A 129,358-nucleotide genomic window follows, 5' to 3' on the forward strand; every position below is an offset into this window, starting at 1 on the left:
GATTAGATCATGAGGGCATGAAATAAATGCCCTTATAAAAGAAGTGTTTTGGTGAAGACACAGTGAAGTTAAAACCCTTGTATGCTGTTGGTGGGAACATAAACTGGTGTGACCACTAGGAAAAACAGTATGGAAATTCCTAAAATAATTAAAGGTAAAACTATCCTATGAAACAGCAATCCTACATCTAGGCATATATCCAAAGGAAATGATATCAGTATTTTGAAGAGATATCTGCACCCAATGTTCTTTGAGTATTATTCACAATAAGGGTGCCGGGTGGTTCAGTGGGTTAAGCCTCTGCCTTCGGCTCAGGTCACAGTCTCAGGGTCCTGGGTCGAGCTTCACATTGGGCAATAGAAAATTACAGAAAAAAAAAAAACTCTCTATTGATGGATGAATGGACCAAAAAATGGGGCATTTATAAGTAATGGAATATTATTTGGCTATAAAAAAGAAAATTTTGCTTTCTGAGACATCGGTGAAGGAGAATGTTAAGTGAAATAAGACAGATACAGAAAGGCAAATACTACATGATCTCAGTTATACGTGGTAGTTTAAAAAAAGTCAAATTCAGGGGCGCCTGGGTGGCTCAGTGGGTTAAAGCCTCTGCCTTCAGCTCGGGTCATGGTCCCGGAGTCCTGGGATCGAGCCCCACATCGGGCTATCTGCTCAGTGGGGAGCCTGCTTCCCTTCCTCTCTCTCTGCCTGCCTCTCTGCCTACTTGTGATCTCTCTCTCCATCAAATAAAAAAATAAAAATAAAAAAAAAAAGTCAAATTCATAGAAGCACAGAAGAGAATAATGATTACCAGGTACTGGAGGTTGGGGAAATGTTCGAAAACTACCAACATTCAGTTATAAGATAAATAAGTTCTGAAGCACCTGGGTGGCTCAGTCAATTAAGCCTCTGCCTTTGGCTCAGATCATAATCCCAGGTTCCTGGGATTGAGCCCCTCATCAGGCTCCCTGCTCAGTGTGAAGTCTGGATCTCCCTCTCACTCTGCCCCTACCTCCCCCCTGCTCATGCTCTCTATCTCTCTCTTGTGTTCACTATCTCAAATAAATAAGTTTTTTTAAAGATGAATAAGTTCTAAGGCTCTAATATACAGCATGGTGGCTCTACTTAATAATACTGTATTGTTTACTTGAAATTTGCTAAGAATACATTTTAAGTGGCCTTCATGAAGAAAAAAAAAATTATGTGAGGTAATAGATGTTCTCATTAGCTTGGTAATGGTAACCACTTCACAATGAATACATATATCAAATCATCACATATTGCATCTTAAATATATACAATTTCGATTAGTCAATTATACCCCAAAAAGCTAGAATAAAAAAGAATTTTATACTGTATGATTCAATTTATATAACATTTTGGAAAAGATAGAATGATAGGAATAGAAAGGGATCAGCATTTGTCAGCATAGGGTTAGAGGCTAGGGTAGAAGGGGAGTACAATGATGCATGGGGAATTATTTGGGGTGATGAAACGTTTGTACATTGGTTGCGATGTGGTTACATAACTGTATATGTCAAAATGTGCAGAACTTAGACTAAAAAGGATGAATGATGTACTGTGAAGATTACATCTTATATAATAGTGAAAAAAATGCAGATTTTCTACATTGAAACAACAGACACTTGGAAAGTAGAAGATAAGATTCTATTTGCAAAACAACATAAAGTAAGTTTACTCAAAAAGACTAAATTTACGAAGAAACATACTGGGTCTATATGAACACCAAAGAAATCTTGTTAGGTGAAAAGGACTACCCAGTTTTTGGATGATAATTTTCAATTCTCTAAAGCTAGTAACTATTCCTAAATCAACTCATACTGGAAACACAAACTAAACATAACTTTTACTAGAGTGGCCTATTAAAATTTTATTTTCAAACATAAATATGTTTAAGAATAAATATGGCTCTGATAAGGAATGGTAAGAAGGAGTACTAAGCTTATCAGATATCTAAGTGTCTTACAAATTAAGTGTAATTACATTATGTCTTAAATGGCAGGAAAAAATAAGTATATATCTCTACAAATGTCCACCTAGAAAAATAAGTAAAATTTAATCCCTAATTGAGAACTTACATCAAAGTTCTAGATGGATCAAAAATTTAGCATATAATATAAAACCACAAAACAATTGAACAATTAAATGTTGAAAATCATGTGGAAGAATATTTTTCAACATTTAAATAGGGAAGTCTTTCTGAGAGTGATACAAAGGTCATAGAAAGTATTAATAGATTTGATTATGTATATGCAAAAATATTTCTACATGGCTAAAGATATTCTGTACAATATAACAACATCCAAATTAAATCATAGGCTAGAAAAATACTTACACAATGGTGAAAGGGATAATGTCTTTAGTGCATGATTAAGTCATAAAAATTCATATGGAAAAGAACAGCAATCAAACAAAACATGTAAAAGTCAATAATAGATAATTCACAAAAGATGAATACAAATAATTTTAAATATGTGAATCAAATTCAATTATATTTACTGAATTTCAATTATAGTAAACAAATGAAATACAATTTTTTTAACAACCAGAATCTCAAATACTATAAATATTCATCAAGAACTTGTTGTTGAGAATGTGCACAAACTCTAAACTGAGGGAAGTAGCATAGTTTGTATAAGCTTATGAATGGCACTTTGGCAATAACTATGAACAACAGCAATTTTAAATATACCTACCAATCGATCAAACAATTGCACTGCTAAAAACTCATAATTAGAAAGTCTCTAAAAGACTTCACTGCAAAGCTATTTATCATAGGAAAAGATTCAGGAAAACAGGACAAGTACTGGAAACACTAATGTAGCTATATCTTTATTAAGAATTTTTAGGCAGTAGGAGAAACCTAAGAATGAGTTATATCTGTGCACTGGTATGGAAAGATCTTCAGGAGGCCAAGTAGTAATTACAAAGGTTAGACACAAAGACAAACACATACATGAAAATATGATTTTTTATTAGCAAAGATTATTAATTGGATAATCTTAGGAACAGTAACAATCTTAGTACAATGATGTATATGGAAGAACAGGGAGACTGGTGAGGGACAGATAGGATGTTCATTCCACACCACTTCCTCTTTGTAAGGATTCTATTTTTAATATTTATTTTATCTATTTTTTCCTCAGGTATATCTTAAAAGTAAAATGTTACACAAAAACTTCATATGAAAAGAAATTAAATAGAGAAGATATTCTATATAAAAGAAATATTTTAACAATGAAAAGAAAGAAGATAAAAGACAAGAAACTGACCAGAAATAGAATTATGAATGAGACAAAAAGTAATAAAAGTAAACATAGCAATAAATTATGAATTAGTAAAACTCTATAAATATTTGACTCTTTCACTGCACATTATTTGACTATGACTGTAAATGCATTTACAGTAAAATGGACTTTAACATTTGTGGAGATTGACACTAATGTTAAAATGCTTCATTCATGATAGATGATGCACTTACTTACTTCACAGCATTTGCCATCTCAGAATTTCTCAGAGTGTAGATCAGTGGGTTCAGCATTGGGGTTATGACTGTAAAAAATACACTTGTCAATGAGGAAGGTCTTAGCAGGTCTTACATACATGAAAATACATGGAACAAAAAAGAAGACCACCACAATGATGTGGGAACCACAGGTCTGGAGGACTTTCTGCCTCCCTTCTGAACTAAAGTTCTTTAGAGAGTGCAGGATGACACCATAAGAGATGAGCAAGAACACAAACACAATAGTGCAAATCATCCCTCCATTGGCCACCACTAATGGGTCAATGACATATGTGCCAGTACAAACCAATTTCATTAAGGGGTACATGTCACAGGCATATTGAAAATACAGACTTATTAAAACAATATATTATTAAAACAATATAACCATATAAAAACTTCCTCACTAATTCATTATCTATTGTTGAATCCCTGCTATAAAGGCATTACACCCTTAAATGAAGTCTTACAAGGTATTACGAACCTGACATTCTAGCAGGAAGGGAAACTGTTATTATAACATAATCATCCAGTTCAATCTTTAATTATAAATAACTTAATTACTTTGAAAAAAAAGGGAATTCAGAATCATTTTAGGAATACTTCTGCATTCTCAGAAAATGGATCCAATGTAAAGGGATTCTTCTTGTAGTAGATAATATACTTATCTACTAAAAGATATAACATTTCTACTCCAGAGCTTCTTCATAGCATTTGTCATCTCAGAATTTCTCAGAGTGTAAATCAGTGGGTTCAGCATGGGGGTTATGACTGTAAAAAACACACTCAATGACTTGTCAATGGGGAAAGTCTTAGCAGGTCGTACATACATGAAAATGCATGGAACAAAGAAGAAGACCACCACAGTGATGTGAGAACCACAGGTCTGGAGGGCTTTCCGCCTCCCTTCTGAACTAAGATTCTTTAGAGAGTACAATATAAAACCATAAGAGATGAGCAAGAACATAAACACAATAGTGCAGATCATCCCTCCATTGGCCACCACTAACAGGCCAATGACATATGTGTCAGTACAGATGAGTTCCAGTAAGGGATACATTTCACAGATGAAATGATCAATGACATTGGGACCACAGAATGGGAGCCCATAAACAGTGCTAACCTGAATTACTGAATGCAGAAAACCTCCAATCCAGGACACTACCAGCAGCACAACACACACCCATTGCCTCATGATCACCAAATAATGCAAGGGCTTACAGATGGCCACATAACGGTCATAGGCCATTACTAGCAGAAGAAAGACCTCTGAGCCACCAAAAAGGTGTTCAGTAAATAGTTGAGTCATACAAGATTGGAAGGATATGGTATTTTCTGCAAACAACAAACCTGAAATCAGTCTGGGGCAAATGCAAGAGGAATAAGTGACATCCATAAAAGACAAGTTAGCAAGAAACAAGTACATAGGTGAGCCCAGGGTCTTACTGACTGCTATAGTCACCACAATGAGCACGTTGCCCACCACAGTCAAAATATAGAAGAGCAAGAACATAACAAAAAGGACCTTCTGTTCCTTTGGATCCTGGGTGAGACCCAAGAGGACAAAGTAAGTTACATTGTTTCTTGGGTCCATCTAGTCTGGATGGGAGTGACTTCTTGTATTAGAACCAGGTGATCTACAAAACAAGGGAGAAAGCCTTTAAATGCATTATAAGGTTAATCTTTTATTGATTCATTCAGTTAAAAGATTGTGTAAAAGATTGTTAAAGAAAAAAAAATAGGCAGAAGTACCTATTTGTGTCACACACAGTGTGATTTCCAAGTTGAACAAGTCATGGTTTCCTACACTCAGTGATAACATACATAATAAAATTCAATGCAATAAGTGCCAATATAAAGGTAGTCACACAATGCAAAGGTCAGGGGTAAGAATATATCAACAAAACAGCAATCAAAGATGGCTTCCAAGAGGAAGCACTCCTTCCTGAGATTTAAAGAAGTGGAACGACAAGAGGGCAAGGGATTCCATGCAAGGGTGCACAGTTTATAAAGTCACAAAAGTGAAATACTTGACACCCATTTAAGGTAACTGACATATTCGAAGTGAGTGGAACAAATTAGGAATAGAAAGTCGCTGCCCTGGATTGTTTCTTCCCTCACTGAGACTTCTTTCTTAGGGTCTTTGGTTGGATATGCCCTCTTTCCTTGACCAGTAAATGTGGAACCTTTCCAGTGTTGGGTCTCTCCTTAATTTTTAAACTTCATATATGCAGCATCTCCAACTCTGAACATCTCCAATTGGGTATTAATTCAGAAATTATAAAACTAAATTTCTAATTTTCAGCCACAAATGTAGGTGTTTACCATCTGACTAAATGGTACCACCTTCCAAATCATTTTCCAGACAAGAAATATCACCATGCCTTTCATGCCTTTCTTGCTCTCATATCACATATTGATATCTTTAACAAATCTTATTAGACCCATTGAAATAGATCACAAAGTTGGTTATTTCCCTTCTCTCCCCACTTCTGGCCCACTGCACCAGACATCTGCATTTCATTCTGGCCTCCACCAATTTTTTTTTTCCTAACACAGCCCAAGTGATCCTGTTTAAATCTGATACTGATCTGATCAGTCCACTGCTCACAACATCTGCAGTGGATTCTACTCACTCAGTCACAATTTAATGAATCACATTTCATATTTACAGTAACAGAAACTATAATCCCCATTCCACAGTTGAACAAACTGAGATTCTGAACATCTATTTTTCCCAAGTTCACCCATTTTGAAGTGGCGAAACTAGAATTAGAACCCAATTGTGCTTTATCTCAAAGTGATCTAACTTTTACATAATGAAGGTACTCACACAATTGCAAAGCCTGGTTTCCACTATTTACTGTTAGTCTTACCTTAGGAAGACAAGTCCACAATCTGAAGGAACACTTTTTACTCATTCACAAGAACCTAGAATTCTTTTGTCATCCAGTTTGACAAGAGTGGACAGAAAGTTGCATTGTTATTAGAGGACATATTTTATTTCATTCAATTATCTGTCAATTCTCTCCGTGGAGTCTTCTGGTTATTCATAAGATTGCTTTTATTTATATTGTAGATTACTTCCTAAGAATTCTAGGTTCCACAGAGAAAAACAAAAATTTAGAACAAAAATTTTGGATGATTTATCAAAAAGACAAGGAAATCCATCCTTACATAAAAAGATAGCAACCAGACATTTCCAACTGAGATTTTTCTCAAGTAATTTCTTTCATACTAATTTCTAAATAGGAAAATATCATTCAACTCTTTATTCATCTTTACTCTGTCCTTTTGCTTAGCTTGGATTGGCTGACCTGGTATTTTTAAGAAACATTCTTGTGTTTTTCATTAGATAATGCTTTAAACCTAAGAGAAACCTCCTCAAAAATGTACCAGTTTTTAGGAGCATAGCATATTCTTCCCAATATGAGCGAAGAACACTGGGCATATTATCCCTTCTAACCATATTCCTCATTAGGCCTAGAATTGGAAAGTGTCCAAGACTGATTCTTCCTTAATTAAATTCACTGGGAATTTCCACAAAAACTTTAAAAAATATCTCTATAAAAATACTAGGAGGCCAAATCACATAATTAGGGTCAGAAAGATGTAACATAAAAATATAGCTTTAGAACTATTGTAAGACTACTGCCAGTGAAGAATAAAATTTTAGCCCAGTCATACTGTGCTAGGGAAAAAATTTTTCATATATTTCCCCACTTGTCATAGTAAGTTTTTCTTTCCTTTCATTTAATAGTAAATTTATCCTGCCTTAAAGTATGGTTAGATGTTCTAGATATATGTTTATATATAAAATAACTATTAAACTATTAATTTCTTTAATTTGGAGCTCCAATATACTGCCAGAAACCATGCTATGAATGGGGACACAGTAACTAAAGAAATAGGAAAATTATGTAAAAGTTCCTTCATGCATGGACCTTATATTCTTATAATAGAGTCAGACAGTAAATAAGGGGACAATTTACTAAACTAAATATAGTCTTCATTATGGCTAATAACAGAGCAAACAAAGTACACTCAGGGAGATTACTGCTATGGAAAAGGTGACCAGGGAAGGCCTTTCTTCAAAGGTCATGTTAAAGCTGAGATATAAAGCTAGTAGCTACCATCAGAAACACTATTTTAGGTAGTAAAATTAAGTGAACATTCTAAGTAATGTGTTCTCACTTCAATGATGGCATGACCTATATGTAGAAAAGGCTAAAAATTTCATAGGGATTTTTATTCCAATGTTATTGTGAAATGGAGTGGTGAGCAGGGACACTCTTATCTTTTCCTTGATTATAGTGGAAAAGCTTTCAGCCTTTCCTGACTGAGTGTGATGTTAGTTGTGGCTCTGTCATATATTACCATTATTATTTTGAAGTACATTCCTTCCATACCCAATTTGTTGAGAAGTATTTTTTAATCAAGAAAATATATTGAATTTCTGTGTGACCATTTAATAATCCATAGAGGATTAAGAAAACAATTTCTTTTACTAGAACATCAAAAAGAACAAAATACTTAAGAATAAGCTTAAACAAGGACCCAAAATTCTTCTACACTGAAAAACTGCACAGTGTTGTTGAAAGATATCCTAGAAGACACAAATGAAAGGGAGGAAAGACACTCGTGAATTTATATGGTTCATGGTACTAAGTTGTAGTGTTAGCTAAAGCGATCTACAAATTCAAAAAAATTCCTACTAAAATAAAAAATAAATGTTTTTGCAGAAATAGAAAAATCTATCCTAAAATTCAGGTGGAAACTCAAAGCATGCCAACCAGCCAAATAACCCTGGGGTAACAAACAAACAATTGGAGGACTTCCTGGTTCTAAAACTAACTACAGAGGTATGGGAATCAAAAGGCAGACACAACAATGGAATAAAATACAGATCCTAGAAATAAACCTTTGCCTGTGTGTCCAAATGATTTTCACAAGTGACATAGCATTCATTGGGAAAGGACAGATGATTCCAAAAATAGTACTGTGAAACTGGATATCCACATGCAAAAGAATGAAGTTCAACCTTTAATCACATATACCATACACAAAAATTGAATCAAAATGGATCAGAGACCTAAACTACCACCGAGAACTATGAAACTCTTGGAAGAAAACTTCATAACTTTGGATTTGATAATGATTTCTTGGGTAGGACACCAAAAACACAGACAAGAAAAGAAGAAAAAACATGAATTACACTTTATCACATTTAAGAACTTTTGTACATCAAAACACACTATCAACAGAGAGAAAAGCCATCCCACAAATGAGAGAAGATATCTGAAATTGATTTATTTGATAATATGCTGGCATCCAGAATACATAACAAACACACATCTCAAAAACACACATAAAAAGAAAAAAAAACACCCTGATTAAAAATGAGCAAAGGACTTCAATAGGCATTTCTCCAAAGAAGATATGTGATGTCATATAAGCACATGAAAAGATGCTCAATGTCACTAATCATTAGGGAAGCACATTTCAAAACCATAATGCAATGCTACTTCACACCCAACAGGAGAGCTATGACCACAAAATGTAAAAACTGTAACACACGTAAGACAGTGGAGAGATCAGAACGACTCTACATTGCTGGTGGGAATGCACAATGATGTAGCTGCTTTGGAAAATGCTACTGTACTTCCTGAAAAGATAAGCAAAAAAAAATCATATGATCCACAATTCCACTTTGGGGTATATACACAAAATAATGGACATCACAGTCTCAAATAGGTATTTCTATACCCATTTTCATGGCAGTATTATTCATGATAGCCAGAAAGTAGAGCCAGCCAAAGTGTGTACAAAGTGTGATAAATGTATGAACAGAATGAAGTGTATGCACACAATGGATTATTATTCACTCTTAAAAATGAAGGAAATTCTGACACATATTAAGACATTGGTATCCTGCAATTCACTCAGCCAAGTGAAATGAAACAATCACAAAAAGACAAATATTGTATGATTCCATAAACACAGGTACTTAAAGTAGCCAAATTGATAAGAAATAAGAAAACAGAATGGTGGCTGCCTAAGGCCCAGAGAGAGGGATTGGAGAGTTAATGTTTAATGAGTGTAGAATTTCAGTTTGGGAAAATGGAAAGGCTCTGGAGGTGGGTGGTACTGGTGCTTGCATTATAAATGTCAATTAAATTAATTAACCATCATGACGATGTAAATTGGCTCAATGTCACTAAACTATGCTCTTACAAATGGTTAAAACCGTAAGTTGGAGTACCTGGTGTGGCAGAAGAGTAGGAGGACCCTAAATTCGCTTCATCCATGAAACACATCCATATAACCTTCAAATCATTCTGAATGCCCAAGAAATTAACCTGAGGACTGATAGAAGAAATTATACACAGCTGAAGGGAGAGAAGAAGCCATATAAAGGAAGGTAGGAAGTGTGAAGACATGTTTCATGCTGAAAATGATCCCAGGTGCTGCAGAGGGGAGGGAGTCCTGGTTGCAGGGAATGGTGAGAGAGAGCAGAGCACACAGGAATACACACAAGAAGAACACTTCCCCAAAGCCATTGGTAAGGAAAATGAGAGTGGCTGATTTTGGTAAGTTTTTGCAACCAATGGGCCTCAAACGCTGGAGTTTCAGAGGTCCCTGGGCTTGGCTAGGACAGGGATCTGAGTATGTTGGCCAACTCCTGGAGAAGAGGCAGGCAGGTAACTAGGCAAGACAGCACAATCTGAGGATCATCTACAGGGCATGGGGAGAGATTATTTTTACTTTTTAGTGCATATCTCTGAGAGGTTGCATTGCCTCTCTGGGGACAAAAGACTCTGCAGGCTCCATTTCCTTACTCCACCCATCAGCAAAGGCAGAGACACCTGCTAGATGTGGCTACACTGGACACTGGCTCTTTAGCCTGCATTTCTCCAAGTTCCATGCCCAGGCATTCTGTCACAATTGACCTTCTGGATCAAACCTGCAAGAGTCCCAGCACAGTGACACCATCCTCCAGAAGACAAGTGAAGGTTCTCACTCCAGGTTCTAAAAGTTTAGAGTTTTATAAGACGGGAAAGCTTGGCTGGGCTAGAGCCGAAGGTGAATTGTGTTGCTCAAGGCAGGCAAGCAACCTGGAGACAGTGTGAATTGAGATCTAGAAAATACTGGTACACATGAGGGAAAATTATTTGCTCTTTTTAATGTGCTTTTGTGAGAGCAGCAAGCATGGACTCCCCTCTCTGGGGACAAAAGCTTGCTAGTGCCATTTCCCTCCCCCACCTCTTAGCGTAGACCAGCTTCAGTAAATAGCACATTGCCCCCACTGGCTGCCTAAACTGCTTACACCAAGTCTCCCTCCTCTGTACTTGCTAGTAATACTTTTCCTGGATAAGTATACCTAAGGACCAGTGCAGCAGGTCCCTTCCCCAGAAGACCACCAGAAACCCCTGCATTCACCATGTCTACTGACCACAGAGTTCTTCAAAGCTTCACTTATAGTGGAAATATGATCAGGTCTCCTTTAACAAGCAGACCAGATCTTATCTAGTTAAAACTCACCACATTCTGAACAAGGACCAAACAGCCCCCTCTGCAGGCAAATAGAACCTTTACATACAATTGACCTGAGAAACAGAGCAGCCAAAACACAGTAGCAGAGTACATGCAGCACACATCAAAAACACTTCCTGAAGCACTAGACCCTGGCCATTATTTGTCCTCTTCTACTTAAAGGCATTACTCTCAGGAACAGGAAACATAACAGACTTTCTTAACACAGAGAAGAAGCAGGACCTAGTCAAAATACCAAGATGGGGAAATTCATCCCAAAAGAAGGAACAAGAAAAGATCACAACCAGGGATCTAATCAAAACAGATGTAAGTAATAGGCCTGATGCAGACTTTAAAGCAATAATCGTAAGTATACTAGCTGGGCTTGGAGAAAAGCGTAGGAGACATCAGGGAGACCCTTACCACAGAGATAAAAGAGCTAATTAACCATCAGGCTGAAATGGAAAATGCAGTAACTGAGATTCACAACAGACTGCATGTAATGGCCACAAGAATGGAAGAAGCAGAGACATGAATAAATGATATAGAAGACAGAATAATGGAAGATAATGAAACAATAAAAGAAAGAAAAAGAAAAATGCTTGGATCATGAGCATAGACAAGGAATTCAGAGACTCCATCAAACATAGCATTCATATCATATGAGTCCCAGAAGAAGAAGAGAAAGAAAGGTAACAGAAGGTTTATTTGAGAAGATTATGGCTGAAAAGTTCCCTAATCTAGAGAATGAAACAGACAGCCAAAGTCAGAAGACACAGAGAACCTCCATCTAAACAAAAGCAGGCCAACACCAAGATATTGCAGTTATATTTGAAATATATTGAGATAAAGAATAATCCTAAAAGCAATGAGACAAAAGAAGTCCCTAACTGACAATTGGAGGGGCAATAAGGTTAACAGCAGTGCTCTCCACAGAAAGTTGGCAAGACAGAAGGGAGGGAAATGATATATTCACCATGCTGAATGGGGAAAATCTGCAGCCACAAATACTCTATCCAGCAAGGTAATCATTCAAAACAGAAGAAGAGATAAAGAGTTTCCCAGACAAACACCAAAGCAGTTAATGACCACTAAACCAGCATGGAAGAAATATTAAAGGAGACACTTTGACTGGGAAAGAAAGACCAAAAGAGACAAAAAGTAGAGAAATGAAGAAATTCCATAAACAATGACAAAATAAGAAGTAAAATAACATAATACATACATATCAAAAATTACTCTGAAGGTAAATGAAGTAAATGCTCCAAACAAAAGACATAAGGTGTCAGATGGATTAAAAACAAAATAAAACAAACCAAAAAACCCCATAAGACCCATGTGTATACTGTTTACAGGAGACTCGTCTTAGACCAAAAGACACCGCCAGATTCAAAGTGAAGAGCAGAGAACTATTTACATACTAATGGACACCAAAAGAAAGCTAAATTAGCCATCCTTATATCAGATAAATAGATTTTAAACCAAAGACTGTAACAAGGCAACAATGGCACTACACCATACTAAAGGGGTGCATCCAACAAGAAGATGTAATGATTCTAAATATTTATGCCTCCAACTTAGGAACAGCCAAATATGTAAACAAATTAATAACAAAATTAAAGAACTCATTGATGATAATACAGTAATAGCAGGGGAATTTAGCACCCCATTCACAGCAAAGGACAGATCATCTAAGCAGAAGATCAACAAGGAAACAAAGGGGCCTTGAATGACACACTGGACCAGATGGATATCACAGATATATTCAGAGCATTCCATCTTAAAGCAGAAGAATACACATTCTTCCAAGTGCATATGCATCATTCTCCTCAATAAATCACATACTGGGCCACAAATCAAGCCTCAACTGATACAATAAGACTGAGGTCATACAATGCATATTTTCAGACCACAATGCTAGAAAACTAGAAGTCAATCACAAGAAGAAATTTGGGAAGACCACAAATACATGGAGGTCAAAAAGCATCCTACTGAAGAACAAATAGGACAACTAGGAAGTTAAAGAAGAATTAAGCAAATACACGAAGCAAATGAAACTGAAAACACAACAGCTCAAAACCTTTGGAATGCAGCAAAGGTGGTCCTAACAGGGAAGTATGTAGCAATACAGGCTTTCTACAAGGAGCAAGAGAAGTCTCAAATACACAACATAACCTCACAGCTAAAAGAACTAGAAACAACAGCAAATAAAGCTTACAGCCAGCAGAAGATAAATAATAAAGATTAGAGGAGAAATCAATGATACAGAAATTAAAAAAAAAAAAAAAAAGAACAGTGTTTGCTAAGGCCCAAAGAGAAGGAATATGAAATCAGTGTCTAATGAATGTGGAATTTCACTTTGGGAAGATGAAAAAGCTCTGGTGACAGATGGTGCTGGTGTCTGCATTACAAATGTCAAATAACTTACTTAATCATCATATCAATGTGAATTGATTCAATGCCACTGAAACTTTGCAAATACAAATGATTAAAACTTCAATTTTTGTTATTTGGATTTTGCTACAAGTTAAAAACTACATTTAAAAACTAAGTTGAGGGGCACCTGGGTGGCTCAGTGTGTTAAGCCTCTGCCTTTGGCTCATGTCATAATCCCAGGGTCCTGGGATCGAGCCCCACATCGGGCTCTCTGCTCGGCAGGGGGCCTGCTTCTCCCTCTCTCTCTTCATGCCTCTCTGCCTACTTGTGATCTCTGTCTGTCAAATAAGTAAATAAATACAATCTTTAAAAAAATAAAAAATAAAAATAAATAAAAATAAAAACTAAGTTCACTTCATTAATAGGTGCAAGCTGTCAGCATAAACTACAGCACCATGGCTAGAGTATTTCACATATCATTGGCTTTACACATACACCTGTTTAAAAAGTAGGTATGTCATCTAACAACAAAACTGGTAAATTAAAATCTCCAGATCTGTGTCTTGACAATCTGCTTTGTACAAGAACTCTAACTAATACTCCCAGCACACTGATCTTTGACCATCAACTGGATAATACATAAACCAAAATAGGCTATTTGTATAATGGTAAATGATTTCCTCCCTGGACCTTTCCTCAAAGTGCCTATATGTCAAAATAAACATACTTTGGACAAATAGTGATCATGGGCCTCTGTACCAATTATCTTCTTTTCTCTATTCTATTTAATATACAAATTTATTTTATAGAGTGGTGGATATCTCTCAAAGTTACCTTTTCTACCCCAGAACTTCCACATGGCATTTTCACCTCCAAATTTCTGAGTGTGCAAGTTTAAGTTTAACAAGGGAATTACCATGCTATACAACACAGTCACAGCTTGATCAGTGGAGAAGGTGGTGATTGGGTGCAAATATACAAATATTCAGGATGCAGTATTATAACCACCACACTGACGTGAGAGACACAGGTGGACACAGCTTTGTGTCTCCCCTCCAAACTACAGGTCCTCCATGAGCCTATGATAACCAACTAGGAGACAATTAAGAGGAAATTTTTCACAGGCAGATGAACCCACTTTTGACAGCAACAGAGACACCAAGGGTATGAATGCTCATGCATATGAGTTTCAGCCAAAGATTTATGTCATGCACAAATGGTCTATGACAGTGGAGCCACACACAGGCAGCCACACTGTGAAGAGGACCTGAATGGTTGCAAGTACAAAGCCTCTAGTACATGTCACCTGAAAGAGGAAGCCATATCCCTGCCACTCTTTATGATTTCATTGTACAGGAGTTTGCAGATGGCTACATGGATGCTCAGCAAAGAGTTCAGTCACACACTTCCCAAAAGAGAGGTTTTTCTTACAACAAAGGTGCCAAACAGCATTTTAAGGGTCATGGATGAAGAACAGCAGATATATAGAAGGGATGAGTTACACAGGAAGAAAATGGAAGCAGTACCCGAGGTCATGAAAGATGACTTGTTGAATGAAAAGACCCACTCATGGATAACAGTTCTTATTACTAGAAATCTTCCTAAATTAGGGGTGTCTGGGTAGCTCAGTCAGTTAAACGTCTGCCTTCAGCTCAGGTTGTGATCCCAGGGTCCTGGAACTGAGGCCCACATCAGGTTCCCTGCTCAGTGGAGAGTCGTCTTTTCCCTCTCTGTCTGCCCCTCACCCCATGCTCTTGCTCTCTCTCTCTCTCTCTCTCTCTCTCCCTCTCCCCTCCCTCAAAATAAATAAACCTTAAAAAAAAAAAAAACTCTTCCTAAATGAATCCTAAAGTGCATCTCCTAAAAATAATACATGACTTGTTTTGTGACTAAACTATTCTCAACTTCTTTTAACTTATCAACTTCTTTTAAAGTTAAACTTATTTATCATATTTCAATGTAAACTTATTATTTTATTTTAAACTTGTTTTTGAAAGGTAAATGGAAGAATAGTCATTAATCTGAAAAGGAATAGTAATGAGAGACTGCTCATCTCATGATGTATGTGTTAACATATATAAAACAAATGTGTTATATATAAGTTAAAGTAAATTAAAATAGTTGAGATATAAAACAAAAGCCAGTTATTATTTTCAACAAGAATCAATTTAAGAAGATTAATTTAGGAACAGTTAAAGTTTTCCAGCACTGAGAACTGATATCCATGAGCAGGTCTTTTTATTCAACAAGTCATCTTTCATGAACCTCAGTACAGCCTCCATTTTCTGTCTGTGTGAGTTATGTCTTCTAGATATCTACTGTTCTTCATCTATGTCCCCTGAAATGCTGCTTTGCATTTTTCTGTAAGAAAAACCATCCCCAAACCACCAGAACTCATACAGCAATTCAGTAATGTGGCAGGATACAAAGTCAATGTACAGAAATCAGTGGCTTTCTTATACACTAACAATGAAAATACAGAAAGGGAAATTAGAGAATCGATCCCATTTACTATAGCACCAAGAACCATAAGATACCTGGGAATAAACCTAACCAAAGAGGTAAAGGATCTGTACTCCAGGAACTACAGTACAGTCATGAAAGAAATTGAAGAAGACACAAAAAGATGGAAGACCATTCCATGCTCTTGGATCAGAAGAATAAACATTGTTAAAATGTCTATACTGCCTAGAGCAATCTATACTTTTAATGCCATTCTGATCAAAATTCCACTGGAACTTTTCATAGACCTGGAGCAAATAATCCTAAAATTCGTATGGAATCAGAAGAGACCCGGAATTGCTAAGGAAATGTTGAAAAAGAAAAACAAACTGGGGGCATCACGTTACCTGATTTCAAGCTTTACTACAAAACTGTGATCACCAAGACAGCATGGTACTGGCATAAAAACAGATACATAGACCAGTGGATCAGAGTAGAGATCCCAGATATGGACCCTCAACTCTATGGGCAAATAATCTTCGACAATGCAGGAAAAAATATACAGTGGAAAAAAGACAGTGTCTTCAATAAATGGTGCTGGGAAAATTGGACAGCTACATGTAGAAGAATGGAACTCAACCATTGTCTTACACTGCACACAAAGATAAACTCAAAATGGATAAAAGACCTAAACATGAGACAGAAATCCATCAGAATCCTAGAGAAGAACATAGGCAGTAACCTTTTTGATATTAGCCACAGCAACTTCTTTCAAGATATGTCTCCAAAGGCAAAGGAAAAAAAGCAAAAATGGACTTTTGGGACTTCATCAAGATCAAAAGCTTCTGCACAGCAAAGGAAATAGTCAACAAAACAAAGAGGCAACCCACGGAATGGGAGAAGATATTTGCAAATGACAGTAGACAAAAGGCTGATATCCAGGATCTATAAAGAACTTCTAAAAATCAACACACACAAAGCAGATAATCATGTCAAAAAATGGGCAGAAGACATGAACAGACACTTCAATGAACACCCAAATGGCTATCAGACACGTGAAAAAATGTTCATCATCACTAGCCATCAGGGAGATTCAAATGAAAACCACATTGAGATACCACCTTACATCAGTTAGAATGGCCAAAATTAGCAAGACAGGAAACAACATGTGTTGCAGAGGATGTGGAGAAAAGGGAACCCTCTTACACTGTTAGTGGGAATGCAAGTTGGTGCAGCCACTTTGGAAAACAGTGTGGAGATGGCTTAAGAAATTAAGAATAGAGCTTCCCTATGACCCTGCCATTGCACTACTGGGTATTTACCCCAAAGATACAGATGTAGTGAAAAGAAGAGCCATCTGTACCCCAATGTTTATAGCAGCAATGGCCATGGTCGCCAAACTGTGGAAAGAACCAAGATGCCCTTCAACAGACAAATGGATAAGGAAGATGTAGTCCATATACACTATGGAGTATTATGCCTCCATCAGAAAGGATGAATACCCAACTTTTGTATCAACATGGACGGGACTGGAAGAGATTATGCTGAGTGAAATAAATCAAGCAGAGAGAGTCAATTATCATATGGTTTCACTTATTTGTGGAGCATAACAAATAGCATGGAAGACATGGGGAGATGGAGAGGAGAAGGGAGTTGAGAAAAATTGGAAGAGGAGATGAACCATGAGAGACTATGGACTCTGAAAAACAATCTGAGGGTTTTGAAGGGGCGGGGAGTGGTAAGTTGGGGAAGCCAGGTGCTGGGTATTATGGAGGACACGTATTGCATGTTTACACACCATAAAAAATGAATTTTGTTAAGCTGAGTGGAGAGAGAGAGAGAGAGAGAGAGAGAAACCATCTCTTTCAGGAAGTGTGTGACTTAAGTTTTTGCTGAGCATCCATGTGGTCATCTGCAAACCTATATGTAACACAAATATGTTATATATGAAAGCAATAATATTGTGTATCAGTAGGGACATGAACAAAGAGATGAATGAAACAGGAATCCTGATTTGGATCCAAATAAAAATAAGACTTTAGAATATAATACTCAGGATTCAGGTCAATGGCAAAAAGAAAAGTATGCAGATTTTTTTAAGAAAACCTGAAATTCATAAAACTGACTATTCCTCCATACTTCTTCAATGCCTATACCAAAAAATTTCAGATGAGTCTACAGTTTTAATGTAAGATATACAACCTCAAAAATGCTTTAAAAATTAACTGCTGAATTCTGGAACACTGAAAAGAAATTTTAAAAAAAGAAAACAAAAAAATATTAACTCCTGAAAAACAGTTTAAGAATATTTTGTTATAAGTGAAGTGGAAAAATCTTTCAAAACAACAATCCAAAACAAAATTAAATATTAAATTTAAGAACATTTTTTTGCATGCCAAAAGGATTCTACAAACTATACAAAAGTTAAAAACACATCACAAGCCAGAAAGACAATTGTTGCATACACAACAATAAAGGGATCCTTTCCTCAGAATCTAGTCAATCATAAAAATCACTATGGAAAAGATCAATGATTGAATGTAATATGTAAAAGCATTTATAGGTGATTCACAGAAAAAGGAAAATAAATCATATTAAAGATAAACTCGATGATATGAAAAAGGTTACATTTTAATCAGATTATTTTCTGCCATGAATATTTATCAGGTATGGCTTGTTGAGAATGTGGACACAAATACTCTCACAGATTGTGAGAAGCAGTTTAGCTACTACTACAATCTCAAGCATGACAGTTTGTTAATAACTATGAATACTGACATTTAACTATCTGATCATTGTTTCAAATACATACATCAACAATTCCACTCCTAGGAACTCATACTCGCACATGTTCACAAACATATACTTACTGCAAAAAAATTTTTGTAGGAAAAGGTTAGTAAAAACATGAAAAGAAATGAATACATTTATTTTAGTAAATGTTTATAAATGAGTAATATGGAGTACAAGAAAAACTAAGAGATCTTATGGACTAGTAGGGAATATCTTCAAAATGTTGCAAGAGATTTCACTTATATGTGGAATTTAAAAAAAAAAAAAAAACAGTGAAACAAACAAAACCCAGAAATGTACTCATACATATGGAGAACAAACTGGTCATTGCCAGAACAGAGGGGGATGAAGGGATAGGGAAAAATAGGTGAGGGGGATGAAAGGCACAAAGTTTCAGTGATAAAATAAATATGTAACAAGAATGAAAAGGACAGCATAGGAAACACAAACACAAACAACGTAGCAACTTTGTATGGTAACACATCAAAACTACCCTTATCACAATGAGCATCTCTTAATGTACATGATTGTTGACTCACTATGCTATATTCTTGAAACTACTGTAATGTTGTATGATAACTATACTTCAGTTAAAAAATTAGAAATAAGCAAAACTATGCCAACTTACAGGTTTGTGTTTACAAAAGAAGTTGCATAATAAGAGCAAACATTTAAATACACAGAGAAAAAATTACATACATATATTTAAATCGAAACGCATTTGCAAAGTTTTTACCTCATGAGTCTTTAACAGATCAAGACTAACTCTGGGGAAGAGGAGTAGAGACCACACTGAGAGAGAAGTAGGTAATTTATTCAACATTGTTTCCAATTGTGTGAGATCTATTCTTGTACTCCTTATTATCCATTACACTTCAATTTTTCTTATAAAAACACTTATTGTATATCTAAGGCAGCAGAAATTTAATATACAAGACAGTCCATACTTCATTAAATATTATAAAGAGTATAATAAAAAGATTACCTTAAATAACAAGAATCTAATGAAAAATAATACACATCTCAGAAAACAAATTTCAAAACATAACTTAATTAAAAATTATTGTAATCATATAAAAATTTCCTCACTAATTCGTTACCCATTGTTAACTCCTTGAGAAAAAGGTATTACACCTTTCTAAATAAAGTGATCAACAAGACACTATAGCCCTTCCATTCTAGCAAGAAGGGAAATGTTATTATAGCACAATCATCCTGTTCATCCTTTAATTATTTTAATTCACTTGAAACCAAAAGAGTCTTAATCATTTTAAGAAGACTTCTGCATATTCTGAAAATGGGATCCAATGTAAAATAATTCTCTTCTTGGTGGATAATACACTTATCTACTAAAAGACATGATATTTCTTCTCCAGAGCTTCTTCATAGCATTTGTCATCTCAGAATTTCTCAGCGTGTAGACCAGTGGGTTCAGCATTGGGGTTATGACTGTGTAAAACACACTCAATGATTTGTCAATGGGGAAGGTCTTAACAGGTCTTGCATACATGAAAATACATGGAACAAAGAAGAACACCACCACAGTGATGTGGGAACCACAGGTCTGGAGGGCTTTCTGTCTCCTTTCTGGACTAAGGTTCTTTAGAGAGTGCAAAATGATACCATAAGAGATTAGCAAGAACGCAAACACAATACTGCAGATCATCCCTCCATTGGCCACCACCAGCAAGCCAATGACATACGTGTCAGTACAGACCAATTTCAATAAGGGGTACATGTCACAGGAAAAATGGTCAATGATATTGGGACCACAAAATGGAAGCGCATAAACAGTGCTAACCTGAATTACTGAATGCAGAAAACCTCCCACCCAGGACACTACCAGCAGCACAACACACACCCATTGCCTCATGATCACCAAATAATGCAAGGGCTTGCAGATGGCCACATAGCGGTCATAGGCCATCACCAGCAGAAGAAAGATTTCTGTTGCACCAAAAAGGTGCCCTGTAAATAGCTGAGTCATACAAGCATGGAAGGATATTGTATTTTCTCCAGACAACAAGTCTGAAATCAATCTGGGGCTAACGGAAGATGAATAAATGACATCCATAAATGATAAGTTAGCAAGAAATAAATACATAGGTGAGCTCAAGGTCTTACTGACACTTATAGTCACCACAATGAGCAGGTTTCCTACCACAGAAAAAATATAGAGGAGCAAGAACATAACAAAAAGGACCTTCTGTTCCTTTGGATCCTGGGTGAAGCCCAAGAGGACAAAGTAAGTTACATTGTTTCTTGGTTCCATCTAGTCTGCATAGGAGCTGACTTCTCCTATTAGAAGGAAGTGATCTACAAAACAAGGGGGAAATCTTTTAAATGCATTACAAGATCAATCTTCTATTGACTCATTCAATTAAAAGAATGTGGAAGGCATATCTGTTTGTGTCAAATGTGTAATGGACGTTATAATTTCCAGTTGAACAAGCCATGGTTTCTTCCCGTGGTGATAGCATACATAATAATCACCAATGAAATAAGTGCCATTACAAAAATAGTCACACAATGCAAAGATCAGGGGTAGGAATACATTACCAAACATGAGTCAAGGAAGGCTTCCCAGAGAAGCAATGCTTTATCTGAGTTTCAAAGGAAAAGAGGAAAAACAAGAAGAGAGAGCAAGGGAATACCAAGTAAAGGTGCACAGTTACAAAAGTGAAATACTTGAGACCCATTTAGGGTAATTGACATATTTAAAGTGAATGGATCAACTAGGAATGGAAGATCACTGCCTTCGACTGTCTCATCCCTCTCTGAGATTTCCTTCTTATGGTCTTTGGTTGGATATGTCTCCTCTTCCTGACCAATAAATGGGAAAGCATGCCAGTGTTGTGTCTCTCCCTTAATTTTTGAACTTCATATATACGACATCTCTACCTATTGATATCTCCAACTGGATATCATTCCAGGACTCATGAAATTAAATTTAAATTTTCCATGATAAACATAGGAGTTTTCACCTCACTAAATGGTACCACTTTCCACATCATTGCGTAGACAAGAAATATCACAGTGTCCTTCATGTATTTCTTGATCTCCTATCACATACTGATACCTTTAACAAATCCTTTTAACCCCCTCTAAAATATATCACGAATATAATCATTTCCCTTGCCCCCTCTCTTCTCTCTCCCTGCACTCTGGGTCCTGCCACATCCCTCACCTTGCATTCTGTCTTCCAACAGTTTGTTGTCCTGATGCAGCCAAATGGTCTTTTTTAAATCTGATTCTGATGTATCACTCCACTGCTCACAATACTACAGTGGATTCCGATCAGTTCCTCACAACTTAATGAATCACATCTTATATTACAGTAAAGGAATTGTAATCCCTATTAACTTCTCCAATGTCACACAGTTTTGAGTGATAAAACTAGGATTAGAATCCAACTTTGCTTTATCTCAAAGTAATCTACATTTACATAATAAAGAAAAGTCATACAATTGCAAAGCCTGGTCTCTGCCATTTTTTGTTTGTCTTACCTTGTGTAGGCATATCCACAATCTGAAGGAACACATTTTACTCATTCGCAGGGACCTGGGATCTTTCTGTCATCCAGTTTGACAAGAGAGGGCAAAAAAACTGCAGTATTACTTGAGGATATATTAATTTCAATCGACTCTCCATTTACTCCATGGAGACTTCCAGTTATTCAGAAGTTTGCTTTTATTTACATTGTAGATTACTTCCTAGGAATTCCAGGGTCTGCAAAGAAAAACAAAAAATTGGCACATTAGGATAATTTATCGAAAACACAAGTAAACCCCATACTTACACAAGAAGGGAACAGCTAGTCATTTCCCAGGGAGATTTCTCTCAAGTAATTTCTTTCCTACTAATTTATAAATAGGAAAGTATCATTCAACACTTTAGTCATCTTTATTCTGTCCTGTTGGCTTGCTCAGATTAGCTGATTTGAGATTTTTAAAAGACATTCTTGTGCTTTTCATTAGGTAATGCTTTAAGCCTAACAGAAACCTCCTAAAAAATGAGTATCAGTTGTTAGGAGCATAGTATCTTCTTCCCAACACAATCAAAGACCACTGGACATTTTATCCCTTCTAACCACATTCCTCATTAAGTCCTAGAATTGGAAAGTGTCCAAGACTGATTCTTGCTTAATTAAATTCACTGGAAATTTCCATAAAAAGCTTTTAAAAATATCTCCAGAAAGATACTGTTAGGCCAGGTGCCTGGGTGGCTCAGTTGGTTAAGTGTCTGCCTTGGGCTTAGATCATGATCTCAGGGTCCTGGGTAGCTGGCATCGTGCTCCCTGCTCAGGGAGAAGCCTGCTTCTCCCTCTCTCACTCTCCCTGCTTGTGTTCCCTCTCTCACTATGTCTCTCTCTGCCAAATAAATAAATAAAATCTTAAAAAAAAAAAAGATACTATTAGGCCAAATCACATGATTAGGGTCAGAAAGAGGTAACATAAACAAACAAAAAACATACCTTTAAAACCATTGTAAAATTACTACCAAGTCAAGAACAAAATTTCATCCCAGCCATTTTGTGTTAGGGAAGATTAATTCATCATGTATTTCCCCTCTTGTCATAGCAAGTTTTTCTTTCCTTTTATTTAATAGTCAATTTTAGTGTGGTTAGGCATTTTATTTACTCACAGATTTAGGCATAAAAACTATTTGTTAAATTAATAATTTATTTAATTTGGAGTTCCTATTTACTGCCAGGAAACATGCTGTAAGGACATAGCAATTAAGGAAATAGAGGAAAAAATTATACAAATGGTCCTTCCTACATGGACCTTATATTCTCATAAGAGAGTCAGATAGTAAATAATGAGACAATTTACTAAACTAAATATAGTCTTCATCAAAGCTAACAATAAGCAAACAGGGTACTCATGGAGATTTCTACTATGGAGAAGTCGATCAGGGAAGGCCTTCCTTCAAAGGGAATGTTAAAGCTGCAATGCAAAGGGTAGATAGTGGCTATGATCAGAAATACTGTTATAGGTAGTAAAATTAACTAAACATCCTAAGTATATGTTTTCACTTCACTAATGGCATGACCTATATGTACAAAAGGCTAAGTTTTCACAGGAATTTTTAGCCCATTGTTATGTGAAAAGGAGATGGGAGCATGGGCTCACTCATCTTGTGCCCAATTATAAGTGGGAAAGCTTTCAACCTTTCCCTGTTGAGTATGATGTTAGCTACGGATATGTCATATATGGCCTTTATATGTTGAGGTAAATTCATTCTATACCCAGCTTGTTAAGATGGGGTTTTTTTATTTCACTCTGTAAACGATTTTTATTTTACATTTTAGTATGTTTACAGAGCATCTAATTTCTTGTTCTACTGGCAAAAGTATATAGAGTTTAAATTATTTTTGAAACTTCTTTCAAAGTTTAAATTTATTTTTAAGATAAATAAAATATTTTATTTTGCCTTAATTTACCTCTCTCCTGTGGACTCCATTTCTTTATGTAAATCAGTTTCTTTTTATTTCTTTTTTATTTCCCTTTTAAGTTTTTTAATTTAAATTCTAGTTAGTTAACATATAGTGTAGTATTAGTTTCAGGAGTAGAATTTAATGATTCATCACTAACATATAATACCCAGTGCTCATCACAAGAAATGCCCACCTTAATACTAATCACCCATCTAACCCATCCTCCTCCCTCCCCCCCTCCCCATCCCTCAGTTTGTCTCTATAGTTGAGTCTCTTATGGTTTGCCTCCCTTTCTTACTTTTCCCCTTCCCTTATGTTCACCTGCTTTGTTTCTTAAAATCCACATATGAGTGGAATCATATGGTATTTATCTTTCTCTGACTGACTTATTTCCTTTAGAATAATGCACTCTAGATCCAACCACCTCACTGCAAATGGCAGGATTTCATTCCTTTTGGTGGCTGAGTATATTTCATTGTGTGTGTGTGTGTGTGTGTGTGTGTCTGTGTCTGTGTACCCACACCATATCTATTTTATCCACCCATTAATCAATGAATATTTGTGCTCCTTCCATAATTTGGCTATTGTTGATAATGCTGCTATAAACATCAAGATGGATGTGCCCCTTCAAGTCAGTGTTTTTTGTGTCCTTTGGGTAAATACCTAGTAGAGCAATTGCTGTATCATAAGATAGTTCCATTTTAAGTTAATGAGGAAACTTCATACAGTTTTCCAGAGTGACTGCACCACTTTGCGTTCCACCAACACTTTAAGAGGGTTCTTTTCTCCCATCCTCACCAACACCTGTTGTTTCTTGTGTTGTTCATGTTAGCCATTCTGACAGGTGTAAAGTGGTTTCTCATCATGGTTTTGATTTGTATTTCCCTAACGATGAGGGATATTGAGCATCTTTTCATGTCTGTTAGCCATCTGGATGTCTTCTCACCATTTCTTGACTGGATTATTTTGTGTGTGCTCAATTTGATAACTTCTTTATAGATTTTCAACACTAACCCTTTATCAAATATGTCACATACAAATATCATTTCCCCTTCCAGAGGTTGCCTTTTAAATTGTTTCCTTTGCTTGCAGATGTTTTTTGGTGAAATCCTAATAGTTCATTTTTGCTTTTGTTTCCTTTGCCTCTTGACATGTGTCTAGTAAGAAGTTGCTGCATCAGAGGCGAAGGATGATGAGCAATGGTCATTGCTACCCATGTTTCCCTCTAAGATTTTGATGGATTCCTGCCTCACTTTAGGTCTTTCATCAATTGTTTTATTTTTGTGTATGGTATAAGAAAGTTTCATTCTTCTGCACATGGCTGTCTAGTTTTCCCAACAGCATTAGTTGAAGAGACTGTCTTTTTTCCCTTGGATATACTTCCCTGCTTTGTCCAAGATTAGTTGACCATAGAGTTGAGGTCCATTTCCAGATACTCTATTCTGTTTCATTGATCTATTTGTCTGTTTTTATGCAGGTACCAAACTGTCTTGATGATTACAGCTTTTTAATACAGCTTGAGGTCTGGAATTTGATGCTTCCAGTTTTGGTTTTCTTTTTCTTTTCTTTTTTTAAGATTTTTTTTTTTATTTCTTTACTTGACAGAGAGAGAGAGCACAAACAGGGGGAGTGGCCGAGGGAGAGGGAGAAGCAGGCTCCCTTGGTTTTCTTTTTCAACATTACTTTGGCTATTTGGGGTATGAACCCACTGTTGACACCAACAAAGAGACCAAGAGAGGGCACCTGGGTGGCTCAGTGGGTTAAAGCCTCTGCCTTCAGCTCAGGTCATGATCCCAGGGTCCTGGGATCGAGCCCCACATTGGGCTCTCTGCTCAGCAGGCAGCCTGCTTCCCCCTCTCTCTCTCTGCCTGCCTCTCTGCCTACTTGTGATCTCTGTCTGTCAAATAAATAAATAAAATCTTAAAAAAAGAGAGAGAGAGAGAGAGGGACTAAAAGAATGAGCGTCCATGCAGATGAGTTTCAGCCAAAGGTTTATGTCATGCATGAGTGGTCTATGACAGTGGAGCCACACACAGGCAGCCACACTGTGAAGAGAACCTGAATGATTGCAAGGACAAAGCCTCTAGCACATGCCAACTGAAAGAGGAAGCCTTACCCCATCACTTGTGATAATTTCATAGTACAGAGGTTTGCACATGGCCACATTAATACTCAGCAAAGACTTCAGACACACTTCCTGAAAGAGATGGTTTTTCTTAAAGCAAAAGTGCAAAGCAGCATTTCAGGGGCCATGGATGGAGAACAGCAGATACCTAGAAGGCATAACTCACACAGGCAGAAACGGAAGCAGTACCCAAGGTCATGAAAGATAACTTGTTGATGAAAAGACCTACTCATGGATAGCAGTTCTCAGTACTAGAAAGCTGTAAACTCTTCCTAAATTAATCTTCTTAAGTTGAATCTTCTTAAAAATAAAATTGTTTTGTATCTAAACTATTTTAAACTTATTTTTTAATTATTTTATTTAAACTTATTTTAATTTGTCAATTTATTTTAATGTTAAAATTATTTATCTTATTTCAATGTAAAATCATTTTTTATTTTAAACTTCTCTTTGAAATGTAAATATACAAGAATAGGCATAAATCTGAATAAAAAAATGAGGTATAAGCAAAATATGTTATATATGAAAGCAATTTTATTGTGTACCAACTGGGACATGAATAGAGATCAACGAAACAGAATTAAATCTTAGATGGGATCCAAGTGTTTATGGAGCTTTAGATACAATAGGACTTCAAGTCAATGGCAAAAAAAAAATTATGAAACTATTTAAAAAAACCCTGAAATTTAGAAAACCAACTAAAAAATCCATACCTCTTTAATGCCTATATAAAAATAAATTCTAGATGGATCAAAAGTTTTAATGTAATTATACAGGCTCAACAATGCTTTAAAATTAAGAGCTAAAAAAGCAGTAGAAGAATATTTTGGTATGAAGGAAATGGGGAAAGACTTTTTAAGCAAGATATATAAGCCAAAAATAACTTAATATTAAATTATTAAGGACATTACTTACATGCTAAAAGCATTCTATAATTACAAGTATTAAAACACATCACAGGTTCAATTACAGGAAAAATATCAATTACTTATACAACAGTAGAAGAGATCATTTCCTCAGTAAAAGACAGCACTCACTAATATCAGGATGGAAAAGATCAACAATTACACAAAATAGATTAAAAAAACAGATGATTCACTAAACACATGAAAAGATACCCAAACTCAATAATACGAGAAAGATTGCAATTTTTCTGGTTGCCTTATACCATGAGTATGTATCTGGGGGTGGTTGTGGAGAATATGGACAGAAGTACTTTCACAGACTGAGCAGCAGAGTAGCTATTAGTACAATCTCAAGGACAACAGTTTGGCAATAAATATGAAATTCGACATTTAACTATCTGACCATTGACTCAAATACATTCCTAACAAGTCCCTGCTACGAACTCATACTTGCCCATATTCACAAACACCCAATTATAAAATTCTTCATTACAGAAAAAAGTAATAACATAACAGGAATGGAGATATTTATTTTAGTATATATTTGTAAGTGAGTAACATGGAGTATAAGAAAAATGAAGAGATCTATATAGACTAGTATGGCATATATTCAAGATGTTACAAAAGATTTCACTTTTATGTGGAATTTAATCAACTCACCAAAACAAACAAGAAACAAAAACAGACTCATAAATACAGAGAACAAATACCTGCTTCAAAGGGGAAGGGAGGGGAGGGATCAGGGAAGCAGGTGAAGGGGCTGAAAGGTACAATATCTGAGGAATAAAATAAATAACTCACAAGAATGAAAAGTACAGCCTAGGGGGTATAACCAATAATATTGTAGGGACTTTGGCTGGTAACAGATGGTAACAGATGGAAGCTACACTTTTCATGATCAGCATTCTGTAAAGTACTTTTTGGTTTATTGCGTCCCAGGCTTCTTTAAGAACAAAGTGGTGAGTGATGCAGGGATTAAAAAAAAGAGCATCCTTGAACTTTGACTTCCCTCCAAATAGACCTCTCAAACTCCCAGCCCCCACATCTTTTGTGTTCCCAAATCCTTTTTCAGTGAATGAAGAACTTGATCCCAAAGCCCTGAGACAAACCCCAGGTACTTGTTCCCTAGCTCTCCCCTTTCCCCTGCCCCCCACCAATTCCTGGGAAGGGCACCTCAGTTTGAATGCATGGGAGAGCCCAGAGTGGTGACAGACACTGAGGGAAAGACTCCACCCTCAGGGAAACGAATCAAGGAGTATAGGGTAGTGAAGTGGGGGCCCCATAGCCTGGGGTACTTAGCTGGGCCGTGGTGCTGGAAGAAAGGATATGGGTACCCCTGAAAAAAGAGACCCAGCAGCCTCAAAATCCTCTCCTGGCCAGTAGTCCATACTGAAGACCATTGCAGAAGTACACTCAGACCACATTCTTCTCATGCCCCAGCTGCTGGGCAATGGGGCTGATCTGCACGTGGGTGGGTTTCAGGCACTACCGGAACATGTTCTCCAGGTTACCTCAAACAGTTCTCCAGACTTGTTCACTTGCGCTTTCAGGGCCTGGACAAGGGTCCCTGCTTGTATATCTCCTGCAGGTTTTCGTTGTTGTCAGCTTCCACCACCCACTTCTACAGCAGGGGCCGCAGCGTACATGTGTTGTAGAAACTGAGCTGCTGAGGCTCAAAGGGTCAGATAAGGTTATTTGGCAAAACACCTTCCCAAAAGAATCTTCAGGGTGAGCCCCCATGGGCCTGGGTATATCCTAGATTGATCCTCTTCTGCCTCAGGGGCTTGGCAAATTGTTCCAGGTCTTTCTGAAGAACTTTGATGTCCTGGGACTCTGTGGTGTTTAGCTCCAGCTTTTCCTCTGCTCAGGGAAAGCATCCTTGGAGCTGGCTCTCCACCTCAGCTCCTAGTTTGCCCTCCCCCTGAGAGGTCTCCAGGCTACCTTGAAGCACCCACTCCACCTTAACCTCATGGCCACAGTATGCTGTCCCTCTGCAGAACTCATATGGCAGGGAGGCATAGGGGAACCCCCCAAAATTCCGCAACTGGCCCAAACCCTGACTCAATTCCTGACCCACCAGGAGGGTAACAGATGGTCAGCCAGGTGAGAGGGTTAACCCAGTAGGGCTCTAGCCCTCTTGGCCCATCCCGTCCACTCCCATCCCCTTGTGGATACAAGAATGCCAAGTCAGAGGCCAGGCATCCTGCCATGGGGAACAGAAGGAGCCCAAGCCAAGGGGTCTGGAAAAATGAGGGCTCTCCAAGGGACTGCTCAACACCTCTCTCCCTCCTTAATCCCACACACTATCATAATGTACATAACTGTTGAATCACGATGGTATAAACCTGAAACTAGTATAATATTGTATGTCAGCTATATTTCAATTAAACATAAATCAATAGGGGTGCCTGGGTGGCTCAGTGGGTTAAGCCTATGCCTTCCACTCAGGTCATGATCCCAGGGTCCTGGGATCTAGCCCTGTATCAGGCTCTCTCAGCAGGGAGCTCACTTCCCCCTCTCTCTCTCTGCCTGCCTCTCTGCCTACTTGTGATCTCTGTCTGTCAAATAAACAAATAAAATCTTTTAAAAAATCAATAAAGCTATTATAAAATTAAAAGTTTATTGATAAAAAGTTCTATAGGAAAGCATTTACATACACATTGAAAGACTCACACATAGGAGCACCTGGGTGGCTCAGCAGGTTAAACCCTCTGCCTTCAGCTCGGGTCATGATCCCAGGGTCCTGGGATCAAGCCCCACATCGGGCTCTCTGCTCAGCGGGGAGCCTGCTTCCCCCTCTCTCTCTGCCTGCCTCTCTGTCTACTTGTGATCTCTCTCTCTGTCAAATAAATAAATTTTTAAAAAAAGTAGCACTGAGGCTTTTAAAAAAAAAAAAGGAAAGAAAAAAAGAAAGACTCACACATAGATATTTAAATTTACACTTGCATTTGTAAAGATTATTACCTGATGAGTTTAAAGATACAGATCAAGCAACTGCCTCTGGGGAGGAGAATTGGAAACAATGCTGAGAGTAAAACAGAACTTAATCCTACACTGTATCTCTTTTTTAAAGGCTTTCAATATTATTATTTTTATCTATTTTTGGCTATTACACTTCAATTTTTCTTATGTAAACTAAAAGTATTAGTCTATATATGTTTATGTAAAGCAACCAAAAATTAATATGGAAAACTCTACATAGCATTATTTCAAATAATATAATAAAAGGATAAACTTAACTGATAGAATCTAACAAAAAATAATACTGCCTCAGAAAAAATGTTTTTAAAGTTTTTAAATAACTAAAAATTAGTGTAATCATATAAAAATATCCTCAGTGTTTCATTACCTAATATGGATTCCTTGCTATAGAGGCATCACACATTTCTAATTAGAGATTGACAAGGTGTTATGGACCTTACATTCTAGCCTCAAGGGAAATTTTTCAAACTTTAATAATAATTTACTTATAATTCTTACAAATAAAGGAAGTCAAAATCAAACTTAAGAGGATTTCTACTCCAAAGATATAGATCCTAAAGGCAAATAATTCTCTTCATGGTGAATGATACATTTATGTACTCAAAGATATGATATTTCTTCCCCAGAGCTTCTTCATAGCATGTGTCATCTCAGAATTTCTCAGGGTGTAGATCAATGGGTTCAGCATGGGGGTTATGACTGTATAAAACACACTCAATGACTTGTCAATGGGGAAGGTCTTAGCAGGTCTTACGTACATGAAAATACATGGAACAAAGAAGAAGACCACCACAGTGATGTGGGAACCACAGGTCTGGAGGGCTTTCCGCCTCCCTTCTGCACTAAGGTTCTTTAGAGAGTACAAGATGACACCGTAAGATATGAGCAAGAGCACAAACACAATACTGCAGATCAGCCCTCCATTGGCCACCACTAACAGGCCAATGACATACGTGTCAGTACAGACCAGTTTCAATAAGGGATACATGTCACACAAAAAATGATCAATGACATTGGGGCCACAAAATGGGAGCCTATAAATAGTGCTAACTTGAATTACTGAATGCAGAAAACCTCCAACCCAGGACACTACCAGCAGCACAACACACACCCACTGCCTCATGATCACCAAGTAATGCAAGGGCTTGCAGATGGCCACATAGCGGTCATAGGCCATCGCCAGCAGAAGAAAGACCTCTGAGCCACCAAAAAAGTGTTCTGTTAATAGCTGAGTCATACAAGCATGGAAGGATATTGTATTTTCTGCAAACAACAAGTCTGAAATCAACCTGGGAGAAATAGAAGATGAATAAATGACATCCATAAATGATAAGCTAGCAAGAAAAAAGTACATAGGTGAGTCCAGGGATTTACTGACAGTTACAGTCACCACAATGAGCAGGTTTCCCACCACAGTCAAAATGTAGAAGAGCAAGAACATAACTAAAAGGATCTTCTGTTCCTTTGGATCCTGGGTGAGCCCCAAGAGGACAAAGTAAGTTACATTGTTATTTGGTTCCATCTATCTGCATCAGGAACTGACTTCTCATATTAGAAGCAAGTGATCTACAAAAGAAAGGGGAAAATTTTAAATGCATTATAAGATTACTCTTTTTTGACTCATTCAATGAAAAGATTGTGGCAGGAGTACTTGTTTATGTCACATGTGTCACAGACATTGTGATTTCCAAGTTGAATAAGCCATGGTTTCCAACACTCAGTGATAGCATACGTAATACTCACCAATGTAATAAGCGATACTATAAAGATAGTTGCACAGTGTGAAGGTCATAAGCAAACAGCAGTCAGAGAAGGCTTCCCAGAGGAAGCAATGCTTTAACTGAGTTGCAAAGGAAAATTGAAAGGACCAGAAAAGAAGGAAAGGGAATTCCGTGCAAAGGTACACAGTTTATAAAATCATAAAACTAAATACTTGAGGCCTCTTTAAGGTTTGACATATTCGAAGTGAGTGGATCAAACTAGGAATGGAAGTTTGCGGCCCTTGATTGCATCTTCCCTGAGACTTCTTTCATAGGATTGGTTGGATATGGCCTCTTTTCCTGACCAATAAATGAGAAAGCACTCCAGTGTTGTGTATCTCCCTTAATTTTTAAACTATGTATGTATGTATGTATATATATATATACACATATATATATGTACATATATATATTATATACATATATATTACATATATACATATTATACATATATATATTATATATACATACATATATATATTATATATAGGTATATATATATATATATATATATATATTATATATATATAGTCTCCAACTCTGGACATTTCCACTTGGATATTAATTCAGTACTTTCGAAACTAAATTTTTAGTTTTCATCAATAAACATATTGTGTTTCCCATCTAATTAAATGGTACCACCTTCCATATCATTGCTCAGACAAGAACTATCGCCATGTCCTTCATGCCATTCTTGCTCTTGTATCGCTTATTGAAACCTTTAATAAATCTTATTAACCCCATCTAAAATATATCACTAACTTGATCATTTACCTCCCTGCACCACTTCTGGTCCACTGCACTAGCCTCCCACAACATCCCTCCCCTTTCATTCTGGCTTCCATCAGTGTGTGGCCCTGATGCAGTCCAAATGATCCTTTTTAAATCTGATTCTGATCTGATAATGCCACTGCTCACAACAACTATAGGGGATTTTACTCACGGGCTCACAACTTAAGGAACCACATTTCTATTACAGTAACAGGAACTATAATCCTCACTTCATAGTTGAAAACCCGAGGCTCAGAACACCTAATTAATTTTTCCAAAGTCATTCATTTTTAAGTGATAAAGCTAGAATTGCAATCCAAGTTTGCTTTATCTAAAGTAATCTTTTTTACATAATAAATATACTCACACAATTGCAACGCCTGGTTTCCACTATTTACTGTTATTCTTACCTTAGGTAGGAAAGTCCACAATATGAAGGAACACTTTTTACTCATTCACAGGAACCTGGTATTCTTCTATCAGCCAGTCTGACAAGAGAAGGTAAAAAGCTGCATTATTACTTGAGGACATATTTTATTTCATTCAACTGTCTGTCCGTTCTCTCCGTGGAGTCTTCTGGTTATTCAGAAGGTTGCTTTTATTTGTACTATAAAATACTTCCTAGGAAATCCAGGGTCCACACAGAAATCAAAAATTTAGCAAATTAGGAGAATTTATCAAAAAGACAAGGAATTCCTATTCTTACATAAGGAGATAGCAACCAGACATTCCCGAGGGAGTCTTTTCTCAAGTAACTTCTCTCCTACTAATGTCTAAATGGAAAAAATACCATTCAACTCTTTAGTTAACTTCATTCTGTCCTGTCGGTTTGCTCAGATTAGCTGACTTGATATTTTAAGAGACATTCTTATGCTTTTCTTTAGGTAATGCTGTAAGCCTAACAGAACCCCCCTAAAAAACATATATCAGTTGTTAGGAGCATAGCATCTTCTTCCCAACACAAGCAAAGATCGCTGAACATTTTATGCCTTCTAACCAAACTCCTCATTAAGTTCTAGAATTGGGAAGTGTCCAAGACTAATTCTTGCTTAATTAAATTCGCTGGGAATTTCCACAAAAACTTTAAAAATATCTTTAGGAGGAAGCTATTAAGTCAAATCACATAGTTAGGGTCATAAAAAAAAATATATCCTTAGAACCATTGTAAGACTACCATTAATCAAGAATAAAATTTCAGCTCTGCCATGTTGTGTTAGGGAAAATTAATTTATCATGTCTTTCCCCACTTGTCATAGCAAGTTTTTCTTTCCTTTCATTTAATAGTCAATTTATGTTACCTTGCAGTTTGGTTAGATGTTCTAGATATTTATTCACAGATTTAGACATAATAATTATTCAATTGTTATTTTTTTTATTTTAAAATTTTAAATTTTAAATTTGGAACACTTATTTACTGCCAAGAACCGTGCTATGAGTGAGGACACAGCAATAAATGAAATAGGCAAAAATTATGCAAAGGGTCCTTCCTCCATGGACCTTATATTCTCATAATAGAATCAGACAATAAATAAAGGAACAATTTAGCATACTATACATAATCTTTTCAGTGCTAATAATAAGGCAAACAAGGTACCCAAGGAGAATTCTACAATGAAGAAGATGATCAGTGAAGGCCTTTCTTCAAAGATAATGTTTAATCTGAGATAGCTGCCAACATCAGAAACACTGTCACAGGGGCACCTGGGTGGCTCCGTGGGTTGGGGCCTCTGCCTTCAGCTGGGGTCGTGGTCAGGGGGCCTGCTTCCCTCCAATATCTGCCTGCCTCTCTGCCTACTTGTGATCTCTGTCAAACAAATAAATAAAATATTTAAAAAGAAAAAAAAGAAAGAAACATTGTCACAGCTAGTAATTTTAAGTAAAAATTAAGTAAGTAAAATGAACTCACTTCACTGATGGCCTGATCTACATGTAGAAATTGCTAAAAATATCACAGGGATTTTTATTCCAATGCTTTTGGGAGAAGGAGGGGTGAGAGTGGGCACTCTCATCTCATTCCTGAGTGTGGTGGGAAAGCTTTCAACCTTTCCTTGTTGAGTGTGATGTTACACGTGGATCTGTTATATATGGCCTTTTATGTTGAGGTACATTCCTTCTCTACCCAATTTGTTGAGAGGTTACTTTTTTCATGAAAGTATATTGAATTTCTATGTTACCAATGAATAACCCAGAGAGGATTAGGAAAATAATTCCTTTTACAACAACATCAAAAATAATAAATATTTAAGAAAAAACATAAGTAGGGAGGCAAAAGTCTTCTACAATGCAAAACTACAAAATGTTGCTGAAAGATAATCTGAAAGATACAAATAAATGGAAAGACTTTCATGGACTGATATAGTTCATGCCATTAAGATGTCAATGCTACCTAATCTGATCTATAGATTCAATGTAATCCCTATAAACCCCCCCCAAAAAAGAAATGTTCTTTGAGAAATAGAAAAATCCATCCAAAAACTCACATGGAATGTCAAGGAACACAAACAGAGAAAATAATATTGGAAAGAAAAAGAGGGAAAAAAAAGAACAAAGTTGGAAAACTTCCTGGATCTAAAACTTACTACAAAGCTATGGTAATCAAAAGAGTGTGATATTGACATAAAAACAGACATAGTAATAGAACAAAATTCAGAGCCTAGAAATAAACCTTTGCATATGTATTCAATGATTTTCAACAAAGATGTCAAGAGTAGTCATGGGGTAGAGACAGGTGGTTGAAAAAATGGTGCTGTGAAACTGGATACCTGTATAGACAGGAATGAAATTGAACCCTTAATGCATATCATATGCAAAAATTAACTCAATATGGATCAAGACCTAAAATCTAGCTTAAACTATAAAACTCTTACAAGAACACATAGAAGAAAAACCATGACCTTGGATTTGGCAATGATTCCAAAAACACAGACAAAAAGAAATAGATAAATTGTACTTTATTAATATTAAGAACTTTTGTGCACCAAGCAACACCAACAATGTGAAACAACAACACATAAAAGTGGAGAAAATATTTGCAAATAATATATTTGATAAGGTATTAATATCCAGAGTACATAAGGAATTTCTGCATCTTAAAACACAATGAAGGGCACCTGGGAGGGGTGACTCAGTTGGTTGAGCATCTGCCTTAGGCTTGGCTCAGGTCTTGGTCCCAGGCTTTTGGGATTGAGCCCTGCATCAGGCTCCCTGGTCAGCGGTGAATCTGCTTCTTGCTCTGCCTCTTCCCTTAGTTTGTGTGAGCTCTCTCGCTCTCTCAAATAAATAAAAAAACTTTAAAGAAAAATAACTAAATAAATAAAAATAAAAATATGATGAAATAAACAACCAGATTAAAACAAAGAACTTGCATAGACATTTCTCAGAAGAAAATATATAAATGGCCTGTGGGCACAATAAAAGATCTCAGTATCATTAATCATTAGAAAATGGATTTTAAAACCATAATGAAATACCACTTCAGACCAACACAGATAACTATTAAAGAACACACACACACACATAAATGTAGGAGAGAATGTGGAAAACCTGGAATATTGTGCATTATTGTTGGGAATGTCAAATGATATTGCTCTATGGAAAATGTTATGGTAGTTCTCAAACACTTAAAGAATTATTGCATGAGGGGCGCCTGGGTGGCTCAGTGGGTTAAGCCTCTGCCTTCAGCTCAGGTCATGATCTCAGGGTTCTGGGATCAAGCCCCACATCGGGCTCTCTGCTCAGCTGGGAGCCTGCTTCCCCCTCTCTCTGCCTGTCCCTCTGCCTACTTGTGATCTCTCTCTGTGTCTCTGTCAAATAAATTAAAAAAAAAAAAAAACTCTTAAAAAAAAAGAATTATTGCATGATCTAGCAATTTCACTTCTGGGTATATTCCCAAAGTAATGGAAATTAGGAATTCAATCAAATATTTCTACACTCATTTTCATGGCAGTATTCACAATAGCCAGTAAGAAGAAGCAACTGAAGCATTTACTAGCAGGTAACTGTATAAATAAAATGAGGTGTACACACACAGTGGAATACTATTAAGCCCTGAAATATGAAGGAAATTCTGACACATGCCAAAACATACTAACCTATAATAGATTCTGCTAAGTGAAATAAGGCAGTCACAAAAGGACAAGCACTGTCTGTTCCTACTTACAAGATGTACTTAGCATATCAAATTCACAGATCGTATATAGAACGGTGGCTGCCTAGGCATCAGGGAGAGGGAACGGCAATTAATATTTAATGGGTGTCCGGTTTCAGTTTGGGAAAATGAAAAAGTACCAGAAACACATGGTGGTGATGTTATTATAACATAGTGAAGTAACTTAATGTCCCTGAACTATGAACGTACAAATGGCTAAAACTGTACATTTGCCACATATATTTTACCACAATTTAAAAGCTAAACTTAAAAACTAAGATAACTTCCATAAGCAGTAAATTAAATATCTAGAAAAATCAGTCAAGGGATTCGCAAAATAAAAGGATGTAAATTATGAAATCATATACCTAAAACATGGCCGGAGGAGAAGAAAAATGTAGTGCTTCTATAAGGGCTTCCAGCTTAAGTAACCATCAGCTTAATAGAGACTGCTATAAGCTTAAGATATTACATATAAACCTAATGGTAAACACAAAACTAAAACCAGTAATAAATATGGAAAAAATAAGAGAAGGGAATCCACGTATATCACTAAAGAAAGCCAACAAACCATGAGAGAAGAGAGCAAGAGAAGAAAGGAGTAGAGAAGAACTACTAAAACAACCATAAAACAAGTAACAAAATAACAATAAGTACATCCTATCAGTAATCATTTTGAACATAAATGAACTAAATGCTCCAATCAAACAACTTAGAGTGAAAGAACAAACAAAAAAAAGTTAATACCCATCTATATGCTGCCTACATGAGACTAATCTCAGACCTAAAGACACAGGCAGAATGAAAGTGAAGGGATAGAAAAACATTTGCCATGCAAATGAAAGTGAAAAGAAAGCCAGGTAGCAATACTTATATCAGAAAAAATGGACTTTTAAACAAAGACTGTTAACAGAAACAAAAGAACTCTACATACTCAAAGGGAAGAATCCATCAAGAACACATAACAGTTGTAAATATTTATGCACCAAACATGGGAACGTCCAAATGCATAAAGCAACTATTAACAAACATAAAGGAAGTAATAAATAATGCAACAATTATAGTTGGGACTTTAACATCACAATCACACCAATAGACAGATCGTCCAAAGAGAAAGTCAACAAGTAAACAGTGGCTTCGAATGACACATTGGACCAGGTGGATCTAACAGACATATTCAGAACATTCCACCCTAAAACAGCAGAATATACATTCTTTTCAAGTTCACATGGAACATTCTCCAGAAGAGATTGCTTGTTAGGCCACAAAACAAGTTTCAACAAATTCAAAAAGACTGAAATCATACTATGCATCTTTTCTGACCACAATGCTGTGAAACTAGAAATCAACCACAAAAAAAAAGAAAAAAAAAAAAAACCTAGACTCAACACAAATAAATGGAGGTTAAATAACATGCTACTAAACAATAAAGAAGTTAAGCAAGAAATCAAAGAGGAAATCAAAATATACATGAAGAAAAATGACAATGAAAATATAACAATCCAAATTCTTTGTAAAGCAGCAAAAAGCTCCTCTAACAGAGAAATTTACACCAATATAGGCCTACATCAAGAAGCAAGAAAAATCTCAAATAAAAAACCTAACCTTATAGCTAAAGGAGCTAAAAAAAGAAAAACAAATAAAACCAGTAAAGAAAGGAAATAATAAAGTTTAGAGCAGAAATCAACAAACTAGAAACCAAAAAATAATATTAATAATAATAAAATAAAAGACATCATTGCAAGGAAGACCTGATTCTTTGAAGATAACAAAATTGATAAAGCCTTAGCTTTTTTATCAAAAAAAGAGAGAACTCAAAATCACAAATTAAAGATCAATAACAACCAACATGATAGAAATACAAAGAATTATAAGAGAATATTATGAAAATAAATTCCACACATAGAAGAAATGGATAAATTCCTAGAGGGAAAAAACCTACCAAAATTGAGTCAGGAAGAAATAGAAAATTTGAACAAATAACTATCAATGAAATTGAATCAATAATCAAAAAACCCAACAAACAAAAGTCCAGAACCAGATGACTTTACAGGTGAATCGTACCAAACATTTAAAGAAAAGTTAATGCTTATTCCTCTCAAACTATTCAAAAGAAGAAGAAGAAATAGAGGAAAGAGAGCTTCCAAATTCATTTGGTGAGGCCAGCATTACCCTGATACCAAAAACAGATAAAGACACTACAAAAAAAAAGAGAGACTGAGGGAGAGAAAGAGATCTACAGGTCAACATCTCTGATAAATATAGATGCGAAACTCCTCAACAAAATATTGGTAATCTTAATTCAATAATAATTAAATAATTATTTAAAAAATTCTCCATGATCAAGTGAGATTTATCCCTGTGTTGCAAGAGTGGTCCAATATTCATAAATCTATCAACACAATAAATCAGAGAGAACACGATAAAAACCACATAATCCTTTCAGTAGATGCATACAAAGCATTTGACAAAGTGCAACATCATGATAAAAACCTTCAACGAAGTAGGTTTAAAGGGAACATACCCTAACATAGTAAAGGCCATATATGAAAAACCACAGCAAACATCATACTCAATGGTGAAAAACTGAGAGCTTTTCCCTAAGGTCATGAATAAGACAACGATGTCTGCTCTCACCATTTTTATTCAACATAGTACTGAAAGTCGTAGCCCAGAAATCAAACCTCAAAAAGAAATAAAAATACCCAAATTGGCAAGGAAAAAGTAAAAGTTTCACTATTAACAGATGCCATGATACTATATAAACTACACCTTAAAGACTCTACCAAAAAGAAACAGTAGAACAAATGAATTCACTAAAGTCACAAGATACAAAATCAATATGCAGTAGTCTGTTGCATTTTTTACAGAAATAATGAAGTAGCAGAAAGAGAAATTAACAGTGCCATTTACAATTGCACCAAAAATAATAAAATACCTAGGAATAAACTTAACCAAGGAGGTGAAAGTTCTGTACACTATAAAACACTGATGAAAAAATTCAAAATGACACAAACAAATGGAAAGATATTTCATGTTTAAGGATGGGAAGAACAAATATTGTTAAATGTCCATAATAACTCTAAGAACTCTACAGATTTAAAGCAATCCCTATCAAAATACCAACAGCATTTTTACAGAACAAGACCAAGTAACCTAAAATGTGCATGGAACCACAAGAGACACAGATTACAAAAGCAATGTTGAAAAAGAGGAACAAAACTGGAGGTATCACAATCCCAGCTATGAAGATATACTGCAAAGCTGTGGCAATGAGAACAGTATGTTACTGGCACAAAATTAGACACATAGTTCAATAGACAGAATAGAGAACCCAGAAATAAACTCATGATTATTGAAAGTTAATCTACAAGAAAGGAGGTGAGAATATGTTGTGAGGAAAAAACAGTCTCTTCAACAAATGGCAACAACAGCAGCTACATGCAAAAGAATGAAACTGGACCACTTTCTTACACTATACACAAAAATAAACTCAAAATAGATTAAAGGCCTAAATGTGAAACCTGAAAACATAAAAACCTTAAAACAGAGCAATGACAGTACTGTCTCTGGCATTAGCCACAGTTACATTTTTCTATATATGTCTCCTTGATGAGGGAGCAGAAGACTAACTGAGGACAGGCAGAAGCTGACAGTCCACAGCCCACCACTCCATGGGATATATGTGACAGTCCTCGACAGTCCACAGCCCACCACTCCATAGGATATATGTAACAGTCCTCAGGCATTCCTGGCTGCTCTAAAGGAAAAACAAATTAATTTATAGAGATTACAATCCTACAAGACATGAGTCTCCCTAAATTTACAAAACTCTTACAATTTACAAGAATGAAACATTTCTCTTTTTTTCTTTTTTTTTAATTTTTTTTTTTTATTTTCAGCATAACAGTATTCCTTGTTTTTGCACCAAACTCAGTGCTCCATGCAATCCATGCCCTCTCTAAAACCCACCACCTGGTTCCCCCAACCTCCCACCCCCCGCCCCTTCAAAACCCTAAGATTGTTTTTCAGAGTCCATAGTCTCTCATGGTTCACCTCCCCTTCCAATCACATTTCTATCAATGGTATAGCTTCAAGAAGTGAATGTAAATACAATTAAAGGTCCTTATAATCTGCAGCCCATTGACAGAAACTTGAAGCAGGTGAAGTGAAATTTTTGTTCCTCCAGGAAGCTCCTAACTCTTCTACTGTTAATGCCTTACTAGAAGGGAAAACAACTTTAATTTCACAAGGCCTCTGGTATCCTGTGAGTCTTCTTTAACATACAAAAATCCTTTTGAAACCACCTTTTTCCTTACTTGCCCCAAATCCCAAACATAATCAGCCACACCTCACAAACCCTGGGCAGCTTTTTATCCCTATGGGTCCTGTCCACATGCTTCAATAAAACCACCTTTTTGCACCAGAGACATCTCAAGATTTCTTTCTTGGCTGACAGCTCTGGAACTCACCCCACCAAATTTCAGCTATATTCTAAAACCCCACCATCCCGAGGCAAGAGAAAGAAAACCACAAATAAACTATTGGTATTACATCGAAATAAAAATCTGCACAGTGAAGAAAATAATGAACAAAACTAAAAGACAACCTAGGAATGAGAAAAGATATTTGCAAATGACATATCTAATAATGGGTTAGTACCCAAAATACATAAAGAACTTATACAATTTAATGCCAAAAAAAACCACAAATAATCCAACTAAAAATAAGCAAAAGACATGAACAGATATTTCTCCAAAGAAGACATAAAGATGGCCAACAAACACATGGAAAGATGCTTAACATCACTCATCATCAGGGAAATCCAAATCAAAAATATAGTGAGATATCACCTCACACCTGTCAGAATGGCTAAAATCAAAACACAAGAAATAACAAGTGTTGGCAAGAATGTGAAGAAAAGGGAACTGTTGGAGAGAATGCCAACTGGTGCGACCACAGTGGAAAATAGCATGGAGGCTCTTTAAACAATTAAAAATAGAATTGTCATATGATCTAGTACTCCCACTACTGAGTATTCACCCAAAGAATATGAAAACACAATTTTTTGAAGATTTATTTATTTCTTTATTTATTTGAGAGAGGGAGAGATAACAAGAGAGAGCATGAGCTGGGAGAGGGGGAGAAGCAGGCTCCCTGCTGACCAGGGAACCTGACCCAAGGCTAGATCCCAGGACCCTGGGATCATGACCTGAGCCAAAGTTAGATGGGTAACTTGACTGAGCCACCCAGGTACCCCAACAAAAACACTAGTTTGGAAAGATAAATGTACCCCTAGGTTTTTTGCAACATTATTTACAATACCCAAATTATGGAACTGTCCATTGATTGATGAATGGATAAAAAAGTGGCATGTATATACAATGGAATATTATTCAGCCATAAAAAAGAATGAAATCTTGCCATTTGAAACAACACAGATGGATCTAGAGGTTATAATGCTAAATGAAATAAGTCAGTCAGAGAAAGACAAGTACCATATGAATTCACTCATGTGGAATTTATGAAAGAAAACAAATGAGCAATGGGGAAAAAAGAGATAAACAAAACAGACTCTTAAATATAGAGAATTGGTGGTTACCAAAGAGGAAGTGGGTGGGATGATGGGTGAAATAGATGAAGGAGATCCAGAGTACACTAATTGTGATGAGCACTGAGTATTGCATAGAATTGTTGAACCACTACACTGTACACCTGAAACTAATATAACACTAAATGTTAATTATATTGGAATTTCAAAAATACATAAATATAGGGAAAAAAAATTTAGAGTACCAGAAAAAAAGAACTAAGTTGATTTCACTGATAGGTTCATGTTGTGAACACAAATTATAGCATAATAGCTAGAGTATATGCAAAGATTACTGGCTTCAGAGACACCTGAGTAATTTTTCTAAAAGTAAATATGTCCTCCAACAACAAAACTGGTAAATTAAAATCTCCAGAGCTGTGTCCTGACAATCTGGATTTTATGAGAAATCTAATTCTCTCAGTATATTGAACTTTGACAGTCAATTTGACAATACATATATCTAAAATAGGGTATTTTTACAATGATAAATAATTTGTCCCTGACCCTTCCTCCCAGTGTCTATATGCTAAAATAAATACACTTTGGACAAATAGTGTTCATGTGCCTCTGTAACATAGAAATAACCTTTTCTCTGTTCCATTTAAGAGACAAATTTATGTTATAAATTTATGGATATCTCTTAAACTTACCATTTTTACCCTAGATCTTCCTCATGACATTTTTCACCTCCAAATTTCTGAGTCTGCAGGTTTAAGTCTAACAAAGGAGTTACCATGCTATACAACACAGCCACAGCTTTATCAGTGGAGAAGGTGGTGACTGGGTGCAAATATATAAATATTCATGACACAATACTAAGACCACCACAGTGATGTGAGTGACACAGGAGGAAAGCGCTTTGTGTCTCCACTCCAAGCTACAGGTACTCAGGGAGCATACGGTGACCACCTAGGAAACCATCAAGAGGAAAATTTTCATAGGCAGATGAACCCACTGTTGACAGCAACAAAGAGACCAAGGGTATGAGTGTCCATCTAAATGAGTTTCAACCAAGGGTTTACATCATGCATGAATGGTGTATGACAGTGGAGCTGCACACAAGCAGCCACACTATGAGGAGGACCTGAATGGTTGCAAGGACAAAGCCTCTAGTACATGTCAACTGAAAGAAGCAGCCCTATCCCTGTCACTTGTAATGATTACATAGTATATGTGTTTGCAGATGGCCACATGGATAGTCAGCAAAGACTTCAGTCACACACTTCCTGAAAGAGATGGTTTTTCTTATAGCAAAAGTGCCAAACAGCATTTCAGGTTCATGGATGAAAAACAGGAGATATCTAGAAGGCATAACTCACACAGGAAGAAAATGGAAGCAGTACCCAAAGTCATGAAAGATGACTTGTTGAATGAAAAGACCTGCTCATGGATAACAGTCTCAGTACTGGAAAGCTATAAACTCTTCTTAAATTAATCTTAAACTGATTCATCCTAAACATGATAACTGCCTTTGTTTTGTAATGAAACCACGTTCAACTTTTTTTAACTTAATTATCAACATTTTTAATGTTAAACATTTATCTTATTTACATATAAACTTATTATTTTAAACTTGAATTTGACACATAAATATGCAAGACTAATTACAAATCTGAAAAAGAACAGAAAAGAGACACCGCTAGTCTCATCACATATCAATATGTGTTATATATATGAAACATATATTGTATCTCAATTGGGACTTGAATAAAAACATCAATAAAACAGAATAGTCCTAAATTGGATCCAAATACCAATTGGTCATTAGAATATAATAGTCAGGATTTCAGGTCAATGGTAAAAAGATAATTATACAACTATTTAAAAGAACAACTAAAAATTAGAAAAAAAATTCAATCCCCAGTTAATCCCTATATCACAATAAATTCCCAATGAATCAACAATTTTAATATAAGACCAAAAGAAGTACTTAAAAATTAAGTGCTAGAAATAGTTGAAGAATATTTTGGCATGAATGAAGTAAGGAAAGTCTTTTTAAGCAAAATACAAAGCAAAAGGGGCGCCTGGGTGGCTCAGTGGGTTAAGCCTCTGCCTTCGGCTCAGGTCATGATCTCAGGGTCCTGGGATCGAGCCCCGCATCGGGCTCTCTGCTCAGCAGTGAGCCTGCTTCCCCTTCTCTCTGCCTGCCTCTCTGCCTACTTGTGATCTCTCTCTCTCTGTCAAATAAATAAATAAAATCTTAAAAAAAAAATACAAAGCAAAAAAACATTAAATGTATAATGTAAGACAAAATATAGGCTCTGGACTCTGGGAAACAAACTGACGGTTACAGAAAGGTTGGTGGGGGGGGAGGATGAGGTAGCCCAGTGATGGGTATTAAGGAGGGCATATGTTGTGATGAGCACTCATGTTATACAAAACTCATGAATCACTGAACACTATATCGAAAACTAATAATGTATTACATGTTGGCTAACTGAACATAATAAAAAAAAGTAGTATACAAAGTTAAAATATCACATATACCTAGTATAAAAAAGGTAAAATTTCACAAGTCAGAAAAATAATAATAATATATACAACAGTAAAAAGGATCATTCCTTTAGTACACAAATGACTCATAAAAATCATCATGGGAAAGGTCAACAATTGAATGAAATAAGCTTTAATAGATGATCCACAGGAAAAAAAAATACAAATCATGCTAAATATATGACAAGGGCTCAAACTCAATTAGACGAAAAGGATTTTGAAAAAAAGGATATAAAAATGAAATAAAATAATTTTAATCAAATTGTTCAAACTCAATTATATGAGAAGATTTAAAAGAAAAGGATTTTGATTAAAGCATAAAAATGAAATAAAATATTTCTAATCAGATTGTTCTATGCCTTAAGTATTTATAGGCACACGTTGTTGAGAATGTGGATAGAAGGCCTCTCGGACGCAGCAGTGTAGCTGTAAGTACCACCTCAAGGATGGCAGTTTGGCAATAAGTGTGAACAATGAGATTTAACTATGTGACCATCGATTGACTCAAATACAGATAGCAACAACTCTACTCCTAGGAACTCATCTTTGCACATATTCAAAAATATATATGTATTGCAAAATTGTTTGTCATACTGAAAGTTTAGGAACGATCCAAAGAGAAATGCATACATTAATTTCAGTATGTATTTATAAGGCAGGATTACCTAGTACAAGAAAAACTAGAGTTAGATCTGTATAGAATGGTATGGAATGTCTTCAATGTTGCAGATGATTTCACTTCTACAGAAAATCTAAAATAAAAAAAAATAGAAACAAAAACAGACTCAAATACAGAGAACAAACTGATGATTGGAAGAGGGGAGGGGTTGAGGGGACCAGCAAAATAGGTGAAGGTGATTAAGAGGTACAAACGTCCAGTTATAAAATATTCAAGCCCAAGGGTATAGTACAGCATAGGAAATATAATAAACACTATCCTAATACCTTCGTATGGTGACAGATGGTGACTATGCTTATCACAGTGAGCATTCTGTCATCTGTATAATTGTCAGAGCACTATGTTACTTGAACCTAAGACAGTATGTCAAGTATATTTCAATTAAAAACAAAAATAAAAAATATATAAAAACAATCATAAAATTAAAAGTGTATTTAAAAGAAGATGTTGCATAAGCGATATGCAGGGCATGATGTAATGAGCACTGGGTATAATATGCAACTGATGAATAATTGAACTCTCCATCTGAAACTTATGACATATCATATGTTAATGAATTAAACTTAAATAAACTAGTAAAGAAATATTTTTAAAGATGTTGCATAGTAAAAGCAAACATTTACATACACAGAAAAAATGCACATACGTATAATTAAATGTACAGGCATTTGTAAAGATTATTACCTGACAAATTTTAAGAAACCGATGAAGTGACTGTCCCTGGGGAAGAGGACTAGAGACCATGCTGAGAAATAAGTAAGAAATTTATGCTACACCTTATCTTATTTTGTAAGATTCTCATTTTTGCTATTATTAGCTATTACACTTCAACTTTTCTTATATAAGGTAACTGAAATTTAACAAGGAGGACATTCCATCCATGACTGAATATTTTAAATAGTGTAATAAAATGACTAAATGACAAGAATATAATTAAAAGGGCACCTGGGTGGCTCAGTGGGTTTAAGCCTCTTCCTTCCACTCAGGTCCTGATCTCAGGGTCCTGGGATCGAGGCCCACATGGGGCTCTCTGCTCAGCAGAGAGCCTGCTTCCCCCTCTCTCTGCCTGCCTCTCTGCCTGCTGTGATCTCTGTCTGTAAAATAAATAAATAAAATCTTTAAAAAAAATTTAGTGCAATCTTATAAAAATTTCCTCACTAATGCATTACCTATTTATGGATTCCTTGCTATGAAGGCATTACTCCATTCTAAGTGAAGTGATACAGAAGACATTATAGACCTTATATTCTAGCAGGGAAGAAAGCTTATTACAGTACAATCATCTAGTCCATTCTTTAATCATAATTATCAGAAATTCTTTGAAGAAAGGAGAGTCAGAATCAGATATAAGAAGACCTCTGCATTCTAAGGAAATGAACCCAATGCCAAATGACTCTCTTCATGGTGGAAGATGTGATCATTTACTACAAGATATGATTATTTCTTCCCCAGAGCTTCTTCATAGCATTTGTCATCTCAGAATTTCTCAGGGTGTAGATCAATGGGTTCAGCATGGGAGTTATGACTGTATAAAACACACTCAATGACTTGTCAATGGGGAAGGTCTTAGCAGGTCGTACATACATGAAAATACATGGAACAAAGAAGAAGACCACCACAGTGATGTGGGAACCACAGGTCTGGAGGGCTTTCCGCCTCCCTTCTGCACTAAGGTTCTTTAGAGAGTACAAGATGACACCGTAAGATATGAGCAAGAGCACAAACACAATACTGCAGATCAGCCCTCCATTGGCTGCAACTAAGAGGCCAACGACATACGTGTCAGTACAGACCAGTTTCAATAAGGGGTACATGTCACAGAAAAAATGATCAATGACATTGGGGCCACAAAATGGGAGCCTATAAATAGTGCTAACTTGAATTACTGAATGCAAAAAACCTCCGACCCAGGACACTACCAGCAGCACAACACACACCCACTGCCTCATGATCACCAAGTAATGCAAAGGCTTGCAGATGGCCACATAGCGGTCATAGGCCATCACCAGCAGAAGAAAGACCTCTGAGCCACCAAAAAAGTGCTCTGTAAGTAGCTGAGTCATACAAGATTGGAAGGATATGATATTTTCCCCAAAGAACAAACTTGAAATCAGTTCAGGAGAAATAGAGGAGGAATAAATGAAATCCATAAATGATAAGCTAGCAAGAAAAAAGTACATAGGTGATCCCAGGGTCTTACTGAAAGAAACAGTCACCACAATGAGCAGATTGCCCACCATGGTCAAAATATAGAAGAGCAAGAACATAACAAAAAGTACTTTCTGCTCCTTTGGATTCTGTGTGAGGCCCAAGAGGACAAAGTCGGTAACGTTGTTCTTTGGTTCCATTCCTTGGCTCTCTCTATTCCTTATAGGTGCTGATTTAAGTTATCAGAAACAGCTTCCCTTAAAAGAAAAAAAAAAAGGAAAAGACATTTAATATATTATAAACTTAATTTTTTATTTATTCAATAAACAATGCACATGGAAATTCTATTTATGTCAAACCTGTCATAACTGATATCACCCAGTTGAACACAACATGATTTCTTCCTCTCGGTGATTTCCTATATAGGGGACAGATCATTACATACCAGTTTAACAAGAGTCACTGTAAGTACATTCATGTAGACTAAGGGTTCCCTGTGCCAGAATACATAAATCAACATCGGATCTGGGAAGGCTTCCAGAGAAAGCAGTACTTGAGCTGAGTTTATTTTTTTTCCCTTTTTTTTTTTTTTTTTTTATTGTATTACGTTAGCCACCATACACTGTATCATTAGTTTTTGGTGTAGTGTTCCAAGATTCATTGTTTACATAACACTCAGTGCTTTAGCTGAGTTTTGAAGGAGACATGAGAGAACAAGAGAAGATGGAAAGGAAATTCCATGAAAGATGCACCATGTAAAAAGTCATACATAAAGTGTAATTCCTAAGTGAAGAATCACTTAAGGTAACCTACATATTCAAAGTGGGAGAACAATTTATGAATGGCTCTCTGTATACAATTACATAACTGACATTTCCAAATAGGTATCAATTAATTATTTATTAAGATAATCTTTTCATTTTCCACAATAAACCTATTCCTTCCTAAATGACCTCCATCTCATTATATGGTACAAAATATTTTTCATCACATTATATGTGTACAAAATACACACACTGTGTGTGTGTGTTTATAATATATACACACCTATACATATATATATCTACATCTCTATATGCACATTTATATAGAATCACATTTAATGTACCACATTTTATCTTTACAGTAGCAAGTATTTTCATCCCCATTTTATAATTGAAGAAATGGGCTTAAAATACTTAATTTTCTCAAAGTCATACACCCTTCGGTGACAGAGATGGAATTAAAAACTAACTTCAATTGACCTCAGATCTCCTGTGATTCCAAAGAACTTTCCAACTTTTCAATTCTTATAAAATCAAGTTTATAAGAATTTATTTATTTATAAGAATTTCCTGCATAATAAAATAATTCACACAATTGAAAAACCTGGCTTCCACTATTACCTCTCAATGGCTTACTTTTTGAAGGCTTGTTCACAGTCAGCAAGAGGACTTTTTAACTAACTCATAAAGACCTGGCACTGTCTCTTCCATTTGGTGTCACTACCAAGGACAAAAAGCTGCATTAGTCCTTAAGGATATTTTTGGCTTCACATGACTATGTATGTCCATTTTCTACACAGAGGCCTCTAAGTACATCAGAAAATTGTTACTATTTATTATAGATCTATTTAAAAGGAATTCCATGATGCAAACAGAAAAACCAAATATTCCACATTATTAATTAGTAATAATAATAAATTATATGATACTATAATTATTATAAAAATATTAGGGTAATTTATCAAGGCAGGCAAACCTATGTAACACAAGAAGTCAATAACAGGCTCTTTCAAAAGGGAAATTGTTCCCTAGAAACGAACTTATTTTTAGTACCCTCAGAAAAGAAAAATCACCATCCACATTTTGGAGCCATCTTGTTCTGTTAGTATGGCAAAACTAATTGGACTGAGATCTTGAGAGGACATTCATGAAATCTCCTCCTGAAAGAGTTGTAACAGTCCTGAAGAGAATAGTGTCTTATCCCCAGTAAAGACAAATATCACAGGTCATTTTTCACCTTCTAACCAGATATATCATCGAGTCATACAATTGGGAGTATGTCCAAGACTGACTCTTGCTTTATTTTATTCACTGTGATTTTCCCCCAAATTTAAAAAATTTAAAAGAGCATCTGTATGTAAGGATACTTTCAGACCTATTACATTACAGAGAAGTTGGACAAGAATTACTGCTGAACTATACAGTCCCAGAAAAAGAAACCAGAACAGATTATGCAAAAAAGTTGGGACAACTATCCATGGGGTAACATACATGTAATGGGAATACCAAGAAAAGAAGAAAAAAGTGAAAAGAACAGAAGCAGTATTTGAAGCAAAAGACTGAGAATTTTCCCCAAAATTAATGTTGAACCCAAGTCTCTGGAAGCTCAGAGAATACCTCATAAGATGAATGCCAAACAAACAAAACACCATATAGACGTATGTCATAATCAAACTTCAGAAAATCAAAATAAATTTTCAAATTTTGAAAGCAGCCAGAGGAAAAAAGTTCTCACCTGTAGAAGGGTATCTGATATTAAGCTCTTGTAGTGTAAGTGCTTGACATTAAGTTTTTGATTGCCAAAGCATCCACTTCGAAAGGCATCCGTCGTGAATAAACATATTGCCAGCTTATGACACAGCTACTAGCAAAGCAACAGGATAAGGAATTAAGTCACCTCCATTCATGAAGTTCCCTCTTTCAGAAAGCCCTGGGTAACTTCAATAAATGACCACTTGAATGACCCTGCTTCTCCTTTTCCATGCTCTAATTCCCACTCTTATACTTTAGCCAATAAAGACTGAACCCACGAAACCCTAGATACCTCCCCACCACCTCCAGACCCTAATAAAGGCAGAGGACCAGGTCTGTGCTCTCCTGCTCTCTTTACTTGCAACCTGCAGTGTGGCACTCAGATATGCCATGCACCCTCCGGGACTAGTGCATAATAAATCATACCTTAAAGTTCCCTGATCATTTCTACTGCAGTCAAGTGTATCCTGCAATCATAATAAGAACCACAAGAGCCAGTCCAGCCACAACACCTCAGCAGGGGAAATGTCTGTGAGGACTTACTACAAGTAATATGGGCCCAGGTGAGTGCCACAGGCATTCCTGGACAACATCATCACTATCAGTAGTCTGGGACCACCACAAGGAGCAGAGGCAAGGGTTATATCTAGCTTCTCCTCAGAAACCATGGAGGAAAGAAGTGAATGGAGTAAAGTATTTAATGTTGAGAGAAAGAACAAACACCAACCAAATTTCTGTGCTCTGTGTATTATCCCTCAAAAGTGAAGAAGAAAAGTCAAACTCAGAACCAGAGTAGAGCATTGGTTGCCAGGAGCTGGAAATAGGGAAAGGGGAAGATGTTGATCAAAAACTACAAACTTCCAGCTTAAGATGAATAAAGTCTGGGTATCTAATAATTAGTATGGTAACATAGTTAACAATACTGTGTTATATATTTGAGAGTAGATCTTAAACATTCTCACCCAAAAAAAGTAATTATGTGAGGTGACCAATGTTTTAACCTACCTTTTTGTGATAACAATTTCACAATATGTATGTATACCAAATCTCATTGTACATGTTAAACTTATAAAATATTATATGTCAGTTATATTTTAATCAAGTTGACAAGAAAAAAAACCTATACCTGGATGTTTCTAGCAACTTTATTCATAATTGTCAAAACATGAAAGCAACCAAGACACCCTTTGGTAGATGAGTGGATAAACAAGCTGTGGTACATCCAGACAATAAATATTATCATCTCTAAAAGAATGAGCTAATAAGTCAGGAAAATACATAGATGAGACTCAAATGTGTATTACTAAGTGAAAGAAGCCAATCTCAAAAGGCTACATACTGAATGATTCCAATGACATGAAATTGTGGAAACTATGGAAATATGGAAAACTATGGACACAGTGAAAATGGCTATCAAGGAGTTAGGAGAGAGGGAAGAATGAACAGGCAATGCACAGAGCATTTTTAGGGCCATACTCTTTATGATACTACTGGTGGGTACATGTCATTATACATGTGTCCAAAACCATAGAATGTAAGCACCAGGAGAGAACCCTAATGCAAAGTATGGACTTTGTGTGATAGTAATGTTTCAATATAAGTTCATCAGTTGTAACAAATGTACCACTGTCATATGAGAGGTCCATAGTGGGAGAAATTTGCATGTGTGGGAACAAGGATTATACAGGAACTCTCTGTACTTTCTTCTCAAATAACCAGAAGCTGAAAACATTCCTAAAAGTAAAGCTTATTAGTTTTTTAAGGTGATATGTGTCCAGGAAGAGGAAGCATGTAAGTGCATGTGGATAAGCTGGACGGCCTGGGGACATGCATTAAGTGCCAAGGTCCAAACAGACAGAGATATGAGGCAAGATGGAATGAGTGTACCATTTTGAACTTAGCCATTGTGGATTTTAAACAGAATCCCAAATATGTTGGGGAGAGGTGACCAGGATTAGTTAGTCTTCTTAATTATAATAGCATAACTTTGAGAACCTTATTTTAAATATCTCTAAGCCTCATTTTTTAGCTTTAAGAGAATAGTATGTACTTCCAGAAATTATAATGACTGGATGACATAATGTATGCAAAGTGCTTGATGCATGGTAGTACACAATATATTTGGGGGTGATTTTTTTAAAGGATTAGGGTCACTAAAGTAAGACAAGCATTTTTGTTTCTTATTGAGGAAATCTTCCTCCTAATAAACAGCTCAAAGTTAGGGCAGAAAAGGTATTTGGGAAGTGCCACTGCATCAAATGCTACACTATGCTACTGAACAAGGTGAAGGACCATGCTGTCCCTTTGTGTTTCTACTTTAGCACTAACCACAACTAAGCACAGCAGCTATTTGGGAAAAATAAATGATATGAATAACTGTATGGTATCAACAATTTTCCTGCTCTCAGCTTCCTTGTGGTCCTTTATTTCTGCTCTTCCCCCTAGATGTAGGACAGAGACTGGGACACCCTTAAATTCTGTGGAAATTAAAAACTACAGGAGAAATGAAATCCATTTTGTGACTTCCCATCTTCCACTGTGCACATCCAGAGTGTGTGGCTGCCCAAAAATCTCTTATAAGCATCCTGCACATGTTAGTTTCCAAAATATTATCCACTTTCCAATGTAAAATCCAAAGAACCTCATTTGCTTTCCCTGTCACCCTGCCACTTTGGTACAGGCATATGATGTCAACCAACAGTATGTATGCAAGTCTTGGATTGGAAGTCGGTTATCTAGGGCTAGGTGGTTCCAAGCATCAGAGTGGCTCTGAGGTCAGTAATGTGTGTACCATCACAGGGCTGGGTGATCCTGATTACGGGACAGGCAGTAGCTCCCTTAGCATGCCAGTCCAGTCAACTGTGCTTCTGCGAGCACTTCCTGATAGCTCAGCCTAGAATCTGTGATTCCCACTCTTCCAAATAGCCATAAGTTATTTAATTGCATATTATATATCCCTTCTACTTAAGTTAGCTACAGAGATTCTGCATCATTAGCTAAGAACCCCAGCTGATCTACTAACGGATGTAAAATTCTCCATTTCAATTTATCACCAAGAATGAAAAGTCGCCAATTTCAGGAGCTTCCAGTTAACAAGGGTACCTTTTAAAAATGCATTTATTCTTAAGGGAGTTAAGTGGAGATGATGGCCTATTCAGTAAGCATGTAGGAAGCATTTACTATGTGTCAAATCTACTCTAGTTGCTGGAAATACAGTAGTGAACAAAACAGCCAATGCATCTACTTTCATGGAACTTACATGCTAATTGGAAGAGAGAGAGAATAAATGATTAAATCAGATAATCAAATGGTGAAGATGCTATAGAGAAATTGTGAGTGATGTGACAAAATAACTCAGGGAGATAGAGAGTGGCTTTACATGGTGGTTAAAGAAGACCTCTAACGAGGTGACAGTTGAGTTGCAGACTGAGTGGGGATAATGACCCAGGCATAGGAATGTCTAGAGGAAGATCACTGGGGTATAAAGAACTAGTTCAAAAGCCTAAAGGCAAAAATGAGGCCATCGCAGCTAGAGCTAGTGAACAAGGGAGAAAATAAAATGATAGGGTCAAAGAGATGTGCTCGAGTGGGACAACTGTATGGAAATGTACCATTTAAGCAAATGCTTTCACATGGGAAAAAATTGTAGAAATTAAAGAAGCCATGAAGAGGCAAAGTGGAGATCAATGTCATTGACTATACCAAGTCCACCAAAGAAAACATCTGCCAGAAAGCACACACAAGTTCTGGGGAAAGGTCACTGCTTGAGTACAGTTGTTTTATTTCACTTATCCTGATTTTTTAAATGATTTTATTTATTTATTTGAAAGAGAGAGAGCTTGTGAGGAGAGTGAGAGAGAGAGAACAAGCAGGAGGGAAGAGGTAGAGGGAAAGGAAGAAGCAGGCTCCCCACTGAACAGACTCTGACATGAGATTCGATCCCAGGACCCTGGGATCATGACCTGATCCGAGGGCAGATGCTTAACCGTTGAGCCACCAAGGCTCACCTCACTTCATATTCATTTTAATTATCACTGAAATAATTGTAAGGTTAAGGTGATCTCCGAGTCAGAAGAGAGTAGTTAATGACACTCACCCATGTCAGATAGAACTCCTCTTCCTACATACAGAAAGTCCTCTCTAGTGGTTTTACTTGTGACCTTTCATCTCACTGTCTCTCATGCCTAAACACAGATAAACACTATAAATTCTTGCTTTGAGGTCTTTCTTGAACACAAAACTTGGAGAGGGACCCAGCCTTCTGATTCACTATCACATCACATCCTTCAATTTTTAAGCACTTTTCTCCTTAAATGTAATATTTTTTATATATGTTAAGTTGCTTATTGCCTATTTCCCTCCACTAGAAAGTGTTAATGTGATCTGTCATTGTTATGAGGTACATCACAGTGTTTAAGAGTGCAAGTTCTAAATCCCATCTTAGGCATTTTCTAGTGTGACCTACCGTAAATTATTGAAATTTTCCACACTTCAGTTCTTCTAGAAAGCAGGAATAACATTACCTATTTCATAGAGATCTTAGGGGATTAAACAGTAACTTGCCTTTGTAGCATCAGCCAAATTGTAATAAGTAGGGAATCACTTTTACTATAATTACTAATTATTGTACTACAGATTTTTATTTGTCATAAAAAGTGTATTAAATTTTGGTATCTTCCTTAACCTAATTGTAAGTTTGGAGACATTCACATTTTTAAGGTGAATTTTTTAGAGTGAATCTCATCCATCTTGTGTAATTTTGCAGGCTTTACTCTCAGAATTTTGAAGTGCCTCATGATCTCTTAACAGAAATATCTACATGGAGCTGAATAACATTTATAAATCAGAGGGTTTTTTTTTTAAATCAGATAGAAATAGAACACAAACAAATTAGTGAGGGAGCAACAAAGACAATGACATTTATTAAGTAACTAAGTGACACGCATTGTCCTGGATATTTCAGATACAATGTCTCATCTAATGCTTAAAACTATAGTATGAAAAATGTATTACCATTTCACTGTCCATGTGAACTAAGATTAAAATAAAATCCTGAGAGTTGATGAAATTCACATGTAACAAAAACTTAATAAGACAGAATTCACTACTAATTCTGTTTACTCCACATCACCCAAAGCTGACACTAGCACTAACTTTCAGAGGCTGAATGATAACCTAAAAGTCAATAACACTCTTATGTAAAGTTCAAGGGAAAAGTTATCTGACATAGTATTGGTCATACAAGGAGCTGTCTTTTTCACCTAAAAGACAGGGACAAAAGCAAGATCCATAGAGGTCCTGACCCAGACATTATGAGGGTCTTGCAAGTTCAAGAGATATAAGCAAAAATCTGTCCATATTAAGAGTAGGGCCAACACCAGGATTTTTTCCCTTCTAAACATACTTTTTTAATGTATACTATGTGCCAGGAACTTTCATAAGCACTTAACATATATAAGCCTACATAAATATCCCAAAATATTATGAAATAAGTATTATTATTATTATTATTATCATTTTTACAAATAAAAAAATGCTATCGAAAGGTAAAATAACATTGCACCACCACACCACCTTCTCTAAACAAATATCTCACTTAATTCCATTCATACAGCAGTTGCCTACTATTGTTGACCTCAGGTCCATAATAAAATTACTTCTTTGGCCCTTCAATTCAGACTCATCAGAAGAAAATCATACCCATAAATGGATCACCCCAAGGCCTAAGAAGCATAAGGACAATGGAAATGAGAAAAACAGGATATGTGGGAAAGTAATGGCCAAGGATGTTGGGAAACATTCCAGCCCCCAAGAATTTTACAAGGCCAGTGAGCTCCAAGTATTATTCCTCACAGAAGGTACAAAGAAACTATGCATTATCCATTCTAATGCTTAAAAATAAATTAAGAAATTCTGTAATGTTATAGAGATTCCAGTAATAAATTTCATAATAGCTAACAGTTATCAAGAATTTATTGGTAATAAGAGATTCACAAGAATTATTTATTAATCCTGATAATATCTCTAACACAATCCTTTAACTCAAAGAAGTTATGATTTGCTAAAATTCACTGTACGTGGCAAAACTAAGTTTTGATCTCAGAACTATCTTACTTAGAACTATTCTCTTAATGATTGTGATATACTAAACCCATTCCTCCAAATGTGCATATAAAATCTCCTTCACATAGCAAAATCATGAAAGGAATGTTCCCAATGTAAATGACTAGTTCCTATTACAATCGCAATGAATTTTGGTCCAAATAATCCAGCGAGAATAGTAAACCTTCTCTTTGGATGTAAAAGAGGAAAAGAGAGAATCAGACCCGATGTAGCAAAAGATTCAAAAGTATGGAAAGTGAAGATAAAGAATACAGAAAGCTTTTATACCTTCACAGAACACTACATTTTTGGCAAAGGTAGAGATCTTGCATTGCATGACTTATGAAGAATTGAGTTTCATGAGGCTCATAGCATCTGCTATGAAAGATAGTTCCCAGGAAATGCTTTACCAAGGTGATCCGTTAATAGGCCAATGATTCAAACATAATCTAAAGCAGTATTGCTCCAGGTGTATGTATACATCACCTGCTTAGAAACATCTGCATAATTTGTTTAAAATGCAAATATGCCAATCCAGGAACAGTCCCACTGAATTAAAATCTCTAGAGCATGTATCCTGGAAATGTACATTTTAATAAGAATTCCAACTGATTCTGAAAGTAATCAAAGTTTGACAACTAAATGAGCCATAAATAATCTAAATGAGATATTTTAAAATCATAATTTCCTGCCAGGGCCTTTCCTCAGAGAATTTATATGCCAACATCAAAATACTTTTACTTATAGTGTTCACTTGGCCCTGAACCATACACATTATATTTTCTCTTTCCTGTTTAAAAGATAAAGCCATTTTATCACAAATCACCATTTTGATTATTTCTCCACTGAAGTCAACTTTTGATCCAGAGCTTCTTTATAGCATTTTTCACCTCTGAATTTCTCAAGGTATAGATTAAAGGGTTTAACATGGGAGTTATCATGGTATAAAACACAGCCACAGCTTTATCAATGGAAAAGGTGATCACTGGACGCAGATACACAAATATGCAGGGCACAAAGAATAAAATTACCACGGTGATGTGAGAGACACAGGTAGAGAGGGCTTTTCGCCTCCCCTCCAAGCTATAGGTCCTTAAGGAGTGCAAAATGACTACATAGGAGACCACCAAAAGGAGGAAGTTTAACAAACAGATGAACCCACTATTGGCAGCAACAAAGAGACCAAGGATATGAGTGTCCGTGCAGACGAGTTTCAACAAAGGGTTTAAGTCACACATGAAATGATCTATGACATTGGGGCCACAGAAGGGCAGCCAGACTGTGAAGAAGATCTGAATGGTTGCATGGACAAAGGCTCCAGCCCAGGCCACTCCCACAAGGAGGCTACACACCTGTTGACTCATGATGGTTGTATAGTGCAAGGGTTTGCAGATGGCCACATAGCGATCATAGGCCATCACTGTGAGAAGGATAATCTCAGCAGCACCAAAAAAATGCTCAGCAAAGACTTGAGTCATACATCCCCTAAAAGAGATTATTTTTCTCACAGTAAGAGTGTCAGCAAGCATTTTAGGGGTCATGGAGGTAGAACAGCAGCCATCTATAAGAGATAAGTAACACAGGAAGAAGTACATGGGAGTTTCCAGGGCCCTGTTGGTGCTGATGGTGATCATGATGAGTAAGTTGCCTCCCAAGGTGACCAAGTAGACAATTAAAAACACAACGAATGAGAATTTCTGAAGGTCCACATTTTGAGTCAAGCCCAGGAGGATGAATTCTGTCACATTATTCACCTTCTCCATCAATTCAGTTTAGGCGACAAGCGACTTCCCTGAAAAGAAAGTCACACTCATCCTCAATAAAGACATCTTTACCTAATGAATAAATATTCATGGAGTGCCTTATTTTTTCTAGTTTTACAGAAGGCAAAAACAAGCACAAAACTCTATCAACGGTCTCATTTTCTTATATTCTTACAAATAACAATAAAGGTGGTATTTTTTTGTTCTTTATAATTTCCTGATTTTTTTTTTTTTTTTTTGACAGAGAGAGACAGAGAAAGAGACAGCACAAGTGGGCAGAGGGAGAGAGAGAATCTTAAGCAGGCTCCACACCCAGGGCAGGTTCAATCCCATGATCCTGAAATTATGACCTAAGCTGAAAACAAGAGTCAAAGACTTAACCATCTGAGCCACCCAGGAACTCCTTGTTTTAATTTTCTACAACAAAAATGTATAACATTTAAAATCATAAAAATATAATGCAACAATATGGAAGAACCAATCCATGATATAGCCATACATGTGGTACCTTCACTTACACCCAAAGATTTACCTATTTTACCTCCAACATTGCTGGACATGTTTACCAGTGAAAAATCTAATTTGCTCTAATTGAGGTCAAATGAAAAGACTCAAAGACATATAAAAATTCTTTCACAAGCCATATTTTTTTCCTACTTTCTCTGTTTGGTAGCTTCTCAGCTTCCTCAGGACTAAAAACGGTGTTGCTAGCACCTCCCAATATCAGAGAAGGTGGTAAATGGCCCTTAGAGTACTGGCCACATTATCTCCTACTCATCTCTTTTTCTTCAACAGGGTGTATCCTTGAAGGCAAATATGTGCCTTACTGAAATTGTAACCTTACTCATTTTTGTATTCCCAAAAAGTAAACACTCATAAAGCATTCTCTGAGAAAGGGAGAAGATAAACAAGAGGCAAAGGAAAGAGGGACAGAAATAAAGGAAAAAGAGCAAAGAGAAATGGGTTTAAAATCCAAAGAAAGCTTGGAATCCGGGATGCACCCCTAACTAACTATACATCAATTTATTTTATCTCTTTGTGCCTCAATTTTTTTCATCTGTGTAAGTAGGGACTAAATGTATCTGTATTTAGGAGTGTTGTGAGGTTAAATAATTTTAAATTTACTGTTGTTGCTAATATGATTTTATTGTTCTCACAGAAGCATCACCAAAGAAATATTTCAAAATTGTCTATGAACATCTCCAAAAGGCAAAGATTCTGAAAATGTAAGCTGAACAAGTGAGAAGAAACAGGAGAATAAGAAAAACAGTGACAGGGATGCCTGAGTAGCTCAGTCATTTAGCATCTGCCTTCAGCTCTGGTCATGATCCCAGGGTTCCGGGATCAAGTCCCTCATTGGGCTCCCTGCTCAGCAGGAAGCCTGCTTCCCCCTCTCCCACTTACCCTGTTTGTGTTCTCTCTTGCTATCTTTCTTTCTGTCGAATAAATTAATAAAATCTTTAAAAAAAAAAAGAAAGAAAAACAGTGACAAATGTCAAAAGAAAGGTCATCAGATTAAAAAAAAAATTTTATGGGGCACCGGGGTGGCTCAGTGGGTTAAAGCTTCCGCCTTTGGCTCAGGTCATGATCCCAGGGTCCAGGCATCGAGCCCTGCATGGGGCCCTCTGCTCAGCAGGGAGCCTGCTTCCTCCTCTCTCTCTGCCTGCTTCTCTGCCTACTTGTGATCTCCGGCTGTCAAATAAATAAATAAATAAAATCTTTTAAAAAATTACAGCAAGTGACTAAAAGAATCTTTAATATAAATACTTATTTTTTGTTTATTTGCTTGCTTTGTTTTTGGGATTTATTGTCTATTCATTAATTGATTTGCTGAAGATATATCCTAAGCATAAAATAATGTACTCCTTCCAAATTTGACTCTAAGACTAAGTATAGATTTTTCCAGGAAACAGGAATCTAAATGTAGATCCTGTTCACTATTCAAATAAATGCTTTGTACAGTGTTGTTTTACTAGTTTTATAATCCTATTCAATTTTACATCCACAGTGATAGCCAATATATTAGAAAGCATTTGAGAAAGAGAGCAACAAAGGGGATATAGAGACAGAAAGGGAGAAGAGGAGAAAATGTAAAACCAAAAAGGAAAAGAGAAAAAAAAGGCAAGCAGAGAAAAGTAGACACACTACAAAGTCATCTAAGAAAGACTTAATAAGTGTGTTGTAAAATTTCCAATAACCGCTGTACTTGAAGTCTGAACTTTTTATCAAACTTGTTTGCTGATTATGGCCCTCAGGATCAACATCAGAGAAAAATGCTGACAAATCAAGAAGTCGTAGGTTGTCCTTACATACAAACTTGTCAGGAAAAAAAAAAAAGTTATTTTTGCCTAACTCAGTGCTGAGGGCTGTAAACAATTGTCTTGTCAGTTGGTCCTTTGCAGACTCAAGAATACTTAAACTCCATTCAATCCAAGGTATATAAAACCAGAGTCTTGGTCATGTTAATTTATGTAAACTTACAGTTAAAAAAAAAAAAGTGTTTCCAGAAAAGAAAATTCTGAAGTAAAATCAAAAAGAAGAAAATTGTGGGGCTCCTGTGTGGCTCAGCGGTTTAAGCCTCTGCTTTTGGCTCAGGTCATGATCTCAGGGTCCTGGGATCATGCCCCACATGGGGCTCTCTTCTCAGTGGGGAGCCTGCTTCACCCCCCCCCCTCCGCCTGCCGCCCTGCCTGCTTGTCTCTCTCTCTCTCTGTCAAATTAATCAATAAAAAAACTTTAAATAAAAAAAAGAAGAAAATTGTGCTCTTCTTACATACCAATCCTCCCCATATCTTGTATGTCTAGGACTTGTCACCCTGGCCTGACTTGTTCAGATAATAAGCAAACCCAGACAGTAGACACATTCACTTTGTATTTAAATGTAATTTGGGTTGGGGGTGTGGGGGAGATTTCAGCAGCTTAGCACATTTCTATTTCTATGGTATTCATAGAAATCTATAGGTTTTTAAGTTTTTTCTGCAGAACTTGGTGTGAGAGACTTAATATAGACCGTAAGAACATGGCAGCCATTTCTAGAGCCAAAAAGAAAATCCAATTACCAAAACATCAGCAGTTGACTAAAAGTCTCTGGGATGAGGAATCTCTTGAAGCCAATCTTCTGAGCCTTTTTTCAGAACACCTATGCTCAGTGCTGAGCTACATACTTTGGTCCTGAGGATGCACCCCCCTTCTCCCATCATTTCACTAGCTCCCCATGTCTAGCCACAGACATAGCCAGGGAAAGTCACTGCCTTTGTGGTTCACTCTGCCAAGGAATCCACAGAGTCCTGTTTCTCAACTCATTCAGTTCTCACAGTCAAAAGGCACCAGTTTTATTTAAGTGGTGACTCACCTCTATGCTGTTTTCCCAAGGGAAGAGTGGTTAATTTTATCACCTTTGCCAAAATGACAGCAAAATGCTTCTCCCTTCCTCCTAGAGTCCCTCTGACCACAGAAGGACATTTTTTGCAAGCGTTAGAATTGATCTACAGGAATAGGATAATTATCAAGCTACAGTTAAACATCAAGCTAGATGTTTCATTTTTTTTTCCAATAAATGTTCATGGAACATCTAAAATGTACCAAGCACAGTGTTGTTCAATGTTAATAATGACAGTAACTATTAAGTGCTAAACACATTAAACATTTATTAAATGCATTACATGAGGTACCCTTTATGATGGGCACTATTATTATTTTCATTCTACAAATGAGGAAACTGAGGCACTGAGAGTATGGTAATTTACCCAAAATCAGACGTGAGTAGCGGCAGAACTAAAATTTATTTATTTATTTATTTATTTATTTAATTTTAGACACAGAGAAAGAGAGGGCATGTGTGGAGTGGGACAAGGGGCAGAGGGAGAGGGAGAGAATCCTGAAGCAGACTCCCCACTGAGTGAAGAGCCCAACACAGGTCTCAATCTCAGGACTCCGAGATCATGACCTGAGCCAAAAATCAAGATTTGGAGGCTTCACTGACTGAGCCACCCAGGCACTCCATAAAACTAGGATTTAAATACATATCTGCCCCCATAGCTCAGAAAGTGTCGCTGCCCTCACATGCAAGAATTCAACTATTAAAAAAAGACAGTGGTGAGCATTATAAAAAAGAACACAGTGCTGTGATGGGAACATGTGTTAAACTGGGGTGAAGGTAGAATGTTCAGGGACGAAGTGATGTTTAAGTTGAAGACAAAAAAAAAAAAAAAAAATCACTACCCAAGGTTGAGAACGGATGTATAGGAGAGGGGATTGAGTGGGACTATACCATGTGGTGAATGTGACCAATGAATAAAGTTTCTGTGTGAGCCCACCAAGAGCATTTGTGGTTTCATTCTGTTAGAGTTAAGTCCAATCAATTGTACTTTTCCAATCACATATTCAAGTTGACTATAAGCTTTCATTGTCACTATCAATCAGCTGAAAATTACTTGAGCAGAAGAGTTAAAATACATCAAGCAACTGAAAAACCCCAGTTATAACTGGCTCATTTGAAAGAGGAACAAAGACAGCTTAAAGCACTTGGACCTCACATAAACACAGACCCAGCCTCCAATTTAAGCAGTGTCAAGTGTTTCCTTACCTTGAAATAAGTTATTTATCTTTCTCAGACTTAATTTTTCTCATCTCCAAAAAGGGACTAACAATACATCTTATTGTTTTGAGGGTTAAAGAGACCCATGGGAATTAATAAATGAATGAATGACAGCCATATTTCTTTTTCTTTCCTTTTTTTAAATTTCAATTCAATTAGCCAACTTATAGTACATCATTAGTTTCAGATGTAGTGTTCAATAATTTATCAGTTTCATATAACACCCAGTGCTTATCACATCATGTGCCTCCTTAATGCCCATCAATCAGTTACCTAATCCCCATCACTCAGTTACCTAATCCCTCATTCACCTCCCCTCGAGGAACCCTCAGTTTCTTTCCTATAGTTAAGAGTTTCTCATGGTTTTTCTCCCTTTCTGATGACTTCCCACTCTGTTTTCCCTCCCTTCCCCTATGATCCTCTGCCCTGTTTCTTATATTACACATATGAGTTAAGACCTTATGATACTTGTCTTTCTCTGACAGACTTGCTTTGCTCAGCATAGTACCCTCCAGTTCCATCCACATCAATGTAAATGGTAAATATTCATCCTTTCTGACAGCTGAGTAATATTGCATTGTGTATATATATACAACATCTTCTTTATCCATTCATCAATGGACAATCTCAGCTCTTTCCACAGTTTGACCATCACTGTCAATGGACATCTCAGTTCTTTCCACAGTCTGACTATTGTAGACATTTGACAGTCATATTCCTACCAGAAGAAAAAAATCTCAAACTTGAGAAGAAATTTCCACCAAAATTTTAAGAATCTGTTTTCAGCTGATGTTGGTTGACAGACTTCTGTGTAATTCCAGGTTTTCAGTATTACTGACAGACTGCTGTGACAACTCTGGTACACAATTCCAGATGGGCACATGCCAACTATTGCTTGAGTATGTATGTAGGAGTTGAACCTATAAATCAAGGTTATTGGAAGTTCAAGATTATTAGATAATGCCTAATTATTTTCCAAAATAGTTTCATTAATATATACTTCCAGCAGCAATGTAACATACATCCCATTTGTTCATATCCTCTGGATCACATGTTAGTCTCAAACTTCTTAATTTTTGCAAATTAAACAAATGTAGAATGTTATCTCATTGTGGGTTTCCTTGGGATTTCCAAAATTACTAATAAACTGATTATCACTCCACATGTTTATTCCCATCTTTCTTTTGGCTGAAATGCTTGTTAGTATCATTGGCCCATTTTCCAATTGTCTCTGTTTTCAACTTACATAAGGTCATTATTATTGTAAGCAATAATCATTTGTAACTTAAATATCTTGCAAATGTTTTCTAGTCCTTACATTTATTTTAAGGTTCTTCCCGTTAACAGCATTTCAGAGTTTAAATATTGGTGTTTATATATATTTTATTTATGAAAAAAGGTTTTTTTGTTTTCTTTGAGAAAAAAATTGCACACCTCAAGGTCACAAAGATATTCACCTGTATTTTCTTCTAAAATAGTTGATGTTTGGCTATTGATATTTAAATTCTAAACTAACTGATGTTAACTTAAATCTTTGTTAAACCCAAGTCTTCATAGATATGCTCCAGCTTTCTTCTAGAAGACTTATAGCTTTTACTCTTATTTTATGTATATGATTCACCTCAAATTAATTTTTTATGTGATGTGACTTACAAGGTAAGTTTCATTATTATCCATATGAATATTTACTTACTCCAGCACCTTTTGGTGGAAAGACTTTTCCTTTCTCCATAACTCTTTTGACAATGTTTTGTGAAAATAGATTAATTCCGTGTGTGCTGGCTTATTTTTGAACTCTCTATTCTGTTCTATATATCTATAGATTTGTATATATTTATCTTATGTTGATTGTTGTATCTTTATATGAAGTCTTGGAATCAGGTAGTATAAACTTTCCAAATCTCTTTTGCATAATCTGTTAAGTTTATTCCTAAGTGTTTTCATTTTTATCTAATGTCAATAGTGTTTTGCAATTTAATATTCCAATGTTTTTATTCTTGGTACAGAGAACATATTTTCATATATCGATCTTTTATACAGCAATATGGCTACATTCACTTATTATGCAGTCATGATTTTTCTACATAGAAAACCACAAAGTTTGGAAATACATAGTTTAATTCCCTTCCAAACTATATCATTTTTTTCTTCTTTATTGCAGTAAGACCTCCAGTCTTTTCAAAAATAGTTCAGAAAGACACTAAACCAGCAAACAACTACACCCCACCAAAATGCCTCTTTCATAAAGTCAGGACAATACAAGAGTGTCTACTCTAAATACTTCCATTCAACATTTCATTATAAGTTCCTACCATGGAAATTAGGTTTAGAAAATAATAATAAAAGGCACCCAAATTGAACAGAAAGAACCATCTGTATTTGCAAATCAGGGGAATTCAAATAAAACTCACAATAAGATACCAGTTTACATCCTTCAAGTAGCCATATTTTTTTCCAAAAAAGGAAATTAATAAGTGTTGGCAAGGAAGGAGTAATTAGAAATCTGATACATTGGGCGCCTGGGTGGTTCAGTGGGTTAAGCCGCTGCCTTCGGCTCAGGTCATGATCTCAGGGTCCTGGAATCAAGTCCTGCATCAGGCTCTCTGCTCAGCAGGGAGTCTGCTTCCCTCTCTCTCTCTCTGACTGCCTCTCTGCCTACTTGTGATCTCTGTCAAATAAATAAATAAAATCTTTAAAAAAAAAAAAAGAAATCTGATACATTACTTATAGGAATGTAAAATGGTCTAGAGGGACACCTGGGTGGCTCAGTCAGTTAAGCATCTGTCTTTAGCTCAGGTCATGATCTCAGGGACCTGGTTCAGGCTTTCTGCCCAGTGGAAGCTTTCTTCTCCCTTTTCCTGCTTCCTTCCCTGCTTTTACACTCTCTCTCTCTCTCTCTCTCTCTCTCTCTCTCTCTCTGTAAATAAATAAATAAATATTTTAATAAATAAATAAATACATAAATAATAAAATGGTCTAGAGATGTGGAAAAACAGTTGGTGGTTCCTCAAAATTTAATTTAAAATTATCATACCACTCAACAATTCTACTTCTAGATATATGCCCAAAAGAATTAAAAACAAGTGTTCAAACTTATTTGTACAAAAATTTTCATAGCAGCAACATTCACAATAGCTAAAAGGTTAAAACAGTTCAAATTTCTATCAACTGATCAATAGATAACTAAATTGTAGTATACCCATACAGTAGATTATTATTCAGCCATAGAGAATAATAAAATACTGTTACATCTACAACATGGATGAACCTTGAAAACATTATGCTAAGTGAAAGGCAGACACAAAAGCTATATACTGTATGATTCTATGCATATAAAATATCCATAATGAACAAATCTGTAGAAACAGAAAACAGGTTAGTGACTACAAGGGGCTAGGAAAGGGGAGAAATAGAAATTGACTATTTAACTGGTATTGGGTGATATAAATGTTCTGCAAGTAGGTAGTTGGTGATGATTGCACAACATTGTAAATGTACTACATTTGTGATGAATTGTAAAGTTTTAAATGTTTAAAATGGTAACTCTTATGATATGTGAGTTTTACCTCAATCAAAAAAGAAAATCACAAGACAAAAAAAAATTTTGAAAGAAATAAAATTGAAAGCACAACATATCAGAATATCTAAAAGTCCTTAGATGAAAATTTGGACCATTAAATGTATATATTAGAAAAAAATAATGTCTAAAATCAATTATCAAAGATTTTGACCTAGAGAGGTAGAAAAATAAGAGGAAAGTAAGCAGAAAGTAGAAGATAGGAAATAATGAGGATAAGAATAAAAACTGATTAAACCAAAAATGAAAAACAGTAGAAAAAAAATCAATGAAACAAAAAGCTGGTTCTTTGAAAGGCTTAAACAAAATTGACAGTGTCTTAGCCAGAATAATGAGGAGGAGGTGACAAGGAAGGAGGAAATGTGAGAAAGGATAAGACAGAAAAATATAGGCAAATTACTCATATCAAGAATAAATGATGGGACACCTGGGTGGCTCAGTCAATTAAGTGTCCACCTTTTGATTTCAGCTCAGGTCATGATCTCAGTGTTGTGAGATAGAGCCCAGGGTTAGGACCCACACTGGGTGTGGAGCCTGCTTAAGATTCTCTCTCTTTCTCTCCCTTTGCCCTTCCCCCCACCACTCACACATGTGCATACACACTCTCTCTCTTAAAAAAAAAAAAAAAAGAATAAAAGATAATACAGTATTACAGATTCTACAGACACTAACACGATAGTAGGAAATATTATGACAAATTAAAGCCAAAAAATCCAACAACCTAAAAACCAATTATTTTAAAAGTATTACAAAATCTGACTGAAGAAGAAATAGAAAACCAGAATAGTCTTATATCAGTAAAGAAATACAATGTGTGGTTTAAATCCTTCTCAAAACTAACTCCAGGCCCAATGGCTTCACTTTTTAATTACATATTTTTTACTTACTATATATTTTATAAAAATAAGTATTACTGTTTTCCTTAGCTACTGCTAAGATTCCTCAGTCCTTCAGAAGAGGGTAAGTCTACATTGTGGTGAGGCCCTAACTTCATGCTGCAACTAGCACCAAACCCAGCAGGGCCCACCCAGGACTTGCACACACTATCACCTGTGTTTCAGACCTTACCTGCATCTATTCAGCCCTCATCCTGTACCACGATATGGTGAATGTGGGAAAGATCAATGACATCATTAAAGCAGTCAGTAGAACCTTTCTGGCCAGGCTTGTTTGTAAAGGCCCTGGCCAATGTCAACATCAGGAGCCTCGCCTACAACATTAGGGCAGGTGAACCTGGCCAGCAGCTCCCACTGCATCAGCAGGAGGTCCTTCTCTCTCTGCCATCACTGCCTCAGCTGAGGAGAAGAAAGTGGGAAGAGAAAGAAGAATCTGAGGAGTGTGATGATGTCATGAACTTTGGTCTTTTTGACTAAAACTTTTTTGTAACATGTTTGATAAAAAACTGACGGACCCAAGAAATAAATAACTAACTAAATAAAACGAATCCCATACAAACTCATTCAAAACATAGAGGATAAAACATTATGCAACTCATTATATGACCCTGCATTCCCTAAATACTAAATGACATTACAAGAAAGAAATTGACAAACACATATCCATTATGAACATGTGCAAAGGACATTTAACAAAATACCAGTTAGTCGATTCCATCAGTAATTTCTAAAACTAAGAATGCACCATAATCTTACAGAGTTTGAAGAATAAAAAGGTTGGTTTAACATCCAACCATCTCTCAGTATCAGTCACTACAGAATAAAGAAGAAGAACTACATGATCACGTCAAAAGATGCATAAAAATTGGTAAATTTCAACCCAGATTTAAGATTTCTTTTAGAAGTTAGCAAATGAACAATAGAAAGTTATTTGTTTGACCTGATAAAGAACATCTTTATAAAATCTGTAACTGTCATCACATTAATGATGAATACTCTCTCCCTAAGAGCATGCCAGCATGCCACTCTTGATCTTGGAGACAGGTAGAGATATACACTCACTATTACTATTATATATTGTACTCTAGGTCTAGCCATTGAAACAAGAAAAGAAAAAGGAATAAAACACCCAGAGATTAGAAACAAAGAAGCTGGGACACCTGGGTGGCTCAGTCGGTTAAGCATCTGTCTTCAGCTCATGTCATGCTCTCTGGGTCCTGGAATCAAGCCCCACTCAGCAGGCAGTCTCTAAGTCTCTGGTCTCTCTCTCTCTCCCTCTGCTCCTCCTCACCACTGTTCTTTCTCTCTTTCTCTCTCTTGAATAAATAAGAAAAGAAGAAGCAAAATTATAAAAATGTTTTTGTGCAGATGGCATAATTGTGTGCAGAGAAAATATTAAGTGTGCTAAGGTAAATAGTTGATCTATTCAGTGAACTTAGCAAAGTCATACTTTATGAATCTATATAAAAAATCAACTATATTTCTGCAATAATATTAAACAACTAGAAATTGAAATTATGTCCAATACTATTTTTTAAAAATGAAATATTAGGGCTACATTTTTTAAATATATTCAACATCTGTGTATGTAAACTAGAAAACACTGCTAAGAAAATTAAATACATAAGTGGAGAGATGTACCATGTTGATAGAATAGAAAACCCATTTTTTACCATTTTATTTCCAAATTTTCAATGCAATTTCAATCAAGACCCCAACAGGATTATTGGAAAAATTGACAAATCTGTTCTGAAATCTATACAGAAATGTAGAAATTCAAAAGTGCCTAGAATAGCTAATCATTCTCAAAGGAAAAAAATATATACATTTGGGGAATTTATTCTACAACTAATTTCATTCATGATGGCCAAGATTTGGAAGATACAGAAACAACCTGTATGTTCCTTGGTAGATGAATGGATAAAGAAAATGTGAAACATATATACAATGAAATATATAACCTTTTAAAAAAAGGAAACTTGCCATTTGTGACAACATAGATGAACCTGCAGAACATTATGCTAAGTGAAATACATCAGAGAAAGAAAGTAAAATACTACATTATCCTGCTTAGATGTGGAATCTAAAATAGTCAAACTTACAGAAGCAGAGAACAGAATGAGTGTTGCCAGAGGCTGGGGAAGGGACAAATAGAAAGATATTGACCAAGGGAAAGAAAGTTTCACTTATGCAAAATAGATAATTATACAGCAATGTGATTGTAGTTAACAATACTCTATCGTATATATGAAATTTACTGAAAGAGCAGATCTTAAGTGTTCACTACACAAACGCACACACACACAAATAGTAACTGTGAGTGATGAATATGTTAAATAGCTTCTTTGTGATGATTATCTCACAATGCATTCTTATGTTAACATACCAAGTTATACATCTTAAATACACACAATTTTGTTTGTTCGTGATTCTTCAATAAATCAAAGAAAAAGAGCTATTAGAGCCAAGAACTTTAAAATGGCAGCCATTTCCATTTGCTTTCACTGCTCTAGCTGTCAAGCAATCAGTTGTGGTTTTCCAATAAAGGTTTAATATTGATGAGAAAAGAGAAACTCTTCTGTGACATTAGCCTGTAGGGAAACTACGTCACAGCACCACTGGAATTATGGCACCTTGCTATTCACGTGGCATTCAGCTTTCTTAAAAATCCAGGACATAGAGGAAGGAGACTTACAGGCTTAGGTTCCAAGTGTAGGGAATACAATTCCCCACATAAGAATGAGTGTTTCTCAACATGTCTCTTTAGAATACTGTTTCTAAGACAAAGCCCTTCCATCAAAAGAGATAATTAATTCCTGGGAGAGGAAGCAAGAACTACAAGGCAAGATCCCTGAACCTTGATGGAAACCTCTTTAACTATCCATACGGGGCAAGGTGAAAATGTTTTTCTCCACCTCTCCAGAGCAAAATTCATCATGGGCAGAGTGAACCACCTGAATGTGATTTCTCCACACTGTTTGCCTCTTGCCCTGCAGGACCAGAGCCATATATAGATCATTTCTCTGTAGTGTCTTAAGTGAATCCATTCTAAATTCAAAACCAGGAAACACATTTCAAAAAAATTTTCTGTGAAAAAGTTTTGAGGTTTTAGGCTAGATGTAAAGATTTGGACTCATAAGAACACTCTCATTTTAGTAGACTCGTGGAGTTATAAATTATATAGCACCCAAAAGTGCATACATTCAATGTATACAATTACTTAATAACTGTTGAGTTGAGAGTGAATTATCTGAATAGGCTCTTCCCAAGTGTGACACATTTCTCATACTGAAAATTACTTATTACAAGAAGAGGTCAGTTTGAAGACGGGACTATTTCTGAATACCCTCAAACATCATTAAGATCATCTAAGAGAGATGAGGTAAGTTTTTCAATAGTGCTGATGCTTTATTAAAGATTGTTACTTTCCACATATACTATTCATTATTTTCCAACTTTTCAGACATAGTAATAAAATAATTTATCCTTATCCCAATGCTTCAAAAGATAATTCATGAATATCATTAGTTAATTGGACAGTTAAAAAAAAAATGGGGGCTCATAGAGATTAAGCAAATGGTAGGACCCAGCTCTCTGACACCAGATACCATGCTTTGGCCAGGAGACACCTCCTAATAATGAAGAAAAATCATGAGAATGAAAACAAAAATTTACTACATTTCAAACACACAAATACGAAAATTAAATGATATGGGTCACCGGCTATTTCACCCAAACACAAACAGAGAACAGTTTCTGGGATCCACTGCTATGTCTTGCACAAGTCTCTATCGTTCCTTTGAGAGTAAAATTGGTGATGAACCTTCAATTGCATAGTTAAATGTTTCTCTGTATTATTGCCCAAACTGCCAATCCTTCCTATCTTGTAGGGGCATTCACAGTCATAAAATTAAATGAAAATCCTGTGTACATCCTAAACAGGTGTGGTCAATGTCTTAAATAATTGTTGTGATAATCTTTTAGGTGGGTATTATCATTCTTGCTTTATAGATGAGGAAACAGAGATGTAAGGTCTAAAGTAATGTAGCCCAGATAAAAGAAACTACAAGTGGAAGAACAAGGATTCTACTTTGGTCTTCCTGATTTCCAAACCAATACAATTAACCACGGGATCATTTGTTTTGATATTTTGCAGAAGAGTCTGGTGGCCCATTTTATATATATATATTACAATAAGAAACACTTAGGGCTAGGAGAGAGGCCAAGATAAAAGGGTTATTTGATGAAAGCTGTGCCACATTTTTCTTAATATTTGAGAGTTCCAATATGCCATTGTGTGTGTTTTGTGTCTTCTGATGAAACTGCTCCACATGGGCTTGACTCTAAATGAGTACTAAAGTAATTACAGGTATCATGGTCATATCAAAAGGAGATTACTAGTTCAACATTGTTTATTATAAAGTAACAATATAGGGCATGGATTAAAAATTGGGAGGTAAAACAGTTAGCAAGTATAACCTGAGTTTTCTTGGCTCCAGTCTGTATTAGCTGCTCAGTCATCTTGGGCAAGGTCCTTAACTTCTTCTCTATGCTTCTATTCCCTAATGTGTAAAATATGGATAAAAATGATAGCAGTAACCATTCTGTAGGTTTGTAGTGAGGATTAAATAACCAAATGTCTGCAAAAATACTTAGAGTACACTATTAACTTTTCAGAAAGCTTTAGTTAGTATTGCCATCATTATTATAATTATTAATATTAGTCTCTGAGATTGTTTCCTCTTCTGCAAAATGAGTGCTATAACACCATCCACACAGTTTATCATATGAAAAGTTACCATGTATACAAAGCATTTGTTACATGCCACACACACAGCAATCAATCATTCAAAAGTATATATTACTAGCTATTTTAAAGTTATTTGACTTGGGAAACATACATTATGAGTACTTTTAAATAGCTCTTGAATCCATTCATTACATTCCCATCACCTGTTACTCTTTATTCAACTACTATCAATAGTTTGCTCCTGGGATTCCTGTGTCTTCCTTCCAACCCCTCACTGAACCTCAACCCATTTCAGTCAAAGAATACAAAGATCTTTAGGAGAATAAAAAATGTCTAAGTTTCCCCCCTTCACATTCTTCTTTATACTCCCACTCATATTCTTAATTAACTTCCATGGTTCCCCATTTCCTAGATATTAAAGGGAAAATTCTGAAGCTCTGCATTTGGAAGCTCTACATCCATCTACTACCACTTTTTTAGGTTTGGCTAGCACAATGTGTACAATCTACTACTACAACGTAGACTCTTGGTCATTTGGGATGACTAAGTGCACACATGGCCTCCTGCCTATGTGTTTACAAAAGTTCTTCATGTCCATAATCTTGACAATAACTTCAGTGGGGGCAGTTTGATTAATTTCCAATAACTCAGAATCTTTATTTCCAACACACACAGAACCTCAAAAGCATTCACGATTCAATAGAATCCAAGAATGCATTATATATTAGAATGGAAAGTTTAGTAAATTCAGGGTTGTGTTAATAAAAATTGTTTTCTTTTCAGGCAATGTAATTAACTATCAGGTGAAACACATGGAGAATAGGAACAATGTGACAGAGTTTGTTCTACTGGGGCTTACAGAGAATCCAAAGATGCAGAAAATTATATTTGTCGTGTTTTTTGTCATCTACACCATCACTGTGGTAGGTAATATGCTCATTGTGATCACTATCACTGCCAGCCCATTGTTGGGGTCCCCCATGTACTTTTTCCTGGTCTATCTCTCCTTTATTGATGCCTGTTATTCCTCTGTCAATACTCCCAAACTGATTATAGATTCCCTCCATGAAAAGAAGACTACCGGATACAATGGATGCATGACCCAAATATTTGGGGAACATTTTTTTGGAGGTGCTGAAGGCATCCTGCTTACTGTGATGGCCTATGACTGCTATGTGGCCATCTGCAAGCCTTTACACTACACAACCATCATGAGTCGGCGAGTGTGTGGCCTGCTAATGGGAGTAGGGTGGGTGGGAGGCTTTCTTCATGCAACCATACAGATCCTTTTCATCTTCTGATTACCCTTCTGTGGCCCTAATGTCATAGATCATTTTATGTGTGATCTGAACCCCTTGCTCAATCTTGCCTGCACTGATACCCACACACTAGGGCTCTTCGTTGCTGCCAACAGCGGTTTCATCTGTCTGTTAAACTTCCTCCTCTTAATGGTCTCCTATGTGGTCATTCTGAGCTCCCTCCAGAATCACAGCTTGGAGGCAAAGCGCAAAGCCCTCTCCACCTGTGTCTCCCACATCACAGTGGTCGTCCTATTCTTTGTGCCCTGCATATTTGTGTACATGAGACCCGCAGCTACTTTATCTATTGATAAAGCAGTCGCAGTGTTCTACACTATTTTAACTCCCATGTTAAACCCCTTAATCTACACCTTGAGAAATGAAATGAAAAATGCCATTAAGAAATTGTGTAGTATGAAAACTATTTCACGTGACAAATAAATGTGCCTGGAGCTCAACACTGATTCAGTGGAAAGAAAGCTCAAAAGGACATTTTGCATGATTTCAGCAAGTAATACTTAAAGGATGGAGAAATAAATTAACCACTATTAATCATAAATTTTGCATTGAGGATATCAGAAATAAATGCAAGAAAAGAGAGAAAACATAAACAAGGACCACTGCTTATTCAGAAAATTCTACCAAGTTGGAGTTTAGTTTTGCTAGCTTCAACCAAATATATGGATTCATATGCCTTCCTTCTAATAACAACTTAAAGAGATACTAGAATTTATTGCTATCAAGCAATAATCTCTTTAACAATCCAAGGAGGTAGGCACTGAAATTATCACCACTTTACAGGTGAGGAAACTGATAGAAACGGAAAGGTACCAAAGCAGATATATTGGAAAACCAGCAACCAGAATTGACTGATTTCCCAGATCATGTCCTTAACTGCTGTTAACTGCCAGGCAACAGTGATCAAAAGAACAGATAAATATATAGTTAACATTTACTGAGCCAGAGACTGCACTGGACACAATGTATATATTAGTTCATTATCTATAACAAAAGCCTAACAATTTTTCATGAATAACTGCTTGGTTTTTACATATCACAATTGATTTTATATGTTGCCTATAACATTGTGGTAGGTAACTATTTAGGGCTATAAAACCATTAGCGGTTTAACCTCTGAGGGGTAGGTAATGAAGACTATTCCAGGTTTCCAGGTTCCCTTGTAGGCTTTGGAACCATTTTGCATTGTTCATATCACTCATTTTATGCTGATACCCTATCAGAAAGAGTAATGACTCAAAAATTTTGATGTAGGACAGAAATTTCTGATTACTGAATATACAGTCATACTCTATAAAGTACTTGCCTACTGTGTAACAATAGTCTCCCCGAGGTAGCATATTGTCTGGTGCACAATAAGTATTGAATTAATTACTTAATTAATTAAAAGTATAAAGGAAGATGAATAAATTCAAAAATAAAGAGCAAGAAAGCAGTACTGGAGGCTAGGGAATTCTTTCCCACTTTTATCTGATTCAACTCTAAGGAGAATTCTGGCTAGACCTCTTGGGGAAACTACAGTTTGTTTTCACTCTTGCTTATACTAAGGATGAGAAAGAAATTGAAACTGCAATTCACAGCATATGAAACTACAATATGCAAAATAATTTACCTTGATACTCTCCCGCTTTCAGTGACATTTTATTACCTTATGAATGTGGTCTGCTTATATTATGTTTCTGTGTTAATCAGTTTACTTTTTGGTACCATGCCATTATTAAAATATGTGGCTCTTTCTACACACAAAGCTATCTCAGGATATTTTCCATTCATCCCTTTTGTCCTATCTTCATAATCAACAAATATTTTTGAGCCCAAGAAATGTATCAGGCAGGTTGATAGTTGCTGGCCCCTCAGTGGTGAACAAAAGAGAACAAGTTTCTGCCTCCACAGAGCTTAAAATCCATTGAAAGTCTCCCAGGATGAAGCAGAAAATTACAACAAGTATAAATGATAAGAGAGCAGAATCACAAGGTGCTATGAAACCACATTGGAGGGATACAGGATCAAAAGAAGATGCCTAGATGAAAAGATGTAAAAAACAGAACGCAGTGGTAAAAATAAGTCCGCTGGTACAATGAATAGGAATGGGATTGGTGGACTGTCCTAGAAAATGGAATACATAACAAAGGCCAGGAGGTGAAAAAGAGTACACCGGAAACCTAACCAATTCAATATGGTAATCAATTCAAAAACACTGGAAGTTTGTTTTTAGCTAGTGAATGATGCAGTTAGATTTGAGTTTTAGTGGGGGTGCCTGGGTGACTCAGTTGGTTAAGCATCTGCCTTTGGATCAGGTCATGATCCTAGGGTCCTGGGATCAAGTCCTGTATGGGGCTCCTTGCTCAGTAGGGAGTCCGCTTCTCCCTCTGCCTCTGCCTGCCACGCCCCCTGCTTTGTGCTCACTCACTCTCTGTAAAATAAATAAATAAAATCTTTAAAAAAAAAAAAAAAGCTTTGAGGGGAGCCTAGGTGGCTCAGTCATTAAGTGTCTGCCTTTGGCTCAGGTCATGATTCTCAGGGTCCTGGGGTTAAGCCCTGCATCAGGCTCCTCCTCAGCTGGAAGCTTGCTTCCCTCTCCCACTCCCCCTGCTTGTGTTCCCTCTCTTGCTGTGTTTCTCTCTGTCAAATGAATAAATAAAATCTTAAAAAAAAAGGGGGGGGGCGCCTGGGTGGCTCAGTGGGTTAAAGCCTCTGCCTTCGGCTCAGGTCATGATCCCAGGGTCCTGGGATCGAGCCCCGTGTCGGGCTCTGCTCCGCGGGGAGCCTGCTTCCTCCCCTCTCTCTCTGCCTGCCTCTCTGCCTGCTTGTGATCTCTCTCTCTCTCTGTCAAAAAAAAAAAAAAAAAAAAAAAAGCTTTGAGTTTTAGAACGGTAACTATGGCTACAGTTGGGAAATGGTTTGAAGGGGATGAGACTACCCACAGGAGAGTAGTTAGAGGTCACAGTGGTGTTTTGGGTGCAAAAGGATTGAGGTCTGAAGTCTGGTGGTGCCAGTGAGGAGGCAGAGTTTGGTGGACACAACTGTGTCCAATTCCCATCTCAAAGTCTGCATCTGGGGAGCCCAAACTAACACAGAGATAGAAAAGTGCTCAAGAAATACTTGGTACTACAAATAAAAGAATTTGATACAGGATAAAGATTTTTTTTTGCTTTTTTTTTTAATTTTTTTTTATTTTCAGCACAACAGTATTCATTATTTTTGTACCACACCCAGTGCTCCATGCAATCCGTGCCCTCTCTTATACCCACCACCTGGTTCCCCCAACCTCCCACCCCCCTACCCCTTCAAAACCCTCAGATTGTTTTTCAGAGTCCATAGTCTCTCATGGTTCACCTCCCCTTCCAATTTCCCCCAACTCCCTTCTCCTCTCTAACTCCCCTTGTCCTCCATGCTATTTGTTAGGCTCTACAAATAAGTGAAACCATATGATAATTGACTCTCTCTGCTTGACTTATTTCACTCAGCATAATCTCTTCCCGTCCCGTCCATGTTGCTACAAAAGTTGGGTATTCATCCTTTCTGATGGAAGCATAATACTCCATAGTGTATATGGATGACATCTTCCTTATCCATTTGTCCGTTAAAGGGCATCTTGGCTCTTTCCACAGTTTGGCTACCGTGGCCATTGCTGCTATAAACATTGGGGTACAGATGGCTCTTCTTTTCACTACATCTGTATCTTTGGGGTAAATACCCAGTAGTGCAATGGCAGGGTCATAGGGAAGCTCTATTTTTAATTTCTGGAGGAATCTCCACACTGTTCTCCAAAGTGGCTGCACCAACTTGCATTCCCACCAACAGTGTAAGAGGGTTCCCCTTTCTCCACATCCCCTCCAACACATGTTGTTTCCTGTCTTGCTAATTTTGGCCATTCTAACTGGTGTAAGGTGGTATCTCAATGTGGTTTTAATTTGAATCTCCCTGATGGCTAGTGATGATGAACATTTTTTCATGTGTCTGAGGATAAAGATTTGAGAGAGGATTCATCAGTGATATCCAGTTTCTAGAGTAGATTACCAAATGGATGGAACAGAGAAAAGATTAATTTTTTTAATGTGTTAGATGACCTTTAAGTAACAATGTACAATTAAATATATGTTTCTGATCCTCAGAAAGATGTAGGCCACAGAAATGTAGAAAACTTGAACACATAGATGGCCAATAAAACCATAAAAGTAGAGGCACCTGGGTGGCTCAGTGGGTTAAGCCTCTGCCTTCAGCCCAGATCATGATCTCAGGGTCCTGGGATTGAGTCCCACATCAGGCCCTCTGCTCAGTAGGGAGCCTGCTTCTCCTTCTCTCTCTCTGCCTGCTTCTCTGCCTACTTGTGCTCTCTGTCCCTCTGTCAAATAAATAAATAAAATCTTAAAAAAAAAAAAGATGCCTGTGCCTCAGGCCATCACTTTAAAAAAAAAAAAAGAACTCTAAAAATGTCAGTTGGTCTATTATTAGAAATTCAGTGAAACACCAAACCTATAAAATAAAAACAGGCTATGAAAGAAGTTTTTAAAAATCAGACAGACATCAAAATTTTTGCCAGCAAAAGTAGAAATTGGAAGTTAATGAAAAATTTTTTTAATGTTCTCAAGGGAAAGGACTGTAACAACTAATTCTGTATCATGCAATACAGAATTCAAACATGAGAATAAAATGAATAGATTTTCAGACATACAAAGACTCATAAATTTAATTGTTCAAGAATTAAACCTCAGCAAACTGAATTCAATGGATTCAAAAGATCATACACCATGACCAAATGGGATTAACTCTGGGATGCCAGGTTAGTTTAAAATATGCAAAAAGTCAATCTGATACATCACATTAAGACCATATGATCATCTCAATAGATTCACAAAATTGTATTAACAAAGTTCAACAATCTTTCATGATAAAAATTCTCAACAAAATAGATTTGAAGGAAATTGCCTCAACACACATGCAAAAAAGAAAGATGATCTGTGAAAATCTCAAAGCTAACATGATGATCAGTGGTTAAAACTGACACATTTTCCCCTAAGATCCAGCACAAGGCAAGGAAGCTCATGCCACTTCTATTCAACATAGTACTAGAAGTAGCAGCAAAAGCCATCAGACAAGAAAAATAAATAAGGGCATCCAAACTGAAAAGAAAAAGGTAAAATTATCTGTTTCTAGATGACATGATCATATATATAGAAAACCCTAAAACCTACACACACACACACACACACACAAACTATAAAACTAATAAATGAATTCAATAAAGATGCAGAATACATACAAAAATTATTTGCATTTCTTTACACTAACAATAAACTATACCAAAAGGAAATGAAGAAAATAATTCCATTTATGATAGCATCAAAAAGAAAAAAATACTTAGGAATAAATGTAATCAGTAAGTGAAAATTCTTCACACTGAAAGCTATAAGACACTGATTGAAAAAATTGAAAAAGACACAAATAAATGGAAAGATCCCATGTTAGTGGATTAGAAAAATTAATATTGTTAAAATGTTTATATTACTCAAAGCAATCCATAGATTCAATAAAATGCCTATCAAAATTCAAATGGCATTTCTCACAGACATGGAACAAAGAATCCTAAAATATATCTGAAACCACCAAAGACCTTGAATGGCCAAAGCAACCCCAGAAAGGAGACAACGCTGGAGGCATCACACTTTCATTTCCTGATTTCAAACTACTATATTTCAAATCAGTAGTAATCTAAACAATATGGTACTAGAATAAAAATAGACACCTAGATAAATGGAACAGAATTGAGAGTCCAGAAATAAACACTTGCATATGCAGCCCCTTAATATTTGACAAGGATATCAAGACTTCTCAATGAGGAAAGGATAATCTCTTCAATAAACGGTATTAGGAAAACTGGATATTCACATGCAAAAGAATGAAATTGGATTCTTATCTTGTACCACATATAAAAATCCATTGAAAATCAATTAAAGACTCAAATGTGAGACCTGAAGCCATAAAATTGCTAGAAGAAAACATATGGAAAAAGCTTATTGACATTGGCCTGGGTAATGATTTCTTGGATATGCTTCTCATCTCAGCTTGTTCTACACAGCTTCCAAGAGTGCCTGCTTAGGGGAGGAGGCTGGAGAAACATCTGGTGGTGCTGACACCGCCACCTCCATAGATGATTTCCCAATGAGTTTCAGAGGCACTTCTGCAGGCAAATTCCAGTGAATCACACAAGCACTCAGAGATCAGGTTCTCAGTTCAGTGGATCTGCACCTTAGTTGGGGTGGTTTCCACCAGCCTTGGTCCATCTGTGCCTTAGAGGGTTGTTTCCTTCTTGCCAGTCCAGGCCACAGTCCTCTGCTTAGCAGCCTCAGGCTATCAGCAACCCAGAGGGAGGTTCCCAGCTTACCAGTCCATTTAATTTTTCCTGTCAGTCTCTCTCCAGCTACCATAAACTAGTCCTGGCCAAGACAACCTAGTGAACTTCACCATCCAATGGGCAATAACTACTCCTTCTCCAAAAGATGAATCCTAGTTTTGGGGAGGAATTCTACCTTTTAAATTTATTCCTTCCTTTGATATTCACCTCTTAGTCCCAGGGAATTCTTTAGAGTAATCATTAGCCCTTTCCAATTAATGCTCTGCTATAATGAACATGAAGGTATGTAACCCTTCCCTGTTCAAATTACTGTGTTATCTGTCTCCTAATTAGGCCCTGAGATACAACATGGAAAATACCTAATACAACAACAGACTTACAGGTATTTGATAAATAGTATCTCTTTTTACTGTATAACCAAAATTTAATGGACAAGAAAATTCACAAAGGGAAGAATTTATATTGGTGCTAGAGTCCAAAGTAAAGGAATATCATTAAACCTATTATTTTTAATAATCAGTAATAACCAATATCTTAATGATATATAAGATCATTTTAATACCAGTACAATATTCTAGATTCATATCTTTTAGTTCTAAAGATATTTGAGATTCTAAGTAATAAGTAAATATTTATGGATTAAGAAGCAGCAAATTGTAATGACATGAGTGTGGGATGGGAGACAGTAAGTATGGATTCCAGTTCAACCCTTAGTTTTGCATTTAAGTGGCTATTGGCAAGTGTTATCCAAATTCTTGTTAGAGCTGATGTCCTCATCTATATATCAAGAAGCTTGTATTAGATTACTTCTATTACTTCTATATCAAAGATTCATTTAATTATTATCTGAAGTCACTTTTTTTCTCCAGAGCTTCCTCATAGCATTTTTTACCTCAGCATTTCTGAGGGTGTAGATTAAGGGATTTAACATCGGGACCACCATAGTATAAAAGACAGCAACAGCTTTATCAATGGGTAGAGTGATCACTGGGCGCAGATACACAAATATACAGGGCACAAAGAATAAGACAACTACTGTAATGTGAGAGACACAGGTGGAAAGGGCTTTGCGCCTCCCCTCCAAGCTATAGCTCTTTAGGGAGCACAGGATGACCACATAGGACACCACCAAGAGGAGGAAGTTTAAAAGACAGATGAAACCACTGTTGACAGCAACAAAGAGACCAAGGGTATGAGTGTCCATGCAGACGAGTTTCAACAAAGGGTACAAATCGCACATGAAGTGATCTATAACATTGGGGCCACAGAAGGGCAGCCAGACTGTGAAGAGGATCTGAATCGTTGCGTGGAGAAATCCTCCAGTCCAGGCCACTCCCAGCAAAAGAAGGCACAGCCTGTGGTTCATGATAGTTGTATAGTGCAGAGGTTTGCAGATGGCCACATAGCGATCATAGGCCATCACTGTCAGCAGGATGATCTCAGTAGCACCAAAAATATGTTCTGCATAGACTTGAGCCATACACCCATTAAAGGAGATAGTTTTCTTCTCGTGAAGGGAGTCCAAAATCAGCTTGGGAGCTGAAGAAGAAGAATAAATTGTGTCTATCAAGGAAAGATGAGTCAGAAAGAAGTACATGGGAGAGTTCAGAGCCTGGCTGGTGGTAATGGTAACCACAATGAGTAGGTTGCCTGAGAGTGTTACCAAGTACAGAACCAAAAATCCCAGAAACACTATATTCTGCATCATGGGGTTCTGTGTAAGACCTATTAAAATAAATTCAGTCACGTTTCTTTTATTTTCCATCTATGTGCTGTGGGGGATAAAAAAAACTTCAGGAAGGAATGCTTTACTTCTAAAAAACAAAAAGGAAAGAAATAAAGAAATAAGGAACCATAAAATCATCAAACAGTACAAAACTCTGACTTTTAACAGTAGTCTAACAATCTCAGATGATTCCTTCCCTTTCCAAAACTTTCTAGGAATAGGTAGGTCAAAACTTCTCTTAGTGGACATGGAAATAAACTTCAATATAGTATTTAAAGCTAAGTTTTGCCATTGTTAATGCTCACTTTTTCCTGGACCTCAGGTTGCTTTATTCTCTGTATCTCAATGTATTCTTAAATCACGAAGACAGAGAAGATTAAGATAAACTGTTCCTCTTACATATGGGCAAGTTACATAATGAGGTACATGGAAAGAACACCTCTTCCAGATGATCCCATAAATGCTTTACTGAAAAGGTAGTTTTAGAGTCCAAGCCCCAAGACAGTGGTCTCCCTTCGGAAGCCCAATGCATCAGATAATCCTTCCAGCGATGAGAACCCTTGAGAAGAAAGTTGAGTGCACTTCTAATTGCCAACTCTTCTCTAAAGGAGAAATCCTTTGGGAGAACCAACAACCAACTAATATGTTTTTATAGCTTCCTGAAGGTCCAGGCCAAAAGTTGGGTTTTATGATCAAAATCAGACAGAAAACCCCAAATTTGACTCATTCATTACTATTATTTCACTTACTTGTTTCTTGCAAATCTTGAAGTAATTTGAGTATATTTTTTAAATGCTTGTCTTTTATAATTTTCATTTATCCCTTTTTGTTCACACCATACAGAAACAAACATACAAACAAAACTTGGTCTTATGTCAAAATTAATGTGTTTGATGCCCTCTGTTAATTGAAAGACTCAAGCACAGGATCAGTTTCTTTTCTTGTCCTAATCCAAAGACCAATAATGTACCTATTACTACTCAAACCCTCTAATACTCATATTTTTGGATAAGTGAGAAATGGAGAATAGTGTTGATCAAACAGAATGAACCTGGTCTTCCATAAAAGAATCCTCAGACTACAATTAAAAGTAAGGACTTATGGGGGTACCTGGGTGGCTCAGTGGGTTAAGCCTCTGCCTCAGCTCAGGTCATGATTTTAGGGTCCTGGGATCGAGCCCCACGTCCCACGTTGGGCTCTCTGCTCAGTGGGGATCCTGCTTCCCCTCCTCTCTCTGCCTGCCTCTATGCCTGCCTCTCTGCCTACTTGTGATCTTTGTCTGTCAAATAAAATCTTTTTTAAAAAAAGTAACAACTTATTTCTTATTTCAGACAAATTTCTTCTAAGCACAGAAATCTTTGTTACTTGTTTAAATTCACATACTCAAACATTTCAAAATGGAAACTTTTATTACAGCTCTGTTTTACTCCATTATTAATAGCATGTGGATTTTTATTTTTACACTATGTAGGTCCTACAATAATAGTTCATTTTTAATGAGTGGTAGTCATGTGCTAGGCACCATACTAAATACTTCACATGCATTATTTCACTTAATCTTCACAACAGTGCTATGACATGGGTACACTATATATATATATATATATTAAATAAAATGAAACTCTGGTTAAGAGAAGGTAAATGGGGGTGCCTGGGTGGCTCAGTGGGTTAGAGCCTCTGCTTTCGGCTCAGGTCATGGTCTCAGGGTTCTGGGGTTGAGCCCCACATTAGGCTCTCTGCCCAGCAGGGAGCCTGCTTCCTTTTCTCTCTCTCTGCCCGACTCTCTGTCTACTTGTGATCTCCATCTGTCAAATAAATAAATAAAATCTTGAAAAAAAAAAGAGAGAGAAGGTAAATGACTTGCCAAAAGTGATAATGATTTTTAAAAAGGGGGGGAGCAGAGACTGCTTTTAAACCCAGGATGTCTGTCTCTAGCTCGTCAGCACTAAATACCTCTCCAATACAGATCCAGTTTACTTCTGAGAATCAGCCAATGTCAGAGTTTGGACAAGTGGGTTGGTAACTAAAGCCACCACCTGAGACCATATAAAATCCATGGCAGTTATTTCGCTAAACTATGAAATGTAGAGTCAGATGCTAATGAGTTCAAGGGTCCATTGAATGCTAAAATTGTTGTACAGTAAAAATGCTCTAGTTCCTTGCAATGAAAACATATATGCTCTTTAAAGATGAGGACACTAAGTTGCAGAGAGATAAAGTCCAAGAAAACACAGCTGTTTAGATCAGACCACAGGAAAAAGTCTTCTAGTGCCCAATGCAGTGATTTTTTTTTTCTACCATCACATCTTGCTTCCCTTGAAATGAATGTTTACAAGAAAAAAATCACCCTAAGGTAACAAAGAGAATTAACTTTCTTCTCTTATCTTTAGCAATGCCTGCCTTGAATCTCTAAAAAAAGAGGGAGGGATGGGGGAAGCTAACTGTGAGTTAAGGATGCAAAAATGCCATCCCATACTGTTGGGACTACATCCATTATAGCAGAAATAACCTAAGTTAGAACGAAATCCAAGAAAGGTTAAGAGTCAGAATAACAAGTGCTTCCAAGCCTGAAATTTAGTGTAGTTTCCCAACCACAGCAGGAGGTACATTCCTTCTTGCAGATCTTATATATTAATGCACCCTCCTCATGGTTCTCAGTTTTAGGGCTTAAGATTTCCTTTAAGACACAGAATCCAAACATTGTCCTTCTCCTCTCTTCCATGCTGACCTATCTTGACGATAGTAAAAGTCACACAGCCTGTCTTGGCTTCACCTCAAATTTCCCTTTGTTTCTTTTCAGTTGCCTCTCATATCTACTCCTATCATTAGAAGAGATTTTCCCCCTCTTTCATCCATAGAAATTATGAAAATCAGAGTACTACTTCAAGGAAATGAGTGACCACACATAAGCCAGTCTCTGGCTATCCAAGCTACCCACACTATATGCCCTAACGCTGAAGGAAACCCTTCAGTGACCATCCAGTTCCAATTTGCTGCTCTACTGCACTGTCTCCACATTCAAAAGCCTAGCAATTGACTCAGGAATCCATAAAATGTAAAATTATTCCTGATATATTATGGATATATCCATATAGAGTGAAGAGAACAAATATTTCTGCAAAATATCCTACAATATCTCAAAGTGGTCACCCATAAAATATCAGAAAGCAATATTTCAATGATTTTAGTTTCAAAACCCCTTGAGGGAAAATGGAAATGTAAGAAACTGGATTAAAAATCAGCAATTCTAGTTAACTTACCTGGTTGCCTCTGTTGTTAAGGAGAATGCCCAATGTATTCAGGAAAAAGAAATAACCATTATACGTAACTGTTCAAACATCATGCCATATACATGTATATTTCTCAAGTCCTCACCAACAGGACAATGGCATTTTCAAAGCTCCAACACTTTAGATATTCAAGTCAAAGGAAAAGAAATTGTTATCTCGAACATGGAATTCAAAGTCCTTAGGTACTGAGAATCTTCTAATCTTCAGCACCTAGCTCTATGGCTATAGAAAAAAAAAAACACACGTATTTCTATCACTTTATACAACTCTCTTATTCTGCCCTTAAAATAAGAAAACAACTTCCTCTTGAGTCATCATGTTTAGAGATGATACTGAGAGCATCAAGGCTTTCTATCTAAGGCTTTGCTCTCTCAGGAATTATCTCTGTTTTTTAAAGATTTGCCTTAGAAATGACTATTTGAGAGAATGCATCTGTGAACAACACATCTTCACCCAAATGTCTCTTTTCCCTGCAGTTTATGCCTATGTGGCATAAACTACATTCTTGATCTATAAATTATGTGATAAAGCATTCCTCCTCCCAGCCCTTGGGTATCACAAAATGGGCGCTAAAGGCTGTAAAAACAACATGGGGTTTCATTTAGATTGCTTATCCCCAAGGAAATATCTTCCTTAGCTGAGGGCACCAGAGAAGGTTAAGATAGTAAGTCAACCTCTCGACTATACTATAAATAAACACATAAGAACATTTGGACTTGATATATTTTCAAGCAGACTAAGATGTAGAGTTGGAGGCCAAATGGAGGTTAAAAGTTCTTGTCCAACTTGTCTGATGTAGAAATCTAAAAAACACAGATTTTGATGGCTTTTCAATGGCCTTTTTTTAGAAATCTGGAGTTCTATTGGCCACCTGATAATGGAAATCTTTCCTAGGCAAACAGATTTCTTCAAATTTTCTTCACACATAGTATTCTCAGGTCAATGGAGATCAGAATGTTCTGTGGTCTTGCAAACATATACTGTAGCAAGTACTCTGACCTGAAGGAAAAAGGTATTATTAAAATCACATATCATGAGAACTGAAGCAGCGGCTATATTTAAATGTATGGCTATGCAGTAGATGGCAGACCAGGAAAAATGTAACAGCAGCTATCCTTACTAAGCCCTATGTCCCTTCCTCCCTCACTTTGGTGTAGTACCTTGATTGATTTTCATATATTAAACCAAACTTGCATTCCTGAGAAAAATCCCACTTGCTCTCAGTATATAATTATTTTTATAGACTATTGGATTCAGGTTAGTAATATTTTTTTGAGGATTTTTGTGTCTTTACATAAGAGATGTTGGTTATAGTTTTCTGATGGTATCATTGTCTAGTCTTGATATTAGGGCAATACTGGTCTTATAGAATGTGTTCCCTCCTCTCCTATTTTCTGGAAGAGTTTGGGAAAGAATGGTGTTAATTCTATCCCAAATGTTTGATGAAATTCACTTCAAAATGAAGCCATCTTGGCATGAGTTTTTCTTTGTGGCAAGTTTTTTTTATTATTAATCCAATCTCTTTACTTGTTATATGTATATTCAGATTATCTATTTCACTTGAGTCATTAGTTTGTATCTTACTTAGAGTTTGTTCATTTCATCTAAATTTTATAAACTGTTGGCATACAACTGTTCATAGGATCCCCTTATGATATTTTTTTTTATTTTTGTAAGGTTCATAATAATGTCCCCACTTTTACACCTGATTTTAGCTGTTTGAGTCTTCTCTCCATTTTTTTTTTTCCTGGTCAATCTAGCAAAAGGTTTGGCATTTCAGTGTTTTTTTTTCAAAGAACCCCCTTTTGGTTTGATTGTTTTTCTATTCTCTATTCTTTTCTCTACTTCATTTGTTTCTGATCTAATCTTTGTTATTTCCTTCCTCTGTTTACTTTGGTTTTAGTTTGCACTTCTTTTTCAAATGCCTTAAGGGGGAAGGTTAGATTATTTGAAGCCTTTCTTCTTTTTTTAATATAGGTATATGCAGGTATAAATTTCCCACTAATCACTGATTTAGATGCATTCTACAGGTTGCAGTATGTGGTGTTTTCATTTTCATTCCTCTCAAAGTATTTTCTAGTTTTCCTCATGATTTTCTCTTGGACCCCCTGGTTATTTAAGAGTATGTTGTATAATTTCCACACATTTGTAAAGTTCCCAAATTTCTTCCTATTACAATTTCCAATTTTGTTACACTGTGGTCAGAGAACATACTTTGTAGGATCAATACTTTTAAATTTATTGAGTCTTATTTTATGTCTTCATATATGATCCAACCTAAAGAATGTTTTCCATGAGGTTGAGAAGAATTTACAGTCTGCTGTTGTTGAAGAGCTATATTAGTTATCTGTTAGGTATAGTTGGTTTATAGTATTAAGCCTCCTGTTTTCTTGCTGAACTGGTAAGCTCTCTATCCATTATTGAAAGTGGGATATTAGGGGCGCCTGGGTGGCTCAGTGGGTTAAGCCGCTGCCTTCAGCTCAGGTCATGATCCCAGGTCCTGGGTTCGAGCCCCACATCGGGCTTTCTGCTCAGCAGGGAGCCTGCTTCCTCCTCTCTGTCTGCCTGTTTCTCTGCCTACTTGTGATTTCTCTCTGTCAAATAAATAAATAAAATCTTTAAAAAAAAAAAAAAAAGTGGGATATTAAAGTTTCCAACTATTAGTGTTGAAGATGTCTGTGTATTCTTTCTACTGTGTCAGTATTATACATGTGTTCATGAATTCTGGGGCTCTATTAGCTGCATATAAATCTATAATTATCATATCTTGATTAATTGACTATTTCATCATTATAAAGTATCTTTTTGGTTTCTAGTAATTTACACCTCAAAGTCTATCCCATCTTATGTTAATATAAAATAACCTATAACCATTTCAGCTCTCATTTGATTACCTTTTGCATGGTATATATTTTTCATACTTTCCCTTCCTAACTTATTTGTGTCTATGAATCTAAACTATGTCTCTTATAGACAAAATATACAGTTGGCCCTTGAAAAAAGTGGGAGTTAGGGACACTGACACCTCAGTCAAAAATCCACATATAACTTTTGACTCCCCCAAAACTTAACTAGCAATAGCTTATTGTTGACTGAAAGCCTTATCAACAACATAGTCAATGAACACATATTTTTATATGTGTTATATACTGTACCATTACAATAAGGTAAGCTAGAGAAAAGAAAATGTTAATAAAATCTTAAGGATGAGAAAATACATTTATAGTACTGTACTATATTTATTGAAAAAAATCTGCCTGTAAGTGGACCCACACAGTTCAAACCCATGCTGTTCAAGGGCACTGGGTGTTACATGTAAGTAATGAATCACTAAATTCTACTCCTGACACAGATATTATACTATATGTTAACTAACTAGAATTTAAATAAAAACTTGAAACAAAAAAGAAAAATAACAACAAAAAAAGGTTCAACTGTATGTAGATCATATTTTTGTATCCATTCTGTGAATCTCTGCCTTTTAAATGGAGTTCCAAAATGTATATTTTATGTAATTACTGTTAAGACGGAATTTACATCTATTTTGCTATTTGTTTTCTACTGTCCTTTCTTTTTTATGTCTTTATTCTTTGCTACTGCCTTTTTTGATGGGCTAAATAGATATTTCATAGTGTTCTATTTTTTCTTATTGCTTATTTTACTGTATTTTTAGGGGTTTTTTTAATTGAACTTTTTATAACTAAGTTATTTTGGTTTCTTTGGAAAGTATATTTAAAATCTTAAACAATACAACTCAGATTAATACTAGAGCAATTACAATACTGCAGAAGAACTTTATTCCTGTATAGCTCTAGTCCCTCTCTCCTTTTGTGTTTTTATTGCCATACAATGTACATGTTTATACACTGTAAGCCCATTGGCACAGATTTATAATTGCTGCTTTATGCAGATCCCTTTTAAATCAGAAGGAAAATGGAGATACAAACTAAGTACACAAATATTGTCTTTTATATTTACCTATGTAGTTATTTTTACCAGAGTTCTTGATTTCTGCATGTAGATTCAAATTACTGCCTGGTATCAACTTCATTTCAGTCTAAAGGACTCCCTTTAGTATTTATTGGAGAGCAAGTCTGTTGGTGATGAAACCTTTCTGGTTTTAGTTTATCTGGAAATTTCTTAATTTCTTTTTCATTTTTGAAAGATACTTGTATTAAATATAGAATTCTTAGTTGACAAAACTTGGAATATACCATCCCATTGCTTTCTGACCCCACCATTTCTGATGAGAAATCAACTGTTTGTCTCAGTGAGAATCCCTTGTACATGGTGAGTTGCCTCTCCCTTCTACTTTCAAGATTCTCTCATTGACTTTGGCTTCAGGTCGTTTGATTGTTACCTCATATCTGTGTGTTTATCCTATTTTGAGTTTGTTGTTGGATGGTAGATTAATGTTCTTGGAAGATACAAGCCACTATCTCTTCAAATACTTTTTCTGCTTCTCTATCTTCTCTCCTTCTGGAACTCCCATTATGCTCCTGTTGGTACTCTTGCTGGTATTCCACAGGTATCTGAGGCTCTGTTCATTTTTTTTCTTCATTCATTTTTCTCTCTGCACAAATATTACCATCTGGAGGATTTATAAATATCTAGTACCTAGTATTTGCTGAAGATTCTAATCTAAAATAGTCCCATTAATTTTATCACATTTTTTCCACATCTGTTGAGATGATTCTACAGATCTTCTCACTTATTCTACTAAGGTGATAAATTACATTGATTAAATTGTTAATACTAAAACAATCTTGCATTCTTGGAACAAATACAATTTGGCCAAGTTGTGTTACTCTTTTGAATGTTACTGGATTAAATTTACTAATATTTTATTTAGGATTTTTATATCAAAATCATCCTGTAATTCTTTCTTGTAAAGTCTTTGTCAGGTTTTGGTCTCATGGTTATACAACCCTCACCTTTTCTTTTTCTCTTGAAAAATTTTCCCTTCAATATTTTGTAAATTCACCAGGGAAGACATCAAGCCTATAATTTTTGAGGTAAGGCTTTAATTAGAGAATTAAATGAATATAAAGAGAAATGTTCAAATTTTTATTTCCTCTTTTACAGGTTTTGATAAGATCTTTAATTTTTTATTTCATCTAAAATTTCACTTTTATTGTCATAAATCTTTTATAAAAGCCTCTTATTTTAATTTCAATTTAAAAATTATAGTAATTTTCTCATTCCTCATATGGATAACTGTTTTCTCCCTCTCCCTCTCTCTCTTTTTTGTTCTTAACTAGTCTTGTTCATAATTCATCAAGTTTTTAAGTCTTTTCAAAAAATAAACATCTGACTTTATTGATTGAGAAAACAGAATCAGATTGCAAGGTCAAATGTACAAAAATTAAAGATCTTATCTGGTTTCAAGTTTTATTAATAACTGAAAGGATACAAGTAATCATGAGATACTGTAGAAAACTGGAGAAGTTCAGGACTATCAGTATCACTCTTTAGGCCCTTTCTTACTGTATTCAAGTGCTCTCTGCTTGAAACATAACATATGATTTCTGTAAGTAATGCATTCAGCCATCATTTACATAAAAGGAAACTATTTTGGTCATGACACTTTATATTCTAATAGCCACACAGCTTATGCAAGATTTTCCAGAAAGCAGGGCACCTGGGTGGCTCAGTTGGTTAAGTGTTTGCCTTCAGCTCAGGTCATGAATCCAGGGTACTGGAATCGAGCCCCACATTGAGCTCCCTATGCAGGAAGCCTGCTTTTCCTTCTCCCTTTGTCATTCCCCCCCACTGGTGCTCTCTGGCTCTCTCTATCTCTCTAGCAAATAAATAAAATCTTCTAAAAAAATAAAAATTAAATTAAATTAAAAAATTTTCCTGGGGGAGGGGGAGATTTTCCAGAAAGCCATGCCCCACAAACCCACAGAATTCTAGGTTTGTTTTCCATTAGTAATTCTAGGTAAATGAGATAAATCCTGCTTCAAGCATTCCATAGCATCCTGCTTCAAGAATTTTCCCCCTGGTAAATACCATGAGTGTGTTTTCCAAGAGCTCATTAACATGTTTCTATAGTCTTTTAACTGAATCAACTAACCCTCTTGCCTGAGGCCTGTATATAGAGAGAAAATGTGTTGCTAACAAGCTTCTCTTTGCTTCCCAGTCCAACCTATGATCTCAGTCAATATCTCTTTTCAACATATTCTCATGCACCTTTTAAAATTTAGCTCATAACACTTTTAACAATAAAGTATATAGAAAAATAAGCCTACTAATTCTTTAGTGACCACCAGGATTGGCCACATTCAATACAAACTTAGAAATTCTGTGAACAAAGCATACCACTAGTAATTAGTAATCCCTACAAAAATCTGAATATTTTTTGTAGCTAGGCTTTTCTTACATTATCCAGTTATTTAAAATGTTTTTACATATTAATGGAGCCATTTCATATAGTTTTAATTTCTCTAAGAACAAATTCACTTCTTTTTTGCTCAATCAAATTCCATGGGTATTATAACAATTGTGGGCATCAAATCAACGTTCCAAAATATGTTTTCATCAACAAACTCACAAATCCTCTGTTCTACCAGAAAGCCATGTCAGGAAGATTAGTGTTCCACCACCATAAAGCTAGTGAACTTATAGGATCATTCTCTTCCTTCCCAACAAATTTTCCCATGCACTACATATTCCCAGTGACTGGAACAGAGGTCACCTTTTATTAAATTCTGGATTCCTACTGGTGTGTGTATATAATCAGATTCCAGATATCATAGTACAGGTTTAGTTTCATACACTGGCTTCCAAGTATCATTGTGTAACACTATCCATCTGCCACCCCTTCCCCAATAGGATCAACACAATCTATTTCCTCTATCTGTTCATTCCCAAAAAATCAAACCACAGGGGAAATAAAACTGACAGATATATCTGTGGTATCAGGCCATTACAAAACAATAAAGGCAACATTGTGAAATAACATCCTGCCATAAATTAAGCTTACCATAATGTTCCTATAGAAACCTCCTCTTTGCCTTGGACCTCTAGCTCTTCTGGCCATTAGACTTTACAGACACTGGATTACGTAGTGATTAAAATAGTCAATATGTTTTCCCGCATAAGGTGCAAGTTTTCTCCCATCAACAGTGATAGATATGGTATTGCATTATAACAATTACCCACTTTCTCCACTCACTACAGTTTTACCTTACCCCAACCCAATTTCAAGCCACAGTCTATCTCCTGCAACAGAGAGCCCTCTGGTGGCCCTGTTTGGGGGAGCAAATCTTTCTCATCATGATTAGCCTCTGTGAACATTATTTTAGATAGATTCAATACGCCGAAAATCAGAGACTAAAATTCTTGCAGATTATAAAGCAAGGTGGTAATTAAATAACAGTGCTAATTAAATTACCAGATCTTTTGTTGCCATTGGACATTGATGGTTTTGTGCAATTTGGGGAAAAGGTTTCACAAAAAAGTATTGCATGGCACTATTAGATTATCAATTGGCTATATTCTATCCCAAATACTGCTCCATCTGGTGTGTCATAGCATTTCCCAGGAATGTCCTTTACATACCTCCAGAGGAGAAAAGTCAGAAATACGGGGCCATTATATCAAACCCAAGTTGGCTTCCCTCAGGTCTGTCTGGGTTTTATTTCTGCTTTCCTAAACACATTCATTCTACTTCCACATCTGGTATATTCAAAGGAGCAAATGAAGCTCTGCTAGCTCTGGAAGTCAGCCATAATCCACCTTCCATTCTATCTGTAAGATTAGCAATTTATCATATCCACTTGTGACCACACAGAATGTCTATTATGCAACATTCTATCTCGTGTCTGATTTATTGGTAGTGTTTCTCAGATCATCTGAAAAATAACCACATGATAAATATAACCTATAAAGCTTAAGCCAAACTATACCTATAGTCATCTACCCATGAATGGAGTTGTCAATGTGTAACCTCACTTCTTTTCTCCAAATTATCCAGTTGGGGGGTTTTAGGTAGAGCCTGAGCAGGAAGGCAAGTTCACTACTATGGAGAAAACAAGTCCACAGGATTTCTCTAGTAAGTCTTTCATCAGTAGCCTATGAGAGAAGTGGTAATAGTACTAATTCTTTTTCCAAAGTTGTCTCTTGAAAATAGCATGATTTTCTTCTCTGGAATTATGATCCACTTAGAAGTGTTTCTACGTGTTTCCATTTATTACTACTTTTGTCCCACAATCTCTCCCTATCACCAGATTTCCCAGCTCAACCATACTATTTTTCCACATGGCTGAATATGACAACAGCTGTGTTAACACATCTTTAGGCACACACCCAGGCAGATATCCTAAGCTCTGATAGGGAAAGAATCACATTATTGAACTTGTCATTTGGTAACTGGGCTACATTTGTAGTTATCTGTAATTTAGCTACATGAGATGAAGATATGGTCCACCCTAAAGTATCTGAGGAATACATGTTTTCAAATTTAATTGAAAAAATATTATGTCTTGGGCATCAGTATTAGCTTCCATCAATACACATAAGTTTAAACACATAATGATGCTCATAGGGTCAGGCAACACCAAAGAAAAATGTTGTGAAATGGTGAAGATATAAACTGTGGAATTGCATAATTGATCATCTCATTTTATCCTACCTATCCTGCAAATACTTCTAGTGGAGTCATTAATGGCAAAGGTTTCGCAAGTTTATATATCTGAAAGGACTCACAAGACCTTGGAAAGCATTCTCACATAATGTATTTAAGACCACTGTTACTGTGAAACGAGAAACTGGATACAGGAAAGCGCTGAAGATTCTATAAATGTCCAAACAATCTCCCAAGAGTCCTTATTCACAGAGAGAAATAAGCTTCATCTCCTTTTGAACCACCAAGATCACCATGAGATAAGTCCTGGCTTCAGGAAAGCAAAGGCAGAAGTTTGTAATGAGGTGTTTATGTCCTTCTGGTCAAGCCAGTTATGTTGAGTAAAGGCCATCAGTAAAAAATGATTCTTGGTGTGTTTGGGACTATCAAAGGAGTTTGGGACTTTACAAAAATGACCAAAACTCCCAGTGGTCTTATCCTAGCCAAGAGTCAAAACCAGGCATAACCAGAGATCAGGTTAGACTTTCCTGTTGTGTAGTAAATGACTCATACATAGTGCACCCTCAGACTCTCGGTCAAGACTTCAAATCACTCATAATCATTTCTTCTCTTGCATATTTTGTACCGTTTATAGGACAGGGAAAAAACATACAACTTCCAAAATGCTCACTACTTGTATCATCAAATAAGAGATGGGTATTGTTTAGATAAGCACTTGAGTTAACCAAATATTCTACCACAAACTTGTTGACAATCATGCCCAAGTTGAAGGACTATTCTATCTTATCATACTACTGAAATTAAAATTTTATAAAAAGTATCAATATGTTGATTTAGTATAACAATTAATTGATTGTTAACTAATTCTAGTTCCTTCTCTAACCAGATTTCATTTTATGAATATCATGGAAGGTGTTAATTTCCTAATAAATTTGATCATCAATAATAGTATTATAGATTCTGTGGAAATCAAATTAAATCTACCAGTTATACCAGTATTAAACCAAATAACAGTAACATTATTATTGATTGACTGGCTCCCTCATTAACAGCAATTACTTCTTACTACTGAATTAATTTTCACTCAAATCCTTCATTTGATGTAACACTGGGTTTTCCACATCTTCCTGTCATCCAGGACCCCTGAAGCAGACTGCATTGGCAGTCCATTGGCTATTGCCCTAGGCTTAGAAGAGCCATATATCACTATACTTATAATCCAGAGCTTCAGCTGCCACAAGGAACACCACCCTTAGCTCAATCCACTAAGTATATTTATATTTTCCTCTTCAATTAATTGACCTCTATGAAGCTACTTCCCAGACTGAGTGATGGCTTTCCACACCAGAGCCACCATCTATAAACCAAACTGCTTGTTAGGAATCCACCAAAAATTGGTCACAGAGAAGGATCTATTCAGCTATGAGTGTAAGTAACTCCTCAGGAGGATCTAATAGGGCTCAAAGGCAAGGCAGTCACTTGTTCATGTGTGCAATGGGTTCCCTCTTTCACAAATCCTGTATTTATATTTTTATTTAATAAAAGAAATTTTCTGTTCATTTCCCTTCCTACTAGAATAAGTATCTGATATAACCCGGGACTCATGGGTATTTCACATCTCATAATGTTATATCCTTCAGTAAAAATAAAAGCAGTTTCAAGTAAAGCCCAACAACAAGCTAGCAATCACCTTGTAAACAGTGTACCCTCTTTGGCTGTTTGAGGCAACTTCCCAGTTCAAAAGGCCACTGATGCATCTCTAGGTGGCAATGCTGGCATCCCTTACTGAAGGCGTTACTAGGAAAGAGAATTTGTTCTCCTGATTCTCTTTTTAGGAACAGAGAAGCATCACCCAAAAGAAATCCCAAAGTTTTTCTTATCTCCCATTGGTCAAAATTTTGTCACATGCCAGCCCTTAAATTGATCACTGAAAAGAGGAGGGCATTACCGTAATTGTTTTGGACTAATCCAGGGTCACAACTGTGGCCTGGGGATGGACCACACTTTCCTCTGAACACCTAAAGAAATGGAGTTTCCTTGGAAAGAAAGAAGCTGGGAAATAGCCAACTGTGGGTGACAGCGTCTGCCACACCTAATGCGCCTCCACTGACTGCTCTCCATACATCTCTAATCAATCTCTCTCTCTCCCCTTCCCCCACACTTCCTTCTTAGCTCTATCCCCTGGCACTTCAACATATCAAGTTTCTCCCATCTTAAAAAACATTCACACATATGCTGATGTTCCACGTAGTGACTAATTTCATTCTTGTAACAACTCTATGAAATAATGTTATCTCTATTTTGCAGAAAAGGAAACTGACACGTGGAAGGTAAATAACACAGCCAAGCTCCCAAAGTTAGACAGGATTCAACAAATACTAGCCAACAGTATCACAATAGTAGAAAATACAAAAACTTCTCTCAATTCATTTCAGAAAAGTATTTTCTAAGTAAATTCTGTATAACACATTCATCAGATGAACTTTTACACAATTTTCCAGTATTCTTCCCAATAATGTCAATTTATATAGGGCTCTTTTTCAGACTCTAGTAGGTGAAATGGCATACATAGAGTCTTGCAAATAGAAGAACTGGGTTTCACACCCAGGCTCATTGCTTTGATGTATTACTTCTCTGGGAACCTACCACACCCCATTCATGTAGAGGATGTCCCTGCTCCTCAGTCTGAACATCTACTTGGTCTTCCTTCCACTCTGCAGGAAATTTTCAGAGAGAAAATTTCCAAGATAATGTTTAGGCAGATCTCTCAGATTGGAGCCAAAGGTAGGAAAGGAAGATAAAAAATGTCCTCCTTTCTCTGTGGCTCTCCTCATGGTCACTGAGGCACCTGGGATCTGTCTGAGGAATGTGTCCTGCCTGCCACTGCTGGGAGAACCAGAGACTCTACATAATCCCCCAGGGTCTGTATCAGCACCCCCATGCCAATCATTCCCAGTGCATGAGACACATCACAGAACCAGTGTCTACCTGGTACCACAGCATAATTGTTAGAGCTCAGGCTTAGAATTAGATCCCTGCATTTAAATCCAAGCTCTACCAAAGATTAGTGTCTCTGATCTTGACCAACGATGTTCACAGTGAACACTGACCTCTTTACACATACAGAATTAGCAGTACCGTCCTCTTGGGATTATATAAGAATTATATAAAATACCATACTTAGCAGAGTGACAATAATTTATTACTTGTCAGTCCTCATTGTGTCCCTTTTTCCTTTATTCCTACAACTTTTTCAGGAACTCCCAACTTCACTGTCAGATTTCTTTAGTGGTGACAAATCAAATTTTGATAGAAAGATTTTAAAATTATAATGTCCTATGAATCAGTATTTGCTACTTTAAATAGGTCTTCTCTACTTTCTGTATGTGTACAGAGTCTAGCAACCAAAAGACTAATGGAGACTATATATATATATATATATATATATATATATATATATTCTTGCCAGGAACCCAAACAAACTGGTCACACCATGAGCTTTGATATCTGCACAGAAAATAACAGACAGCAGTGAATCTTTGCTCTTTATCTTATAGAACCCTACTACAGTCCTCTGATAGGTACCATTATCAACCCCTTTTTACAAATGTGGGAACTCAGGTATAAAAAGGCTAAGGAATTTGTCCAGTGTCACACAGTTAGCAAATAGAAGAGCCAGCAAAATTTTTCTCTTCAGCATGATTCAGATATCTATTATTAAGAGCACCTTCTCTAGCCTACAGGTGTAGACCACTGGGGCATTAGCATTAGAATACCGTTTTTCACTGGCTTCGATGTTATCCTGTGTCATCTTGCTCAACCCCCCCACCCAGAGCTCCGTGAGATAGGTATTATCAAGACTATTTTATAGACTCTGACTGACTCATGCATCCATACCCCCATGAATAGAACATTCTGTGCCTTTCATCCCAGGCCCTAGGACCACTTCCTAAACATAATCATAGAGGGGCTGCTAACCCAGCCCAGCTGGCTCTCCCCCACCCCTTAGGTCACAAATGCCATGGTCCCCAGACAGAAATGATAAACTGACCTGGCTGCCATCTTGGTTGAAGCTGCTAATTCTGATCCTCTGGGAGCTGGGAGATCGGAGCCTCCCTAACACCTAATACCCATTTTAAAACTTCCCTAATGGGGTGCGTGGGTGGCTCAGTGGGTTAAGCCTAATCCTTTGGCCCAGGTCATGATCTCAGGGTCCTGGGATCAAGCCCCGCATTGGGATTTCTGCTCAGTGGGGAGACTGCTTCTCCCTCTATCTCTGCCTGCTGCTCTGCCTACTTGTGATCTTTGTCAAATATTAAATAAAATCTTTTAAAAAATTAAAAAAATAAAACTTCTCTAAAACCATCCATGAAAATATTAATAAAGATGGACCCAGGAAGACCACATAAAAATAACCAGCCACATGTCACAGAAGCTGTTTGGTTCTGAGTTTCCAACATAGCTGGATCCAGACTCCCAAGGACCAAAGAAAATAACTCTGGGCTGAGCACAGGCTTACTAAGAAAAAGACTTATAAGAGCTAACTGCAGTTAACTTGCCTGCTACTTCAGGGATCTTGCATTTGTTGCTGATTGTATGCTGCTTGCAATCCCTAATGTTTGTGCTTTAATAAAGTATGCTATTTTCATGGCTTTATATCAGTGTGGATCTCAGATCAAGTAGTCTTTACAATATACTTCATCTTGTCACCAAAAAAACAAACAAACAAACAAACTGGCAAATGTGAAGTACGGTGGGTTGGAGAGAGAAGTCCCCCCATTGTTTAGGCTTTCCCCTCAATTTCTTATGAAGTCCAACTCTTTAGTCCAAGCTAAGTAAAGAATAAGGTGCCTGGGTAGCTCAGTGGGTTCAGCCTCTGTCTTCAACTCAGGTCATGATCCCATGGTACTGGGATTGAGCCCCTCATCAGGCTCCCTGCTCAGCAGAGAGCCTGCATCTCCATCTCTCTCTGCCTGCCTCTCTGTCTACTTCTGCCTACTTGTGATTTCTCTCTCTGTCAAATACATAATTTTTTTAAAAAATCTTTAAAAAAGAAAAGAAAAGAATAAGTGTCTCACCTGGGATACTCATGCATGGCACTCACAGGAAGGTGTGACCCTAGAATCCAAAACTAAACCCAGCTGATAAACTTGATTATTTAGGAAGTCTCTCTCAGCAATAATTTTCAAGGAACTAAGTGAGCGAAAGAAATAGACCTAAGATAAAAATGGTTGAACTTGCAGAGCAGTTGCTGGAAATGGGTAGTGACAGCAACCTTCATGCCAAGTGTGCTCTAAGAGAAGACACCTGTTCTGGAATGAATCTGTTACTTCTTTCTCAAAGGCATCAAACAGGTAGGTACACTGATTTTTTTATTAGTAGTTTGTTCTCAAAGTAATACTAGTTCCCTAAGGTGAGTTAGATTTAAATATGTGTACTTACTTTCACAGAATTTTATGCATAATGACTATATTTAGTCTATTTTAAAAAAGCACAGTCACTCAGGAGATTATGAACCAACCCACACCAGAGATAAGAAAATAATATTACTTTTACTGAATTATTTCACTGGTTATGAAGGTAATCTACTATAGAAAACTTGGTTCAAAAAATTTTTTAAAGAATGTAAAAATGCCCTTAACTCATAACTCAAGTAAACACTATTAATCTCTATAGTGTATTTTTTTACACATACCTTTCTATGTATACATGTCATTTTGGACATTTTAGATCATAATACATAAACTGTTTTATATTTTGTGGTTTCCACTCAATATTATATTGGAAGAAAAATCTTTCCACACTACAAACTCTTGAAATAATTTTAATGTCCACCTGATATTTCATTACTATAATGCACTTAATTATTCATATTAATGCAAATATTTGGAATATGTTCACTTATCTATTATCATCAAAAAATTATGGAATACAACCTGCATGATTAATTTTTTATCCATTTTTTTTAATCTGGAATAGATTCCCAAACTGAAGGAATACTAGACATAACCAGTTATAAAGCCCTTATTACATGGAGTCAAACTTCTTTCCAGAAGAATTTATATCAACACACAGTCACCAGCACTGGGTAATGTAACTATCATAAATCTTGGAAAACCCGTCAATCAAAAGCATTTCATTGTTTAAACATACTTCTTTGATGACTATGCCCTTATTTTCACAATGGTATGAGTAGATCTTTTTTGCAAAAACCATTTGCATAAAAATGGTTACTTATTGTACTTGTTTCAAGTTATTTCCAGTGTGTTGCAGACCTTTATTTAACTAAATCCATTAATTTGTCCTGTTTCTCATACCATTGTATCTGCTTTAGATGCTCTTCTTCAGCCAGAAATTACATATAAACTTATTTTTTTGATTTCTCTTTTGGAACAAATCTATATCTTATTTGAAGGCATTAATACACTCCATTGCGTCTTTTTTTTTTTTTTTGGTGATGGCATGAATATCCAACTATGTGTAATTATAGGAAGGGCTGTGCATTTGTAAAACTGTATTTGTGGATATGGATGAGTGTATGTGTGAATGCATGTATGTGTGAATATGTTTGTGTGTCAGTCAAAGGGTGAAGAGGCAATGTGTTCATTATAACTAGTAATAAGGCCCAATTTTAAGTCTGAGTTTATCTGCCTGGAGTTGCCTTCTTTCTGAAAGAAAGCAATTCTGACAGAAATGATTTGCTTGATCAAAATTCACCTGCCATAATTGCAATCCCTGTGCTATTCATAGACAAATCAATTGTCCAGATGCCATGGTGGATTCATAAACTAATGAACAATGTGACAGAATTCACCCTGCTTGGCCTGACACAGAACCCAGATGTGCAGAAACTCTTGTGCATTGTGTTTATAGTCATCTCCTTTCTCAATGGGGCAGGTAACCTACTCATTGTCATGACAATCAAATCCAGCAGAGCCCTGGGCTCCCCTATGTATTTCTTTCTGTCTTTCTTGTCCTTTGTAGACAGCTGCTGCTCTTCTACCATGGCTCCCAAAATGATACCAGACTTACTCACAGAAAAGAAAACTGTCTCCTTCAGTGGGTGCATGACTCAGCTCTTTGCAGAGCATTTCTTTGGAGGAGTGGAGATCATCCTGCTCACTGTGATGGCCTACAACCGCTACCTGGCCTTCTGCAAGCCCCTACACTACAGGATCGCCATGAGCAGGCAAATGTGTGGCCACCTGGTGGCCATGGCCTGGGCTGGGGAATCTATTCACACTCTGGTTCAAATTCTTTTTAAGGTCTGGTTGCCATTCTGTGGCCCCAGGGTCAATGACCACTTCATCTGTGACCTCTGCCCTCTACTAAAACTCTCTTGCACTGACACTCACATTTTTGGACTTTTTGTTGCTACCAACAGTGGGCTGATGTGTCTCCTCATTTTTTCTATTCTTGTCACCTCCTATGTCCTCGTCCTATACTCCCTAAGAACTCACAGTAATAAAGGACAGCATAAGGCCCTTTCCACCTGCACCTCCCATGTTACTGTAGTTATCCTATTCTTTATATCCTGCCTATTCATATACCTTTGGCCCATGGTCACCTTCCCCATTGACAAAGCAGTGGCAGTGTTTTATACCATATTAATACCCGTGTTAATAAACCTTTAATCTACACCCTCAGAACCTCAGGGGTGAAAAATGCCATGAGGAAGCTCTGGAGCCACAGAGTAATCTTGGGTAATAATTCATGTGACCAGAGAAGAAACAAAAACTCATTCATATATTAAAAACAATATGACTCAAAGAATGATGTCCTTGACGTCAAACTACGTGAGTTTAGTGAGTTTAAGTATAGTGTGCTCCCCTTGCTTTCTTTACTCTTTAATGGTTCTTCTTTCATATCAATATGTGACTAAATGGTGACTCTAGTTTCTTCCAATTAGAAACCTCTATGCATTTACAAGCTGCTGATCAAAGGGACATTGATAATCAGCATAAAAATGTCACATGTATAGAAAATCTCAGAGTTATATATTTAGTGGAACAATTCTCTGTAAAGCTTTGGGTTAGATTATATACAAATGGGACAGTTAAAATATTTAAACAAAAGGCACAATGTCTAAGTATTCTGCTGAAAATTCATAGTTTCACTCCCAACTATGTAGTCAAAGAATATTTATTGGGTTGAGAAATAAAGATTAACCAGAAATGAATGAGTATTGAATAATGCAAGAGGATTCATCCCAAAATTATTGCTGCCTTGTACAATTCCATAGGCATCATTTATACTGAAATCTGGGCTCTTCCTAGAACAAATTATTTTCTCTTCCTAAAGCCAAAAAGAAATATAAAATTCTTCTTGATATAGCAATGGCACAATCTTGCACATTTCCTACACAGAAGACAACTGTAGAATATTTTTTATCAAAGATATACTCTAAACAACTTGACCTCTGAACTAGCTGTTATTATAGGGATTTCTGCCTTAGGTGATAGGAACAAAAGTATCCAGGAAAAAAGAGAGAGTTAATGATAATTGAGTAAGCAAGACAAAAAGTCTACACATCCAAATTGGAAAGCCAGCATTTAGAACACTTGCAGATCAATGCAATGGGAATTAATCTGAGATAAAGACACAGTACCATTCTAAGAGAATGAACTCAAATAAAAGGAGATCCAAATTTGATCCAAGACAAAAGTTCTGCAAAAGAAAGAGAAAATCATGAAAGCATAACAATACCAAAAAATCAACAAAATACAAAGGAATGAAGAAAGGAAGGAAGGAAAAGAAAGGACAGAAGAACTACAAGACACACAGAAAACAAAATGGTAAGACTAAGTCCTTACCTATAAATAATTATTTTATATGTAAATGGGTTAAACTCCCCAGTCAAAAGACTTAGAGTGGCTAAATGGATTTTTTTAATCCCATTCTATGCTGTCTGCAAGAGACTTACTTAAGATTTAAGGACACACATTATCTGAAAGTAAAGTGCTGAGAAAAAGTTATTCTATGCAAATGGCAACTGAAAGAGGGCAGGAGGGCAAGACTATACCTATGTCAGATGAAATAGACTCTAAAACAAGAACTGTCATAAATAAGAACTTTATATACTGATAAAAGGGTCAGTTTACCAGCAAGATATAATAATTATAAATATTTATACACCCAACATCAGAATACCTAAATACATCAAGCGGATATTAACAGATACAAAGGCAGAAATAGACAACAACACAGTAATACTAAGAGATTTCAATATTCTACTTTCAATGATGGATAGAACATATATAGACAAAAAATCAATAAGAAACCAGTGGACTTGAATAAAACTGTTCCCAAATGGACTTACCAAACATGCATAGAACAGTCGACCCAATAGCAGTGGAAAATACATTCTTCTCAAGTGCACAAGGAAGATTATGAAAGATCATATGTTAGGTCACAAAATAAGTCTTCAAAAACTTAAGAAGGTTGACAGGCAGCCAAGATGGCAGAGGAGTAGCAGGCTGAGATGACATCAGGGCACAGGAGTTCAGTTAGATAGTTATCAAAACATTCCAAACACCCACAAATCCAATAGGCGATCAAAGAGAAGAAGAGCAGCAATTCTAGAAACAGAAAATTGACCATTTTCTGAAAGGTAGGACATGCAGAGAAGTGAATCCGAAGTGATGGGAAGATAGACCGTGGTGGGAGGGGCCAGTTCCCGGCAAGTGACAGAGCAATGGAGCACAAAATCAGAACTTTTAAAAAGTCTGCTCCACTGAAGGACATTGCTCCAGAGGCTAAGTGGGGTGGAGCCCTCATGGAAACAGCATGGTCTCAGCTCTCACAGGGTCACAGAAGGATTGGGGGTGTCTGAGTGTAACAGACCTCCCAGGTATCAGAGTGGGGAAGCTGGCTACCAAGGCAGAGCCAATGAGTGAGCTCTTAGCTCAGGAATACCTTAAACTGTGATCCGTGGCACAATCAGGCCACTGCTCTTTGAGCAGGGACCCCACAAGTGGCAGATCTGCCTACCTTATCTGGAGGCAGGAATCTGCTGGATTTGGAGACACCAAATAGGACTGTGTGCCAGAGACAGAAATGCTCAGACACAGGCCAGGTGAGCTCAGAGTGCAGCTGGAAACCAGGGAGATGGGAGTGAGAGCGCTTTTCTCTGAGGGTACACTGAGGAGTGGGGCCCCAAGCACTTGGCTCCTCTGGGCCAGAGATTAGGAGGCTGCCATTTTCATTCCCTCCTCCAGAGCTCTACAGAAAGCCTTCAGGGAACAAAAGCTCCTGAGGGTGAAACCCAGCATATTACTTAGCCCAGCCCCTGGCAAGGGTGGTGTAATTCTGCCTTGGGCAAAAACACTTGAGAATCACTACAACAGACCCCTCCCCTAGAAGATCAGCAAGAACATCCAGCCAAGACCAAGCTCACTGATCAAGGAGAACAGTGCAATTCCAGAGGAGGGGAAAGCAAAGCATGGAATTCATGGTTTATTCCCATGATTGTTTAGTCTAGCAAAGTTAATTACTTCTTTTTCATTTTAATTTTTTTCTTATTCTATTTTTTTTTAACTTTTACTCTTTCCTCTTTTAACAATTTTAACTAGTTTATCTTGACAATACATTTATTAAAGAAAAAATCTTTTTGAACCTTTATTATTACAGTCACATTTCATCCTTCATTGTATCTAACTTTATTTTTTGTACACACATAGGGTTTTTCCTTCTAAAAAAATTTGGGATACAACTTCTCCTAATACATCAAAATATACCCTAAATCTAGCACAGGGCTTTGTTCTAGTCTCCAGCCTGAGAAAACTCTCCACTTTCTTTACCTTTCTTTTACCAAACAACATATCTTATCAACTCCTTTTTTAGAATTTTTTTTTAAATTTTCATCTTTATAGTCATATTCCATCTTTTCATTGTGTTTACCCTTATCTTTGTCTGTGTGTATATATAAATATATTTTTTCTTTCTTTAAAATTTTGTGAGGTAGTTTCTTCTAAGAGACCAAAATACACCCAAAATCAAGTGGGTGGCTCTGTTCTATTCACCGTCTAATATGTATATTTCTTTAAATTTTTTTAAAAAAGATTTTTAGAACTTCTTTTTACCCCCTTTATTCTCCCCACGATTTGGGCTCTCTTCTGCATTGGTTAACCCACTTTTCTGGGGTCTTTGCCACCCTTTTAGTATTTTATTCTCTCATTCATATATTCTTATATGGATAAAATAACAAGGCAGAAAAACTCACCACAAAAAAAAAAAAAAAAAAAAAAAGAACAAGAGGGAGTACCGAAGGCTAGGGACCTAATCAATACAGACATTGGTAATGTGTCAGATCTAGAGTTCAGAATGATGATTCTCAAGGAGCTAGCTGGGCTTAAAAAAGGCATGGAAGATATTAGAGAAACACTATCTGGAGAAATAAAATCCCTTTCTGAAGAAATAAAAGGCCTTTCTGGAGAAATAAAATAAAGCTGAAATCAAAAAAAGCTATTAAAGAGGTGCAATAAAAAATGGAGACTCTTACTACTAGGATAAATGAAGCAGAAGAGAGAATTAGTGATATAGAAGACCAAATGATGTAGAATAAAGAAGTTGAGCAAAAGAGAGACCAACAACTACTGGACCACAAGGGGAGAATTAGAGAGATAAGTGATACCATAAGATGAAACAATATTAGAATAATTGGGATTCCAGAAGAAGAAGAAGAAGAAAGAGAGAGGGGGCAGAAGGTATATTGGAGTAAATTATTGTAGAGAATTTCCCTAATATGGCAAAGGGAACAAGCATCAAAATCCAGGAGGCGCAGAGAACCCCCTTCAAAATCAGTAAGAATAGGTCCACACTCCATCATCTAATAGTAAAACGTACAAATCTTAGTGACAAAGAGAAAATCCTGAAAGCAGCCCGGGAAAAGAAGTCTGTAACATACAATGGTAAAAATATTAGATTATCCACAGAAACCTGGCAGGTCATAAAGAACTGGCATGATATATTCAGAGCACTAAACGAGAAAAACATGCAGCCAAGAATACTATATCCAGCTAGGCTATCATTGAAAATAGAAGGAGAGATAAAAAGCTTCCAGGACAAACAAAAACTGAAAGAATTTGTAAACATCAAACCAGACCTACAGGAAATACTGGAAGGGGTCCTCTAAGCAAAGAGAAAGCCTAAAAGTAGTAGATCAGAAAGGAACAGAGACAATATACAGTAACAGTCACTGTACAGGCAATACAATGGCACTAAATTCATATCTCTCAAGAGTTACCCTGAGTGTAAATGGGCTAAATGTCCCCATTCAAAAGACTCAGGGTATCAGAATAGATTAAAAAAAAAAAAAAAAGACCCATCACTATGCTGTCTGCAAGAAACTCATTTTAGACCCAAAGACACCTCGAGATTTAAAGAGAGGGGGTGGAAAACAATTTGCCATGCTAATGGACATCAAAAGAAAGCTAGGGTGGCAATCCTTATATCATATAAATGAGATTTTAAGCCAAAGACTATGATAAAAGATGAGGAAGGACACTATATAATACTCAAAGGGTCTGTCCAACAAGAAGATCTTACTAGTTTAAATATCTACACCCCTAACATAGGAGCAGCCAATTATCTAAACCAATTAATAACAAAATTAAAGAAATACAGCAACAATAATATAATAATAGTAGGGGATTTTAACACTCCCTTCACTGAAATGGGCAGATCATCCAAGCAAAAGATCAATAAGGAAATAAAAGCCTTAAATAACACACTGGACCAGATGGACATCACAAATATATACAGGACATTTCATCCTAAAGCAACAGAATACACATTCTTCTCTAGTGCACATGGAACATTCTCCAGAATAGATCACATCCTGGGTCACAAATCAGGTCTCAAATGGTACCAAAATATTGGGATCATTCCCTGCATATTTTCATGCCACAATGCTCTAAAGCTAGAATTCAATCACAAGAGAAAATTTGGAAAGAACCCAAATACATGGAGGCTAAAGAGCATCCTACTAAAGAATGAATGGGTCAACCAGAAAATTAAAGAAGAATTTAGAAAATTCATGGAAACAAATGATAATGAAAACACAACTGTTCAAAATCTGTGGGACACAGCAAAGGCAGTCCTGAGAAGAAAGTATATAGTGATACAAGCCTTTCTCAAGAAACAAGAAATGTCTCAAGTACACAACCTGACCCTACACTTAAAGGAGCTGGATAAAGAATAGAAAGGAAAGCCTAAACCCAGCAGAAGAGAAATAATAAAGATCAGAGCAGAAATCAATGAAATAGAAACCAAAAGAACAGTAGAACAAACCAATGAAACTAGGAGCTGGTTCTGTGAAAAAATTAATAAGATTGATAAACCCCTGGCCAGACTTATCAAAAAGAAAAGAGAAAGAACCCAAATTAATATAATCATGAATGAAAGAGGAGAGATCATAACCAACACCAAAGAAATAAAAAGAATTATGAGAACATATTATGAGCAAATACACACCCACAAATTTGAAAATCTGGAAGAAATGGGTGCATTCCTAGAGAGATATAAACTCCCAAAACTGAACAAGGAAGAAATAGAAAACCTGAATAGACCCACAACCAATAAGGAGATTGAAGCAGTAATCAAAAATCTACCAAGAGCACCCGAATGTTTATAGCAGCAATGTCTACAATAGCCAAACTATGGAAAGAACCTAGATGTCCATCAACAGACGAATGGATAAAGAAGATGTGGTATATATACACAATGGAATACTATGCAGCCATCAAAAGAAATGAAATCTTGCCATTTGCGACGACGTGGATGGAACTAGAGGGTATCATGCTTAGCGAAATAAGTCAATCGGAGAAAGACAACTATCATATGATCTCCCTGATATGAGGGAGAGGAGATGCAACATGGGGGGTTAAGGGGGTAGGAGAAGAGTAAATGAAACAAGATGGGATTGGGAGGGAGACAAACTATAAGTGACTCTTAATCTCACAAAACAAACTGAGGGTTGATGGGGAGGGGGGTTGGGGGGTGTGGGTTATGGACATTGGGGAGGGTATGTGCTATGGTGAGTGCTGTGAAGTGTGTAAACCTGGCGATTCACAGACCTGTACCCCTGGGGATAAAAATATATTATATGTTTATAAAAAATAAAATTAAAAAAAAAATCTACCAAGAAACAAGAGCCAGGGTCAAACTGCTTCCCAGGAAAATTCTACCAAGCATTTAAAGAAGAATTAATACCTATTCTCCTGAAACTGTTCCAAAAATAGAAATGAAAGGAAAATTTCCAAACTCATTTTATGATGCCAACATTACCTTGATCCCAAAACCAGACAAAGACCCCATCAAAAAAGAGAATTACAGGGGCACCTGGGTGGGTCAATGGGTTAAAGCCTCTGCCTTCGGCTCAGGTCATGATTCCAGGCTCCTGGGATCGAGCCCCACATCGGGCTGTCTGCTCAGCAGAGAGCCTGCTTCCCTTCCTCTCTCTTTCTGCCTGCCTGTCTACTTGTAATCTCTGTCAAATAAATAAATAAAATCTTTTTTAAAAAAGAGAATTACAGACCAATATCCTTGATGAACACAGATGTGAAAATTATCACCAAAATACTAGCCAGTAGGATCCAACAGTACGTTAAAAGGATTATTCACCACAACCAAGTGGGATTTAATCCTGGGCTGCAAGATTAGCTCAATATCCACAAATCAATCAATGCAATACAATACATAAATAAAGGAAAGAATAAGACACATATGATACTCTCAATAGATGCTGAAAAAGCACTTGACAAAGTACAGCATCTTTTCTTGATCAAACTCTTCAAAGTGTAGGGATAGAGGGTACATACCTCAATATCATCAAATCCATCTATGAAAAACCCACAGCTAATATCATTCTCAATGGAGAAAAACTGAGGTCCGTTGAGGTCAGGAACATGACAGGAATGTCCATTATCACCACTGCTATTCAATATAGTACTAGAAGTCCTAGTCTCAGCAATCAGACAACAAAAAGACATTAAAGGCATCCAAATCAGCAAAGAAGGAGTCAAAGTATCAGTCTTTGCAGATGATGTGATACTTTATGTGGAAAACCAAAAAGACTCCACCCCAAATCTGCTAGAACTTGTACAGGAATTTAGTAAAGTGTCAGGATATAAAATCATTGCACAGAAATCAATTGCATTTCTATATATCAACAGCAAGACAGAAGAAAGAGAAATTAAGGAGTTGATCCCATTTACAATTGCACCCAAAACCATAAGATACCTAGGAATAAAACCTAACCAAATAGGCAAAGAATCTGTACTGAGAAAACTATAGAGTACTCATAAAAGAAATTGAGGAAGACACAAAGAAATGGAAAAATGGTCTATGCTCATAAATTGGAAGAACAAATATTGTGAAAATGTTTATGCTACCTAAAGCAATCTACACATTTAATGCAATCCCTATCAAAATCCCATCCATTTTTTTTTTCAAAGAAATGGAAAAATAATCCTAAAATTCTATGGAACCAGAAAACACCTCGAATAGCCAGAGGAATGTTGAAAAAGAAAGCCAAAGTTGGCGACATCACAATTCCAGACTTCAAGCTCTATTACAAAGCTGTCATCATCAAGAGAGTGTGGTAGTGGCACAAAAACAGACACATAGATCAATGGAACAGAATAGAGGGCCCAGAAATAGACCCTAAACTCTATGGTCAACTAATCTTTGACAAAGCAAAAAAGAATATCCAATGGAAAAAAGATAGTCTCTTCAACAAATGATGTTGGGAAAATTGGACAGCCACATGCAGAAAAGTGAAACTGGATCATTTCCTTACACCACACACAAAAATAGACTCCAAATGGATGAAAGACTGCAATCTGAGAAAGGAGTCCATCAAAATTCTTGAGGAGAACACAGGCAGCAACCTCTTTGACCTCAGCCAAAGCAAAACTTCTTCCTAAAAACATTGCCAAAGGCAAGGGAAGCAAGGGGAAAATGAACTATTGGGACTTCATCAAGATCAAAAGCTTTTGCACAGCAAAGGAAATAGTCAAAAAAACCAAAGGACAACTGACAGAATAGAAGAGCTCCACATCACTCAGCACCAGGGAAATACAAATCAAAACCACAGTGAGATTCCACCTCACACCAGTCAGAATGGATAAAACTAACAAGTCAGGAAATGACAGATGCTGACGAGGATGCAGAGAAAGGGGAACCCTCCTACACTGTTGGTGGGAATGCAAGCTGGTGCAACCACTCTGGAAAACAGCATGGAGGTTCCTCAAAAAGTTGGAAATAGAGCTACCTTATGACCCAGCAATTGTGCTACTGGGTATTTACCTTAAAGATACAAATGCAGTGATCCGAAGGGGCACGTGCACCTGAATGTTTATAGCAGCAATGTCCACAATAGCCAAACTATGGAAAGAACCTAGATGTCCATCAACAGATTAATGGATCAAGAAGAGGTGATATATATATACAATGGAATACTATGCAGCCATCAAAAGAAATGAAATCTCGCCATTTAATGACATGGATGGAACTAGAGGGTATTATGCTGAGCAAAATAAGTCAATCAGAGAAAGACAGTTATCTCCCTGATATGAAGAACTTGAGAGGCAACATGGGGGTTTGGGGGGTAGGGAAGGAAAAAATGAAATAAGATGGGATCAGGAGGGAGACAAACCATAAGAGACTCTTAATCTCACAAAACAATCTGAGAGTTGCTGGGGGAAGGGGGTAGGGAGAGAGGGGTGGGGTTATGGACATTAGGGAGGGTATGGGCTATGGTGAGTGTTGTGAAATGTGTAAACCTGGTGATTCACAGACTTGTACCCGTGGGGCTAATAATACATTATATGTTAATAATAAATTAAAAATTAAAAAAACTTAAGGTTGAAATCATACAAAGTTATCTTTTCTGAACACAGTGAAGTGAAACAAAACCAATAGCAGAAGGAAAACTGAAAAACTCACAAACACATGGAAATTAGATAACACATTGTTGTACAACCTTTGTGTCAAAGAAGAAATAAAAAGCAGACTTAGAAATAGGTCAAAACAAAATAAATTTAAACTACACACTAAAACCTATATGATGCAGCAAAAGCAATATTAAAACAAAAATTTATAGCAATGAACACCTACATTTAAAAAGATCTCAAGGGACCAAACACTATGCTTCAAGAAATGAAAAAAAAAAAAAAAAAAAAAAACTAAGTCAAAAGTTTCCAGAGGAAGGAATAATTAAGATGACAGTGGAAATCAATGAAGTGGAGACTAGGAAAACAATAGAAAAATATCACTGAAACCAAGAGTAATTTTTAAAGTAAAACAAAATTGTCAAACTTTACCTGGTCTAAGAAGAGATCACACATGGAACAGAGGACATTAAAACTCATGCCACAGAAATAAAAGGATTATAAGACACTACTATAATTATATGCTAAAAAAGTTGGTTAACCTGGAAGAAATAGATAAATTCCTAGGAACATAGAATCTATCAAATCTGACACATGAGGAAATATATAACCTGAACAGATCAATAATGAACAAGAAAACTAAATTCATAAGGAGAAACCTCTAAAGAGAGAAAATCCCAAGACTAGAGGGCTTCACTGGTGAAATCTACAACACAACATTTAAGGAGAATAAATGGCAATCCTCAAACACTTCTAAAAATTTAAAAAGAAAAACACACCTGAACTTCCTTTATAAGGTCAGAATTACTGTTACAAAAAAAAAAGAAAGAAAGAAAGAATGAATGAATGAAAGAGAAATGAAATACATAGAAATAAACTGAACTAAAAAAATTTAAAAGATTTGCAGACAATCTACAGAAAGAAAGACTTCGAGGTTACACGATGTCAATAAAAACGTATCTATCAATAATCACTCTCAATGTGAATGGCCTAAATGCGCCCATAAAACGGCACAGGGTTGCAGATTGGATAAAACGACAGGACCCATCCATATGTTGTCTACAAGAGACCCATTTTGAACCTAAAGATACACCCAGACTAAAAGTGAAGGGATGGAGAAGCATCTTTCATGCCAATGGGCCTCAAAAGAAGGCCGGGGTAGCGATTCTCATATCAGACAAATTAGATTTTAAACTAAAGACTGTAGTCAGAGATACAGAAGGACACTACATAATTCTTAAAGGGACTATCCACCAAGATGATCTAACAATTGTAAATATCTACGCCCCCAATATGGGAGCAGCCAATTACATAAGAAAACTGTTAATCAAGATAAAGAGTCATATTGATGTGAATACATTAATAGTAGGAGATCTTAACATGCCTCTCTCAGAAATAGATCATCGAAGCAGAAAATCAATAAAGAAACAAGAGCATTGAATGACACATTGGACCAGATGGACTTCATAGATATATACAGAACATTCCACCCTAAAAACAACAGAATACTCATTCTTCTCAAGTGCACATGGAACCTTCTCAAGAATAGACCACGTACTGGGTCACAAATCAGGACTCAACCGATACCAAAAGACTGAGATTATTCCCTGCATATTCTCAGATCACAATGCTTTGAAAATGGAGCTCAATCACAAGGAAAAGTTCAGAAGGAACTCAAACACCTGGAAGCTAAAGACCACCTTGCTTAAGAATGCTTGGATCAACCAGGAGATCAAAGAAGAACTGAAACAATTCGTGGAAACAAATGAGAATGAAGACACTTTGGTCCAAAACCTATGGGACACAGCAAAGGCGGTCCTAAGGGGGAAATACATAGCCATCCAAGCCTCCCTCAAAAAAATTGAAAAATCCAGAACACAGCAGCTCTCTCTACACCTTTAAGAACTGGAGAATCAACAACAAATCAAACCAACTCCACACATAAGAAGGGAAATAATCAAGATTAGAGCTGAGATCAATGAGGTAGAAACCAGAGATACAGTAGAACGTATCAATAAAACTAGAAGCTGGTTTTTTGAAAGAATCAATAAGATCAATAAACCATTGGCCACACTAATCCAAAAGAAAAGAGAGAAAGCCCAAATTCATAAAATTATGAATGAAAAAGAAGAGATCACAACTAACACCAAGGAAGTAGAAACAATCATCAGAAGTTATTATCAACAGTTATATGCCAATAAGCTAAGCAACCTAGATGAAATGGATGCATTCCTGGAAAACTATAAACTCCCCAAATTGAACCAGGGAGAAATTGACAACCTGAATAGACCGATATCTAGTAACGAGATTGAAGCAGTGATCAAAAACCTCCCAGAAAACAAGAGCCTGGGACCTGACGGATTCCCTGGGGAATTCTACCAAACTTTCAAAGAAGAAATAACACCTATTCTCCTGAAGCTGTTTCAAAAAATTGAAGCAGAAGGAAAACTTCCAGACTCTTTCTATGAAGCCAGCATTACCCTGATCCCCAACCCGGGCAAAGGCCCTACCAAAAAGGAGAATTTCAGACCAATATCACTGATGAATATGGATGCTAAGATTCTCAACAAGATCCTAGCAAACAGGATCCAACAGCACATTAAAAAGATTATCCACCATGACCTGGTGGGATTCATTCCTGGGCTACAAGGATGGTTCAACATTTGCAAATCAATCAATGTGATAGAACAAATTAATAAGAAAAGAGAGAAGAACCACATGGTCCTCTCAATTGATGCAGAAAAAGCATTTGACAAAATCCAGCATCCATTCCTGATTAAAACACTTCGAAGTATGGGGATAGAGGGAATATTCCTGAACTTCATAAAATCTATCTATGAAAAACCCACAGCAAATATCATCCTCAATGGGGAAAAGCTTGCAGCCTTCCCATTGAGATCAGGAACATGACAAGGATGCCCACTCTCACCACTCTTGTTCAACATAGTATTAGAAGTCCTAGAAACAGCAATCAGACAACAAAGAGAAATATAAGGTATCCAAATTGGCAATGAAGAAGTCAAACTCTCTCTCTTCGCAGATGACATGATTCTTTACATGGAAAACCCAAAAGACTCCACCCCCAAGCTACTAGAACTCATACAGCAATTCAGTAACAAGGCAGGATACAAAGTCAATGTACAGAAATCAGTGACTTTCTTATACACTAACAATAAAAATACAGAAAGGGAAATTAGAGAATCGATTCCATTTACTATAGCACCAAGAACCATAAGATACTGGGAATAAACCTAACCAAAGAGGTAAAGGATCTGTACTCCAGGAACTACAGAACACTCATGAAAGAAATTGAAGAAGACACAAAAAGATGGAAGACCATTCCATGCTCTTGTATGTGAAGAATAAGCATTGTTAAAATGTCTATACTGCCTAGAGCAATCTATACTTTTAATGCCATTCCGATCAAAATTCCACCAGTATTTTTCAAAGAGCTGGAGCAAATAATCCAAAAATTTGTATGGAATCAGAAGAGATCCCGAATCGCTAAGGAAATGTTGAAAAACAAAACTAAAACTGGCAGCATCACGTTACCTGATTTCAAGCTTTACTACAAAGCTGTGATCACCAAGACAGCATGGTACTGGCATAAAAACAGACACATAGACCAGTAGAACAGAGTAGAAAACCCAGATATGGACCCTCAAATCTATGGTCAAATAATCTTCGACAAAACAGGAAAAAGTATACGGTGGAAAAAAGACAGTCTTTTCAATAAATGGTGCTGGGAAAACTGGACAGCTATATGTAAAAGAATGAAACGACTATTCTCTTACACCGTACACAAAGATAAACTCAAAATGGATAAAAGACCTCAACGTGAGACAGGAATCCATCAGAATCCTAGAGGAGAATATAGGCAGTAACCTCTTCGATATCAGTCACAGCAACTTCTTTCAAGATATGTCTCCATAGGTGAAGGAAACAAAAGCCAAAATGAACTTTTGGGACTTCATCAACATCAAAAGCTTCTGCACAGCAAAGGAAACAGTCAACAAAACAAAGAGGCAACCCACAGAATGGGAGAAGATATTTGCAAATTATGGTACAGACAAAAGGTTGATATCCAGGATCTATAAAGAACTCCTCAAACTCAACACACACAAAACAGAAATCATATCAAAAAATGGGCAGAAGATATGAACAGACACTTCTCCAATGAAGACATACAAATGGCTATCAGACACATGAGAAAATGCTCATCATCACTAGCCATCAGGGAGATTCAAATTAAAACCACATTGAGATACCACCTTACGCCAGTTAGAATGGCCAAAATTAGCAAAACAGGAAACAACGTGTGTTGCAGAAGATGTGGAGAAAGGGGAACCCTCTTACACTGTTGGTGGGAATGCCAGTTGGTGCAGCCACTTTGGAGAACAGTGTGGAGATTCCTCAAGAAATTAAAAATAGAACTTCCCTATGACCCTGCAATTGCACTACTGGGTATTTACCCCAAAGATACAGATGGAGTGAAAAGAAGGGCCATCTGTACCCCAATGTTTATAGCAACAATGGCCATGGTCGCCAAACTGTGGAAAGAACCAAGATGCCCTTCAACGGACAAATGGATAAGGAAGATGTGGTCCATATACACTATGGAGTATTATGCCTCCATCAGAAAGGATGAATACCCAACTTTTGTAGCAACATGGACAGGACGGGAAGAGATTATGCTGAGTGAAATAAGTCAAGCAGAGAGAGTCAATTATCATATGGTTTCACTTATTTGTGGAGCCTAACAAATAGCATGGAGGACAAGGGGAGTTAGAGAGGAGAAGGGAGTTGGGGGAAATTGGAAGGGGAGGTGAACCATGAGAGACTGTGGACTCTGAAAAACAATCTGAGGGTTTTGAAGGGGTGGGGGGTGGGAGGTTGGGGGAACCAGGTGGTGGGTATTGGAGTGGGCACGGATTGCATGGAGCACTGGGTGTCGTGCAAAAACAAGGAATACTGTTACGCTGAAAATAAATTTAAAAAAAAATTAAAAGATTTGCCAACTGAAAACAACAAAACATTTATGAAAGAAAATTAAAACAAAAAAAGCGCAAATAAATGGAAAGCCATCATGTCTTTCTAAAATGTAGGAATCAATGTTGTGAAGATGTTCATACTATCCAAAGTGATCTAGAGTCTGTATAATTCCTATCGAAATCCCAATCCAATGTTGACTTCTTCGAGGTGATTTGGTGCAGGATTTCAACAAGCTCCTCAACACCCCAGAGGCTGAGGGAGAAACGACTGTACTGGAGCCTCCTTTCTGTAGTTTTTCCATCCTCTACCTCTGAATGTCTTTATGTATAATGTTGGGCTCAGTGGGATTTTCTCAACCCCTACCATGTGGAAATACCTTTCTTTACTGTAAATCTGCACAGTTCTTTCTGTGAGCTATAGAGAAAAAAGAAAAAGCTATATTCCCGTGAACAAATCATGAGAATCCTTCATCTAGATACACACACCAAAAGAAGTTGATGGATCTATAGCTCATAAATTATCCAATCTTTGGTATCTAAGAATTCTGCCATATCAGCCTCCATTGTTGCAACTAATAAAAATGTCAGTCTCCCAGAGTTACATAGCACATAACCTTGAAAACTGGTATTTATATTCTCAGGACAACTATAAACTTAGAACAGTGATATGTTCAGAGAGAAATCCATCCTCTGAACTCTGACCTATGCCTAAACCACCCCCATCCTGTGCCAGGCTCAACAACGTCAAAATGAGCAACAAAGCCCTATCAGGAAGCTTTCCTACTTGTCTTAACAAAATCTCACCCTAAACTATAGCCACAGACACATGTCTCACCAAAGCACACCCCCATTTCTAAAACTGGCTTCTAATGATGTTTGTGAGTGCCAAGGAGGAGTAAGCAAAACACTGTGGCTGAGGCTTCCAGCAAAGATTCCAACAGGACCAATTACTAATCCTCTGAGGACTTAAGAGGTCAATGCACTAGCAAATCCTGTACTTCGTGAAAGTCTATTTAAATATTTTTCTAGAGTCTATGAAGAAAGAATTACAGGGCATTTAAGTAAATGACAGAAGCAGAGCACAAACCAATAAGCTTAAGATTCATAGAGGAGACATGCTCTCAATCTTAGCAGGTTAAAGGTGGGAATTAAAAGAATTCTCTCCACACTACTCTTGGACTTGCTGGGAAGCATAAATTTGGCAAGATTTGAAAAATATATATATATATCCAATCAAGTGGTTGCACTTCTACATGTTATAGTTCTATATACTAGCTTTTTTGATGAATTTTTGTCCCATTATTCTTACTTTAGATTGAATGTACTTCTGATCTTTGAAAAATATATGTATTATGAAGACGTGTTTGTACTTTCAAAGGAGGCCAAGAAAGTAAGTAGAAATTTATCCTAAAGTATTGAAGTTTCCTAACTAAAACAGCTCATTTTCTGGGTAAATTCTGACTGATAATGGGAACTAAAATAGACTAAAATGACCAAGACTGGGAGAGTTCTCAGAGGGAGAATTCCAGTGACCTACTTGTTAGTTCATAAAGTATATTTGCAGCTATGGGGCTATGCTGTCAGGGGAAGAAAACAATGACTGGGTGCAATGTAAAAACGCTGGAATCCACAACCAACTAGATCCAGGTCAGTAATAACTCAATCTTTTTCCACAAATTTTAAACAGACTAACTTAATTTTCACAAATTACTTTTACTGAATAGTTTTTATAGCTAGATTCTGTGAAGTGAAGTTAACCTTTTTCTCTTAACAAGAATTTGAACATGATGACATGAAAATACCAGTAAAACGTGATCTGTAATGCTGCCACACAAGATGCTGTTGAGAACAACTAAGGTCACTTTTTAAAAATTATGGTTAATGTATATGTAGAAGTAGATTGCTTTGGTAGGTTTCTATATGTGATTATTTCAAGTTGGGTCCCCTTTTCATGACTTACATTGCCACACTGAAGTTAGAATTAGTGGAGTAAATCTATTAGGGATGATGAAGCACATAGTTCCCACCTATAGCAGCCATTGATAGAGAAGAAACTAAAGAGACTGAGCATTCTGAAAAACAAAAGATACTTTCCTCACTTTATTTTTTTAATGTTTTATTTATTTATTTGAGAGAGAGAGAGAGAGAGTAAAGCACAGTGAAGGGCAGAAGGAGAAGTAGACTCCCTGCTAAGCAGGGATCCCAATGCTGGACTCAATCCAAGGACTCAGTCCTGGGACTTCAGGATCATGACTTGGACTGAGCCACCCAGGCACCCCTCTTCGCCTTTTACGGGCACTGAAAGGTCATGATGCTGACTGCTGACTTCTGTGTCCAGAAACTTTTGAGGAAAAATAAGTTGTTACATTTTTCAGCAGCGATAGGGAAAGAGAAAGAGAAGGGTAGAAGGAATTAAATATTCTATGATCATGTGTAACATGTACTCACTATTGAAAATCCCTGTACAGATCATTCAAAAAAAGAATATATTCTTGTATATATTCAATTTTTCAACCAATTAGCAATGAAACTTTCAAGTTCATCTCACATGATTAAACTTAGTGTCAAAAGAAAAACTTCTATTATCTTAGATAACATTTTTCCCAAAACAACAGGAAATTCAGGGAAACTTCCTGACTCATTTAATTCCATTTGTAAAATATGACTAGGATTATTAATTATTATTAATAATAATTATTAATCTATTTCAGAGGTGGGATATGGGTGACAGGAAGCTCCCAAATGTCTTAATGTTAATGCCTTGCTAGAGAGAAAAACAACCTTAACTTGACAAAGGCAAAGCCTCCAGGATCCTCTGAGTCTTTAACATAGGAAAATCTTTTTGAAACCTTCTTTTTCCTTACCTCCCCTAACTCCCAAGTATACAAGCAGCCACCCCTCACAACCCTGGTGCAACAGTTCTTTCTACCCACAGGTCATGTGCCCGTGCTTTAATAAAACCACCTTTTCTGCACCAGACCATTATTCTATGGGATTAAAGACCAGTTGCACAGAAAATTAACTTAAGAATTACTGAGGAGTTTTCAGTGAACTTTGGACTGCTTCCATTTCTGCATCCAAAGATGTGAGAAGAGTGAGTGTGTATCAGTCTCTCAGAGTCAGATACAATATCCAGGACAGTGGAATGAATGCAGCTCAAAGAGCTGTTATAAAGATGGGCCCTTAGCATCCTGAAGGGGAAACATACCATCTGCAGGTCTGTTTCTCAGTGTGCATGTACATTCATTTGACAGAAAGGAATCCTAGCTCAAAAAGCACTGCTGATGTAGATATAGGAAGGATAGCACTTTCCTATCTGCTGTACATTTCACATTTTAAAGAATATTGTGTTCATATACCCATAAATATTCATGTCAATGGGCAACTATAACCTCAGAATAATTGCTATTGATGAAATCTGTACCCAAAGCAGAGGGAAAAGAGCCATCCATAAGATTTTAGAGCCAGAGCTTTGAAGTCAATCAGGAGTCAACCGTCATAATAACACTTTCCTTTTTTTCCTGGTGATTGAAACATATTGTCATTATAAAATTTAGATGAGTAAGAGAAACTTAACCTCTATCTACCTCTATCTACTCTCTTTTATAACAGTCTCCAAAGTGGTTGAGGTGAGTGGAAAGTGTGGCTCCAGCAACCCCAGAGGCCAAGACTAAAGAGGTGATGGAAGATTTCAGTGTTGAATTCAAAATACTACTCAGAAATTCAGTGATCTTTCCAGATGGACCATAGGCTCATAACTCAAGCTGACTTGATGGAAAGGAAGAGCAATGTTACAGAATTCATTCTGCTGGGCCTGACCCAGAATCCAGAACTGCAGAAATTCCTATTTGCTGTGCTTTTAATCACCTACTTGATCACACTGGCAGGTAATCTCCTCATCTCCATCACCATCTTCATCAGCCCAGCCCTGGGATCTCCCATGTACTTTTTTCTGTCCTATTTATCCATTATAGATGGTTTCTACTCTTCATCCATAGCACCCAAAATGATCTTTGACTTGCTCTCTGACAAGAACACCATATCCTTCAATGGCTGCATGACTCAGCTCTTTGCTGAACATTTTTTTGCAGGAGCTGAGATCATCTTATTAATTGCCATGGCCTATGACCGCTATGTAGCCATCTGTAAGCCCTTGCATTACATGACCATCATGAGCCAATTTGTATGTGCTTTCTTGGTAGGAATGGCTGTGATTTTAGGCTTTATTCATGGAGGGATCCAGGTTCTGTTCATGGTCCAGTTACCATTCTGTGGCCCCAATGTTATTGACCATTTTATGTGTGATTTAATACCTCTCCTGCAACTAGCCTGTACAGACACTCACACTTTGGGGCCTCTGATTGCTGCCAACAGCGGGTCACTATGTCTGCTCATTTTTTCTATGCTGGTTGCTTCTTATATTGTCATCCTGCACTCCCTGAGGACTAAAAGCTCTGAAGGGCGTCGCAAAGCCCTGTCTACCTGTACTTCTCATGTCACTGTTGTCATCTTATTCTTTGTACCTTGTTCATTCCTGTATCTGAGACCCATGACCTCCTTTCCTGCTGACAAAGCTGTGACTGTGTTTTGTACCCTAGTTACTCCCATGTTGAATCCATTAATCTACACCCTCAGAAATGCAGAAGTGAAAAATGTCATGAAGAAACTCTGGAGGCAAATAACAAAAATTGGTGATAATGAATCTTGGGATTAGAGTATTTACATTAAACTATCTAGTGAAAATTTAGAGAGATTTATTCCCCTTCTTACTTGATTAAATGTGCGACAGTCAATTTTCTTGTTTGGATTGCTTTTCTTCAGGATCATATATTTTATGGGCAGGGTCAACATATCCAACAGGAATAGTAGGCACAGTGCCTAGAGCCCACAATAATTCTAGGATCCCTTGAAATGCTTAATTTCTTTTAAAATAAGAAGAAAAAAATGAATATAATCCAAATCCAAATTGGAGTATGTCATCGTTATACCAATGCATTCATAAAATATGATCTTTAATAATTTTTATGGAGAAGGACTCATGAGGACAAAGTAGAAGGGGGCCACAGAAGTCATAATGTTGCCCTGATTGTTGGTGTGAAATGGTTCTGCAGCAATATTTTCAATACTCTCTACACCCTGCACTATAGCTAGAATGAAGTTTTATTTTATAAGAGGAAAAGTTCTATATATGCAATAATATATAGAAAGCCAGTGAGTCTTTAAGAAGTACTTCCATCCAAATATACTTTTTCTTATCTTCCTGAATTTGAGAGGTTAATAAATATCCCTGCACCACAGCAATAAAGAATTCTTTACTTCTTGCAGTCCCAATAAGAGAACACTTGCACACGAAGGTACATTTTAAAACTTACATCACCATCATTCCCTGCAGTATACAATTGTATGCAGAAGAATTAGAGGCAGAACTGGCTGATGCAAAAGAAATATAACTGATCAAGTTTGTAGAGTTAAGGCAGAAAACAACTGTATGTTAAAGTTGTGTTTTAAATGGAATATTACTCAGCCATCAGAAAGGATGAATACGCAACTTTTGCATCAACATGGATGGAACTGGAAGAGATTATGCTGAGTGAAATAAGTCAAGCAGAGAAAGCCAATTATCACATGGTTTCACTTACTTGTGGAGGATAAGGAATAACATGGAGGATATTAGGTTAAGGAAAGGAAAAGTGAAGGGTAGAAGCAGAGGGGAAGACCAACCATGACAGACTGTAGACTCCAAGAAACAAACTGAGGGTTTTAGAGGTGTGGAGAATTGGGGGGATGGATGAGTCTGGTGGTGGGTATTTAGGAGAGCATGTATTGCATGGGGCACTGGGTGTTATATGTAAACAACCAATCTTGGAACAATACATCAAAAGCTAATGATGTATTGTATGGCAACTAATATAATAAAATAAATAAATAAATAAATTGAATTTTAGACAAGGACAAAGGAAGAGTCTAAATAGCTGGGACAGGAAATTACCAGTGACATAGGAATAAGTCTGTGTCACAAAACTGAACAACAATGACCACAGATCTGGATTACAGAAAATAATTCATAATATTTGTATAAGGAAATTCAAAGATAATTCAGAAATAGATGCTTTGAAGTCAGAGATTTAAAGCTTTGGATCAACCAGATTTGATTACTCATCTTGTCTCCTGCATTAATTACCCTTGTCAATGTAACCATTGTGCTTCATCTCTCTACCGATTTTTTCAACCTGTTAAATGGACATAGCATTGCATACTCTCAGGCTGTAAAAATTAAACAATTTAGATTGAAAAAAATGAATCAGCTAAAAACTAGTGATATTGCTCAGATATGGTTACTGCTTTCAGAGATGTCACAAGCACAGAAAGTAAGCCAGGGTCAATGGTTGCTGACAAGAGGAGCCCAAGAACACCACTACCAACCATCATTCACTAACCATGATCACAGGAAGACCAAACATCTATGCCAGCCTCACTGTACTTCAAATGTCATAAAAGGCATCTGTATATGAGTAGGAACTGCAGAGCAGTGAGTTTTCTCATCAAGGAATCTAATGGGAACTGTTAGCTGATCTCTGGACACTAAAAGCCAGCCCCCCACCAACTCCCCAGTCTAGGACACAAATGCCCTTAAACGTCTCTGCAATAACCAATGGCGAGCTGGCTGGAGCAACCATGACATGTCTGAGCAGAACTTATTTCAAAAGCTCTCCCTGATGATGGATCTCCTTCTGCCACTCTGGGAGAAGGAGAAGGGAGAACCCAGTGCCAGAAACCAACAGACCTATCTCTGCACAGAGCTTGGGATTCCTGAGGAAGAGCTCAGAAACTTGTCTTCAGAGGGTGATTTCACAACCAGGGATTGAATATCATGTGATGCGAACATTTCTCATGTTCTCAGGACTTTAGATCAGGTTAGATCTAACTATACATGAAGGCCTTTTAAAAATATATGTTGTCCCGGGTGCCTGGGTGGCTCAGTTGGTTAAGCGACTGCCTTTGGCTCAGGTCATGATCCTGGAATCCCTAGATCGAGTCCCGCATCAGGCTACCTGCTTGGTGGGCAGTCTGCTTCTCCCTCTGACCCTTTCCCTTCTCATATATATGTTGTCCCAAAACAAGCAAACAAACTCAAGTAAGAGAACAAAGTGCTGGTTACCAGTGGCAGATGCCAGAGGTGGTTGTGGGGAGAAGAGTGAAATAGGTAAAGGAGATTAAAAGGTACAAACTTCACTATAAAATAAATACATCAAAGAGTTAAAAAGTATAGCATAAGGAATATAATCAATAATACTGTAATACTGTTGTATGGTGACAGATGGGTGACTACACTTACCTTGGTGAGCACTGAATATAGAACTGTCAAATCCCAACATGGTACAGGTCAACTTTGATAACATTTTACATCAGTTACACTTCAATATTAAATTCCTTTTTTCTTTTTTTCTAAGTGGCTTATTGTTCACTTTTTAAAAAATTTTTATTATTATTCTGTTTTGTTAGTCACCATACAGTACTTCATTAGTTTTTGATGTAGTGTTCCATGATCCATTGTTTGCATATAACACCAGTACTCCAGGCAATATGTGCCCTCCTTAATACCCATCACCGGGCTAACCAATTCTCCCACCTCCCTCCCATCTGAAACCTTCACTTTGTTTCCGTGAGTGCATAGTCTCTCGTGGTTTGTCTCCCCCTCTGATTTACCCCTTTCATTTTTTAGCTCAACCATACAATTTTTCCATTTTCCCACAGGACTGACTATAACAGGAGCTATGCTAATACATCTTTGGGCACACACCCAGGCAGATATCCTCATCTCTGGTAACAAGGGAATCAAAGGACTGATCTTGACATTTGGAAATGGGGCTACACTTGCAGTTGGGATGAAGTTATGATCCACCCTAAAGTATCTTAGGAATACATATTTTCAAATTTAATTCCAAAGATATTGTGTGTTGGGCATCAATATTAGCTTCCCCCAGTATACATAAATTTAAACAAGTAATGGTGATCTGTGTCAGGCAACACAAAGGAAAAATATTGTGAAACGGTGAAGATGTAAATTTGTGGAATTGTATCTTTGTTCATCTCATTTTATCCAAACTAACCCCAAAATCACTTTTTGTGGAGACATCAACTGCAAAGATTGCACAAGTTGGCATATTTGAAGGGACTCACAAGAAATCACAAAGCATAATCATATAATACAATTTTTTGAAGACCAATGATACTGAGAACTGAGAAGCAGAGTACAGGCAAGCACTGAAGGTTGAAGAAATGTCCAAACAATAGCCCAAGAGTGTTTGTTCACACAGACAAACAAGCTTCATCTCTAGTTGAACCACCAAGACCAGCATGAGATAAGCCTGGGCTTCATGAAAGCTCAGGGAAGAAGTTTGCCATGAGGTATTAATGTACCTCTGGTCAAGTCAGTTATGCTAAGTAAAAGCCAACAGTAAAAAGAAATAATAAATAAATAAATAAATTTTAAAAAAAAAATTCTTGACATCATCAGGGGAGTTTGGGACTTTAAAAATACATCAAAAATTCCCCTGGTCTTGTCTTACACAATGGTCACAACCCTGCATGACTGGAGTTAAGACTTTCCTATTGAGTAGTAAAATAACCCTTTCCTACACACTCCACTCTCTGACTCTTGGTCAAGACTAAATCACTCATAATCATTCCTTCTCCTGCAAGTTTTGCATGATTTATAGAACACGTAAAATAACAGACCAAGTGCAAAGTGTTGATATCTTGTATCATCAAATAAAGGATTGGTATTGTTTAAAGAAGCATTTCAGCTAATCAAATATTCCACCACAAACTTAATCACAAACAAGCACAAGTTGGAGAACTATTTAATCTCCCTCCACTAGAGAAATGAAAATTATCAATTGGTAGATTTACTGTAACAATTAACTAATCCTAGTTCCTCCTCTAACCAATCAGAGTTCATTGAATGAACATCATGGAAGATGTTAATTCCACTTCCTAATATATTTGATCATCAATTTAAGTATTATAGATTTTGTTGAAATCAAATTAATCCTACCAATCATAAATGATAATATTAAACCAAATAACAGTTACACTATTATTGATTGGATGCTCCCTTTCTAACAACAATTACTTCTTGCTATTGATTTAATTTTCACTCGGACCCCTCATTTGTGGGTTTCCCACATCTTCCAGTTATCCAAGTCCCCTGTATCAGGCTTCATTGCCAGTCCACTGACTATTGCCCAAACCTAAGAAAAGTCATACTGTATCACTATAGTTATAATCCGGATCTTCTGGTACCAAAAGAACACCATTCTTTTTTTTTTTATATACATTTTATTTATTTATTTGAGAGAGAGAGAGAGACAGTGAGAGAGAGCATGAGTGAGGAGAAGGTCAGAGAGAGAAGCAGACTCCCCGTGGAGCTGGGAGCCTGATGCGGGACTCGATCCCGGAACTCCAGGATCACGACCTGAGCCGAAGGCAGTCGCCTAACCAACTGAGCCACCCAGGTGCCCAAAAGAACACCATTCTTAACACACTGAGTGGATTTATAGTTTCCTTTTCAATAATCAGCTTCCATTCAGCCATTTTTCAGACTGAGTGATGGCTCTCCACACTGAAGACACCATCTATACACCAAATAGGCACCGACTGTAAATTGATCAAAGGGAAGGACCCATTCAGCTAAGAGGGTAAGTAACTCCACAGAAGGATCTAATGTAGGGCTCAAAGGCAAGGCAGTGACTTGTTCATGTGTGCAAAGGGTTCCCTCTTTCATAAATCCTGTACTTATATTTCTAATGAATAAAATAAATTTTCTGTTCATTTCCTTCCCTACTAGAATGATTGTCTGATATATCCCGGGACTTATGGGTATTTCACATCTCAAAATAATGTTATATCCTTCAGTAAAAATAAAAGCAGTTCAAATAAAGTCCAATAACAACCTATCAATCACCTTGTAAACTGTACACTCTTTGGCTGTTTGAGGCAACTTCCCAGTTCAAAAGCCCACTAATGCATCTCTGGGTGGCAATTCTGACTTCCCTTATGGAAGGCATTACTAGGAAAGAGAAATTATTCTCCTGATTCTCTTTTTAGGAACAGAGAAGCATCACCCAGAAGAAATCCCATAGTTTTTCTTTTCTCTCCTTGGCCAAAATGTTGTCACATGCCTGCTCTTAAATTGATCACTGAAAAGAGAAGGGCACTACCATAATTGTTTTAGACTAATCCAGTGTCACAACTATGGCCTGAGGATCGGCCACACTTTCCCCCAACACTGGAAGAAATGGAGTTTCCTTAGAAAAAAAGAAGCTGGTGGGGAAAAGACAGTCTCTTCAATAAATGGTGCTGGGAAAATTGGACAACTATGGGTAAAAGAATGAAACTCAACCATTCTCTTACACTGTACACAAAGATAAACTCAAAATGGATAAAAGACCTCAAACGTGAGACAGGAATCCATCAGAATCCTAGAGGAGCACATAGGCAGTAACCTCTTCGATATCAGCCACAGCAACTTCTTTCAAGATATGTCTCCATAGGCAAAGGAAACAAAAGCCAAAATGAACTTTTAGGACTTCATCAAAATCAAAAGCTTCTGCACAGCAAAGGAAACAGTCAACAAAACAAAGAGGCAACCCACGGAATGGGAGAAGATATTTGCAAATGACAGTACAGACAAAAGGTTGATATCCAGGATCTATAAAGAACTCCTCAAACTCAACACACACAAAACAGATAATCATGTCAGAAAATGGGCAGAAGACATGAACAGACACTTCTCCAATGAAGACATACAAATGGCTATCAGACACATGAGAAAATGCTCATCATCACTAGCCATCAGGGAGATTCAAATAAAAACCACATTGAGATATCACCTTACACCAGTTAGAATGTCCAAAATTAGCAAGACAGGAAACAACGTGTGTTGGAGAGGATGTAGAGAAAGGGGAACCCTCTTACACTGTTGGTGGGAATGCAAGTTGGTGCAGCCACTTTGGAGAACAGTGTGGAGATTCCTCAAGAAATTAAAAATAGAGCTTCCCTATGACCCTGCCATTGCACTACTGGCTATTGACCCCAAAGATACAGATGGAGTGAAAAGAAGGGCCATCTGTACCCCAATGTTTATAGCAGCAATGGCCATGGTCGCCAAACTGTGGAAAGAACCAAGATGCCCTTCAATGGACGAATCGATAAGGAAGATGTGGTCCATATACACTATGGAGTATTATGCTTCCATCAGAAAGGATGAAGACCCAATTTTTGTAACCACATGGATGGGACTGGAAGAGATTATGCTGAGTGAAATAAGTCAAGCAGAGAGAGTCAAGTATCATATGGTTTCATTTATTTGTGGAGCATAAGAAATAACATGGAGGACATGGAGAGATGGAGAAGAGAAGGGAGTTGAGGGAAATTGGAGGGGGAGACGAACCATAAGAGACTATGGACTCTGAACAACAATCTGAGGGTTATGAAGGGGCGAGGGGTGGGAGGTTGGGGGAGACTGGTGGTGGGTATTATAGAGGACACGTATTGCATGAAGCACTGAGTGTGGTGCATAAACAATGAATTCTGTTACACTGAAAAATTAAATTAAATAATAAATAAATAAAAACTTAAACAGTAAAAAAAAAAAAGAAAGAAAGAAGCTAGGAAATAGCCACTCTGTGGGTGACAGTGACTGCCACACCTAATTTGCCTCCACTGACTGCTCTCCCTACATCTCTAATCAATCTCTCTCTCTGCCCTTCCCCCACACTTCCTTCTTAGCTTTATCCCGTGGCATGTCAACATATCAGGTTTCACCCTTCCCAAAAATTATTCACCCACAGGCTGATGTTCCACTCAGCGACTAATTTCATTCTTGTAACAACTCCATGAGGTAATGTTATCTCTATTTTTCAGAAAAGAAAACTGATGCATATGGAAGGTAAGTAACATAGCCAAGCTCCCAAAGTTTAGCCAGGATTCAATAGATGCCAACAGTATCACAATAGTAGAAAATGCAAAAATTTTTCTCAATTCATTTCAGAAAATATTTTCTAATTATGTTCTATGTATAATACACTCATCAGATGAACTAATATGCAATCTTCCAGTATTCTTCCCAATAATGTCCGTCTATATAGGGCTCATTTTCAGGTTCTAGTAAGTGAAATGACATACATAGAATCTTGTAAATAGAAGAACTGGGTATCTCACCCACACCTATGGCTTTGGTTTATTATTTCTCTAGGAAACCAGCACACCCCATTCATGTAGAGGATGTCCTTGGTCCTCAGTCTGAACATCTACTTAGTCTTCCTTCCACTCTCCAGGCATCAGGAAATTTCAAGAAACATGACTTCTAAGATAACGTTTAAGCAGATCTCTCAGATTGGAGCCAAGGTAGGAAAGGAAGATAAAAAATGTCCTCCTTTCTCTGTGGCTCTCCTTATGGTCACTGAGGCACCTGGGATCTGTCTGAGGAATGTGTGCTGCCTGCCACTGCTGGGAGAACCAGAGACTTTACATAATCCCCCAGGGTCTGAATCTGCACCCTGATGCCAATCATTTCCAGTGCATGAGACACATCACAGAATCAATGTCTAACTGCTACCACAGCATAACTGTTAGAGATCAGACTTGGAATTAGATGCATTTGTATATAAATCCAGGGTCTACCAAAGATTAGCTTCTCTGACCTTGACCAAATGATGCTCACAGTGAGCATCAAGTTCTTTACATATAAAATAGAATTAGCAGAGAGGCAAGATGACAGAGGAGTAGGAGACCTAAATATCATCAGGTTCCAGGAGTTCAGCTAGATAGTATTCAAACCATTCTGAACAGCTACAAACTCATCAGGAGAGATAAGAGAAGAGCACAAATCTAGGAACAGAAAATCAACCACTTTCTGGAAGGTAGGATGTGCAGAGAAGTGAATCCGAGGCAACATATGGGAAGAAAGACCGTGGGAAGAGGGGCCAGCTGCCAGCAAGTGAGAGAAGCAGAGCATAAAATCAGAACTTTTAGATATCTGCTCCACTGAGGGATGTCGCTCCCTAGGCTAAGCAAGTGGTGGAGCCCTCACAGGGACAGTGTGGTCCCAGAACCTGTGGGGTCACAAAAGGACCAGGGGTGTCTGAGTGTGGCAGAGCTCCCAGGTATCAGAGCAGGGAAACCATCTGCAGAGATGGAACCAAGGACTGGGATCTCAGCTTGGGGTTACCGTAAACCGTGATCCAAGGGAGTCAGGCCACTGCTCTTGCAGGAGGAACCTCACAAGTGGCAGATCCAGAGAGACCCCTTCCTTCCTGCTCTGGGAGGAGTGGTTCAGGATTGCACTCAGGAATCTGAGTTTGGAGACTCAGACCAAACAGTGCCCTGTGCCAGAGATAGAAAAGCTCAGTCACAGGCTGGGTGAGCTCAGAGTGCGACCGGAGACCAGGGTGAGGGGAGGGGTTGACTGCTTTTCTCTGAGAATGCATTGAGGAGTAGGGCCCTGGTCTCCCAGCTCCTAAGGGACAGGAGATTGGGAGGCTGACATTTTCATTCCCATCTTCCAAAACCGTAAAGAAAGCTTTCAGAGAACAAAAGCTACTGAGAGCAAAATTGAGCAGATTGCTTAGCCTGGCCCCTGGCAAGGGTAGTGCAATTCTGCCTTGGGCAAAGACATTTGAGAATCACTGCAACAGGCCCCTCCCCCAGAAGATCAGCAAGAACATCCAGCCAAGACCAAGTTCCTTCATCAATGAGAACTGCAGAATTCCAGAGCTAGAGGAAAACAAACACATAGAATTTATGGCTTCTTTCCCATGATCTTTTAGTCTTTCAAAGTTAAATTTTTTAATTTTATTTTTTCTTATTCTATTTTTTTAAAAGATTTTATTTATTTATTTGACAGAGACAGAGATCACAAGTAGTCAGAGAGGCCGGCAGAGAGAGAGGAGGAAGCAGGCCCCCTGCTGAGCAGAAAGCCTGAAGCGGGGCTCAATCCCAGGACCCCAAGATCATGACCTGAGCTGAAGGCAGAGGCTTTAACCCACTGAGCCACCCAGGTGCACCTTATTCTATTTTTTTTTTAATTTTTCCTCTTTCCTATTTTAAAGTTTATTAAACATTTTACCTTATCAATACCCTTTCAAAAATCTTTAATTTTCCCTTCATTGTATTTAAACTTATTTTTTGTATACATATCGGGTTTTTTTTCTTTAAAATTTTGGGATACTGTTTCTTCTAATAGATCAAAATATACCCTAAATCTAGTGCATGGCTTTGTTCT

At 36.9% G+C, this 129,358-nt stretch overlaps 9 protein-coding genes and 3 pseudogenes across 10 annotated transcripts; 5 read left to right on the forward strand and 7 right to left on the reverse strand.

Annotated features, from left to right (window-relative positions):
* Positions 1-4,190: 4,190 nt before the first annotated feature.
* LOC111149748 (olfactory receptor 4A47-like) lies at positions 4,191-5,120 on the reverse strand. The gene has a single exon (XM_022506994.1). The coding sequence runs from the start codon at positions 5,118-5,120 to the stop codon at positions 4,191-4,193; it is 930 nt and encodes a 309-aa protein (XP_022362702.1).
* A 14,892-nt stretch (positions 5,121-20,012) lies between these two features.
* Positions 20,013-20,942, reverse strand: LOC111149754 (olfactory receptor 4A47-like). Its single transcript, XM_022506999.1, has one exon. It carries the CDS (start codon positions 20,940-20,942, stop codon positions 20,013-20,015), a length of 930 nt encoding a protein of 309 aa, XP_022362707.1.
* A 7,372-nt stretch (positions 20,943-28,314) lies between these two features.
* LOC111149746 lies at positions 28,315-29,350 on the reverse strand (annotated as a pseudogene).
* Positions 29,351-30,517: 1,167 nt separating this feature from the next.
* On the reverse strand, positions 30,518-31,644 carry LOC111149629 (olfactory receptor 4A47-like). Of its 2 annotated transcripts, XM_022506807.1 has the most exons (2): positions 30,752-31,644; positions 30,518-30,527 (listed from the first exon to the last, which is right to left on the reverse strand). In XM_022506807.1, exons 1-2 carry the CDS (start codon positions 31,642-31,644, stop codon positions 30,518-30,520), a joined length of 903 nt encoding a protein of 300 aa, XP_022362515.1. The 2 variants fall into 2 exon arrangements, with proteins under 2 accessions (XP_022362515.1, XP_022362514.1); XM_022506806.1 differs by lacking the exon at positions 30,518-30,527 and having other exon boundaries at positions 30,715-31,644.
* A 15,345-nt stretch (positions 31,645-46,989) lies between these two features.
* Positions 46,990-47,919, reverse strand: LOC111149665 (olfactory receptor 4A47). The gene has a single exon (XM_022506872.1). The coding sequence runs from the start codon at positions 47,911-47,913 to the stop codon at positions 46,990-46,992; it is 924 nt and encodes a 307-aa protein (XP_022362580.1). The 5' UTR covers positions 47,914-47,919.
* Positions 47,920-56,412: 8,493 nt separating this feature from the next.
* Positions 56,413-58,094, reverse strand: LOC111149912 (olfactory receptor 4C12-like). Its single transcript, XM_022507201.1, has 2 exons — positions 57,187-58,094; positions 56,413-56,530 (listed from the first exon to the last, which is right to left on the reverse strand). The coding sequence occupies exons 1-2, from the start codon at positions 58,092-58,094 to the stop codon at positions 56,413-56,415; spliced, it is 1,026 nt and encodes a 341-aa protein (XP_022362909.1).
* Positions 58,095-66,037: 7,943 nt separating this feature from the next.
* Positions 66,038-67,641, forward strand: LOC111149913 (annotated as a pseudogene).
* A 5,070-nt stretch (positions 67,642-72,711) lies between these two features.
* Positions 72,712-73,653, forward strand: LOC111149617 (olfactory receptor 4C46-like). Its single transcript, XM_022506775.1, is given in 1 exon segment — positions 72,712-73,653. A coding segment is annotated over 1 exon segment (927 nt). The 5' UTR covers positions 72,712-72,726.
* Positions 73,654-80,420: 6,767 nt separating this feature from the next.
* Positions 80,421-81,350, reverse strand: LOC111149606 (olfactory receptor 4C12). The gene has a single exon (XM_022506759.1). It carries the CDS (start codon positions 81,348-81,350, stop codon positions 80,421-80,423), a length of 930 nt encoding a protein of 309 aa, XP_022362467.1.
* An 18,605-nt stretch (positions 81,351-99,955) lies between these two features.
* LOC111150241 (olfactory receptor 4C5-like) lies at positions 99,956-100,822 on the forward strand. The gene has a single exon (XM_022507666.1). The coding sequence runs from the start codon at positions 99,956-99,958 to the stop codon at positions 100,820-100,822; it is 867 nt and encodes a 288-aa protein (XP_022363374.1).
* Positions 100,823-118,843: 18,021 nt separating this feature from the next.
* On the forward strand, positions 118,844-119,785 carry LOC111149914 (olfactory receptor 4C45-like). Its single transcript, XM_022507203.1, has one exon. It carries the CDS (start codon positions 118,844-118,846, stop codon positions 119,783-119,785), a length of 942 nt encoding a protein of 313 aa, XP_022362911.1.
* A 7,232-nt stretch (positions 119,786-127,017) lies between these two features.
* The window catches only part of LOC111149915, a 20,472-nt pseudogene continuing 18,131 nt past the window's right edge, over positions 127,018-129,358 (forward strand).

Source organism: Enhydra lutris, unplaced genomic scaffold (assembly GCF_002288905.1).
Source record: "Enhydra lutris kenyoni isolate GAN:26980312 unplaced genomic scaffold, ASM228890v2 scaffoldscaffold22, whole genome shotgun sequence".
Lineage (NCBI taxonomy): Eukaryota > Metazoa > Chordata > Mammalia > Carnivora > Mustelidae > Enhydra > Enhydra lutris.

Excerpts from the sequence above, each read along its gene's own strand:
- LOC111149748 (XM_022506994.1), bottom strand. The coding sequence starts at position 5,120 with ATGGACCCAAGAAACAATGTAACTTACTTTGTCCTCTTGGGTCTCACC.
- LOC111149754 (XM_022506999.1), bottom strand. The coding sequence starts at position 20,942 with ATGGAACCAAGAAACAATGTAACTTACTTTGTCCTCTTGGGCTTCACC.
- LOC111149629 (XM_022506806.1), bottom strand. The coding sequence starts at position 31,644 with ATGGAACCAAATAACAATGTAACTTACTTTGTCCTCTTGGGGCTCACC.
- LOC111149665 (XM_022506872.1), bottom strand. The coding sequence starts at position 47,913 with ATGGAACCAAAGAACAACGTTACCGACTTTGTCCTCTTGGGCCTCACA.
- LOC111149912 (XM_022507201.1), bottom strand. The coding sequence starts at position 58,094 with ATGGAGAAGGTGAATAATGTGACAGAATTCATCCTCCTGGGCTTGACT. Across the intron at positions 56,531-57,186 it reads AAGAAGCTCTGGATCAAAAG|ACATCCAAAGAGAAGGTTTA; the intron begins TTGACTTCAGTG and ends TTTTCCTCTTTT.
- LOC111149606 (XM_022506759.1), bottom strand. The coding sequence starts at position 81,350 with ATGGAAAATAAAAGAAACGTGACTGAATTTATTTTAATAGGTCTTACA.
- LOC111150241 (XM_022507666.1), top strand. The coding sequence starts at position 99,956 with ATGCCATGGTGGATTCATAAACTAATGAACAATGTGACAGAATTCACC.
- LOC111149914 (XM_022507203.1), top strand. The coding sequence starts at position 118,844 with ATGGAAAGGAAGAGCAATGTTACAGAATTCATTCTGCTGGGCCTGACC.